Source organism: Microtus oregoni, unplaced genomic scaffold (assembly GCF_018167655.1).
Source record: "Microtus oregoni isolate MIOR12 unplaced genomic scaffold, Mior012 000015F_ref0000493, whole genome shotgun sequence".
Classification (NCBI taxonomy): domain Eukaryota; kingdom Metazoa; phylum Chordata; class Mammalia; order Rodentia; family Cricetidae; genus Microtus; species Microtus oregoni.
In genome coordinates this window covers 23,286,189-23,423,851 of record NW_024543074.1, presented here as the reverse complement: position 1 = coordinate 23,423,851, position 137,663 = coordinate 23,286,189, and the positions used below count along the sequence as shown (strand labels likewise).

Below are 137,663 nucleotides of genomic sequence, written 5' to 3'. Positions count from 1 at the left end.
CAGCCTCGCAGAACCAGGCCTGTGCGGGTATCCAGCAGCACCATGAAGCCCGAGGAGAAACCAGCCACAACACTACGGCCACTGGGGCTGACTGCCAGGGCGCGAACTAGCCCAGGGTTCAGTCCTCCACCCAGTCGGAACTCATGCTGTAGGCAGAGGGAGATTGGGCTCAATTGCCAGCCATCACACCCCCACCCTACTTATGCCCATAAAGTCAGGAGGCCTGACCCTCCCACTCCTCCATGGATAGGAAAGTCCCTGAAGAGGGCTGGAGAGATGGCTCAGAGGTTAAGAGCACTGATTGCTCTTCCAGAGGTCCTGAGTTCAATTCCCAGCAAACACATGGTGGCTCACAACCATCTATAATGAGATCTGGTGCCCTCTTCTGGCATACAAACATACATGGAAGGAATGTTGTATACATAATAAATAAAATCTTAAAAAAAAAAAAAGGAAAGTCCCTGGACTCAGGTCCAGCACAGAGCCCCACCCACAGGGCTGCCATTGCAGTGTTTCTTCCCTGACAGGCTCCTAGAGACCCCCGGCTAGGCACAGGGAACTGCACACCTCCTGACCTGCAAGCCGGGCTTCCTGCAGTCCACAAAGCGCAAGGTGGAGTCAGAGCTGGCCATGGTGATGCTGGTGTGGGGGGCAGGCATGACAGCTACAGCGGTCAGGGGCACCCGGCTGTCTGAAGGATCCACAATGCGAAGGGTCTTCCCTGAAGGACACAGTACATTTGGGGACCTAGTGACTATCAAAGAGCCCTGGCTACTTCAAGCCCCCCGACTCACCCCATCCTTGCATCCCATTCCCCAGTGACTCAGAAAAGACAAACGATTTCAGGACTTTCTCATCTTCCTGTTTCCATAGCCAAGCCAGGGTCCCACCCCAAAGCAATCCCCCCTCTTCATACAGCATGCTCTCGCCAGCTGGCACCGCCCGCCTGCCCGATGCTATCTGTTCCCTTCCTCTCCATTCACAGTTCTCTGTACAATGATGGCAGGAGATGCTACACAAGCCCTTCGTGCATAATCTTCTAACCAAAGTGCTTTTGGTTCTCAGAGGTGGGAAGTGGAGGCTCCCAGCAGCAAGGCAGCTTGCTGGTAAGCTGGGGGAGTGGATTCAAACTCAGGTCCCACGGTTGCTAAGGCCCAGTTGTTTCCATCTCACTCAATCTTCCCCTCCAAAATATGCCATTATAGATTTCCCCCTGGGCTCCCATTGCCAAGCGGCCTGGCGGAAGCACAGTAAAGCAGCCGCAGAACAGGCCTCACCTGCGCCCGCTCACCTGTGAAGGGGTCCCAGACGTGCACAGCCCCATCACAGCTCACCACATACTGCGGGGCTTCAAGCTGGCCCGCGTAGAAGACACTCTTGCGGTGCTGGGCGTAAACGAGGCGGGGGGCTGTCTCACTGGTCCCATCCCCATAGTTGTACAGTGGCCAGAGGCGCACAGTACGGTCCTTGCTGCCACTCAGAAAGAAGTCCTCACTGCTCAGGGGAGCCACACATTTGACAGCCCCTGTGTGGCCTACAAAACTCTGCAGGCGGATCTGGTGGAAGTGGAAGTGGGCATCCTGCTGGTTCACACCAATCTCATACTGCCAGTACGCCAGCCAATTCCCACTCAAGCTGTGGGCACTCCGGGGCAGCTCCCGCTTCAGGGCATTGTCTTCACTCCTGCTGCTGAGGCCCCCACCTCCGACTCCAGAGATGGGGCCCAGGGGCCCGGGACTCTCAGGTTGAGAATCAGGGATCTGGATGCGATTTCCAACCAGGACACTCCCAAAGGTCCCTGAGTGGCCATCATCCAAGAGACAGCTCCCACTCTGAGGGTCCCATTCAGGGCTGGCACTGGGCATAGTGGGCTCCATGCTGGCTGGGTTTCGAGCGCTGGGGCTGATGCTTTCCAGATACAATGCTGCCAGCTCCCCGACCAACTCGTGGTTGGGGATGATCTTCCGGATGATGTCGCCTGCGTGGGAGTGGGAAAGGTCCTAAGATCAGCGAAGGCGACAGGCAGCTGCTACCACCTACCCAAGGGCCTAAGGTACTGACTGGGCCACTCTGGGCTATTTATTAAGTCCCTGTCTTTGAGCCTCAGTTTCCTTTATTGATACATAGACATGAGTGCTGTTTCTATAGAGACAGACACATATGCCCGTAGCGGCAATAGACACAGAATGATAAGACAGATGTGCCCTTGGAGTTTAGGATTCTGTAGGAGCATAACATACCCAACTGCAAGGTGCATCCTATTCAAAGTGAAACCAGTAGCGCACCCAGCCCATAAGGGAGGCCACAAAAATGGCAGGCTGTCCATTCCTTTGCAGATAGCTTCTGGAGACCATCATATTCCCCTGTGTCCCCAGACTTGTATGGTTGGCTCCTGAGCCTTTTGTGCCAGAAAATGTTGAATCTCTTGGAAGTCACTGTCCTGGTTAGTTTTTGTTTTGTTTTGTGTCAGTTTGACACCATGCACAGTCATTTGGGAATAGGAACCCTCAACTGAGAAAACTCCCTCACCAGATTGGCCTGTGGGAGCATTTTCTTGATTAACAATTGATGTGGGAGGGCCCAACTCACTATGGGTGGCTCCACCCCCAGGGCAGGTGGTCCTGAGTTCTCTAAGAAAGCAGACAGCACAGGCCTTTAATCTTAGCATTTGGGAGACAGAGGCAGGTAGATCTTTGTGAGTTCCAGGCCAGCCTGGTCTACAAAGCAAGTTCCAGGACAGGCAGGGCTACACAGAGAAACCTGTCTCAAAAAACAAAAAGAAAATAAAATAGAAACAGAGAAAATAGAGGGAATGGGGTCCCCACAGCCAGAGCTACACAGAGAAACCCTGTCTCGAACGAACAAACAAACAAACAAAATAAAACAAACAACAAAACAGGCTGAGCAAGCCCGAGGAACAAGTCAGTGTTCCTCCATGGCTCCTGTTTCAGCTCCTGCCTCGAGTTCCTGCCCTGACTTCCCTCAGCGACAGCATGTGACTCAGGAGCTGTAAGATGAAATAAACCCTTTCCTCTCCAAGTTGCTTTTGGTTGTGATGGTCTATCGTGATGTTCAATAGAAACCCTAACTAAGATAATCACCATGGAAATTGGGGTCTGAGGCCATATCTGTTTGCTGATTCTGAAAGCATTGTGCTTAAAATGTACTGTGAGCTGGGGGCTGGCAGTACATGCCTGTCTGTAATCCCAGGACACAGGAGGCAAATGCAGAGGCAGGGGGATGGTATGTACGAGGATAGCCAGGACTATACAGTAAGATTTCATCTTTAAAAAACAAAAACAAGGGGCTGGAGAGATGGCTCAGAGGTTAAGAGCACTGGCTGCTCTTCCAGAGGTCCTGAGTTCAATTCCCAGCAACCACATGGTGGCTCACAACCATCCGTAAGGAGATCTGGTGCCCTCTTCTGGGCTGCAGGGATACATGCTGGCAGAACACTGCATACATAATAAATAAAATAAATAAATAATTAAAAAAAAAAAAACAAGCTGAGTGGTGTTAGTGCACACCTTTAATCCCAGCACTTGAGAGGCAAAGGCAGGTGGATCTCTGTGAGTTAGAGGCCAGCCTGGTCTACAAAGTGAGTTCCAGGACAGTCAGGGCTGTTATACAGAGAAACTATGCCTCAGAAACAAAAACAAAAACAGAAACAGAAAACAAGAGTAAGAGATGGCTCATCAGGCAGAGGGGCCTGCTGTCAAGACTCAGCACCTGAGTTCAATCCACAGAACTGATGGTGGAAGGAGAGAACTAACTCCCAATATTGTTCTCTCACTTCCACACACGTCAAAGCATGCATGCACCTACACTCACATGCGTATTCTACACACAAACAAAATAATTTTTTAAGGAAAATGAAGAACCGTGAGCGGCAGCACATGCCTAGAACACCAGCAGTGGATAAGCAGAAGCAGAAGGATCCAGAGTTAGGGGTCAGCCTGGGCTAAATAAGACACTGTGTCAAAAAACAAAAACAAAAACCAAAAAGGAACCCACTGCTGACTCTGGAAGTGAACGCATTGGGCCCGCCCCAGGGAAGAGATGTCACCAACGCTGTGCAAAGGAACGTGATGGGCAATACCCAACAGGCAGGAGAAGGGCACGTAGATTGTGTACGCCATTTCCAGGGTGAACACCTTCTGCAGCTCTTCCAGCAGGCTGGGGTCCACTGGCCGTCGATGCCCATCAGAGAAGGTGGCCTCTGGCAGCTGGCCCTCAGCACAGCCCTTAGGGTCCAGCTGCAGGTCCTGCAGGCAGGAAGCCCGGGGAGTCAGCGAGCCCACAGCCCTGGCCTAGCCTGCCCAGCCCAGACGCTCTGCCTACCTGCTGCCGCAGCTCATGCAGATGAGAGAAGACCTGGAAGAAGGTGGCCACGGGCTCGCTGAGATGCTGCTGAACCATCTCCTGTCCGATGCGCAAGCAGATGAGGGCGATGAGACTGACCGTCTTCACACACAGGACAGTCCGGGCCTGGGCCCCACTTGGGAACCTAGAAACGGGAGCTCATGAGTTGCAGGTCCCTCCCTGAAGGGCCTGACCAGTCCAAACCAGATAAGGAAATGGAGGCACAGTGTAGCTTACTCGGAGTTGGAGTTAGAATAGAACATGAGCTTTTTTTTTTAAAAGTGTATGGGTGTTTTGCCTGCATGTTTGTTTCAATGCATACAGTACCCACAGAGACCAGAAGAGGGTGTCAGATCCCCCAGAACTAGAGTTACAGATGGTTATGAGCCACCATGTGGGTGCTGGGAACTAACCTGGGACCCCTGGAAAAGTAGCCAGTACTCTTAAACCCTGAGCCATTCTTTCCAGCCCCCATTTGTTTTTCTGAGGTGCTGGAGCTCAAATGTAGCGTTACCTGCTGGGAAAGAGTCTTATCTCCAAGCCACACCCACAACCCAGACCCAGGACTTTTTTTTTAAAAGACAGAGTCTCACTAGGAAACCTTAGCTAGCCTGGAGTTCACACTATATAGACCAGGCTGGCCTCAAATTCACAGAAATTTCCCCTCCCCTGGATGCTAGAACTAAAGGCCTGTGCCACCACACCCAGCATTGGCATCATGACTCTTAACCCCCAGTATTATCTCCTTTCCCCTCAGCTTCCCAGCCCCTCCTGGGGATCCCTCAGCCAGGTGATTCTCCAATGTCACCTACCCTGTGACAAGGGAGGTGAGGAAGCTCAGCACGGGCAACAGGACTTCATGGCTGATGCGGGGCAGAATGTCCATGAGGGTCGTGTCTGAGAGATACACAATGATCTTCTGAGTCAGTGTCACCGCGGCCAGCAGCCCCGCCTCCTTGCGGCTGTTCAGTCGGCTGGGGCTTGAGTTGCTCCCTGGGGCCACCTGGGACCACAGAGTAGATGAGGGCCAGCCACTCCACAGACCTCCTGGAGCCTCAGAGATTGGGGGCCAGCCCTTGGGTCCTTAGCTTCCCCACCCCAGGACTGCTGAAGCAGCAACTGACCAGGTAGCTGATATAGGGCAGGTACTGGTAGGTGAGAACCGGTTCTCCATAGAGGTGGGCGATGTGGAGGAGACAGCTGAGCACAGGCCCTGACACTATGTCACCGAGCACTGGCCTCTTCTGGTAGATGTTGCCGGCACTCAGTGGGGGACTCTCGTCACCGCTGTCTGTGAACTGCTGCCGAGTGGGCCCTGCCAAGGAAGGCCTTTGAGAAACTAATGGAAGGCAGAAGGGAGGTCAGCCATCTAAGATTTATGGGGCAACTTCTATTCATTCTAGACTGGGATCTTCCCCTCTCCCAACCCAAGAAGAGAAGCTGACAGACTGAGACCCAGGACCTGCCCAGGAAGTGATGCGAAGTTAGGAAAGGAATCCCCTCGAGAGGCTAAGGATGGGCAGAAGCCCGGGAGGAAAGTTGGTCTCCAGCACTAACCACAGGCCTTACCCACATAACAAGATGTCAGCAGGCGCAGCAAGTTCCGGGCCACATGGCGAGAGGCCACTGTGGGGCCAAGCTTGGCGGACAGCCAGCGGACCATCTTGCACGCAGTATCTGCAGGGCAGGAGCAGGGTCTGAGCTCATCAGATAACTCGCTCGGCACCTCTGCCACCCCACCCGCTACCACACCCCGCCCAGCCAACTCCGGCTGTTTGCTAGGGAGCCTGACCACACAGGGCCCATCCACTTAGCCATGCTAGAGGTTGACATAGGAACTGAAGAGAGGTCTTCCTTTCAGCGATGTTCCCAAGTCCCTGAATATAGGCTTGTTCCTCCCTGGCCTCTCTTCAGTAAGCCTTTCATGGCCTCTCTGATGGAACCATGAGAGCCTCGGAGACTTGTACACAAGCCCTTTCTGGAACACTCTTCCCATTTCACACCTCGTATTGACGGCTCCCATTCAATTTACACCTCGACCATCGCTTGCTTTTATTTCTTAATTGTTTTTCTGGTGCTAGAGATAAAACATCCAAGGCCTCACACATTCTAGGCAAATGCTCCACCACTAATCTCCACCCAGAGCCCAACCCGTCCCTTTAAAAGACACCTTTTCTGACGTCAGAAAGCTCACTTTGCACTCACACACTAACACAGTACGCTGTATCGGACCATCTGGCTGTGGATGTGAGCACAGGATGGACCCGTGCACGGCACAGGAAACACGGAAATGGGGAGCGGCTGACCAACATCTCCCAGGCCCGAGAACTCACCAAGGAGGATCTTCTGTTCTTTGCCTTCTGGCTGCTCTGTCAAGGGCTCCTCTTCCTCTTCTCTCTCTCTCCCGTCCCCAGGAGCCACGACCGTCTCCATGGACAACATTGTGTCAGACAGAGCGAGCTCAGATGCTCCTGTGACGTCATCTGACTCCTCTTCCTCCTCGAGGATCACACAGCCTTCCTCCTCCTCTTCCTCCTCAGAGCCCTCACTTTGCTTCAAGTCCTGGCTGCTGTCGCCTGACTTCAGGCTGTTCTTGTCCACAGGGGCACCCCCATCCTCCCCACCCCGTTCCTCGCCCTGCGAGGCCTCGCTGGTGCTGCTCTTGTCGCTCAGTTGGCCCAGGCTCATGGCCTCAGCTTCCTGGGGCTGTGGAGATTCGGCCACATAAAGTCCAGACTGGAAATCCTCCGTGTCTGGCAGCTCGGCCTGGTCATGGAAGCTGACGCCTGACCTGTAGTCTGGGAGTCCCAGTCCTGAGGAAGCAGCAGGTTCCCCGTCCATCTGAATCTCCTCCCCAAAGGCACACGAGCCAGGCCTGGACCCTGGGATCTCGCTTTCCTCATCCTCAGTGGTTCCAACCAGGCCTTTGCTCTCCTCCTGGGAGGCTTCCAGCCCAGCTAGTACCTGAAGGACATGGGGCAGCAGGTGAATGAGGAAGGCCTGCAAACCCAACCGCACCACCAACTGGGCCACAAAACAGTCAGTGTACAGGTAGAAGCGGCCATGCAGCCGGCAGGGGCTCTCATAGGCACCGATGAGGGGCTTCAGGAGGTACTTATTGGCATTTTTTGGGCCTAGGGCCTTGGCAACGGGTTCAAATAGGTACCAGGCTGTGTACACAGCCGTGTGCTCCTCAGACATGAGTGACAACACAAAAGGCAGCAGGATCTCCAAGCCCTCAGGAGTGATGTCACTCAGCACTGCGCCCAGTTGCTGCCACAGAGCAAACACCAGCTCCCGTCCCTGGGCCTCATCCTCCACGCGCCTCGCCTGATACAGCAGAATGAACCTGTGCAGTGCTGGGAAGTACGAAGGAAAGGGGACCACGGAGCTGAAGGGGCTGAGGAGCTGGGATGGGCTGGGAGGGGGCAGTCCCTGGGAAACGGGCCTGTACTCAAACAGTGGGTCCAGCTTGCCCTTCTTCACCACCATGGGATTTTTGGGTCCACTCAGCTGAAGAAGTGTGTCCAACACAGGCTGCAAAGACACGGGGACGTCCTTGGAGTGGCGCGTACAGAGACCCCGGACAGCCTCAAAGCGCACCCACAAAGGTGCATCAGGCGGCAGTGTGCGGACCCTGGTGGCAAACACCATCTCGGCCAACAGGACACCCAGCACCTGCATGTCTCGGTGGAAGAGGCGCTGCAGGTGCACAGGTGGCTGGACCCGAGGCTGTTCAGGCACCTCCAGCTGGCTCCCTAAGCCTTTAGCCAGGAAGTTACCCATCTTCTCCAGCTCTTCCAATGCCTGGATGGGACTGAAGCCCTCAGGAAGAACAATCTTCCCCTCCTCACCCTCGCCAAGGTCCAATCCAGCAGCTTTGCTTCTGCGGCCTGGTCGAGAGCCCGCGGTTGTTGAAAAAGACAACAGGCCAGGTGAGACTTGACTGGAGGATGAGCCCAGCTGGTCACTTGCTTTCCCAGGGACGGAGATGGAATCCAGAGCTTCCGTAGCCTGCTCTAAGTCATCTTCCCCTGTCACGGGCCTGTCTCTAGTCCAGCCAGTCTCACATGGAGTGGCCTCTAAAACAAGCCTGCCTACCCCATTCATAAGTTGTCCTGGAATGTCCTCTTGGCCTGTGGCCTCCTGAATGGGCTGGACCAATAGCCGGGGGATTACTGGAGGCTCAGGAGCCAGGGCAGGAGCCCCAGCCAGGCGCTGGGGATGCGGCTGATCAAAGAGCTGTACTACGCCATAGCTGGTCAAGTGGGTGTGGGCATCCACCAGGTGCAGACACACATTCTTCTCCTTCACAGCCTCTTTGCCCTGGAGTTTGTAGCCGAAGGTAAGGTCAATCCAATGGTGCAGGTCTTGAGATACCTCCCGGCTCTCCAGCAGCGCTCTATGGGCAGCCACAAACTCCTCGTTAGAACTGCACCAGGAGGGCACATCCAGGTCAGGCATGTCAGGGTGGATGGAGCAGAAAATGGAGGGATCCGTGTAGAACTCAGGGATGCACTCGTCAGGTGTCCAGGTCTGCATCCGCTCCATGGTGGCAGGATACTCGTGGGGCTCCCACTGTGCTCGGACATGTCCACAGAGGACCGAGCGGGGTGTGCGCCGAGCCTTGTATACATAGTACGTGATGTCCGAGAGCACATCGGAGATGTGATGGGGAACGTGAGGAGGCTCCCCAGCTCCTGCACCACCTGCTACAAATGCCTGCCGCGTCATCTCGTAGGTGAAGTCCAATTGCTTATCTCCCTTGTTGAGTCGGAACTTGGACTTACGAAGGTCTCTGAAGCGCCCATAGGGCGTGGTAAAGTCCACCACCCAGGGCAGCACTGGGTGATAGTTGGGATCCCCCTGTCGGCGTCCTGCCAACCTATTCAGCTGCATGAGGTAGTGGAAGTTGCTGATCCGCCCGTGGACCCAGTCTAGCATAAGGCCCTTGAGTTCCTTCTGGCAGGTGGGGCATGCAGGTCTCCCTGCCTCCTCTTTCTCAGATTTAACACCTGTCCCGTTTTTCTCTACAGAGACCTCCTGGCTCTCATCCTCAGACGGCATCTCATAAGCACTCAGGTCCAAGCGGAGCTCACCGCACAGCTTCTCGTCCACAGCTATGTGGTGCAAAGACAAGGCCCCACAGGCCAGCCCTTGGCGGTGACAGGCATCCATGGCCCTGAGGACACGGAAGAGAATGAAAAGCACCTTGGCTTGGCTGTTGGTCAGCTTGGCAGGGCTGAAGGTAACTACATCATGCAGGGAGAACTGTACATAAGGGTGTACCACATACAGCATCTCGGGTGACTCCAGCAGGGCCTCAGCTCGCAAAAGGCTAGGGCAGGCAGGGCTGCCCCGAGAGGTGCAGGGCCCATCTCTGACATTTGATGGACACTGGGTGGATTCACCCACTGGCAGGAAGGCGCATCCATAGACCCTCTGTAGAGCCTGTCTTATAGAGTCTAGGGCGGGTACAGCTGAGGGGGCAGGGCTATGGCTATAGGGCTGCCCATAAGTATGGTATGCATGGCGCCACAGGTTCCGGTAATTCTGGGCAGCCACCTCCTGCATGAAACGAGTGAGAGTCTCGGGGCTACAGGATCCCTCCTCAAAGGGCAGGACTCCGCCCAGCCGGTAGGAAAGTCTCTGCTTCCGCAGCCCGTGCACCTCTACCCGCGTCCAGCCCGGGGGCAGCCTCTGTACCGAGCGTTGAAGTAGAGTCCTGACTTCCGCTTCACCCAGGCCCTCGGCCCGGGGACAGGGTCCCAGGCGGCGTTCGCGGAGACTAGCCAGCCAACGCGCGGGCACTAGGGCCACCACGTGGGTGCCCCCCGGCACCGGGGCTAGCTGCCGGGCATCGATGTTCAGGTCTCTCTCCACGCTCCGGAGCAGCTCCTCCATGTCAGGTCCTGGGGAAGAAGACCAGCCCTCTGATCCTGTTGTAAGAACCACTTTCCGCCCTCTGCTCCCCTGGGCCATCTGGTCCTGGCCCCCTGGGGACAGCGCGAGGCTGAGCCTGGCCACGGCCCTCCTCGCAGTGGCTTCCGGGGTGCCAGGCCTGGAAGGTTGGGATGGGCGAGGAGCGAGAGCTGGGGTGCAGGTGACTGGGCGAACCGGCGACAAAAGAGAGAAGGCCTGAGGATCCTCTTACCCCTCCGCAGGGTCCTGCGCTCCAGGTCGCAGCGGGGCGGGGAGCGCTGAGCTCCAGAGCTGAGCGCCACCGTGACGGGTCAGCTGATGCGGGTCATGTGATCTCCCAGACACGGAAACAACCGCACGTGTCTCCAAAGGGCCCAGAGAGACCCCGCCTCCTGCCCCTGCCCCCACCCCTGCGGACCCGCCTAGGCAAAGCACTCTCTCTTCGGCTATTCTTTTGGGGCTTCGTCCCAGCCTCGCTTGTTTCTGGGGCCACCTGGGCAATCCAGCCGCCCTCAGGTGCAGAGGAAGACCATCCTGAACAGGCACCGGACCTCTTTCCCCTTTCCCATTTTTCTTGGAGGCCCTGAGATGCGGATCTAGTGAGGCTCATCTTGGAAATGCTAGCCTTTAGCCAACTGTCAGCTCTGGTAGCCTCAGAACCAGACATGCACACTCTCAGCGCTCCCATGCTACTCCGCAAAACAAGGAGTTTAATTTTCCAAAGCACTTGGTTAGTAACTTGCCACTTGGCCTTCACAACATCCCGGGAAGCAGGGAAGTGACCCAGGCACAGAGACCTGGTGTTCTTTAAAACGAAATATTCTCCTGAGACTTCCTGTTGAAACTGTGGGCTTACAGATGCTCCTATGGCTCTAGGCAGGGTGCCACACAGAACAAGGAACAGAAACCAGAGAGCCTACGCTCAAACTGCGGGTCTCCCGCCAAAGGTCTTGGTTCTGGCTCATGTACAGGCCAGGCCAGCAATAAAACCACTTTGTGTGCTCTGGCACATTCGTGTGTGTGTGTGTGTGTGTGTGTGTGTGTGTGTGTGTGTTGAGTTTCCTAAGACTTTGGTGCTGAGGCTTAAGCCTTTAAAAGCACTTAAGATGCTGGGCAATAGTGGTACACACCTTTAATCCCAGCACTTGGGAGACAGAGACAGGCCAATCTCTGTGAGTTCGAGGCCAGCCTGGTCTACAGAACTAATTCTAGTCAAGACTACAAAAAGAAACACTTCAGCTCCAGAGGTTCTGACACCCTCTCCTGACTTCCACAAGCACCCACACACCTATATATAAAAATAAATAGGTTTTAAAAATTAAAATTCAAGTCAGGACTACGAGGGGATGTTCCACCCACTGAGACAGTGTGCCTGAGCTAATGGGAGCTCACCAAAGCCAGCTGGAATGGGACTGAATGAGCATGGGATCAAACTGAACCCTCTGAATGTGGCAGACAATTGGGGCAGACTGAGAAGCCAATGATAATGGCACTGGGACTTGTTTGGCTTTTTGGGATCCTAGTCTATTTGGATGCACACCTTCCTAGGCCTGGATGGATGGGGGGAGGGCCTTGGACTTCTCACAGGGCAGGGTACCCTGCCCTCTCTTAGGACTGGATGGGGAGAGGAGGAGGGTGAGTGGGGGAGCAGGAGGGAAGAGGGTGAAGGGGAGGAAGTGGAAATTTTGATTCCTAGTATTAATAAAGTAAAAAAAATTAAAGTCCAGGTGTGGTGGCACACACCTTTATTCTCAGCATTTGAAAGGCAGAGACAGGTAGATCTCTGTGAATTTGAGGCCAAGTTGGTCTATAGAGTGAAAAACCAGCAAAGGCTACATTGTAAGACCTGTCTCAAATAAGACAGATCAGGCAGAGCGTCATTGCGAGTTCAAAGCCAGTGTAGTTAAGACTTCCAGCCCCACCCCTACCACAGGACTACACAAGACATAGCTCGAAAAAGGAAGGGGGAGAGAAGAAAGAAAAGGAGAAAGACTGCCCAGAGAAAACACATCTGTGGTTTAGATATGACAGATTCTATCTGTTTCTTCTTCAAAGGCTGCTGGAGCCCCAGATGTGCTTGGTCACATGACCTCATATGTAGTAGCTTCCCCATTTATGGAGTGTTTACGGGAGTTAGCCACTTGCCAAGAGCTTTACATAGCTCATTTAATTCTCTCTCTCTCCCTGGTTTGTGTGCTTTTTGTTTTTACTAAGTGTGAGAGTGTATGCGTGGAGGTGGACGGCTGCACGTGTGCCTCGGTCAAACTTGGGCCATCAGGCTTTGTCAGCAAACTCTTGCCTGATGGACCATTTCACCAACTCACATTCGGGGAATCTTTGGAGGTTAAGAGAGCAGGCACATGCCATCACATCCAGCGTGCCACTGCAGTTTTAGGAAGCTATTAAACCTGTCGTGGTGGCTCAAACCTGCAATCCCAGTACAGGAGGCAGAAGCAAGTTCAAGGTTGGCCTGGTTTATACATTGAGTTCTAGGACAGCCAGAACCACCTCATCACACCATGTCTCAAAACGTCAAACCAAAGCAAAACGGGAGATATTTTCATACCTAATTTAGAATAGGGAAGTGAACCAACCACCTTTAGTAAACTTGTCAAAGATCACACAAGAAAAACTCGAGGCAGGACTTAAAGCTAGGCCAATTCATTTTCAAACCAGTGCTTCGAGTCAGCATGCTGACGCACACCTGTAATTCCAGCATTTGGGAGGTGGAGGTGGGAGGACCAGAACTTCAAAGTCATCCTAACTGCAGGGAGTTTGAGGACCAGCCTGGGCTACATGATACCCTATCTGAAAAAATAAATGAATTTATCATCTTTTGCTTCCTGACTACAGATCCAGTGTGACTGGGTGTTTCAAGTTGCTGTCAAGACTTCCCTACCATGAGGGACCTGCACTGCATCAGATGTTCCCGGCCAGCCTTAAACTGCCATGTAGATGAGGATGAACTGCCTAAGTCCTGCCTGCTCCTGTCAAGTGCTGGGATTCCAGCTAACTCCCTGGTTGAGCAGCATGATGACATCAATGACTTTAACCAAACTGTGAATGAACCCCAAAAGTGACTTCAGACGTTGTCTGGTGTCTCTCCTAAGTCTCCTCTCCTTTCCATTTGCCCAGCTATGAAACACGGGTGTGCCCACAAGGCCTGTGAGTGGCACTCCATCCAGGGACAGAATGGTTATTTGAGTCAATGTTCCCCCCTAAACTCAGGCATTTGAACATTGGTCCCAGTTGGTGGTGGCATTTGAAGGGGTGACAGAGAGGTGTGGTCTTGTTGGTAGAAGCACATCGCTGTGGGCAGGCAGGCTTGAGGGTTTACCTCATTACCAGTTTGTTCTCTCTGCTACTGTGCCTCTTGCTTCCAGATTCTGCCTGCCTGGCAGGATGAACTCCTTTCTCTGGAATCACAAATAAACACTCTTCCTTTACCTTTCCTTTTTTTTCTTTTTTCTTTTTTAAGACAGTGTCTCTCTACATAACCCTGGCTGTCCTAGAACTCACTATGTAGACCAGGCTAACCTCAAACTTACTGGGATCTGTCTGCCTCTGCTCCCTGAGTGCTGGGATCAAAGGTGTGTGCTACCATACCTGGCTAAACTCTCTTTCTGGAGCTGTCTTTGGCCATGGTGTCTTATCACAGCAACAGAAAATTAACTAATACAGATGAGATGTCCTCGGTGATGAGATGAGACTAAGAAGAGGGAATATTAGTCGGGCTGCTTGGCCGACCATCCCTATAACTTCAGACTAGCCTGAGGATCTCAGGCTGTGCAGCCGTGATAAGGACTCTCACTCTAAAAGGGGCCTGAGTTGAACTCTCAAGAGATGACTTGGTATTTGTTCTACAGTATGACTTAGTGGGTGGGTTTTCAAACACCATACCGACCAAGGCATGGCCACTCCGGGTGTATCATGCCTGCCTGCACCTCGCGACTCTCCTGAGGGCTCTAATGTAACTCCCTGAACACTCAGGGAGAGCCACATGAGACACAGGAAACAACTTACAAATCTGCAGCAGGACAAGCCCTGGAGCTCTCATTGGTTCCCTGCTTAGTCACTCCCATGCCTAAGTTTATGTCCCTGCAAAGTGAAGTTAAAGGCTGCACAGATGGCTCGGTGGCTGAGAGCACTGAGGGCTCTTCAGAGAACCACAGTTTAATTCCCAGCGCCACATGGTGGCTAACACCTGTCTATAGCTCCAGCTCTATCTGATCTCCTCTTCTGCTCTCCATGGGCAAGGCACACACATGGTACAAAGACATACCTGCAGGCAAAACACCCACACACATGAAATAAAAATAAATACATCTTTTTTTAATATTTATTTATTTATTATGTATACAATATTCTGTGTGTATGCCTGCAGGCCAGAAGAAGGCACCAGATCCCATTATAGATGGTTGTGAGCCACCATGTGGTTGCTGGGAATTGAACTCAGGACCTTTGGAAGAGCAGGCAATGCTCTTAACCTCTGAGCCATCTCTCCAGCCCTAAATACATCTTTTTGAAAAATTCTAAAAATAAAATAAAGTTAGTAGGAAAAAGTTTTGTTTCACTTCAGTAAAAAAAAAATGTTAGGGGCTGGAGAGATGGCGCAATGGTTACTTGTTACTCTTACCTGGGTTTGGTTCCTGGCACCCAGCTGGGCAGCTCACAGTCATTTGTAACTCTACTTTCAGGGTGTATGGCACCTCCTTCTGGCTGGCCCTCTATGGGCCCAGGCACTCACATGGTACACATTCATGTATGCAATCAAAATATTCACACACGTAGAAAAGAACATTTTAAAAAAGAAAGAGAACAAGGCATAGTGGTGCTTGCCTTTAATCCCAGCACTGCAAAGGCAGAGGCAGGAGAATCTTTGTGAGTTCCATACCAGCCTGGTCTATGTAGAAGGTTCCAGGATAGCCAGGATGACATAACGAGATCTTGTCTCAGAGAGAAGGGAGAGAGAAAGAGAGAGAATATGCACAAAAGCAAGCTTATATTCTCTTTAAAATAATTGATTAATTAAACTAGTGTTCTGTACTTGGACATTACTGTTTTTCAGTTGGGAAACAAGATGGCCCATAAAAAATTCTCTATCTTCAGGTTAGCTATGAGAACCTGAAACCAAAGGACAGAGAGAATTTTGTTCATTTGTTTTTTTGCTTACCCTTCCACCCCTCCCCAACAAACATAGTAGGTGTGGGACCCAGGAAAGAACCTTTTTTTAAAAAAATCAGAATCTTAATATGTATCCAAGGTGAGTCTTCAATTCAAGATCCTTCAGCCTCCTCTCTCTTTCTCTCTCCCCCTCCCCTTCTCTCTCTGTCTCTCATGATTTATTTTTACTTAATATGAGTTGGTGTTTTTCCCATATGTTTATCTGTGTGAGTATGTTGGATCGCCTGGAACTGGAGTTACAGATAGTTGTGAGCTGCCATGTGGGTGCTGGAAACTGACCTCCAGGTCCTCTGGAAGAACAGTCAGTGCTCCTAACCACTGAGTCATCTCTCCAGCCCCTAATCTTTTTTTTTTTTTTGTGGAGGGGGCAGGGCTTAAGACAGGGTTTCTCTGTGTAGCTCTGTTTGGCCTGGAACTCATACTGTAGACCAGTCCAGCCTCAATCAGAGATCTGCCTGATTCTGCCAAGTGCTGGGATTAAAGGCGGACGCCACCACCACTCAAGTCCTGGGGTAACAAGTGTACCTTATTACTACCCTCTGGGAGGGCCCATTTTGATGATCCAAAGGTTGTGCCTTGGTAACAACAGAACTGGATCTGAAAGGTCTTTGCTCTGGTCTCAGTTTGTCCAAATAGAACAAAAACTTTTCTCTAAGTCTATGTGCCCTGCCCTCTAGTGGTGTTGGCTGTATACTACAAGAGTGATCTTGAATGGATTTAAAGTTACTTCTTGTTCTAAGTCCTTTTCAAGACTGGGACGTGCACTTGCCCTTATCTGAACTTTAGAAAACTTCTTGGCTTTGTTATCTTGGGGGTTGAACCCAAGGCTTTGCGCGTGCCAGCCGAGCAAGTGCTCTACTAACTTTAAGGTGCTCTTCTTACTTAGTATAGAACGAGACCCTGGAGCCTGAACTTTTGTCAAGCACGCTGGGTAGCTCTGATGCACAGATATTCAAGGTACATCTTGAAAAGTAAGTCTTTGGGGTTCAGGGAGGTATAACTCCGTGCCAGATGGTGCGCCCTGCATGAATAAAGTCCCACCACGACCTTTACTGATAATAATTAAAATAAGGCTGTGTAATTGTCCTCCCAATTTCCTCTCCCTCAACTGTTACTCCTGAATTGCCACTCAAGCACCCTTGGGCTTTGGGAATATGGGGTTGAGAATTAGTTACTTCCTTTGCCTACTTCAATACCGTGTTTCCAGAAGTACCCATTTTGGCTAGTCACTGGGGGAAATGGCAGCTGCCTGTAGGCCACCAGCCCATGCCAAGTGAGGTCAGCAAGAAAGAAGCTGGCAGTGAGTGTGCTAGCTGTGGGTCTGGTGGATCGGTGCTGTGCTAAGTGATTTCAAACCATCCCTTCTGAAAACCTTACTCGAAACCATACTTTATTATTTACACTGTTTTGTAGATGAAGGAAGTATTGCTACGTGCACTGCTAGTCAGCACTGGAATTTGAATGTTTGCCTGATTCAGTTCTCCTCAGCAAGGGTGGATTTGGACTCCCCAGAGGAAAATTGGGGACATTTCTGTTAGTTATAACTGGGATCGGGATTGTGTGCTACTGGCATCTAGGACAGAGCACAGTGCAGCCATCTGCATAAGAAGTCATCTGGCTAAACATATCAATAGTGCTAAGGTTGAGAAATCTCAACCTGAAACTATGCTCTTCGCCTCGAGGTCGGTGAGAGGTTAGAGAGTCGGATAAAGTGCAGAAGGGCAACCACTGGGATCTTGAATGAGGAGGGAATGGGACTCTTATGCTAGGGATAATGGAGAATAGGGCAGCTTGTTGAGACTCCTCTTTCTTCCAAGCTTGGCCAGAGCCCTACTCAATTTCCCCTAACCCTGCCAAGTCAGTCCTGGGACTTCACACTAAGTTTGTCCTGGAGTGACCCTGACTCCCAGCTCAGAGCTGGAACAACATATTTACCTGGGTCTTCCCGTAGGAATTCCCAGAAGACAACCCTGGCTTCCAGGACTGATGTGTTCCACCTGCAGTACCTGAGCTAACAGAATGTTGGCACATTTCCAGAGGGAGGGGGTGGGCTAAAAGGAAAAGATATGTGGCACCTAAGAAGTTAGAAGTGGAGTGGGCAGGCCAAGGCAAGAGGACCCGGTCAGCTACCGGACCTAGGAAGGGAAAGAGCAACTGAAACAGCGAGTTAGGAGCAGCTGGTACAGGAAACAGGGTCTGATCCACCAGGCTTGCTTTCCACAACCTTTCCTTTTCCCTAGGCTTGGGCTCAGTTTCCCTGTACCATCCCCAGGAGTCTACTGGAGCACCCACACTCAACGAGCGATAGAATGTACCAGGCTCCCCAAGAGTGGCCTCACCAAACTCACTGTGCTGACAAGAAATATCTCTGGTTCCAATCTCCTCCGAACTCTGAAAAACTAAGATGCTGGGGGGAGGTGGCAATCCTGGAGTGATAGAGAAAAGACCAGGAAAGTATAACGCCCCCACCCCCATGATTGGGGTTCCATTTCCTTCCCTTACCACCCATGCGGGGTGTGGGGGGGGTCAGAGAAAAGGAGATGGAGAAGGACAGACGGGAAGGAGGTGGAGAAGGATGTGGTTAAGACTGATGCTCCCCTGGGGTCGAACAATCAGCTGTTACTAGGGCCGGAAGACAGGAAGTCTCCTTAAAGGCACACTGTCCTGAACGAAGAATTGAGGAGTTTGAAGGAGCTAGCAATCAGCTAGTGGATGGAGCCCATACTTAACGCAGTAACTACCTCAGCTCCCCTCTCATTTGTCCGCCTCAGTTGCCCGCACCCTCAATTTGGAGATGATACAAAAGTCATGAACCCCAAGCCAGAAGTTTCTCTTTGGGGGTGAGGAGGGAGTGATGAGGTGGTCCCAGGCTTGTCTCTTTAAATAATCAATTCAGCAGCTTTTGCCAAGTCATTGGGTTCATTTCAGTTTTTGCCCATCCCCCGCTCTTCAGACTGATTGGCCCCTGGGGAAGCAGCAGCCTCTTCATTGGTCTCCACCTTTGAAATCACTTCCCTAAAGTAGGCCTGGAGTCAGTGAAGCCCTTTGGAGGGTGGGACTGACTAGGTGTTAATCAGACGGTGGGGTTTCTGGCTAGTATTACTTAGCCACAGATCGTCCTCTAATCTCTAAACAGAAGCCTTCTCTCTAAAGAGAGGGCTGTGCTATTAATCCTTTGTTAGGAAGCTGCCCCTTGAGAAGTCGTGGGCTGTTGGGCGACTAGGACGAGACAGATTCCTTTCGCTAGACCCACGAAGGGTATACTAGCTCCCTAGAGAAGACTGGGGCTGTGCGGGTGACAGTCGTCCCTATACCCCGAAGCACTAGGGAGTTCGGTTGCATCTGTGGCTGACTTCCATCTTCAGCTCTGCCCACTCCTGCTGCTTCTCGAGCTCCACCTTTCTTTAACTTAGGCCTTCTGTGGAGGCTGGTGAATCAGTTCTGAGGTTCTCTAAAAGAAATTCCAAGAAGGAGGGGTTTTAGCCCTTTAAGGACTTCCCCGCGACCGATTCAGAGATCAGTTTAAAAATGCCAACTCACAGAGCGCGCTGCATTCTGGGAAGCCGAGTGTCACCGTAAAGAACTTCATTGACCAAGATGCACTGAAAAGCACACGCCTTCACTTCCTTCTGCTCTTTAAATTGTGGCTTGACGTAGAACTGGTCTAAGCAAGTGGCCTAGGCCGAGGGCTAGCCACACCTTTTCAGCTATTGGCCAGCTGGTCAGTTGTTGGGCGTGGCTTAGAGCAGTTCCTCCGGGCGAGGGGGTGGCCTCCTTGCCAATCAGAGCCCAGACGCCGGGAGGGGCGGGAGTAAGCAGAGGTGCTGGCGCCCCCCCCCCGAGTGGGTGGGGTCACGTTGCCCAGCAGTAGGCGGTGATTGGCCCTGGGAGATGACTTCGTAGCTCGTGCGTCACCACGCCGCCAGCTGATCGGAGACTGGAGCCGGTGTGTGCTGGGCGCTGGGAAGAGACAGAGCGGTCGGCCGTGCGGAGAGGGCGCAGTGATTTTGCTCCCCTGTCCTCAGCAACCCCCCACACCCAGCATCAGGTGGGTGTGATCTAGGGGCCCGGTCATTCCGGGGGAAATCGCGGTAACAGGGTAATGGGGGAAAGTAGGGTCCTGACGACCACACCCTGCCCTTCTGGGGGAGGGGAGAGGGGGCGGCGGGGACGGGGACCCTCCCGGGAGAGGGGTCTGGACTGGCCCGAGTAGTGTGTCTGGACGTTTAAAGAGAGGGTCCCGGACAGGAATCATGGAAGAAGGTCTGGAGAGGTAATTGGGGAAGATAAGAGGCCGGAGGACTGGGGGCGTCTAACCCCGACGGCCTCAGATTTGAGGATCCGGGAGCTGACCATTTAGCCAGGGGAGAATCTGGGAGAGCGACTGGTGTAGAGGTGCACTGCCTCTACCGGCGCTGACTGGGGCAGGGCTAGTTCAAGTCCCTGGCAGGGAAGGGGTCCCTGGGCGGGCCAGCCCCTCCTCTCGTTCCCTCCCGGGGATGTTATGTAAGGGGGGAGGGGAAAGGAGTAGGGGGCGGCGGTGCGGAGGCCTTATGCAACCCAAAGGTTAGGGTTTCACCGTGGTTGGGCGGAGGTTGGGGGGGCGGACAGGAGGAGGGCCTGGAAACTCTACCCGCACCCCCCCCCCCAGTCTAACTGGCCGTCTTGGACAGAGAGAAGGTCACCTTTGCACCTCCCCCCAGTATGTCCGGTGGTGAGGCCCCTAGCCCCGGCTTGGCCATGACCGCCTGGGAAGCCGGCTGGCTGGGTGGGGCGCCTGGGTTAGTCATCGCTGGGCTCCCTCTCTCCCCACCTTCTGGCCAACTCTTGGCCCCTCCCCACAGCCTCCGGCGAGGCTAACGTCCCCACCTCCCTCTGGCCCTAGTTTCAGCCTCCAACTCATTTGGCCTGTCATCCTGGCTGTCAGAGTAGACTAGAAGCTGTCATGGTGCCAGAGGGTTGATGGAGCAGCTGGTCAGAGGGTCAGTGCCCTGGGCCCACCCCGCCCGGCAGCCAAGGGCACCTGCTTGGCACAAACTCTCAGCAGCCAATGAATCCTGTAGCTGAACAGAGCCATCTCGGGCAGAGAAGAGTGGACAGAAACTGATCACCTAGGAGAAGGAAGATACCACAAAGTTTGTGCTTCCCAAGAGGCTTTTGGAATTTGAAAATCTCCCACCTCACTGAAATCTTTCCACCCCCTGAATTTAGAAATCCCAAGGCAAAATCTCCTTGGCCCCTCATCTGGCAATGGCCATGCCCTTGGACTGCCTGTGCAGAACCACCCTCTCCAGCTCAGCCCTTTAGCCTGCCACGCCCCCAGCCCCCTCCCTGGACCATGCTGCAGGGCCCCGGCTTTTCCTGCTGATTCATGCGTTGGAACTGTGGGGGCGGGGCTTGGAACTTGGAACAAAGTTCAGACGCGGAGGGGCCGGCAGACAGCCTGGAATTCATACCAGATGTACCCGGAATGTGCAAGCGGAATGCCTGGCATCTCAGAGTCCTGAGGAAGCTGCCCAGCCACCCTGCCCATGCCTCCCTCCCCTTCTGCCGATGGTCAGCTGTCCTCTCCCTCATACTCCTCAGTATGAGCCCCTGCTGACCTTCCAAACTCTAGCTCTCCCCCCCACCATTCTCACCCTCCACAAACCCTCCTTCCAGCTGAATTCACTATAGGAGCAAATCAGTCGAGCTGATTACAGAACTCAAAGCTCTGGACCCGAAGTACAATTTTTCATTTGGTTCCTGGGTTCTAGACCTTGCCCTTTGAATGCTGAAGATGCTGGAGTCCTCAGTCGGTTGCCAGGGGTTGCTAGTGCCTGTAAAGCTGGGCAAGACAAGTGCATTTAGAAGCCTCTTGCTTCTCACTCAAGAGCCCCCCATTAGAAGATATTGAAAGTCAATAGAGCTAGTGGGTCATTGTCGCTGCTACCCAGCCCTATTCCAAGCTCTCCTGTTTTTCCTCCCTTCCACTTAGGAACCTGTGCCTCCCACACCCTCACCTGGCTGAGCCGCAGTAGTTCTTCAGTGGCAAGCTTTATGTCCTGACCCAGCTAAAGCTGCCAGTTGAAGAACTGTTGCCCTCTGCCCCTGGCTTCGAGGAGGAAGAGGAGGAGCGGAGCGACTTCTTTGCCTATCATCTGGAAGGTGACAGAACTGGGGTTGGGAAGGGCTCACTGCTGGGGTTATGGTTTTAGGGAAGGGAAACTCTGGTGCTTTGGGGAGCTCTTACCCACACTGGCCCAGCAAAAGGTTCAGGTTAAAGTCCCTGACTAAATCGGGGACTAGGTGGCTCCACCTCCCCATGTTATTTGATCTTTGTGTCAATGGGGAGAAACAGAAGGAAAGTCTGTCTACCTGTCTAACAAGACTTCCTCGTAGGCCTGCCTTTCGTATCTCTCCCCACCCCCCAACTTTCCCTTCACACAAGCTCCAAAAGGAAATGTACTCACGGGAAAGGTGACACCAAAATTCTGATCTAAATAGTCATCTGTGCGTTTACCTTTCTCTGTATTTTTTAGATTGGTCCAGATTTTGGTTTTAGGGGTACTTACCTCTATGGGAGTCTTACACCTGTTTCTTTCTCCTCCTGTGCAATGGGGAATCCCATAGATGAGTAGGCGGAAGGGCATCAGAAGTCCACCTGTGCTGACTCAGAGCCAGGCTCCTCTCTTCCTGTGGGTGGAAACCAAACAGCTCCTCATCTTAACTGTTGTCCTCCTCCATGCCCTGACTAACCCAGCTCTCGGGACTGGGGTGGAGGGAAAGGTTAGAGTTAAGACCAATGCAAGGAGCTAGTGGGAGGCTGGACCTATGCTGGCTGCTCATCACACAAGGGTGACCCAAGGTTTCCCCTCCACTCAAAGACAGACCACAGCTCCTGACTGGGTCCTAGCAACTGCTGCCATTTATTTCCTGCCTTTGCTTTCCAGGATAGAGAGACTCAGCTCAGTGCTGTGCAGGGAAGGAACTGTCTCCTGCAAGCCATCAGGGGAAGCAGGTTCGATGACAGGAGTCCCTTCTGCTGTCGCTAGCCCTGATGCATTCTCATGCTTGGGCTTGGGCTCTGATTGTGGTTCACCTTTGGCCTAGTCTCCCTAGCAGAAGATGGGTTCAGGGGCTACAGGAAGCCGTTTGTTCTGTTTGGCAGGAGGAGGAGTTCTAGCCCAGTCTCCAGTTATGAGAAATTGAAAGTTATAGGGGAGACTAGATCACATAACCCAACCCTGCTGCAGCCTGAGATGAGGGGTAGGACGGGTGAGGGACCGCAGCAGAGGGGGTGGGGAGGCCGAGTCTGCTCATACCCTGCAACAAAGCCTGCTCTGTCCCTCGACATGGCTTTCTTCCCCTCCTCACTTCACTGGCGACAGTGTGTCCCTCCAGCACTGGCTTCATGGCTCTGCTATCTTCTTCCAACACGGAGCCTCAGAGGTGAGGAAGGGCAGCCTGGAAACAGAGGCAGGCAGAAGACCAGTGAACCGGACATTGGTCAGAGGGGCACATAGAAGCCTGGAGAACACCAGGGAAGAGAACAGCCAACCTCAGTGAAAGACAAACTTACCGCCATCTCCTCTCCAGACCTACCTCCCTTGGAGCTGAAGAGCCATAATGAAGTATGGTCCCAGCTCTTCTCTACCCTGCAGTTTCTATAGAAGCACCCTCAAGGAGCATGAGCCACCTCTGAAAGGAAATCATAGCAAATTCAAAGAGGGATTCAAATGCGTAGCACTATGAAAAAACGTATTTTGGGCTGAGGCTGTAGCTCAGTTGGTAGAATGCTTGCTTAGCATGCCCAAAGCCTTGGTTCTGTCTTCTGCCTTGCCTAAAACTGGGCGTGGTGGCACAGGCCTGTAATCCCAGTCACTGGTGGTGATGGCCAGACTCTGCTACACAAAGAATTCTGAGCCAGCCTGGATTACCTGAGACTCTGTCTCAAAAAAAAAAAAAAACAACAACAACAACAACAACAGTCTTTGTTAGTAATTAAAAGAAGGCAGACCTGGCTGAACGCGTTTTTCCCTGATCATGGTAGACAAATGAAAGCCAGAAGAAACTCCTGTGCATTGTGAGTAGCAGTATCAAACACTGGAGGAGATATCTTTTGGCCTTGTAATTTTGTGTTTAAGAACTGTATCTTAAAATCAGGACTTGGTTATAAAATGTTCATCTAAGGGTTGCAGTAGAGAAAAAATAGAAAGCTACTGCTTATTTGGAAATCCATTCCTTTTCTGTTGTAATGAAAATTTGCAGGAGGGGATTGCTTAAGTGAGTTATATTCATCCCGATGGTAGAGTAGTGCACGGCCATCCAAAGTCATGTAGAAGAAAAATTGACTGGAAAGAAAAATGCTCTTTGAATATTAAAAAATTATTAAAGTATGAGTTTGTGACCTTAATTTTGTTTTTAAACAATCTGTTTTTAAAATATGAGTGCATACTTGTAATACATAGATTAAGAAAAGACTGAAAGTAGACCCAAAACATTAAGAGTGGTTATTTTCGGATGGTGGGATAGAACAATTTTCCCCTTGTTTTTCCTCATTCTATGTTTTCTATATTAATTGTATATTGCTTTTATATGTTAAATAAATTGCAAAAGATAAATGTAAATTTTAAGTTTTTACTCTTTTATGTGTATGAGTGTTTTGCTGGCATGCATGTATGTGCAGCATTCTCATGCCTGGTGCCTCCAGAGGCTGGTAGAGGGCTTAGAATCTCCTGGACCTGGAGTTAGGCTGCTGTGAGCTACCACGTGGGTGGTGGGAATCAAACATAGGTCCTCTGCAAGAGCAGCCAGTGCTGTCTGCTGAGCCACAAATCTCTTCACCCCCTCTATGTAATTTTTAAAAGAAGATTTCTATCATGTGCCTGTATGGGCACCTGAGTGTGGGTGTCTGTGGAGCCAGAAGAGGGCATGACATCTCCAGAGCTGGAGTTACATGCTGTTATGAGCCCTCTGATATGGATGCTGGGAACTGAACATGGGTCCTCTACAAGAGCCGCAAATGTTCCCGGCCACTAGAGCCCTCTCTCCAAGTCCTCGATGTAATTTTTTTAAATTTTGGAGAATTGGGTGTAGGGGAATGGACTGTATCTAGTGCCCTGGTGAAAACGTTTGCTTGGGGTACCTACTGCTTGAACATGTGTGGGGGTGGGGTGAGTGCTGGGAATCACACCCAGGGCCTTCCCTGTACAAGCTAGGCAGGCGCTCCTGCCGCACTCAAGTCAGCCCTGTTGAGCTTCATTCTTTAGTTCTCTGAATCCACCCACTTGCTCTGCACACAGGAAGCGTTCCTCCGACTTTTGGCTGTCAGCCAGCTAAAGAGGTGTGGCTCAGAGTAAGAAAGAAGGAAAATGCTCCAAACTAGTCACTCTTCAGGGAATTCAGGGTTGGAGAGAATGTTCCTCTTAAGGCCAAACGTCTAGGGTTGCTACCGCGGGTGTTGATCTCTTTTGAGTCGGCCTTTTTCTTGAGGCTTGGGAAGGGGAGAATAGTATATGATAGGGATTTCCTGTGTCTCCCCTGCCTAGTAAAGATCCCCAGCGTCTGGGGGCAGAAACTCGGAAAGGGATCCCCCAATGAGCTGCCCCAAAACAGGACACCCCCGTTTGGGGAGTACTATGTAAGGGAATTACAGATGGGCAGAGAGCACCTCTGCCTAACTGGCCATGCACTCAGGTAAAGGTGAGGTGGTGCAAGGTTTGGACCCTCGGGGCTTGGGTGCGCTGCCCTTCTATCTTCACAACTGGGTAAGGATGACCAACCAGTAGGTGAGAGAAGAGGAAACCAGAGCAGGTGAAAGTTAGTGGGCGGAGCCCCATACCTGTCAGGTAAGGCTAGATAAATCGCTTTCTGGAACTCTGAGGGGTTTGGAGACTCGTGGCGTTGGAAAAGACTTCTAGTGTTGTGCAGGAAGGCCTCTGAACTCGGTTGCCGAACTTGATGCCTGGGAGCCCCCAAACCGCAATCCCCCAAGCAGGGCCAGGACGCCATCGCTTCTATGGCTCCACGGGTGGTGGCCCCACAGCTGCACCAATCACTTGCCCAGCCGAGAGATAGGGGCGTGGACAAGCTAGGGAAAGTTACAACAGGTTGGAAAGGCAAGACAGGCAAGGAAGCCCCTGGCAACAGCCAGATACCGACTCCGCTGGGGGGGTCCTTCGAGGTCCCGGACACCAGGCACAGGAATCAAAGACACAAACTGAAGCCTAGCTGACCTGCCAGACCATGGCATCCTGGGAACTCCTTGTGGTTGGTGCCTCCTTCGCAGCATTTCGGGGGCTGCACTGGGGACTGCAGCTGCTGCCCACCCCGGAAACTGCTCGAGACCTTTGGATGTGGCGGAACATTTTCGTTTCGCTGATGCACAGCCTTCTCTCTGGAGCAGGGGCGCTGGTCGGGTGCGGAACTTGGGGACTGACGAAGCACTGAGGGGCGGAGGTGGAGATGAGAGCGTGGAAGACTGAGGTTGGAATTCTGGGTGGGTACCTTTTAGAACAGATGTGAGGTCTTAAAGTCTGGAGCTGGGTTGGGTTGCGGACAGGTGAGAGTACCAAGGGAAGAATGGTTCTAGGTCTTGGAGAAATTAACCCTAGCTCCCCCGGTCTTCCCCAGGCTATGGCTGTATCCTCAGATGGTCATCGACCCGATTCATGGCCACCCATCGTGGGCAGTGGTCCTAGTAGCAGTGTCAGTGGGTGAGTGTACAGACAGGCTGGGCCCCCGGAAGGCGGTGCTGAAACAGGAATCCTAGGTCCCTCCCCCTCTTTGGAATGGAGCCCGTATTGGTGGAGGTTTGCTGTGAGGGATTAAGGACCTGAGGAAAGTGGTACTTGAGACTCTTCTCTAGGCCTTGCTCTGAGCTAGGACCCTAATAATCCTCTGCCATGCCCACAGGTTATTTCCTGGCGGATGGAGTTGACATGCTGTGGAATCAGAACTTGGCCCAGGCCTGGGACCTTCTCTGTCACCATTTGGTGGTGAGACACTGAAGGGAGAGGCCAGACAGAAAGGAAGCACTCCCAAGTTTAGAACCCAGCCCCGCTTCAGCCTTCTGTCCTCTGACTTTCCCATAAAGCCCCCTGTAAACCCATCTTCCCAGTCTTGGACTGAACTGGAAGGAGGTTTTGACTGCTAGCCACAGTTTGGAATCTGGGCACTATGGAAGAGGTTTGGATCCCCACAAACATTCAGCTGGTCATGAAAACATTGATGCAGAATGTTGCTGAGAGGGGGAGTCATGGTATAGGCTGTGGGAAGGAGGCAGAAAAAACGAGGATTGAAAGCTGGGGTGTGCTGTGCAGTCAGTCTAGGTTCAGGGTGAAATAGCCTCTGGGCAAAGACATGGGTCAGCAGGAAAGTCAGGTTTGGGGGGAGTCTTCTGAAATGCTTTTGTGTCCTCAGTGAAAGGATTAGGGTGATGATCCCGGGACTCGATGGGCACAGGGCATACGAAAGAATGACTTTGAACCTTGTCCCCAGGTAGTGAGCTGCCTCAGCACTGCGGTTCTGTCTGGCCACTTTGTGGGCTTCGCTGTGGTGTCTCTACTTCTGGAGCTGAACTCCATCTGTTTGCATCTGCGGAAACTTCTGCTCCTTTCCCATAAGGCCTCATCCTTGGCCTTCAGAGTAAGCAGCTGGGCCACCCTGACCACGCTGGCCCTCTTCCGCCTTCTACCTCTAGGATGGATGAGTCTGTGGTTGTTTCGGCAGCGCTACCGGGTGTCTCTTGCTCTGGTCATCCTTGGTGGAACTGGGCTGGTCATTGTGGGATCCATGAGCATCTCATTGGGTATCCGCATTCTGATCAGGGATGTCTTGCAGTCTCGACCTCATCCATTTATCTCTGTGCACAAGGAGACCAAGACATATGGCGGAGAGACAGTCACCAGGAACAATTCCACTCTCAGTCTGAAAAACTAGAGAAGTGGAGGTTTCCTCTTCAGTCAGCCCTGAGACTGGGGCCAGGAAGAGTAGATGGTAGCCTTCGCTGCATAGTCTCCTGTGTAGCAAAGCCCAGACTGTATTAGCAGTATCTCAAGACCTTTTCCAGATGACCCACTTCTCTCCCCTTCTCAAGACCCAGGAAGGTTTCACGGAAACCCAAATTACTGCTCACTGAATTCCTTTGCTCCAGCGTAAGGACAGACCACAGGACAGGAGGTTCTTCTGGAATCAGAGAGACCTGGCATGGAGGGCCATTTATGATCAAATTCTGACCTCATTTATGATCAAATTCTGACAGTGCGATAAGAGCACAGGAAACATTATCTGCTGCCAGGAAGGATGCATGTGGCAGTTGCCAGTGAAGACAGAAGCTAGGCCACTGCAATTGTTGCTGATACCTCCGATCTTCTAGGTCAGACTGCAAGTACTGGGATTGTACTAGCCCTACCCTACTGCAAACAGCCTTTCTAATACTTGTGTATCTTCTGACCTAAAAAAATATAATTCTTAGATGAACATGGTCTGTCTCCTAAGGCAGCACAGAAGTCAGAAGCTACAGAAAAGACTTAAGTGCCAAGTGTGATCACCTAGCACTAAACTTTCAAGACAGGATTTCTCTGTAGCTTTGGAGCCTGTCCTGGAACTCCCTCTGTAGACCAGGCTGGCCTCGAACTCACAAAGATCCGCCTGCCTCTGCCTCCTGAGTGCTGGGATTAAAGGTGTGCGCCACTACCTCCCGGCTCTTTCCTGGAGTCTTTCGAAGGCTCTCTCCTCCCTATCTCTGCAGCAAGTCTCCTATTGTGGCTCTCCTCCATTTCTCGTCTGAACATCCGGGTTACAGGACTGCAGAGTACTGAACAGTGGGGGGAGAGAGTGATAACCTTTGATCATCCACAAAAAAGATAAAGGAGCAAAAACCAAGAGGCAGGAGGGGCTTTTAAAAAGCGCTGCTAAGATCAGGTGTGGGTGATGTTCGACTTTAATCTTAGCACTCAGGAGGCAGAGGCAGGAGATTTTTGTGAGTTCGAGGCCAGCCTGGTCTATAGAGTGAGCTCCAAGACAACCAAGGCTACACAAAGAAACACTGTCTCAAAAAACGAAAAACCAAAACCATAAAAAAGTGATGCTAAGAAGTGAAGGGAGAGAAAGACAAAGAGGATGAGGGAGACAGATGTGCACATGTGCACAGATATGTCTGGGTAGAAGAGAGAAAGATTAAACCCCAGGCAGAGGGAGCTTGAGCACAGGGAAGAAGAGTAAAGCTTCAGCAGACATATTGAGAAAGGTTGTTACAGAGGTTAAGAGGAACCCAAATCATAGTGTTAATGAAATGGTCACAAAGAAGGCAGGAAAAAGCCAGGTGGCAGTGGCACATGCCTTTAATCCCAGCACTCAGGAGGCAGAGGCAGGTGGGATTCTGTGAGTTCGAGGCCAGCCTGATCTACAAGAGCTAGTTCTAGGACAGCCTCCAAAGCTACAGAGAAACCCTGTCTCAAAAAACAAAACAAAACAACAACAAAAAAAAAAGGAAAGAAAGAAAAGAAAAGAAAAAAAAGAAAGCAAGCAAGCAGGAAAACCAGAAATAAAGTGGGACAGAAGGGGACCCCAAGAGAGGAAGGCCCAGGTAGTCTAGACATCAGAACCTTGAAAGCAGACCCAGGAGAGATGGAGGCAATAGTGGCAAATGGAGAGAGTAACAGAGAGAGAGAGGTAGAGGTGGAGAAGATGGGGATCAGACAGGGGACTGAGAAGCAGGGACAGGCTGGAGAGGGTTTGCCGTATAGAAACAGGAAGCATGTTGAGCTTGAGATAGGCAGCTGCTGTGAGATGCAGACAGGCTGGCAGAGACTGGCGGGAAGAGGGGGTCAAGTCAGACTAGACCTGCAGGGAAGACAGGACAGGCAGGGCAGAGGAGCATCCTGGGAGTGGGGATAGCATGTAAAGCACTTAGGTAATATCCAAAAGAAAGAAAAGGGGGAACAAAGGAATAAAGAGAGAGGAAAAGACAAAAAAAAAAAAGAAAGAGAAGCAAAGAGAGAGAATGTTGTATGAGATCTCCATTATAGTCAGAAAAACAGGACCAAAGCAGAAAAAATAACAAGGAAAGACTGGAGTCCGGCAAGGTGGCACGCACTGATAATGCTAACACTTAGGAATGACAAGCAGGATGGTCAGGAGTTCAAGGCCAGCCTGGGCTACGCGAAACCCCATCTCAATGAACAAACCAAAGAATCAAAAAAGAAAAAATCGGACATGCCAGCTGCAGCATTACCAAGCGTTCATGAGGTCTTAGGTTCAATGCCCAACACAAAGAACTTTTTTTTTTAATGTAGGATTTGGCAGGAGCTTTGTTTATTGATATGGGTCTGGGTCACCAGGATAATACCATGGCCAGGTGAAGCTGTCCTCAAGACTGACTCCATGCTTGCCATAGATTCTGTCTGCCAGCAGAGGGGAGGAGTTTTAGTGGGGAGAGGACATGAATAAATTGCTATGCAAATGATTTCATCAGTCTATTGTGAAAGTGATTGCTTTGAGTCATCTCTCTTGGCTCCAGTGGTATCCTGGTTTGCAATATGATGTGGGCTGTGGAGGCTTTGACTTGAGACGGTTTCCTGTTACAGATTTCTCTGCCTATCCCCGCTCCCACTTCTGTTTGTTTGTTTTGTGGTTTTTGTTGTTGCTGGTGGTGGTGTTTTGTGTGTGTGTGTGTGTGTGTGTGTGTGTGTGTGTGTGTGTTGGGAGTCGGCTTTATGTAGTGGAGGCTGGCCCTGAACTTTTCTTGATCCTCCTGCCTCTACCTCCTAGTACCTAGGCCTGTGAGTATGGGAGTGTGTCGCCAGACCAGGCTGGGCTACTGGGCTAGCACATTCTCTTTGTGACTACAGATAACTGAGATGTTATAAGATCCTCTATGATCAGAAAACCTAGGGGCCAGGGAGAGGTCTTAGAAGATAACGATACTTGCTGTCAGGCCTGATAACCTGAGTTTTTGGTATTGTCTTTTTTTTTTTTTTTTTTTTTTTGTATAGCTCTGGCTGGCCTAGAACTCACAGAGATCCACCTGATCTGCCTCCCAAGTGCTGGGGTCAAAGCTGTGCATCACCATACTTGTCCTAGCAACCTGAGTTTGATCCTCAAGATCCACGTGATGGAAGAATAGAATAGACTCTCACAAACTCTCCTCTGACTTCCACTATGGCATGAGGCTCCCTTCCCCAAAGGGGAAAAAATGAAACAAAGCAAAACAAAAACAAATGTAAGAATAAAACAAAAGAAAAGAAAAGAAAATAGCAAACCCAGGTCCTTTGTGATGGCTCAGCAAGTAAAAGTGTTTTCTACCAAAGCTGACCACCTGGTGAAGGGGAGATGAGCCTCCCTTAGGTTACCCTTTGCCCTCTACCGGCATGCCATACACATGTGTGTCTACACATACACACCACCAAGAAGTAAAGAAATACATCAAGAAATGTAAGGACATTTTTGATATTAAAATATTTTTTTGGTGAGACAGGGTTTCTCTGTGAAACAATCCTGGCTATTCTGGAACTCACTCTGTAGACCAGGCTGGCCTCAAACTCACAGAGATCCACCTGCCTCTGCCTCCCGAGTGCTGGAATTAAAGGCAAGCACCACCATGGACCAGCTAAAAATTATTATTATTATTTTTTTTTTTAGTTTTTCGAGACAGGGTTTCTCTGTAGCTTTGGAGCCTGTCCTGGCACTAGCTCTTGTAGACCAGGCTGGCCTCGAACTCACAGAGATCCGCCTGCCTCTGCCTCCCGAGTGCTGGGATTAAAGGTGTGAGCCACCACCACCCGGCTTAAAAATTATTTTTTTTAAATATTTATTTATTTATTTATTATGTATACAATGTTCTGCCTACACGTACCCCTGCAGGCCAGAAGAGGGCACCAGGCCTCATTACAGATGGTTGTGAGCCACCATGTGGTTGCTGGGAATTGAACTCAGGACCTTTGAAAGAGCAGGCAATGCTCTTAACCACTGAGCCATCTCTCCAGCCCCTAAAAATTATTATTATTTTTTTTTGGTTTTTTCGAGACAGGCCTAAAAATTATTTTTAAAAGAAGAAATCCAACCAGGTCTGAGGACACATACTTGTAATCCTAGACCTTGGGAGAGTGAGGAGTTCAAGGCTAGCCTCAGGTATGTGGTACATTCAGTACCAGCCTGGGCTACAGAAAAACAGAGAAGAGAGGTGAGAGAAAGGGGAAGACAGAGAGAGAGAGAGAGAGAGAGAGAGAGAGAGAGAGAGAGAGAGGCTCTGGGACAATGGAACTCCAGGGGCAAAGCCCTCTGATTGACTTAAGTGGGTGTGAGTGGAGATGAGAGTAGCGAGCAAGACACTCATGACAAAGATCAATCAATTCAGACAAATTACCTCCGAAACGTCATTTCCACATCAGGATGTTTTGGGTTGAAAGTCAGCCAGACCAACTCAGTGACTATTGATTTCTGCACTTTTCAAGACTGCAGTCTCTGTCTAGGGTGGCGTCGCTTCAGCTTTCCTCTGCAGACTGCCTGCCGCTGAAGTCGCATTGCTGAGCAGGGCCTGCCTCTGATACGGTAGATCACCACATACCTTCTGCAGGGTCTAGACAGGGAGGCCGCTTTCAGTCTCAGGGAGTCTTTCTACAGAGATAAGGGTACAAGTCACGTGTGGTTGGAGCACAACTGAAGGGTGCCTAGAAAGGGCTCCCTGTCTCCCACCACCAAAACCACAAACCTTGGGATAACGTTTGATTCACCGGGGAATGAGTACATGTATTTATGACGTAGCCCTGACCGTCCTGAAATGCACAATGTAGACCAGGCTGGCCTCGAACCTCAGAGATCCATTTGCCTCTGCTTCTCAAGAGCTAGTATTAGAGGCATGGGTCCCCATGCTTGATTTAGTTTTGTTTTATGTGCATGAATGCTAGCCCGCGTGTACTTATTTGCATCATGTGTGTGCCTGGTACCCACAGAAGCCAGGAGAGGGTGTTGGTTGAATTCCTTGGAAATGAAGTCACAAACAACTGTAATCAGTCCAGGGAGGGTGCTGGGAATGAAATTCGGTCCGTGTGCAAGAGCAGAATGTGCTCTTGCTCTTGAGTGACGTCTCCAGCCTCAGATTCCTCAGTTACTCTGTGCCCTCTCAGGCACAGCTGCTCATGCCCAGGAGAACTTCTTTGTCTCCTTGGCCTTCACTGGCCCATCGTGTCAGTCCTGGTGGCTGAGAGACTTGCAGATCCCAAGTTCAGGCAGTGTGAGAGGAGGACAGATAAGCCCTTGGAGCTGGACTGCCACGAACTCACCTGCTTGCTTTAGCCGCTAGTCTGAGCATACTTTGCCCCAACCTCCTGCCCACTCTTCCCCTAAATCTAAATCGTTGCCCAAGCTAAATGTGGCCCTTCCCCCACAGTAATCCAAGTGATTCCTGGACCCCTAGGGAAATGGGAGAGAGAAATTTGCACAGCCTAAGGTAGCTGCAGTAGTACTTCTTTGCTGTATATTGAATCTTAAAAATTCATGCCAGATGGTGGAGGTGCACACATTTAATCCCTGCACTCGGGAGGCAGAGGCAGGCGGATCTCTGTGAGTTCGAGGCCAGCCTGGTCTACAAAAGCTAGTTCCAGAGCCGGGCGGTGGTGGCGCACGCCTTTAATCCCAGCACTCGGGAGGCAGAGGCAGGCGGATCTCTGTGAGTTCGGGGCCAGCCTGGTCTACAAGAGCTAGTTCCAGGACAGGCTCCAAAACCACAGAGAAACCCTGTCTCAAAAAACCAAAAAAAAAAAAAAAAAAAGCTAGTTCCAGGACAGGTTCCAAAGCTACAGAGAAACCCTGTCTCGAAAAACCAATAAAAAAAGAGGCAGAGGCAGGCAGATCTCTGTGTGTTTGAGGTTAGCTTGGTCTACATAGCAAGTTCCAGGACAGCCAGGACTACACAGAGAACCAGAAGAGAAAAAAAAGGTTTTTTTTTTCCTTTGCTGTACAGCACCTTTTATTTTCATGTAGTTCCGTCTGTTGATGATGGTTTAGTTCCTGTGCTTGTTGGTGTTCCTTCAAAAAGTTCTTGCATACACCACTGTCTTGAAAGGTATCCCTTATGTTTTCTTCTAGAAGTTTCAGTGCTTCAGGTTGTAAATTAAGGTCTTTGATCCTCTTTGAATTGGTTTTTAAAATATTTACAAACTGTCAAGCGCAACTATCAGTACTGTGATCTAAGGAAGCAGCGTCATTTTATTTTGTCATTCCAAGTGTTCTTCTAACAGATGTTTATAAAGAACCCACTATGTCAAAAGCAAATGGGGTGAGATGTAATAACAATGAGTAAATGAGCCAGATCCCTGGCCTCGGGAGCCTGCAGCCAGCATTTTGTTGAACTGGGCAAGTGGGAGTCATTCAGAGGATAGAACAAGAATGGTGGATACAGAGACGGGTGATCCAAAGGACCAGTAGCCTGGGGAGGAGCAGACTACATACCGAGGTAGACTTGTTGCATCCTGATATCCAAGGAGCCGTCAGAACCTCACTCAGTACCTTTCCACCCAAGACTACATCCTTTCCAGCTTCTTCCAGGCTGTGCCTAGCAACTACCACAAGCTCACTTTGTGAGTTAGATGCATAGGCCGCCTTCTCTAGCTAGCCCACCCTGTAGACACTCTACACACATGCAGTTAATCACTAAGTTTAGAATGGCTAACACATCCATCTTTTTTTCCATCTCTGCTATCCCGTCCTCATTTGAATAACCACCAGTTCCGCCCTGGATGACAATGGCAGCCTTATAGATATTTTCCTCACAGTCTGTGATTGTTAGAAAGTCAATCTGTCATGTCTTTCCCTGCCTGAGACTATCCAGTGGCCTGTGTGTTTGTGAATGCCTGTGTGTCAGGAACGGGATACTCAGAACCTTGCACGTGTTCTGCCACTGAGATGTATCCCTATTGTCCTTTCTTTTTATTTTAAACACTTATTGAATTTGTTGTTTGACAGTTTCATGTGTGTATACAGCCTATGTAGCTTCCTCTTTAAGATAAAAGCAAAACTCATCAAACGGCCTATAGACTCCAGGAGCCTCCCTTTGCCTTTCTTCACACGTGGTCCTATCTGCTTTACTCTTTGTACAGCTCTCTCGGGTTTATTCGTTATTTAATGCTTCTTTCTCTCTCTCTCCTGAGTACTGGGATGGCCCTTCTCCAGCTTTCCATGCCCTCCATCTCTCCAGCGTCTCCTGATACGATTGAGATTCGATGATGCTAATAACTGGGCTGGGGTTGTAGCTTAGTTGGTAGAGTTGTTGCTTAGCACACACTAAGTCCTAGCCTCCATCCTGAGCACTGCCCGATTGCACAGACCAGGCAAGGTATTACAGGGCTATAAGCCCAGCACTTGAAAAATGCAGGTGGCAGGGTCAGAAGGTCAGGGCAACTCCATCTCTCAAGTTTGAAGCCTGTCTGGGTTATAAAAGACCCCATATCAAAAATATAAATAAATAAAAATAAAAGATAGCATGCACCATTAGTACCAGCACTCTGGAGGCAAAGGCAGGCGGGTATCTGTGAGGCCAAAGTCAGATGGTCTATTATGCCAGGGCAGCCAGAACTGCTAGTGAGTCCTTGACTCAAACAAACAAAATCTGTATTTGCATAGTTGTGATGAATGCAGCACTAGCTCACCCTTGATTGTTGTTTTTGTTTGTTTGTTTTTGAGACAGGACCTGTCCCTTTTCTTTTTTTTTTACATTTTTTTAATGATTTATTTAACTTTGTTTTATATGAATTGATATGAAGGCCTCAGATCCCCTGGAACTGGATTTTCAGACAGTTGTAAGCTGCCATGCGGTTGCTGGGAATTCAACCCAGGTCCTCGGGAAGAACAGTCAAGAGTTCTTAACCGCTGAGCCAGCTCTCCAGCCCACCTGTCCCTTTTCTTTAGGGGAAGGTGAATAGAAAACTCCCGAAAGTGAAGGTCCAAAGAGAAGCCATGATTATTAGCTGGGAAATACTATAAGTGTAGTGTGGCAATGCATAGGAAAATAACCAGTTAGGTCGGTGAAGAACCTTTAAGCCCAGGGCACTTTTGAACTCTCCGTACCCTAAATACAGACATGCTCTGTGACACAGGCTGAAACTGGCCTCCTTGTGAGGGGCAGGCAGGAACAGAATATTCTGTCCTTGTCAGCCATTCTTTGTCACAAGCTTTACAAGAATCTATTGCTTCCTCTTTACAAATTTTATAACATTTATTTGTTTGTTGAGGGGAAGCCTGAGTTTCATAGCCCGTGTGTGAGCATGACAGCACATGCATGTGAACACCACAGCACATGTGTGAACACCACAGCACGTGTGTGAACACCACAGCACGTGTGTGAACACCACAGCATGTGTGTGAACACCACAGCATGTGTGAGCACCAACAACACGTGTGTGAGCACCAACAGCATGTGTGAGCACCAACAACACATGTGTGAACACCACAGCATGTGTGAGCACCAACAACACATGCATGTGAACACCACAGCATGTGTGAGCACCAACAGCACATGTGTGAACACCACAGCATGTGTGAACACCATAGCACGTGTGTGAGCACCAACAGCACATGCATGTGAACACCACAGCATGTGTGAGCACCAACAGCACATGCATGTGAACACTACAGCATGTGTGTGAACACCATAGCACATGTGGGTAGAGTTCAGAGGATAACTTAGGGAGTTGGTTTTTCTCCTACTACTGTGGGGGTCACAAGGACTCGGGGTTAACCAGCCTTGGCAGCAAGGTCCTTTATCCACAGAGTCATCCTGCCAGCCCAACTTTCTCTTTTTGCTTTGTTCTGTCTATCCACTCCAGATAGAGGTGACATTGGCAAATCAAAGAAAGAATTCTGTTCCAGGCAAGCTTGGTGACCTCCTGGTATCAGGGCTGCTTAGGAGGGCGTGGGTAACCTTGGACATCTGTGTTTCTAGGAACTCCACCCCCTGCAGGAATGACTCAGAAAAAAAAAAAATGCATCACCAAAGAGTTCACCCAGCAAAAGTTTACTTCCTGTATGACCTTGGGGGTAGGTGAGTGAGCTTTGTGAGTTTTCATTAGGATTTCATGTGCGTGACAGCTGATCTGCTCCGTGAACAGAATGGAGAAGTCTAACAGAAAAGAAACAGCTACACTATAGTGGACCGCTGCACCTGACTCTCTCTTTCTCCTTCTCTTTCTCTCTTTCCTTTTTTCTTTCTTTTTTCTCTTTCTCTCTTTCCTTCCTTTCTTTCTTCTTTTTTGGTGCTGCTGAGGACTGAACTCAAGACCCTATTTACGGAAGGCAAACACTCTTCCAGTGAGCTACATTCTCAGACCTGTTGTTCTATTTCTTTCTTTCTTTTTAGGTTTTATTTTCAGTTAGTTTTATGTACTTTTGTGAATGTGTGCTATGTGTAAAAAGAAACCTGAGAGGGCCAGAAGAGGGTATCGGATCCCCTGGAGTTACAGGAGTTGTCAACTGCCCTGCACGTGCTGGAAACCGAACCTGAGTCCTTTGCAAGAGCACTGGGTGCTCTTAACCATCTCTTCACCTCCCCAGCCCCACGGTTCTGTTTCTTTATTAACTCTTTGTGGGCTAGAATTATGACTCAGTGGTAGAACATTTACATGCAAGTACTCCAAAGTTCAATTTTCTTTTCTTTTCTTTTCTTTTTTTTTGTTTTGATTTGCTTTTTCAAAACAGAGATTCACTGTGTAGCCCTGGATGCCCTGGAACTTGCTTTGTAGACTAGGCTGGACTCGAACTCACAGAGAACTGCCTGCCTCTGCCTCCTGAGTGATGGGATTAAAGGCGTGCGCCACCACTGCTGAACCTCCAAGTTCAATTCTCAACATCACAAAACCAAGCAGACAAGGACCTGCTAGAGGATTCAGCAGGTGAAGAAGTTTTCCTTGTAAGCCTGAGAACCTGGGTTCATTTTCTGGAACCCATGTAATGGTGGAAGAAGAGAACCAGCTCTCTGACGCTGTCCTCTGACCTCTGCGTGTGTGCCATAAGAAAAGGATGTCCTTCTCAGACACTAATAATACATGAAACTAAAAATTAGGTTAGCAGCTTTTATACCGAAAGTAGTTTTTTTAAATATTTATTTATTTATTATGTACACTATATTCTGTCTGCATGTATGCCTACAGGCCAGAAGAGGGCACCAGACCTCATTACAGATGGTTATGAGCCACCATGTAGTTGCTGGGAATTGAACTCAGGACCTTTGGAAGAGCAGGCAATGCTCTTAACCTCTGAGCCATCTCTCCAGTCCCCGAAAGTAGTTTTTACATGCATCTGCAACAATAACACAGAGAATGTAAAGGGAAGCGTGTTCATCAACGAATAGCATTGAAGTAAAAACAGATACATGGTCAGCTGATTTCAGACAAAAGCATCCAGGCATTTCAACAGAGAAAGAATGGCCTTTTCGGGCTGGAGAGATGGCTCAGCGGTTAAGAGCACTGCCTGCTCTTCCAAAGGTCCTGAGTTCAATTCCCAGCAACCACATGGTGGCTCACAACCATCTGTAATGAGGTCTGGTGCCCTCTTCTGGCCTGCAGGCATACACACAAACTGAATATTGTATACATAATAAATATTTTAAAAAAAAAAAAAAGAATGGCCTTTTCTATCAATTGTGCTGGTGTCTACTGCTGTGATAAACACCATGGCCAAAAGCAGCCTGGGGAGGAAACTTTATTTCAGCTTACATTTCCACAGCATGGTCCATTCCTGAGAGACGTCAGGGCAGAAACTCAAACAGGACCTGGAGGCAGGAGCTGATGGAGTCCTGGCACTGCTGCTTACTGACTTGCTCAGGCAGCTTTCCTATAGCTCTCAGGACTACCAGCCCAGGGGTGGCACTGCCCACAGTGAGCTAGCCCCTCCCCACATCCATCATCAATCAAGAATATGCACCACAGGTTTGGTCACAAGCCAAAATCTGGTGGGAGCATTTTCTCAATTGAGGGTCACTCTTCCAAAACAAATGACTCTAGCCTGTGTCGTATTGACATAAAACCTAGCCAGCATTCTCATGAAAAGAAAACATTTAGATCCCTGCATCACACTCTGCCCAGAAACTAACTTGATGTGAATCATAGTCCTATAAGAGCCGAAACGAATAAAAAAATATTTTAGAAGAAATCAGGAGAAGGGGTGGATGTGTAACCCAATGAAAAACACTTGCCTGACTTGAGCAAGGCCCAGAGTTCTGTTTCATGGAAAAAGACATTGGAAGGTGAGACCATCATGATTTGAGTTAGGTAATGCATTCTAATCATTGTGACACCAAAATTGTAAGTGATAAAAGCAATCAACAAGTTGGACTTTATATGAATTAGAAGTGCTGTGTCAGCAGGGCGATGGTGGCACACTCCTTTAATCCCAGCACTCCGGAGGCAAAGGCAGGTGGAGCTCTGTGAGTTTGAGACCAGCCTGGTCTACAGAGCTAGTTCCAGGACAGACTCCAAAGCTACAGAGAAACCCTGTCTTGAAAAACAAAAAACAAAACAAAACAAAAAAGCTGCGTCATTAAATACCACTGAGAAAGTCCAAAAGAGCTGGGTCTGGTGGCACAGGTCTAAAATCCAGCTACTGGGCAGAGTGAGGAAGGCAATAGGGTAACTTGGAAAGTTGAATGAGGCTCTGTCAAGGCTAGCATGCAGGAGAAATTTCTCAGTGGTGAAGAGCATTTATCCCTCTTGCAGAAGACCTAAATTCAATCCCCAGCACTCACATGGGTGCTCACAACCCTTTGTAACTCTAGTTTCAAGGATCTAATGGTCTCCACAGATATCAGGCATGTGCATGGTACACATACATACATGCAGGGAAAACAACACACATATAAAATAATAAACAGAGGGGCTGGAGAGATGGCTCAGTGGTTAAGAGCACTGGTTGCTCTTCTAGAGGTCCTGAGTTCAATTCCCAGCACCCACATGGTGGCTTACACCCATTTGTAATAAGATCTGGTGCCCTCTTCTGGCATGTAGGCATACATGCAGAGGAACAGTGTATACATAATAAATAAATAAATTTAAAAAAAATAATAAACAGATAAATATTAACAGTAAAGCAGGGGACCGGAGAGATGGCTCAGTAGTTAAGAACATTTGTTCTTACAGAGGACTTGGGCTTGATTCCCAGCACCCACATGATTGCTCACAACTGTCTGTACCCCCAGTTCCAGGGGATCCAACAGATTGTCTTCTGTGGGCATCAGGCACACACGTGTTGTACATATATACATGTATACACTCATACACACAAAATACATAAAATGAATAAAAGGTTTAAAAAAGGAGGCTGGGAGCAGGAGAGACGGCTCAGTGGTTAAGAGCACTGGCTGCTCTTCCAGAGGACCTGGGTTCAATTCCCAGCGCTCATTTGACAGCTCACAACTGTCTGCAATTCCAGTTCCAGGGACCCAACACCCATGGAAAAACATCAATACACATAAAAAAATAAAAAAGAAAGCTGGGAGCCGGGCGGTGGTGGTGGTGCACGCCTTTAATCCCAGCACTCGGGAGGCAGAGGCAGGTGGATCTCTGTGAGTTCGAGTCCAGCCTGGTCTACAAGAGCTAGTTCCAGGACAGGCTCCAAAACCACAGAGAAACCCTGTCTCGAAAAACCAAAAAAAAAATAATAAAAAATAAAAAAAAAGAAAGAAAGAAAGCTGGGCCTATAACTCAGAGGTAGAATGCTTGCCCAGCATGCACTTCAATCCCAAGTACCACAAAAATAATCATGAATACAGACACAGAGACCTTCTAATCCAGAGCCTGGGGGTGTAAATCAGCTGGCACAGCTTACCTAGTATATATGAAGCTCTGAGTTCAATAGCAGCACTGGATAAATTGATTTGGTGGTGCATACCTGTAATCCCAGCATTTGGGAAGTAGAGGTAGAAGGATCAAAAGTCAGTGACAACCTTAGCCACATAGAGGATTTGAGGCTAGTCTGGGCTGCTGGTTTGTATAGGATCCTGTTTCAAAAAATAAAAGAAAGAGAGAAAGAAAAAGAAAAGAAAAATTCTAATAATTGTTTTGGCTCCTGACCTCTGTTAAGAGACTGTGTTCACCAAGTCTCCTTAGCAGGAATTCACCCACCATCTTGTGAAAACCTACCCCAGACTCTCCATCAGAGGCCCTGGGCTCCATATCTGGCCACCACATAGGATATATATATATATATATATATATATAATTAAGTCTGTCTTTTTAAAAAGTGCAGAGCTGGGCATGGGGTGTGGATTGTCTCTATAGTGCTCAGAAACAGAGACAGAGGGATCCATGACCCTTAGAACAGCCTGGAACTCAGTCTCAACAAACAAGAGCAAGGGATCTGAGTAGGCCATGCTTGTAATCTTTTTCTTTTTCTTTGTTACCTTATATATTTGATTGCTTTAAGTACATGTATGTCTGTGAACCACTTGTGTGACTGGTACCCAAGGAAGCCCGGAGAGGGCATTGGGATCAGATGGTTTTGAGCAACCATGTGGGTGCTGGAAATCAAATCTAGGTGGTGAATGTTTTAATCCCAGCACTCAGGAGGCAGAGGCACGTGGATCTCTTGAGTTTGAGACCAGCCTGGTCTACAGAGTGAGTTCCAGGAAACCCTGTCTCGGAAAAAAAAATCAATCAATCAAACAAACAAAAGCTTAACACTGTTAAAAATATTTGTTTTTATTTTATGTGTACATGTGAGTGTCTGTATGTGCACCACATGCATGCAGGTGCCTGTAGAGACCAGAAGGGGGTGTTGGATTACCTGGAGCTGGAGTGAGAGATGGTTATGAACTGCCATATCCAGGTCCCCTGTAAGATCAACAAGGGCTGTTAACCACAGAGCCATCTCTCCAGCTTCTGAACACTTATACAGAACCATAGTGTGACAATCAAACTAGAAAGTTGATGTTTGTACAACAATATTAATGAAACTATAGACTCTGTTGGAACTTTACCAGAACATGGACGTATGTCTAACACACAGTGACTGTCATTACAAGGACTTCACTATAGTGACCATGATAATGTTGAAGCCAAACCCAAACTTGCTGCCATTGCCAGCTTCTCTGCTGGCTGTTTTTTCCGGAGTAATTTCTCTTCCTAAATTTGCTCCGGTCCTTTCTTCCCTCCCTCTCATTCCCATTTCTCCTAACCCCTTCTCTACTCTGCTCCACTCTCCTGACCTCCTTCATTTCCTCCTCTCCACTCTCCTCTTTTAACAAAGTCTTGCTATTTAGCCCAGATTGGCCTTCAGCTTTCTACCCTCCTGCCTCAGCTTCCCCGGTGTTGGAAAATGTTCTTTCTGCATGTTCACTCTAGGATCTGGGTGCATAGCTTAGTGGTAGAGGGCACCTCCAGTTTGTATCAAGTCCTGGGTCCAATTTTTTTTTTAATTTTTTTTTTTTTTGGATTTTTCGAGACAGGGTTTCTCCGTAGCTTTTGGTTCCTGTCCTGGAACTAGCTCTTGTAGACCAGGCTGGCCTCGAACTCACAAAGATCCGCCTGCCTCTGCCTCCCGAGTGCTGGGATTAAAGGCGTGCGCCATCACCGCCCGGCCTGGGTCCAATTTTTAACACTGCAGAGAGAAAAGTAAACAAAAGAGTTTTATCGTAGCAGTTTCAGCTACCTGGAATTACTTTGTGTCTGTTCATTTGCTTAGGGCAAATCCTTCCCACTCACGAACCTTTGCCAGTCTAAAACACTTTCCTCTTTCTTGCAATCCTGGGAAATACTCTACTATGATACATACCCAGTGTTGTGCCTATGTTTCTAAGATTTTTTTTTTGCCCTTAATTTGTCCACAATTCACACTGAATTAATTTTTGTCTATAGCATGAGTTAAAGTGATCATTGCCAGATAGAGGAAAAAGAAAGAAGAGAAGACACAATCAATGAAATTCCCCTAAGACTTTTTAAAATTTTACATTTTCTAGGCTAACTCTTCCCATCTTCCAAAGGAAGATTTTTATTTTAGTTTACTTTTGATTCTCTCTCTCTCTCTCTCTCTCTCCCTCTCTTTCTCTCTTTTTCCAAGACAGGGTTTCACTGAAGTTTTGGAATCTATCCTGGAACTAGCTCTTGTAGACTAGGCTAGCCTTGAACTCACAGAGATTCACTTACTACTGCCCCCTGTGCTGGGATTACTACCATGACTGGCAGGATTTTTATTTTTTGTTTTGTTTTGGTTTTGGTTTTTCGAGACAGGGTTTCTCTGTGGCTTTGGAGCCTGTCCTGGAACTAGCTCTTGTAGACCAGGCTGGTCTCGAACTCACAGAGATCCGCCTGCCTCTGCCTCCCAAGTGCTGGGATTAAAGGCGTGCGCCACCACCGCCCGGCCTCTTTGGTATATTTTTATTTTGTTTTTGAGGTATGGTCTCATGCAGCAAACACCGGACTTAAACCTTACGTAGTTGAGAATGACCTTGTATTTCTTTTTTTTCCACTCCTCATCTCTGGAGACCTTGAATTTCTTTTTGAAAAAAAATTAAATTTTATGTGTATGGGTATTTGGTTGCAAGTATTTATGGGTACCACATGTGTGCAGTATCCATAGGGGCCACAAGAGGTATCAGATCCGCTAGAATCAGAATTATAGACAGTTGTGCGTCGCCAAGTGAATGCTGAGAATCGAACTAGGTCCTCTGGAAGAACAGTCAATGCTCTTAATCACTCAGCCATCTCTCCAGCCCCAGACCTTATATTTCTGATTCTCTTTCCCTATTCCCCTCCTCCGAGGTATATTTCCAGTCCAGATCTTGCATTCTTGACAGCCTTCCCTCTTGTGCTTCCAAGAGTTGTTTGACTCCTTAGTACGTAGTGGGCTCTCTCTAACGATAATGTAAAAAAATGAACAGATGAACAAAAGATTCATTGAGTTGGAGCTAGTACTACGTATCAGCTCTGAATTCAGGAGAATAAATAGAGGAAAAATGTGCATCGTAGGCAAACTTCTTAAAATTGTAATGGTTTTGGGGGGAGCAACGTCAATAGCCAATTAAACATCAATTCTATTAGCGGTTTCTTAAATCGATCCGACTGGAGAGGCTACCTTGGCCACGCCCCTCGCCCAGAAATCCATTATTAGACCCGCCCCCTTGGCTCGGACTGCAATTTCAATTGGGGCTTTGGCTAATCCATCAGAGCATCTCGGTGTCTATTGGGTGAGTTTCTGAACCCGGTTGCGTACTTCCTGGAGTTGGGAACGCGGAGCGGACGTCGTCTTTCCGCCATTGCTCTGCGGGCCTAGCCGCTACCTGAGAGAGGGGCGACAGGTGGGTGGCCGGTGTCCGAGGCTGGGCTGCAGACGGTCGGGTGGGCAGAGTGGGCTGAGGAGCAGCGTCAGGCCCCGGCTGCAAGCGCTCAGCCCGCCCGGCGTGCAGGCCAGGTGGCTCAGGACGCATTCCATTTGCCCCTTGTGGGCACGGGCCTAGCGGCTTAGTTTTGGCTTCCTTCTCCCCAGATTCTTCCGGCATGGCCGGAGTATTTCCTTATCGAGGGCCGGGTAACCCGGTTCCCGGCCCTCTAGCCCCGCTGCCGGACTACATGTCAGAGGAGAAGCTGCAGGAAAAAGGTGAGGGGCGGGTGGGAATCGGACGAGTGGGAACGGCGCGCGCGGGCCGGAACGTGCAGTCGGGTACCCTTCATCCTCAGTAGGCAGATCATCGGGGGTCTGATCCCTTGTTAGCCGTGATTAATTTTTTTTTATTTAGTCAATTCATTGAAAGATTGGAAGCAACAGTTGTTTGCAGGAGCTAGTGTGCGCGCGCGCGTGTGTCTTATAGCAGTGGAGACAAAAGTCCTTTTTGGAGGGCTCCCTTTATGGAGCTTGCTTTACAGTGAAGGAATTGGACAGCATTCACTTCTAAACATCCTTAGGAAAAATGTCAGGTGGTTTGGGGGTTGTAAAATGGCAAGATGCTTGGCAGGGAGTATCCGTGCCAAAGAATTGGGGGGGGGGTTACCATAGGGGCAAGAGTATAACTGTGGAAAGGGTGTGCAGCCCTTTAAACTGAGGTGTCGTTATAGCTCGAAAATGGCAGCAGTTGCAGGCCAAGCGCTATGCAGAGAAGCGGAAATTTGGGTTTGTGGATGCTCAGAAGGAAGACATGCCCCCAGAACACGTCAGGAAGATCATTCGAGACCATGGAGACATGACCAACAGGAAGTTCCGCCATGACAAAAGGGTCTATTTGGGGTAAGCAATAGCCTGGGATAATTTCATGTGGAGTTTGGTGTCTCTCCCCATATTAACAGTGGTGGATAGAGGGACTGTCATATCATATGGAATCTCTCTCTCTCTCTCTCTCTCTCTCTCTCTCTCTCATATTAACAGTGGTGGATAGAGGGACTGTCATATCATTTGGAATCTCTCTCTCTCTCTCTCTCTCACACACACACACACTTTTTCACGAGTTTCAAGAAAGGTCCAAAAGCTACACAGAGAAACCCTATCTCAAAAAAGAAAAACTCGTGCCATAGACCAGGCTGGCCTCGAACTTGATCCTCTTTCCTTTTAAGAGCCTTTTAGTGGCGTGACAGATGAGAGACAAATGGTTGCAGCCTAGTACAGTGAATGTGTTGGTTTTCATACTAAGGGCAGAAGGAAGGTGCCTTCTGAAGGACTGGTGTGGCGGAACTAAGACATTTGAAAGGGACAGTGACAGTAGTGAAGATTGAGGAGTTGAAGGACTGGAGTCCTAGCTTGGGGCTTTGGACTATATGGCAGCATTTTCTGTGGAACGTGTGATCATTTATGGCAATCAGCACGGGTCAGATACCAGAAGACTTGGTCTTCTCTAATGGCCTCCTTGCTCACGTTGCAGAGCCCTCAAGTACATGCCTCATGCCGTTCTCAAGCTCCTGGAGAACATGCCCATGCCTTGGGAGCAGATTCGGGACGTGCCTGTTCTCTATCACATCACTGGCGCCATTTCCTTTGTCAATGAGATTCCCTGGGTTATCGAGCCTGTTTATATCTCCCAGTGGGGGTAAGAAGGGCTGAAGTGTGGTGGATGGGTGGTGGTGGGTGGTGTGGTACTTAGGGGTGGTGGCAGTGGCAGTGGAGGAGCCGTGGGTAGAAACTGTCTTGCCTTCTAGATCGATGTGGATCATGATGCGTCGAGAGAAAAGAGACAGGAGGCATTTCAAGAGGATGCGGTTCCCCCCATTTGATGACGAGGAACCGCCCCTGGATTATGCTGACAACATCTTAGATGTTGAGCCACTGGAAGCCATTCAGCTAGAGTTGGACCCTGAGGAGGATGCCCCTGTGTTGGACTGGTTCTATGACCACCAGCCTTTGAGAGACAGTAGGAAGTAAGTGGAACTATCCCCTGAGGAGGTGGTGGGTAAGTGGTTTGGATCAATGCTTACTTGATATGGGCCCTCCATCTTTTCCCTAGGTATGTTAATGGTTCCACTTACCAACGCTGGCAGTTTACACTGCCTATGATGTCCACTCTCTACCGATTGGCCAATCAGCTTCTGACTGACTTGGTGGATGACAACTACTTCTATTTGTTTGATCTGAAGGCCTTCTTTACCTCTAAGGCACTCAATATGGCCATTCCTGGAGGACCCAAATTTGAACCTCTTGTTCGAGACATCAACCTACAGTAAGTTGTGGAGAATGTCAATTTTTTAAGCACTTTGTATGTATTGAAATCTTGCCTTAAGATCCTTGTCTAGCAATGGAACTAGACTACTCATTTAATTTCCTGTTCTAGGGATGAAGACTGGAATGAGTTCAATGATATTAATAAGATCATCATCCGTCAGCCTATTCGCACTGAGTACAAGATTGCTTTTCCTTACCTGTATAACAACCTTCCACACCATGTCCACCTGACCTGGTAAGATGCCTGGAACATAGCAGTTAAACAGGAGAAAGTTGGTTTCTGGTGTGGGCCCCAGCAGACAGAACTTTGGCTGACTCTTGCTTTCCTTACAGGTACCACACTCCTAACGTTGTGTTCATCAAGACTGAGGACCCCGATTTGCCTGCTTTCTACTTTGATCCTCTCATCAACCCCATCTCTCACAGACACTCAGTCAAGGTGAGAGGAAGTCGCATGTTTTGAGGGGATGGCAGGGAGTGAGAGTCCTGAAGATTGATCTTGGGGTCTGTTGCATGCCGGGCAGGGTTTCTGCCTCTCAGTAACCTCTGCCCTCTTTTATTTTTGGACACAAATTTCCTATGTCTTTCTTGGTGATATTGCACTCTCAGTCCTTTCTTCTTGGCCTCCTCCTAAGTGCTGGAGTTTCAGGCTCCCTTCCCTGAGCTCAGTGGAGCTTAGTGGGAACTGCATACAGTGGGCACCTCCACCTCCCAGTATGGTACTGGGGCTCCTCTGGGAGGCTCTTTAGGATTCTCTTGTCGAGCATCCCAGTCTTCATGGCATGTGTAGTCACTGTGCCTTGTTCCAGAGAGTTTTCTGCTCATCTCAAGTCTGCACTTAGTGGAAACTGAATCCTCGTGAATTTCTCTCTTAGAGCCAGGAACCACTGCCCGATGATGATGAGGAATTTGAACTCCCAGAGTTTGTGGAGCCCTTCCTGAAGGACACACCCCTCTATACAGACAACACAGCCAATGGCATTGCCCTGCTCTGGGCACCGCGGCCCTTTAACTTACGCTCTGGTCGTACCCGCCGGGCTCTGGACATACCCCTTGTCAAGAACTGGTAAGGTTTCTACCTAAGGGTCTGGTAGTAGAGGCATAATATAGGAGAAAAGACTGGGTGGGCAGGCAGGCTTTCCAGAGTGTCTCTAAGGAGAGGGAGGCAAAACTCTGATGGGCTTATTTAACCAGGTATCGGGAACACTGTCCTGCTGGGCAGCCTGTGAAGGTGCGAGTCTCCTATCAGAAGCTGCTTAAGTACTATGTGCTGAATGCCCTCAAGCATCGGCCTCCCAAAGCCCAAAAGAAGAGGTAAGGTGCTGGAGACCCCAGTACAATTTCTGTCGTAAAGTGTCAGTATGCCAGCTTTAACTCTGTTCTTTATTCTTACCCAGGTATCTCTTCCGCTCCTTCAAAGCCACCAAATTCTTTCAATCCACAAAACTAGACTGGGTTGAGGTAGGGCTGCAGGTTTGCCGCCAGGGCTACAACATGCTCAACCTTCTCATTCACCGGAAGAACCTCAACTACCTGCACTTGGACTATAACTTCAACCTGAAGCCTGTCAAGACACTCACCACTAAGGTGCCTTCGTCAGACCTGTGGGCTCTGCTGGGCTTAGGGTTGGAAGCACTGTGCCATCCCTCCTTCTGTGGCCACTGGCGTTAATGGTTCTTTGTGTTCTTGTCCTTCTCAGGAAAGAAAGAAATCTCGTTTTGGGAATGCCTTTCATCTATGTCGGGAAGTGCTGCGTCTAACCAAGCTGGTCGTGGATAGTCATGTGCAGTATCGCTTGGGCAATGTAGATGCCTTCCAGGTGAGGCCAGGTTGCCCAGACCTCTGCCCAGATGAGGAGGCAGGGTGAAGCCTGAGCTGGCTGTGGTGCTGGCCCAGGCTCGAGGTCTGATGGTGGTTTTATTGCAGCTGGCGGATGGGTTGCAGTATATATTTGCCCACGTGGGGCAGTTGACCGGCATGTATCGGTACAAGTACAAACTGATGCGGCAGATCCGCATGTGCAAGGACTTGAAGCATCTCATCTATTACCGCTTCAACACGGTGAGAGCCTGCCCTCACTGCCTACCTTCCCAGATGCTCTTTTGCTTTTTCCTTGCAGTTAGAGCTCTTTCCCCAGACCTCCTGGGAGAGAATCTCTTGACTATGTCGTTATAAACTTGTTGACTCTCTGAACACTTCCCCCCAGACCTACCACTGGTTCCATGCAGGAGCTTCACTTTCTGCTTTGAAGTTCTCCTAAGCTTCCCTGTTTGAGAGCATTTACCCTGTCCCCTCAGCCGCCCTGACAGATGCTCTTCCTTCTCTAGCTCTACCCACTTTTCTCTCTTTTCCTAAAAGAATTGTTCGCTTATGTTTCTGATTTCTGGTTTACTTGTAGGGTCCTGTAGGGAAAGGCCCTGGCTGTGGTTTCTGGGCTGCTGGCTGGCGAGTCTGGCTGTTTTTTATGCGTGGAATTACCCCTTTGCTAGAGCGCTGGCTGGGCAACCTCCTGGCCCGGCAGTTTGAAGGTAAGTGATTTTCTCTACTCACATTGTCTCGTGGCTTCAAAGGTAGATCAGGTGTGCCTGTTGTCGCTTTTTTTGTTGGCATTTGTCGTCTGTTGTTGCTTCTAAGTTTGTTTCTGTTCCGGTAGTGTTCTGGTTCTTGGCCTGCACTGTGGGATTTGAGCTATGGTGCATCTGCAGCAGAAATTCCTGGGAAGCATGGCTGTGACTGCAGTGGCTTGTCTTTTTGCATGTGTGGAGCGTATGGACACTGGTTACTACTTACTAGTTTACTCTCTGGGCCATCCCTTCCCTTCCAGGTCGTCACTCAAAGGGGGTGGCAAAGACAGTAACGAAGCAGCGAGTGGAGTCCCATTTCGACCTGGAGCTCAGGGCAGCTGTGATGCATGATATCCTGGACATGATGCCTGAGGGCATCAAACAGAACAAGGCCCGAACAATTCTGCAGCACCTCAGTGAGGCCTGGCGCTGCTGGAAGGCCAACATTCCCTGGAAGGTAGGCATAGGCACTATCTTCCTCAGGTTAGGATTAGTGTATTGTTAGAGGACTGTCACCCCTCACCCCTCCTTTCTTGGGACAGTTTTACTGTGTTGTCCTGGCTGACCTGTAACCGCAGGCCAGGCTGGCCTCAAACTCAAGAGATCTGTCTGCCTTTACACCACGACACGGGTGTGAAACCCTGTGCTCTACTCCTGTTTTTCATTGTTCGTCATTTCAGGTCCCAGGGTTGCCAACACCTATAGAGAATATGATTCTTCGGTATGTTAAGGCCAAGGCTGATTGGTGGACCAATACTGCCCACTACAACCGTGAACGAATCCGCCGTGGGGCCACTGTAGATAAGACTGTTTGCAAAAAGAACCTGGGCCGCCTCACCCGCCTGTACTTGAAGGCAGAACAGGAGCGGCAGCACAATTACCTGAAGGTTGGGCCTGCTAGGCTGGGTGTGAAGGCAGGGTGGTAAGGGTGGCTGCAGAGTGGGGATCATGCTTTGTCCTCATCTGGATGGTAGTGAGAGACTAACTTGATGTTCACCTTGCAGGATGGGCCTTACATTACAGCAGAAGAAGCGGTGGCAGTGTATACTACCACCGTGCATTGGTTGGAAAGCCGCAGATTCTCTCCCATCCCATTCCCTCCGCTCTCCTACAAGCATGATACTAAGTTGCTCATCTTGGCTCTGGAGCGCCTCAAGGAAGCTTATAGGTGAGGGATGGCTGGGAGGATTCCTGCTAGGGGGATAACAGGAATGGCATTGTGGTCAGAGTCCAAAAAAGGTATAGTCCTTTCTGGTTTAGCATCTTCTCGGGTTCTTACTTACCTTTACTTTTGCTTTGTCAGTGTGAAGTCTAGGTTAAACCAGTCTCAGAGGGAGGAGCTGGGTCTGATCGAGCAAGCCTACGACAACCCCCATGAGGCTTTGTCCCGCATCAAGCGTCACCTCCTCACACAGAGAGCCTTTAAAGAAGTGAGTGAGATGTACCGAGGGCTTTCTTTTGGTCTGTGCTATTTATTCTTGGCATCTAGAGGGTGCCAGGTTGGCTATGTGAATTGATGTGAGCCAGGTTCCTTCTCCCTCAGGTGGGCATTGAGTTTATGGATCTCTATAGCCACCTGGTGCCAGTGTATGATGTGGAACCCCTGGAGAAAATAACTGATGCTTACCTGGACCAGTATCTGTGGTATGAAGCCGATAAACGCCGTCTTTTCCCGCCCTGGATCAAGCCTGCCGACACGGAACCACCTCCACTGCTTGTTTACAAGTGGTGCCAAGGTAAAGCTTTGCCAGACTTACCATCCAGCAGAGGAAGTCTAACCTAGGCTGCATACTTGACTAGGGGGCTGGAGAGATGGCTCAGAGGTTAAGAGCACTGGCTTCTCTTCTAGAGGTCCTAAGTTCAATTCCCAGTACCCACATGGTAGCTCACAACCATCAATAATGAGATATGTTGCCCTCTTCTAGCCTGCAGGCATACATGTAGGCAGAACACTGTATACATAATAAACAAACAAATAATAAATCTTTTTTTAAAAAAGAGTGACGACTACTACTTGGTGGTGGCAGTGGCGCAGGCTTTAATCCCAGCACTGGGAGGCAAAGGTGGGCAGCTCTATGAGTAAAAGGCCAACCTGATCTACAAAGCAAGTTCCAGGACAGCTAGAGCTACACAGAGAAACCCTGTCTCGGGAGGAAAAAAAAGCAAAGCTGATCCTTGTAGCAACCTGGATAGATGGCTGGCTGGATGGATGGTAGAGAGTTTTAGGATGTGTTGAGAGCTGCTATAAAGGAATTTCTTATCTACTATAGCTCTGTCTTGCTTTTTTAGGCATCAATAACCTGCAGGATGTGTGGGAGACCAGTGAGGGCGAGTGCAATGTCATGTTGGAGTCCCGCTTTGAGAAGATGTATGAAAAGATTGACTTGACCCTGCTTAACAGGCTGCTGCGGCTCATTGTGGACCACAACATAGCTGACTACATGACAGCCAAGAACAACGTCGTCATTAACTATAAGGTCCGTCTTGGAGCAAGTAACAACACAGCGTGTTAACTTGTCTGACCCGTTGAGTTAGGATTTGCTGAGGGAGAATGAAGGACCTTGGACCCTGAAGCACCTGCCACACAGCCAGCCTTAGCTTATCTAAGAGTTGTGGTTCTTTTCTTCTTTTTCCTAGGACATGAACCATACAAATTCATACGGGATCATCAGAGGCCTGCAGTTTGCCTCGTTCATTGTGCAGTACTATGGCTTGGTGATGGATTTGCTTGTATTGGGATTGCACCGGGCCAGTGAGATGGCTGGGCCTCCTCAGATGCCAAATGACTTTCTCAGTTTCCAGGACATAGCCACTGAAGCTGCGCACCCAATCCGACTCTTCTGTAGATACATTGATCGCATTCATATTTTCTTCAGGTAAAGAACATGGACAGATCCTGTAACCTGCAGAACACTGAAGTGTGTTCTGCCTGTGAATTGGCTCTTACAGCTTAGTTGTCTAATTGCTGAGATGGGGCTGTAAAGTGAAATGAAGTCTAGAGTGGCGTACTCAACAGTGTACCTTGTCTTAACCTTGTGTAGGTTCACAGCAGATGAGGCTCGGGATCTGATCCAGCGTTACCTGACAGAGCATCCAGACCCCAACAATGAAAACATTGTTGGCTACAATAACAAGAAATGCTGGCCCCGGGATGCCCGCATGCGCCTCATGAAACATGATGTCAACTTGTGAGTCTCAGTTGGGTTTGTAGGATTTAAAAGGACATCAGTCCTATGTCCCGGAAAGCAATTAATATTGAGGAGATTGTGTCTTGGGTAGGAGAAATACAGGCCTGTTGGGTACCTTCTGTCTGGCCTTTGAATGCAGATGTCTCCAACAGACTGAATTGCCTATATGTTTTCTGTGACAGGGGTCGGGCAGTGTTCTGGGACATTAAAAACCGGCTGCCACGATCAGTGACTACAGTGCAGTGGGAGAACAGCTTTGTGTCTGTGTACAGTAAAGACAACCCCAACCTGCTGTTCAACATGTGTGGCTTTGAGTGCCGCATCCTGCCTAAGTGTCGTACCAGCTATGAAGAGTTCACCCACAAGGACGGGGTCTGGAACCTGCAGAATGAGGTATACTCTAGGAAGGACATGGTCTCGCTGCTGCTGTAACTGTGGCGTCAGTGGGGTGAAGAACAGTCATACCTTTCACTTTCAGCTCCATTAGCCTTGGGCGGTTTGAGCTTCTGGTGATCACGGTTAATCATTGCTTGTGAAGACAGGGTCTCTCTGTAACCCTGGCTGACCTGGACCAGACTGGCCCTGATCGTGTCAGAGATACGTGTCTCTAACTCCCCTGGGTTAGGATTAAGGCGTGTGCCACCATGCCCAGCTGTTTCCTTTTTCTCTTTTCCTTCCTTGCTTTCTTCCTTGCTTCCTTCCTTCCTTCCTTTTTTTTTAATTTTTATTTTTTGAGGCAAGGTCTTACTGTATAGTGATGGCTGGCCTGGAACTCTTTATAGACCAGGTTGGCCTTGAATTCACCAAGATCCACACCTGCCTCTACTTCTTGAGTACTGGGGTTAAATTCATGCACTACCATGTTGGCTTTTCACCTTTTTTTTTTTTTTAAAGATTTATTTATTTATTATGTATACAACATTCTGCCTCGATATATGCCCGCACGCCAGAGGAGGGCGCCAGATCTCATTACAGATGGTTGTGAGCCACCATGTGGTTGCTGGGAATTGAACTCAGGACCCTTGGAAGAGCAGGTGGTGCTCTTAACCTCTGAGCCATCTCTCCAGCCCCTCACCTTTTTTTTTTATTGCCATGGTACTTGTGTGGAGATCAGAGGGCTTGTAGTCAGTTCCACTGTGTGGGTTCTGGGGATTGAACTCAGGAAGTAAGGCTTGATATTAAGTACCTTTGCCTGCCATAATCATGTTGCCAGGCCCTCTTTTCTGGGACAAGCTAACACTGACTTTGTGGCTTAGGTTACCAAGGAGAGGACAGCGCAGTGTTTCCTGCGTGTGGATGATGAGTCGATGCAACGCTTCCATAACCGAGTGCGTCAGATTCTAATGGCCTCTGGCTCCACCACCTTTACCAAGGTATGTAGGACTCTAAGCATCGACCTCAGCTTCCCTGCCGTTCTCGGTCCGTCCTTCGTTCCTTTCAACTCCTGTGGTTGGAGCGTGCACAAGCTTTCCCAGCTCTATGGGATGGCAACTTAGAGTGTTGGTTCAATTGGGCTTTTGTGGTTTTTTTTTCTGGTTTCTTTGTGCCCTAGTTGTCCTGGAACTAGCTCTGTAGACCAGGCTGGCCTTGAGCTCACAGAGATCGTCTGCCTCCCTCCCAAGTGCTGGGATTAAAGGCGTGCGCCATCACCACCTATCTCAGTTGGGCTTTATTTCTGAGAATTCAGTACAAGAATTTATCAATCTCCATCTGTGGGGTTTTGATGATGTATTTTATTTTGATGATTTTAGATTAAGGCAAAAGTAAAAGTTTTTAATTTTAACAAAATCATCTATTTTGCATTTTCCCTTAGACTTGTTTTTGTTTGGTTTTGGTTTTTTGAGATAGGGTTTCACTGTGTAGCCATGACGATTCTGGAACTCACTCTGTAGACCAGGCTGGCCTTGAACTCACAGAGATCCGCAAGCCTCTGCCTCCCAAGACTGGGATTAAAGGTGTGCGCCACCACTGCCTAACCTTTTTAATTTTTATAATTCTTTACCGTATAATAGCTTAGAATGTCAGTTCTGGCTTGTTAGTTTATGGAAAGAGGGTTGTTGCGATAGGGTCTCAAAGTTGAGGCAGCTGTGCACCAGCCACTACACCTGGCTTTTGTATCCCCATGGTGAAATGGAGTCTTGTTGTGTTACCAAGCTGGTCTTGGTCTTAAGTGTTCCTCCTGCCTTCATCTCTGGAGTAGCTGGGCCTTTGGGATGTGCTGCTATGCCCAGTTTCTTTTTGGGTGATGGGATTACAGGGGTGTTCCATCACACCTGACTAAAATAATGTTAAATATTTGTGGACATGGACATTTTCAGCCAGCTGATTTGTTGTGGGAGTTTCTGTGTGTTATTTGGTACTACCCCTGACATCTACCCTTCCGATGCCAGTAACATTCCCTCTGTTAGAAGCAAACATGTCCTGAGATACATATACCCCCGGTGTGGGGAGGGTATAGACCTGCAGTCTGTTGGTGTAAAGGTTGAGAGCTCAGGGGTGGGTGAGACTGCAGGAAGAGCAGAGAGAGAAGACGAGGGGCAGGTTAGGATGATGGGAACACTGAGGGGCACTGACCAGATCAACAGTGTTGGGATGTGGGAGTCGAGGCTGTCAGGAACTGATGTCCGGAATTGAGCAGGTGTTTACAATGTCAGTTGCCTAAGAACAGTTTGGTTAGAGAAGGATTGAATAGGAGCCAGTGGAATTGGCAGTTAGGACGTCATTGGTGACCTTAGAGCTATTTCAGAAATAGTTGGATGGAAGCCAGGTGGTGTGGATGTGACTTTGTGGAGGTGAGGGAGACAGTGAGGACAGTTTGCCAGAACTGGAGTAGATGGTTAGAAGCCTCCGAGAGGGGCCATCTGTCAAAACAGGGCTTTGGTGTTTTTTGTTTGTTTTTGGCTTTTTAGTTTTATTTGCTTTTCTTTCTTTTTTTTTTGTATGATTTCCTTGTATACAGTGTATTGTAACCATATTGCTCTCTTATTTTTTTTTTATTGATTTTTGTTGTGCTCTACATTTTTCTCTGCTCCCCTTCAACCCTCTCCCAAGGTCCCCATGCTACCCCAGTTTACTCAGGAGATCTTGTCTTTTTCTACTTCCCCCATATTGCTCTCTTATTACCTTCTTTTATGTTCTTCCCATTGCTGCTGTCCCTCTGTAAAGGATGTTTGCGTGTGTGTGTGCGTGCATGCGTGTGTACATGCATGTGTGTGTACATGCATGCGTGTGTGTGTGCATGCATGTGTGTGTGTGCATGCGTGTGTACATGCATGCGTGTGTGTGTGTGTTGCTTCTCTGTCACCCTCTTCCTATTCCTTTGAATAGAGCTTGGAGCTCAACTGGAAGCCAGTGGGCTCCAGAAATCCTCCTGTCTCTGCCCTGCTCAGATGTTGGAGGGGTGACTGAGAATTGAGGGAGGTGCTTCGCAGTCGTGAAGCATGATCTAGAGTCAGGTTGCATTGCTGGCTATGTTGACCTCAGGCATGTCCTCCACCCTTGCCCTTTACCCCCTTATCTATAAAATGAGGGTAACCATAGTTGTAGTTCAGAGAGTTTTTGTGAAAATTAATGAAATAATGCATGAAGTAAGCTAATAAGGCTTTTATTAGAGATTATAAGAGCATAATGTTGGATTTGAACTTTTTTACTTCCCTCCTCCCCGCTTTGTTTTGTTATTTGTTTGCCTGCTTGAGGCGAGCTTTATCTATAACCCAGGATGGCACTGAACTCTTTGTCCTTCTGACTCAGCTTTCTAAGAACTGGGGTTATGGGTATAAGCCACCTGACTCTGATTTCAGACCTCCACATATACATGTTCCCTCACATACATGTGTATACATACTCTTACCAACAAGTGTGTACGTCATACACCACCACACCAGAACACTGCTAATCCCTGTCTCCCCTCCCCAGGGGAGGTTAATAGAAGGAAAATTTCAAGGAGGGCTGGCGGTGAATGCACCTTAATGCCCCCTTTCTTGATTTATGTTGTGTCTGTGCTCACAAATGTACACATGCCACAACCTATGTGAGGAGTCCGAGGACAACATGCAGGTGTCAGTGTTCTGCTGTGTAGGGTCAGAGGCATCAAAAACCTTGAACTCTACTGAGCCGATTTATCTTTTCAGTTTTTTATGCTATGCTAAAGATTGAACTTGAGACTGAACCCATGCTAGGCAAGTGTTCTGCCACTGACCCATATTATGAGATTAAGATTTTCCTATGTTGTCCAGACTGGTCTTGAGCTCAAGTGACCCACTGATCTTAGCTTCCCAACTAGCTGAGACAGGTTTCCTTCGCTGTCTGTTTTCCATTCTCTCCAGTTCTGTTAGAGTCGTGATGTCACTACCACCTTGGGTGCCACTGCTCTTGTTTTAGGTGTGTGCGATACATTTAGCTCAAGCATGAGTATGACCCTTCTCTTCGGTCATATTCCTGATTAAAATACAGGCTGAACCATTTAAACAAGACCTTGATGGAGTTCAGGAAAGTAGAGCGATAGACCTATAGTCTGACTGACAACTTTGCTTTGTAAAGACCCTGAGGTCGCCTTCCTGATTGCTGTTTTCTTCTTTGATCTGATCATCACCGCAGGTTTCTGTTTGTCTCAAAGGGATAGTGGATTTGAAATCACTAAATAGAAGATTGACAGCTTATTCTAAGAAAATCCAGTGTTTTTTCCTTTGTGTATCGGTATATTATTACAGATGAAAAATTTTATTCACTTTGCTTTCATTGTATTGTCTTATTTTTTCCTTAAATTTTATTTTATTTCATGAGTGTTTTGCCTAGATGAATATATGTGTACCGTGTACGTGCCTGGTGCCCACATAAGTTGGAAAGCATGGGATCTCCTGAAACTGGAGTTACAGAAAATGTGGGTGCTAGGTCCCCTGTAAGAAAACAAGAGGTTTTCACCACTGAGCTGTCCTTCCCGCCTCTATCATCGTCGTTTTCTTCTTCTTCTTCTTCTTCTTCTTCTTCTTCTTCTTCTTCTTCTTCTTCTTCTTTTTTGGTTTTTTCAAGACATGGTTTCTCTGTGGTTTTGGAGCCTGTCCTGGAACTAGCTCTTGTAGACCAGGCTGGTCTCGAACTCACAGAGATCCACCTGCCTCTGCCTCCCAAGTGCTGGGATTAAAGGCATGCGCCACCACCGCCTGGCTTCCTCCTCCTCCTCCTCCTTCTCTCTCTGTGTATGTCTGTCTGTCTGTTTTGAAACATGGTTTTTATCATGTATTGCTGGCTAGCCTGCAGCTCAAAGATTAAAAACACACACCACCCAGAGAAAAATGTAGAGCTCAATAAAAAATCAATAAAACGCACACACACACCACCATGCCCAGCACTAAGAAACATTTTCTATTACATTTATTGAGCGGGGCAGGGTGCCACAGAGTGCTCGTGGAGGTTAGAGAAGAAATGTGTAGAAGTGGGTTTTTTCCTTCAACTATGTGGATTTGGGGAATTAAACTCAAGTCTTTAGGCTTGGTTACAGTCCTTTTACCCACTGAACCATCAAAGTGTCCCAATCATCTCTCTCTTATGATTGTTTCTATCCTAGTGGGTGTTAGTTAGTATCTCATCTTTTTATTCGTTTGTTTTTTCTACTTACTAATAAGTTTAAGATTAACGTTTTCTTGTATTAGGGTTGTAACTAGATCTGGAAGGCCTGCATTGCTCATGTGGAATTTACTCTTTCCCACGAACTTTAGATTGTGAATAAGTGGAATACAGCTCTCATCGGCCTTATGACATATTTTCGAGAGGCTGTGGTGAACACGCAGGAACTCCTAGACTTATTGGTAAAGTGTGAAAACAAGATCCAGACACGTATCAAGATTGGATTGAACTCCAAGATGCCAAGTCGGTTCCCCCCTGTTGTGTTCTACACCCCTAAGGAGCTGGGTGGGCTTGGCATGCTCTCCATGGGCCACGTGCTCATCCCTCAGTCTGATCTCAGGTAGAGCCTACTTGACAACCTTCATGTTAGTCTTACTTCTTAGACTCTGAGAGAAGTGGGTATTTCATTACTTTTGATTTTGCTTTTTATCTCTTGTCTTGACTTTCCAAATCAGGTGGTCTAAGCAAACAGATGTGGGTATCACACACTTCCGTTCAGGAATGAGTCATGAAGAAGACCAACTGATTCCCAACTTGTACCGCTACATACAACCCTGGGAGAGTGAGTTCATTGACTCTCAGCGCGTCTGGGCTGAGTATGCACTCAAGAGACAGGAGGCTATTGCTCAGAACAGGTGGGCATTCAGGAGGTGTACCAATCTAAGGGCGGGGGGTTGGGTCCTAACACTGTGCGTCTTATGTGGAGGTCATGGGCAGAGGATATTTTTAGAAGTTAAGACTGATTCTATGCCCGGCACTTGGGAGGCAGAGGCAGGCAGATCTCTTTGAGTTCGAGACCAGCCTGGTCTACAAGAGCTAGTTCCAGGACAGGATCCAAAACCACAGAGAAACCCTGTCTCGAAAAAAAAAAAAAAAAGACCGATTCTGCTCGTCCTTGGCCAAAGAACGTTGAATATTTCTCTTTGCATGAGAAAGGATGTTAACTTCATTTTTTCTGGCAGACGGCTGACTTTAGAAGATTTAGAAGATTCATGGGATCGAGGCATTCCACGGATCAATACCCTCTTCCAGAAGGACCGGCACACATTGGCTTATGATAAGGGCTGGCGTGTCCGAACTGACTTTAAGCAGTACCAGGTATATGGAGTAGAGAATGGAGCGGATTTCTCCAAATCAGGATAGCTTTTGGCATCCCTGTCATGTGGGTGGTAGGCGCTCAGAAGCGTCACCGTTCTTGCCTTGTTATCCAGGTTCTGAAGCAGAACCCCTTCTGGTGGACACACCAGCGGCATGACGGCAAGCTCTGGAACCTCAACAACTACCGCACAGACATGATCCAGGCCCTGGGTGGTGTGGAGGGCATCCTGGAACACACTCTCTTCAAGGGCACGTACTTCCCTACCTGGGAAGGTCTGTTCTGGTAAGCACTCGCAGCCACCTGAGCTCCTCGCTGCTCTCCTTTCCTGGGCTGCTGCTTCTCAGTCGTCCCTGTGAGCATCTGGGAGATGAACGGGCACCATCTTAGTTGGTTCCTCTGCCCCTCAGGGAGAAAGCCAGTGGCTTTGAGGAGTCCATGAAGTGGAAGAAGCTGACCAATGCTCAGCGATCTGGATTAAACCAGATTCCTAATCGTAGATTCACCCTCTGGTGGTCCCCAACAATCAATCGAGCCAATGTGAGTATGAGTCCTCCACATGGGAGATAAGAAAAGGGTGTTTCTGTTGCCTTCAGTTTGTCCTAAGAACTGGCTTCCTATGTTCTCTGGTCTCTAATGTCATCTCTCTTTCCTGGCAGGTATATGTAGGCTTTCAGGTGCAGCTAGACTTGACAGGAATCTTCATGCATGGCAAGATCCCCACACTGAAGATCTCCCTCATCCAGATATTCCGAGCTCACCTGTGGCAGAAGATCCATGAAAGCATCGTGATGGACTTATGTCAGGTGGGCTGCAGTAGGGGGTGTGGACCACAGAGTCACATCAGCTTGCTGTTTTTGATTTTTTTTGTGTGTGTGGGGGGGTGGGTTTTTGTTTTGTTTTGTTTTTTTTGTTTTTGTTTTGTTTTGTTTTGTTTTTTGAGACAAAATATTTCTATGTGGCCCTGGCTAAGATCTCCTTATGTAGGCCAGACTGGCCTCACTCCTAGAGATCCACCTACCTCTGCCTCCCAAGTGCTGGGATTAAAAGCATGCACCATATGCCCAGCCAGCTTGCTTTTTTGAATATGGAAAATTTGTCTTGGACACATCAAGGATTAGACTCTTACTGTCTCATAAATTCTGTCAGCTCTCACTGTAAAAGGGTACAATCTTTTCCTCTTTACATCAGGTCTTTGACCAGGAATTGGATGCACTGGAAATCGAGACAGTACAGAAAGAGACAATCCATCCCCGAAAGTCCTATAAGATGAACTCTTCCTGTGCGGACATCCTACTCTTCGCTTCCTATAAGTGGAATGTCTCCCGGCCCTCGCTGCTGGCAGACTCCAAGTAAGTGTTCTGTGGCTCAGCTTCACGTACTCAGGAACCTTAGTGTTACTATGAGAGCCATGTTTCTTAAGGGATTAGTCCTGCCTTTCTGTTTTGTTATTCTGGCTTTGACCTTATAATCCTATTGCCTCAGCCCCCAAAATGCTCTACAGGAGTAGGCACCATTCCCAACTTTTTGTTTATATTCTTTTAAACTTGGAGCCAGTGTTACCCTGTAATTACCAACGATCAGATCTGCCGAATGCTTGGGGTCTTACTGACCTTTTTGGGTTTCTTTTTGTTTTTTTTTATTTTGGTTTTTAACACAGGGCTTCCCTGTATAGCTGAGGATCTTGCTGATCCTGAATGGGGAGGGGATGGTTTTGAGATTTAGTTGCAGTGTTTGGGAGTTGTTAGGATTCTGAGACATTGGTTGTGCTGTGGTTTCCTGGAAACTTGAACTTTTCTGCCCTTAGGGATGTGATGGACAGTACAACTACACAGAAGTATTGGATTGACATCCAGCTACGTTGGGGCGACTATGATTCCCACGATATTGAGCGCTATGCCCGGGCCAAATTCCTGGATTATACCACAGACAACATGAGTATCTACCCTTCACCCACAGGTGTGCTCATTGCCATTGACCTGGCCTACAATCTACACAGGTGAGTTAGGGCTCAAAAGCATGGGTTTTCCATTAGCCCTGTACTTTGTATGTTTGGTTTCATTTTTTTGTTTTCTTTTTTTTTTTTTTTTTTTTTTTTTTTTTTTTTTTTTTTTTGGTTTTTTCGAGTCAGGGTTTCTCTGTGTGGTTTCATTTTTTTGAAGCAGAGTCTCACTATATAGCCCTGGCTGGCCTGGAACCTGCTGTGTAGACCAGCTTGGCCTCACACTCACAGAGATCTGTCTGCCTCAGCCTCCCGAGTGCTGGTACTAAAAGTGTGTGCCACTACACCCTACACATTAGCCCTTTTATACCAGTTTTAGTTTGGTTGGCTAAGACGAGGTTTTATCTTTCGGTTACTGACTGATTCGTCTTGTATGTGTATCTTAGCAGGTTATCACATAAGCCTGGGCAACTGGCTTTGTCCCTTTGCTGTACTTTCACCTTTTTCTTGGGGCTTTCTGCCTGTGCTTAAGTTCTTGGGACCCTTTCGTCCTTACAGTGCCTATGGAAACTGGTTTCCAGGCAGCAAGCCTCTGATACAGCAGGCCATGGCCAAGATCATGAAGGCAAACCCTGCCTTGTATGTGTTACGTGAGCGGATACGCAAAGGACTGCAGCTGTATTCATCAGAGCCCACTGAGCCTTATCTGTCCTCCCAGAACTATGGTGAACTCTTCTCTAACCAGATTATCTGGTTTGTGGATGACACCAATGTCTATAGAGTGACTATCCACAAGGTGAGTGTGGGCATGCAGGCCTCAGATGCCTGGAGAGTGTATGAAGTGGATGAAGGCAGGGTGGTTATGGCTAGTCCATGTTAACTAATATAATTGTTCTTTAGACCTTTGAGGGGAACTTGACAACCAAACCTATCAATGGGGCCATCTTCATCTTTAACCCACGCACGGGGCAGCTTTTCCTCAAGATAATCCACACATCTGTGTGGGCTGGACAGAAGCGTTTGGGTCAGGTAAGCAGCTGACATGATAGTGAGACCATGGAACGTTGCTCTCTCTCATTCTTGGTAGGGGTAAGGGGGAGGTGTGATTAAAAACAAAATACCCTTTACTCTATTGAAAGATGGCACTGCTGGGTGTGGTGGCCTCTATCTCAGTACTCGGGAGGCAGAGGGAAGAGGATTGCCATAGGTTTGAGCCTAGGCAGGCTCCATACAGTCAAAGAGGCGGAGATACTATTTTGTGTGAATCTACCCATGAAGTACTTGTGCTGAGTGCAGAGCTTGTCCACTTACTTGGCTTCTTGAGCATCAGGGTTATGAGTGGCCTATGCTCATGCCTGACACTGAAGTGAGTGCTGGCAATCCAGACTCTGGCCTCATACTTGCCTGGCAGGCACTTGACTCAGTGACTCAGTTCCCCACCCCCAGGGAAATGTTCCCTTGGAGGAGGTCCAAGCATGTGAAGGCCTTCATTACCTCCATACTGGGCTTTCTGTTTCCAAAGCTTATTTCTTCCTCTATTCTCTGTCTGAGAGAGCAACCAAATACCATCTTTATAAAGGGAATGCATACCCCATAACCTTTGGCTTCCTGGACATTTGATGCCTGGCTGAGCTGTACCTAGCCAGCCACAGTTTCTCTTTTCTGTCTTTTTGTTTGTTTGTTTTTGTTTTGTTTTGTTTTTCGAGACAGGGTTTCTCTGTGAAACAGTTCTGGCTGTCTTGGGACTCATTCTGTAGACCAGGCTGGCCTTGAACTCACAGAGATCTACCTGCCTTTGCCTCCCAAATGCTGGGATTAAAGGTGTGTGCCATCACTGCACTGCCTGGCTTTATTTAAATATTTTTTGAAAATGATTTTATTAGCCTGGGCATAGTGGTACAAGCTTTTAGTCCTAGCAGTTGAAAAGCAGAGGTAAGTATATCTTTGTGAGTTTGAAGTCAGCCTGATCTACATATTAAGTTCTAGGCCAGTCAGGCCCACATAGTGAGATCATGTCTCTTAAAAATAAATATTATTTTGTTTTAATTTTATGTGTGAGTATATGAGCATGTTGGGGAGAATCAAATCTGGAACTAGAGCTACAGGCAGTTATAAACTGCCTGGTGTGGGTGCTGAGAACCAAGCTCGGGTCCTCCGTAAGAGCAGTGCTCTTGAGCTATGGACCATTGCTCTGGCCCCTGTCTTATTTTGCTGTTTCTGAACTATAATTCATTATTAAACATGTAGGTACCTTTTTCTAATTAATAAGTTCGGCAGCCGTTTTCATGTTCTCTATTGAAACAGTTTATTTCAAGATTAGGATTTTTTTCTAGTTAATTGAGGAAGGTAGACTCAGTTTGTTTTGTTTTTCTTGGTTGTTAGTTGGCCAAGTGGAAGACAGCTGAGGAAGTGGCTGCCCTGATCCGATCTCTGCCTGTGGAGGAACAGCCTAAACAGATCATTGTCACCAGGAAGGGCATGCTGGATCCATTGGAGGTGAGAGAGAGGTGGACACAGCAGAAGAAAGTAGGCCTGAGCCCTCTGGGCTTTCGCTCTGACCTTGGACTTTGCCTTAGGTACACTTGCTGGACTTCCCCAACATTGTGATCAAAGGATCGGAGCTCCAGCTCCCCTTCCAGGCTTGTCTCAAGGTGGAGAAGTTTGGGGATCTCATCCTTAAAGCCACAGAACCCCAGATGGTTCTTTTCAACCTCTACGATGACTGGCTCAAAACTATCTCATCTTACACGGTAATTTGGCACCTTAGGAAGAGGGTCTCTCTGGGGTGGAATTGGTTCCAGGAGTCAAGTTCTTGAGCTACGCATATCTCTTTTGACTTGTGAGGGCTTGGCACCTGAAGAATTTGGAGATGATGCTTGCTTTGCTGTGAGGCTAGGTGTGGTAATAAGACCGGCGGAGCTGCGTCCCCAACACCCCAGCCGCCTGCTCGGCTAGCTTATGCCCGAAATAACAACACACAAACTGTATTCATTTAAACACTGCTTGGCCCATTCTCTTCTAGGCTAATTCTCACATATTAATTTAGCCCATTTCTAATCATCTGTGTATGGCACCCCAAGGTGCGCTTACCGGGGAGATTCTAGCCTAGTCCATCCTGGGTCGGAGCTTCATCCCGGGAGCGGGGCATGGCGTCTCTCTCATGCGTCTGCTCCAGAGAGGAGAGCTGTCGAGTCTGACCTCACTTCCTCTTCCTCCCAGCGTTCTGTCCTGTCTACACCTCCCACCTATCCTCTAACCAATAAAATGGGCCAAGGCAGTTCCTTTAGCTAGGGTGAGGAGGAGAACCCCCACAATGCTGCTCTCTCCATCTTCTTCCACATCTCCTTCCAGGCTTTCTCTCGTCTCATCCTGATTCTGCGTGCTTTGCACGTGAACAACGATCGGGCAAAGGTGATCCTGAAGCCAGACAAAACCACTATCACAGAGCCACACCACATCTGGCCCACGCTGACTGATGAGGAGTGGATCAAGGTGGAGGTGCAGCTCAAGGACCTGATCTTGGCGGACTATGGCAAGAAGAACAAGTGAGTGGGGAGGGGCCGGGTACCACAGTGTTGCTGGCACAAGGGAGGCTGCTTGGGGCATAGATTCTGGGGTTTGGAACTTTTTTTTTTGTTTGTTTGTTTTTTTTTTTGTTTTTCGAGACAGGGTTTCTCTGTGGTTTTGGAGCCTGTCCTGGAACTAACTCTTGTAGACCAGGCTGGTCTCGAACTCACAGAGATCCGCCTGCCTCTGCCTCCCAAGTGCTGGGATTAAAGGCATGCGCCACCACCGCCCGGCCCCGGTTTGGAACTTTTAAGCTTAGAAGTTTCTCAGATTTTTTTTAGCTGTGTTTGGTAATGCATGCCTGTAATCCCAGCATTTGGTAGGTAGAGGCAAGGGGATCAGAAACTCAATGTTATCTTCAAGTACATGAGTTAGAAGGGGTTAATCTGGGCCACGTGAGGTCTTACCTCAAAAGAAAAACAGCATCTCAGAGGTGCTCAGGAAGAAATGTGGTCAATATGCAGTCTCACTGTGGACCGCTTGTTCTCCGTGGAAGTTACTGACGCCATTTTGAATAGATGCACTCCTTACTCGCTTGGTTTCTGTTATGTCAGGGTTTCATTATGGATCCCATGTTCTCCTCGAACTCCCAACAATACTCTTGCTTTAACCTTCCAAGTGCTGGATTATTGGTGTGTCTCACTCCACCCAATTTGGGATTTCCATTTTTGAGAGTTGTCCTGTGTTGGGGCAGTTTCTGTGGAAGAAAAGTAAGAGTTGCAGATGCTGACTAGCTCAGAGTGCACGTGCACTATTGTGCCACTGCGTCCCCATGCGTGCCTTTCTTAGAAGTCAGTCCCTGGAAGCCACAAGGGGGAGATACCTCCCATAAGTTGTCCTTTGACCTCTGTACTTGCACTGTGCTATATCCCAGAGTAAATAAATTGAAAATTAAAAATTAAAGAACTGTTGAGATTATCTTGACAAAGTATGTCCTGTCTACCCAGTTCTACTTTGCCATCAATACAAAAGTGACTGGGGGAGGGATCCCGTTTAACTGACAGTGTCCCCACAGCGTGAACGTGGCATCCCTGACACAATCAGAAATCCGAGACATCATCCTAGGAATGGAGATCTCAGCTCCATCACAGCAGCGCCAGCAGATAGCTGAGATTGAGAAGCAGACCAAGGAACAGTCACAGCTCACTGCCACGCAGACTCGAACTGTCAACAAACATGGCGATGAGATTATCACCTCCACCACTAGCAACTATGAAACCCAGACCTTCTCGTCAAAGACTGAATGGAGGGTCAGGTACTGTGGAGGGCAAGATTGTCAGGTGGACAGGCCCCTTGATGGTGCTGGGTGTGCTTGGGCTGAAACGCTGGCGCTCCTTTCTGTTCTTTAGGGCCATCTCTGCTGCCAACCTGCATCTACGGACCAATCACATTTATGTTTCATCTGATGACATCAAGGAGACTGGGTATACTTACATTCTTCCCAAGAATGTGCTTAAGAAGTTCATCTGCATATCTGATCTCCGTGCCCAAGTGAGTATACACACAACCGGACCATATTGTGAGCCCGATTAGTCTGTACCTAAATTTCATTTTTTTTTTCCTTTGGTTTTTCGAGACAGAGTTTCTTTATGTAACAGTCCTATAGTCCTTGCTGTCCTGGGACTAACACTAGTAGACCGGGCTGGCCTCGAACTCACAGAGTCTGTGCCTAAATTTCACTTGATAATTCCATGAACTTTGAGGGGCTGGTTTCAAGACTCAATGGATGAATGAGTAACTTGGAAAGGACGGTGAATCTCAGTGTGTTCAAGGCCAGCCTGGTCTACAGAGCAAGTTCCAGGACAGCCAGGACTGTTTCACAGAGAAACCCTGTCTCAAAAACAAATAAACAAAAAAAAAAGAAAGAAAAGAATGAGAAAAAGAGACATCACAAACAAGAGGATGTCAAAATATTTTACCAATATGACAATTAAGAAAAAATATTGGAGTGGAATTTATTGGTAGAGAATAACAGATTCAAATATGTGCATAGTCAAATCTTATTGCTGCGTACTTTATGATATTGAAATAGGAAAGAGCAGGGCCCTTTTTCACACCACTCAACAAAAGTAAAATTAAATAGAGTAAAACTATGGATGTAAAATACTAAGCTGTTAGAAAATACTGATAATCTTAGTGTTGAGAAAACCTTTCACAGCACCAAAGACAGCTGGGCGGAGTGGTACACTCCTGAATCCTAGCACTTGGACAGCTGAGGCAAGCAGGTTGCTGTGAGTGTAAAGGCTAGATTTCACTACCAGCCCAGACGGCTGTCTTAGTTTGATATGGTAGCACAGGCCTCTGTGCCAGCTTCTGTGGCCCAGCTGCTACCAAATGAAACTTTCTCAAATAAATAAATGAAAACCCATTCGAGACTTGTGTGAAAATGTCAGGCTGGCAAAATTATTCCGTAGGTAAAGGTGCTTGCTGCCAAGTCTGTTGGCCAGTTTGAGCTCCAGAATCTATACAATAGGAGAGCGCTGACTTCTGTAAATTGCCCTGTGGCCTCCACATTTCCAGTGTGACACATATTATACTCATGCATATGCATACACTGAATAAGTAAATGGTTAAGGTTTAAAATAAAAATCCAGAAATTGTCCTTGGGCCACAGATGACTCAGAAGATAAAAGTTTGCTGCACAAAGCTGAAAACCTGATTTAAGTCCCCAAACCCCACTGTGGAGGGGGAGAACCAGTTATCCTCTGACTGTCACATACACGCCGTGGCATGTGAGTTTGAGGCCAGCTTGGTCTACATAGTGAGTTCCAGGATAGCCAGAGCTACCTAGTGAGCCCCTGTCTCAGAGACAGACAAATTTAAAGGGAAAGAAAAATACTATAGAGAAAACTCAGTCACAAAATGCTTGCCTGGCATGCTCTAAGGCCCTGGGTTCAGTTTCTTGAGAAGAAAAAAAACCAACCTGAAGCTGGTGAGCTGGCTCAGAAGGAAAGCACTTCCCATAAACCTGACACCCTGAGTTTGATTCCGCAGAACCTGTAAAAGCGGAAGGAGGGAACCTGTTGCACAGACTTGTCCTCTGACTTCCACCTCACTCAGTGCCACACGAGTCCTTAGATACATGTACAGAATTACAAAAAGTTAAAAATGTTTTTAAATTACTTTTATATGCATTTTTGCCTTCATGTATGCCTGTGTGAGGGTGTTGGATCCCCTGGAACTGGAGTCACACTTGGGAGCTGCAATGTGGGTTCTGGGAATTGAATCCGGGTCCTCTGGAAGAGCAGTCAGTGATCTTAACTACTAAGCCATCTCTCCAGCCCTTATATACATACATACATACATACATACACATGTATATATATGGGTGTTTTGTCTGCGTCATATGCATGCAGTACCTGTGGAGGGCAGCAGAGAGTGCCAGGTACCCTGGAACTGGAGTTACAGACAGTTGTGAGCCATCGTGCGGATGCCAAGAATCTGTCTCAGGTCCACTGGAAGAGCAACCAATACTCTTGACCACTAAGCCGTCTCTCGAACTCCAATGATAATTTTTAAGACCTGGGTTTAGTAGGTAGAGATACTTGGCCACCAAACCTAATAACCCAAATTTGATTCTCCCAGATCATGGGGGTGTTTGGGATGGGGTTAATGTGTAACATTTTGACCAAGTAACCAGATGATTCTGTCCCAATGGTTTTTGACTGTATTTTGAAAAACCCACCATTTTCTTGGGAATGGTAAGAAATTCTGGCACTCCAAATTGCACTGAGAATAGTCTGATCTCCTCATCTCTAGATTGCAGGATACCTATATGGGGTGAGTCCTCCAGATAACCCTCAGGTGAAGGAGATCCGCTGCATTGTGATGGTGCCGCAGTGGGGCACTCACCAGACTGTGCACCTGCCCAGCCAGCTGCCCCAGCACGAGTACCTCAAGGTTGGTGATGGTGGCGGAGCCTGGGAATTGAACTTACTGCAGTGTTACCCTGATGGGTGACATTTGTCTGCAGATAGGTTGAACCGCTCCTTATTGCTCTTTGCCTGCAGGAGATGGAACCCTTAGGTTGGATCCACACTCAGCCCAATGAGTCTCCCCAGTTATCACCCCAAGATGTCACCACTCATGCCAAGATCATGGCTGACAACCCATCCTGGGATGGCGAGAAGACAATTATCATCACCTGTAGGTGGGTGTGGGGCTCCTTGAGTGGAGATATTATATTATAGGGCAGGTATTGAGGTCAGGACCTGAATTAGTGGCCTGAGCACTCAACCTGTCTTTTTCTTTCCCCCGCAGCTTCACCCCAGGCTCCTGCACACTGACAGCCTACAAGCTGACCCCCAGTGGCTATGAGTGGGGCCGGCAGAACACTGACAAAGGCAACAATCCCAAAGGCTACCTGCCCTCGCACTACGAGAGGGTGCAGATGCTCCTGTCAGACCGATTCCTCGGCTTCTTTATGGTTCCTGCCCAGTCCTCCTGGAACTACAACTTTATGGGTATGTGGTCTGGTGGAGACAGAAGCCAGCACTCTTGTCTCTTGGGGTCTGACTGCCAAAGGGTTGGGTGAGGCAGGGAGACCTTGTTAACATCTGATGTTTCCCCTTCTCTAAGGTGTTCGGCATGATCCCAACATGAAATATGAGCTGCAGCTGGCAAACCCCAAGGAATTCTACCATGAGGTCCATAGGCCCTCCCACTTCCTCAACTTTGCCCTCCTGCAGGAGGGTGAGGTCTATTCTGCAGACAGAGAGGATCTCTACGCCTAGTTACTTCTTGCTTCCTTCTGCTTCAGATTCCCCAAAGGCTGGAACCTCTGACCCTCCCCACAGACAAGCTGCTGACATTCAGCAGCCTGGCCCCTTTGTGTTTTGTGCTTGTGTTGTTGATAGACTGTAATTCTGAACAAAATGTAATAAATTTTGTATAAATAGGATTGCTTTTGTTTTCTTGCTTTTAAGAGTTCAAATTCTGGGTATTGATAACTCTGGGGACTGGCTTGGGCAATTCACAGCAAGGTACTGGGCCTCCCCTTCAGGGCTTTGAATATACCCTAGACTCAGCTGAGTTGGGTCTGGCCTTCACACTCTACTTTGGCCGTATTTGCTGGTTTCTCTGTACGTGGAAACCCACCTATTTTAACATCGCTTTAGGACTCTGTGGTCGTGTAGCTGTAGTGTCCAGCCTTGTTCTTTTGTAAACCTTGTCGTTCCTGATAGAGCAGCAAGCTCTTCGCCGGCTGTGCCTGCAATCCAGTAGAGGCTGTTTGCTGACCTTCAATCCTTCACCTCTCTGGAGAGCTTGGCTGCCAAGACCAGGGGCGGAGCCAGTATCAGGCGCTATGGGGAGGGCTTTCCTAAAGTGACCACTTAGAGCCGTGGTCCTCAGCTCTGAGAGACCTGTTTGGAAATTGGCAATACTGTATCAGTGACCTTGTAGGTGGACCAGAACTGGGCTCAAAGGGCGCAGGGCACTCTCCCACCCCAGGGCCTTTCCCCCTTTTGCTCCTCCCTTGTCGCTTCTTCTCCGCCCCTTATGGCCCTAAACTTCCTGGGCCGGAACTGTTTGGCTTGTTCCTGTCCCAGTTGAGGGTGGGGGCGGCTTTTGGCCTTAGGAGAGAAAAAATGGAGCCCAGGAGGGCAGCGTCCGGATCACCCAACCAGGGGTGTGCTGTGGGCGCGGGGTCAGCCGCGGAGCTCGTGTATCATCTAGCAGGGGCCCTGGGCACTGAGCTGCAGGAGCTGGCACGCCGTTTCGGGCCCGACGCGGCGGCTGGGCTCGTGCCACTAGTGGTGCGGGCGCTGGAGCTCTTGGAAAAGGCTGCCGTGGGGCCGGCGCCGGAATCGGTGAGTCACCGGCTCCTCCTCTTATCCTGGGCAGCCGGCAGGCCCTAACCCCGAGTTCCCTGGCTCCTCCAGCTGCAGGTGTCCGCGCAGCAGGCCGAACTGGAGCTGCGGCGGCTGAGCGAGGAGAACCGGCGCCTCCGCCAGGAGCTAGGCTCAGGGCCGCAGGGTGAGTGCGGGTTCCGCCCGAGCACAGTGAGCTAAGGGCACTAGGGGCTTTAGCACCCCGGAGAATGGTGCTAAGAACACCCCGTCTTCAGAGGAGCGCGAGCTGCTGCGACAGCTCAAGGAAGTGACGGACCGACAGCGGGACGAGCTTCGGGCACACAGCCGAGATCTAATGCGCCGAAGCCAAGAGACGGAGGCGGTGAGGGCGGAGCCCAACGGGCGAGCGGAGTGGGGCGGGGCTGTGGCCGGCTTCGGAGCCCCGCCCACTAGCTCTCTCGCTCCACCCCCAGTTGCAGGAGCAGCTGCAGCGCCTCCTGCTGATCAACTCGGAGCTGCGGTACAAGCTGGCCGCAGTGCAGACCCAACTCAGGGCGGCGCAGGACCGGGAGAGGGAGCGCCAAATAGCTCTGGATGGCTCCCGCCAGCTGGCTGAAGAACAGAGACTGAAGCCCGAAGTAGCAACCCTAGATGACCGGGTGAGAGCCGGAGAGGAGTCAGGACATCCCAGAACTCACAGTATTCAGCTCTTGGTGGGCCCGCAGGAAGGCCGAAAACTACCGTTTCGGTTGCAGCAGTAGCCCTCCACCTACTGTAGCAGCCATCTTGTCCCTTAAGTTTTCCTACGAGACACTTCCCCTAACATTACTGTGAGCACTGGGGCTTGGGGGAGGGGGAGCAAGAGTGACTACCTTCTGACCACGCCTGACCTTGCACAGGTGGATGCTCCGAAGCAGCCAGGGCACCCTCCAGAGGCCGTTCAGTGTGGCTTCACCCGGGAGGAGCTTGAGCAGATCCTTCAGGAGCGGAATGAGCTCAAAGCCAACGTATTCTTGCTCAAGGAGGAATTGGCCTACTTCCAGCGGTGAGGGGCCGGAAGCCAGGACGCCTGTACCTGGCCTACAGGTCACCCCACCTCATCCTTTGGATCGATCGTGTATAGGGTCAGCAGTGACATTTGCCAGTGTCCTGCTCAGGCACTGGGAAGAAATAAATTCCATCGTCCCTGCCCTCCTGGAATCTCATTCAAGCGGGGCAGCACCAAGGGTCACTAAGCCGAAGCAGTAGGCTGGAAGTATTCTGAGAAGGGGCCGCCTAAGCTCACAGGTGTTAGCAATTGAGAGCCTTCAGGTGTTTCCAGGGGAAACAGCAGAGCTCAGGTACTGGATTGAAACTTACTGTTGGCATTTCCACTTTCTTCCCCCTCCCACCCATTCTTTAGAGAGCTGCTCTCAGATCACCGGGTCCCTGGGCTTCTACTTGAAGCCATGAAGGTGGCAGTCAAGAAACAGCGGAAGAAGATCAAGGCCAAGATGTTAGGGACACCAGAGGAAGCAGAGAGTAGGTAAGACCCTGCTTCCATACCCGCCGAACGAACCCTTCTGCCTGCTGCAGTTCTACTTCCGTGCCCAGGGAGCCAGCCTCCCTATGCCCCCTACACCTCACCAAACCTGCTGTCCAGCTGCCCTCCTTCCCTCCGGAACCCGCTGCTCCCCTTTGTCCTGGCTGCTGTCTATCCTGCTGAAGAAATTGCTAATGCCACTTCTCCTCATTCATTTCTGTTTCCTTCTCGGCTGGATCTCTTTACTAAAGGAAGCTGTGGCTACAGCCGTGTGAAGGGCTATTGTTTGCCGGGCTATAAAGTGAAACCCTCAAGATGTCCTGTATCTAGTGTCCCTCTTCTGCCCTGAGGCCTCTCCAGTCACTCCATCCTCCCCTGACCTCCTGAAAGTCCTCCACAGGAGCCGGACTCACAGTATCCCTTAAACCCCACATCTCTTTTATCTTAGTGACGATGAGGATGACTCGTGGCTCCTGCTGTCCAATGACAAGGAAGATGCTCCCCTGGTTCCTGGATCCAGAATACAGAATTTGTATGTTGGAGGAGGGGAGGGCAGGAGGAGGGTGAAGGAGGGGCCTGCCTGGTTCTTCTCCCTGCTACTTTTCTCCCTTTGGCCCTGTTCTCCCTCCTGCTTCTTTGCCCTGACTGCCTTCTATCCCTGTGACTTTGTACCACCCGCTCTCCTCCAAAGCCTCTCTCTACCCTCAGCCCGCCTCACTAGCATCTCTTGTCTTCCTGGCTCAATGTACCGCTCTTGGTTTTCCTTTCAGCTTTAGCTTATGGTATCGGGGTGAAACTGAGACCCCTGACGCTGAGACCAGCAGCAGAGCTCCCGATAGACAGGAAGGAGAAGAGGCCCCACAGCAACACCACCTGGAACCTGTGGGCAGCCTTCCAGCCCCCAACTCCTGACTAGTCCTTCTCTGCTTTCAGTGACCGTTGTGGTCCGAGGGCTTCAGCTACACAAGAGGACTAACTTTGGGTTCCGGTTGTATATGGATGTGTGACCTCAAACAAGGGCGAGGCTTCCCTCTGTACCTAGCTTGCACTAGGCATGATGGGATTTCAGCCTGTCTCCCTTTCTTGACATCTCTGTCCCACACTTCAGAGCCAGAGGTAAAGGTGTCTCTGAGTTCTGCTTTCCCCATTGTGAGACAGAGGGCTGCCTGCTTCCCTGAGGCTCATGCAACCAGTGCAATAAAACGTTGATCCATAATACCCCTAAAAATGCTCGCTCTCTCTGTCTGTTAGTGGTCTGTGTTGTCTCCCAGCCCAGCCAGGAACAGAGGCATGGTGATGTTTCATTAAAGGGTCTTCTTGGCACCTCTTTGAGGATGAAGAATGTCTCTTTATTTTGGGAGTATGGCTCCCACCCTCACCCCACCGCTTTGCCTGTTTCCAATACTTAGAGAACCTGTGACTTCAGTCTTTCGGCCTCCTCTAGGCTAAGCCGCTTCAGGCTTCATCATTGTCTGATTTCCCTTTCATTTCTGAATGTTCTGCTGCCTGCCCTTTCAGGGAGGTGCCTCTTAGCAGCCCGCCCTCTGTGCTGGCTTCCTCAGGAAAAGCCTTGAGAGGAAACAGGAGGGGGTTGGGAGCTGTGGGGATCAGATCAAACCGGGCCCTCCTACTCCACTGGCCACCATGGGGCCTGGGATGATGGTCCCCCTGCTGCTGCTCTGGACTCGGGGGTCCCAGGAATCCACACTGGACCCAACTGGCCAGCATGTCTGTAGAGGCGACAGGTGGGTCTTGTGGGAGCCCGGCTGATAGAGATGGTGGCTAACTAGGCTTGGGTCCTTTTGGAAAATAAAGAGGAGGGTAGGAGGTTATGGGCCTGAAAGAAGGGTCTCTGAGGGGCAGCCTGGCAGGTAATAGATAGCCAGGACAGATGGTGGGAAGGGCAGGGAAGGGGAAAAGAGGGCTTGGGAACATGGGTACTATGACTACGGACTGTGACATCATGGCTAAATTTTCTAAGTGGGGCTGGGAAAGACTCCCACACCTCAGTCAGCACTAGTGACCCATGCTATGGGAACCTGCTGTCCCCTTTTTGCCCTACAGCCCCTCTGAACTCCAGTGCTGCCCAGGCTGGAGGCAGAAAGATCAAGAATGCAGCATCCGTGAGTAGTAGGACAGTCCCCTAGCGAAGGAAAGGAAGGATATGACCCAGTGACAACCCTTCCTACACTACCTCCCCTCCTGAGCCCTGGAACCAGTGTCCACCCTATGACACATACCACTCTCCAGCATTAAAGGGATGACTTTGAAGGGAGCAGAGCCCCAGGAGTGGGTGAGAGGGGCAGGATGCCCCTTACGTGTGTCCCAGTCCTTTCCAGCCTGGGTGGGGTGTTTTTCAGCCGTCTGTGAAGGGCCTGATGCCTGCAGGAAAGATGAGGTGTGCGTGAAGCCGGGCCTCTGTCGATGTAAACCTGGATTCTTCGGAGCCCAGTGCAGCTCCCGTGAGTTTCAGCGGCTGGGTGAAGTTGTTGGGCAGAACTGAGTGAGGGGCAGGAAGTAGGCAAAGCAAGCAGTTGAAAATTTAACCCTTCTGGGAAATGGGTTCATAAATGGGCAATGACCTAAGGAGAGCCCTGGGTGGTCTGGATTTTACCCACAGTCATAAAACTCCGTTTATCTGCTACCTTCACTTTTAAACTTCTCAGTCAGGATGAATAAAGAAGTGGGCAGGAGGTCAGGAGTCTGTGATCCCTACTAACTTCCTTGTAATTGAGTAGAAGGAGCCTAGAACTAGGCTCTCAAGAAGGGGTACCATGCTGGACAGTGACGCATGCCTTTAATCCAGCACTCAGGAGGCAGAGTTCTCACTCTGTGAGTTCGAGACCAGCCTGGTCTACAGCGCGAGTTCCAGGACTGACTCCTAAACTACACAGAGAAAACCCTGTCTTGGGGTGTGAGGGAAGAAGGGTACCAAGAATCCCTGGGTTGGAAGGGGCCTTTCCTGCCATCCTGGTGGGCATCTTCTACCCTAAATCCGGGTGTCAGTGATGGTCGAGGGTCAGGGGACACCTCAGCAGGGAAAGGGAAGGGACATGAATGAAATCCCACCCACTTGTGAGACTGAACAAACATATCACTGTCAAAGTCAAGATCTGTGTTCTAAAATGTAAAATGGAGGTTAGGCCAAGGCAAGGGGTTTTGTCATCTGAATCTGGGGCCGGAAATGAACTGAATCCTAGGAGGAAAGACTACCAGATGCTCCCAAGGTCTGTCCTTGGCTCTTGAAGAGCAGGCTCCTGTCCTTTTCCTTGAGGAAGGGACAGGGCAAGGACCTATGCCCGGCCTTGAACCCATTTATCTCCCATTCCTAACCTCACAGCCTGCCCAGGCCAGTACTGGGGCCATGACTGCCGTGAGACCTGCCCTTGCCATCCGCGTGGCAAGTGTGAGCCAGCCACTGGTGTGTGCCACTGTCAGCCTACCTACTGGGGCACACTCTGTGAATTTCCCTGCACCTGCGGCCCCCACGGACAGTGCGACCCAAAGACGGGCGTGTGCCACTGCGATCCCGGCTGGTGGTCATCCACGTGTCTGCGCCCGTGCCAATGCAAGCCAGTAGCACGCTGTGACCAGGCCACCGGAGCCTGTCTGTGCCCATCTGGCTGGTGGGGCCGCCGCTGCGGCTTCAGGTGCAACTGTCACACCTCGCCCTGCCAACAGGACTCCGGCCACTGCATCTGCCTAAAGGGCTGGTGGGGTCCTGAGTGTAGCCGTAGGTGCCAGTGTGTACGAGGCCAGTGCAGCGTTTCTTCTGGCCACTGCTCCTGCCCTCCTGGTTTCCACGGAGCCCGCTGCGAGCTACCCTGCGACCCTGGTCACTATGGAGCACAATGCAGAGAAAGGTGAGGGGGAAATGGGAGCTGCAGGCAGAGGGGTGCAAGAAATAAGACAAGCGTATAGAGGGAAGTATCTCAGGTGACCTCCAGAACATACACAAGGCAGGAATGAAAGAAACAAAACCCCTCAATTCATCTACGTCAACCCATGCCTTCTCTCAGCCCATTAACGTTAAAAGGTAGGACGCTAGGCCAGATGGCACTCAGAAGGCGGATCTCTGTGAGTTTGAGGCCAACCTGGTCTACAGAGCTAGTTCTAAGGCTATACAGAGAAACTCTGCCTTGAAAAACAAACCAACCCCTGGACTGGAGAGATGACTCTTCATTGTTCTGCTCTTTCAGAGATCTGCGTGTTGTTCTCAGGCCCCACATCTGTTGCCCTCTGCTGGCCGATAACTGCACTCAGGTGCACACACCTCCACATGGATGCTCAGGCATATAGAGCAGCGGTTCACCCTTCCTAAGACTGCGACCCTTTAATACGGCTCCTCATATTGTGGTGACTCCCTAACCATGAAAATTCCTTCATAACTGTAATTTTGCTGCTGTTATGAATCATAATGAAAATATCTGATATGCGGGATATCTGATATGCAACCCCTCTGAAAGGGTAATTCAGCATAGTAGCACATACTTTAATCCTAGCTCCAATGAACAGTGGCAGCCAGGTCTCTGAGTTCTAGGCCAGCCTGGTTTACATAGTTTAAGGCCAGCTAGAACTACATAGTGAGAGCCTGTCATATATACATATATATATATATATATATATATCCCCTATAATCCCAGCACTCAGAAGGCTGAGGCAAGAGAATTCCCTGTGAAGCTGCAAGTTCCTAGCCTGGTTTATACATAGCAAGTTTAAGCCAGCCTGTATTACATAAGTGAGACTCTCAAAAACATAAAACAAACAAAAATTACTGCACATAGCACAGCCTGCTATGGTTGGGGTAGGCCTTTAATCCCAGGACTTGGGAGGCCGAAACATAAGGATGATCACACACTGGATGTCAGCCTGGCTGCACACTGAGGTAGCAAGACTATGTAAGATCAGTAGTAACAAAGCAGAGTAGAGGCAGGAGGTTCCATTAATAACATCTTTAAACAACATAGCAAGTCTGAGGCTAGCCCGCCCGGGCAACATCAAAACATTGTCTCAAAGATTCCCTTCCCCACAAAGTAGCAACAAGCCAGATTTAGAAAGAAGAATGGTTTGGGGGATTCAGCTCTGTAGTAGGCCTACATTCAATTCCCATCACCAGAAAAGTCAGGGAGCAAAACGTGGAGAAGACATTAGATCCCGTAAAACCTGTAGTGAGTATTTGAAACAAACAGCTGGAGTCAAAATGTAACCAGACAGTAAAACTCAGCCTTCGCTATAACAAACAAGAATGCTGCACCGTAGTCTTTTTGTTTGTTTTCTTCTCTCTCTTTTTTTCAGTGTGGGTTCCAGACTCATGTAGATTAGACTGACCTCAAACCCCTGAGCATCCTTGCCTCTGCCTCCCAGGTGCTGGGATTACCACGGCAGCCAGCTCCTCTCCTCCCCTTTCTTTGATATTTTTGAGACAATGTCTCACTCCATAGCCCATGCAGACCTGGAATACACTACCTAACCCAGGCAGTCTTCCTTTCTCTGCTTCCTGAGCACTGGGATTTCAGGTCCTAGCCACCACTCCCAGCTTGCAAACTAATTTTTTTTTTTTATGACAAGGTCTTTTTAGGAACCCAGGCTGGTGTTTGCTTTGCAGAGGTCTTTCTGCCTCTGCTGGGATAGTGAACATGAGGCCCCACACCCAGCTCACTGATTTCACAGTCAGAGATCCTCCTGCCTCTGCCTCCTGAGGGCTGAGATTAAAGACATTTGCCACCACTGCCTGGCTCATTTATTTATTTTTAATAATTTTTTTGTGCATGTGGGAGTTTTACCAACGTGTATGTCTATACACTAGTACCTGCAGAGGCCAGAAGAGGACCCCCCAGATCCCCTAGAACTGTAGTTACATATAGTTGTAAATTACCATGTGGATACTGGGAACTGAACCCTATTCCTCTACACCATTGGTTCCCTTCCTAAGGCTAGGACCCTTTAACACAGTTCCTCATGTTGTGGATGAATGAAATGAAGTTTATGCCCTGGCAATGCTGAAGCATGCATGGGCAGCCCATATTGGGTTTCATGGTCTAAGTTGATGTATGATGACTGACCAGGTCTCTTCCTCAAGAGGGCACCAGATCTCATTATAGATGGCTGTGAGCCACCACGTGGTTGCTGGGAACTGAACTCGGGACTTTTGGAAGGGCAGGCAGTGCTCTTAACCGCTGAGCCATCTCTCCAGCCAGGATATCTGACATGCTACTCCTGTAAAGGGTCATTCCACCCCCAAGGTGTCAGGACTGAGAACCACAGCTCTGCAATTGTTCTTAACTATTGAGCCATCTCTCTAATGCCTATATATATATATATATATATATATATATATATATATATATATATATATATGTTTGTTTTTTTTTTTTGGTTTTTGATTTTGTTTTTGAGACAGGGTTTCTCTGTGCGACAGTCCTGACTGTCCTGGAACTCACTCTGTAGACCAGTCTGGTCTCAAACTCACAGAGATCCCCCTGCCTCTATCTCCTAAGTGCTGGGATTAAAGGCGTGCGCCACTATCGCCCAGCGTAAGTACATCCTTATATATAAACTCACAGAGATCTGCCTGCTTCTGTCTCTGCGCTGCTACATGATTTTTCTGGTGCTGGGATTAAAGGTGTGTGCCATTACAGCCCACATTATTTATCTTTTAACATGACAGAATCTTGGGAACTGGAGAGATGGCACAGCAGTTAAATACACTGGCTGTTCTTACAAAGGACCGGGGTTTGATTCCCAGAACCCACAGGATGGCTTGAAATCATCTGTAGTTCCAGTTTCAGAGGCTCTGAAGCCCTCTGCTGGCCTCCCTGGTCACCAAGAATGCAAGTGCTGTACAGACAGACACGTGGGCAAAACACTCATGCACGTCAAAACAAACAAACAAACAGGATGACTATTGGCCTCCAAGGCTGGACCACGTGTGTGGTCAAAAAGAATGAGTCTGTAGACTTTTCTGTTATAGTTAAACTAATACACCTTAAGATAAATTTAAAAGGACAGGGTGTCTATATGTTGCCCAGGCTAGCTTCAAACTCCTGTAATCAAGGTAGTCTCTTCTCACAGCCTCCTAAACAATTTCTTATGTGATTGTGTCCCTGCCCCCAGCCACTCAGTCATAGGCTCAGAGATTGTGTGAACAGAGAAAGGGGATGAAGAGAGCCGGGCTGGAGGGAGACAGAAGGTGGTAGGTAGCCTCTGGCATCCCTTGTGAACTCAGGGAAGGACGAATCACAGAGCAGGGTCTCAGGCAGAGACCTGTGAGTACTCAGGGATCGTCTGGCCGACCTTTCCAATGCTCAGCACTGATGAGGCTTCGGTTTGACTGATCCTTCTGGGACCTGGATATTCTCCAGTGTCCCGAGGCCTGAGTGGGCAGTGTGGGTCGTTCACAGGTCTCAACCTGCTCCCAGTGAGCCCATGAACCCTTTTTCTCGCCAGCTGTGGTCACTGCGCGCCAAATGCAACATGCTCTCCCGTCACGGGCAACTGTGAGTCCTGCAAGCCGGGCTGGAATGGGACTCAGTGCAAGCAGCCATGTCCTCCTGGCACCTTTGGTGAGAGGTGCGGTGAGCAGTGCCCCCGCTGCTGGCTTGGAGAGCCCTGTCATGCAGAAACAGGGCACTGCCAGCGCTGTGACCCCGGTTGGCTAGGGGACAGGTGAGGGCCTCTCTTCCTCTCCTAGACCCCTCCTCTCAGCTGCTCTTTCTGGGAGGGCTGCCCCTTCCACGAAGTTCACATCCAGTAGCTCAGGGCAGCCTCCTGGCCCTGCTGAGGGGAAGAGGAGATTCCAAGAGGGCTCTGGGAAGGGTGTACCTCTAGCTGGTTCCTCCTTGAGCCTTTCCTTCCTCTCCCTTCAGGGACCTGTAATTTTGTCACCCACTTGGGTTTGACTCTGCTTTGCTGCAGGAGAATGACCCTTTTGGGAGCCTGAGTTCAGCAACACGGGGAAGTCATAGGGTTTTTCTGTCTTCTGAGTTTTGCTTCCCTATGTGGCCTCAGATGTGAGAACCCCTGTCCCTCCGGTTCGTTTGGGGAGGGCTGCAGCTCTACCTGCCCTGCCTGTGTTCAGGGGACCTGCGATGCAGTGACGGGGGAATGTGTCTGCAGTGCTGGCTACTGGGGGACCAGGTAAGGACTAGGACCTGGGGATGATGGAGATGAGGTTAGGCCTCTGTGTGCTTTTCCTAAACATCCCTCACTGAGCCTCTCGACTTCCCAGAAACCCTCTCATCCCACAACTAAGACCTGAATTCTCCTGTATGGGTGACATCTTCTGAGGAAAGTCAGTTGTTAATCTAAAGGGATTAAAAAATAAATAAACGAGACATTTTAAAAGGAAAGAAAAAAATCAGGGGGAAAAAGAGGAGAATGGGGGCTCGCTATTCAGACGAGGACTTAACTTAGGGGTGGGACACAGACCCCTGCTGTTGTTCCTCTAGTTCTTCGGGTGTCAAGCAGCCAGCATCTCCTGGCAGGTGTCCCCAGTGGAGACCTGTTTCACAGAGGAAGGGACAGAGGTCCAAGGTGTTAGGGGGCGGACAGGTCCTTCAAGGCCTGCAGCCTGCTTCTCTTGCATTAAGGCTGAGGGATGAGGGTATCAGAAGCAGGTCCTACCTAAAGTCTCTACAGTGGAAGTCAGAGTGATCTACTATCAGGGGCCAGGGACAATACCCAGAAATCTGCTTCTATCTTCCCGCCTGGGGTACCTTCAGCCTGCCTTTCCTATTACCTACTCTAGCTGCAATAGTTCCTGCCCATCTGGCTTCCATGGAAACAACTGCTCTATCCCCTGCCAGTGCCCAGAGGGGCTCTGCCACCCTGTGACTGGGGCCTGCCAGCTGGGTAAGTGGAAGGAGGATGAGGGAACATTTGGTCTTTTCCATAGTCTTCCGGAGTCTCATCTGCCGGGAAGGATGGGCTCACTTCAGAGATGGGATCCTCGAGAGCCCTGAATATGTGGCCCTTTCCCATGTCCCTAGGCCGTCATGGTAAAAACGCCCTCATTGCGGGTATCCTGGTTCCTCTGCTGCTGCTCCTCTTGGGTGTCATCTGCTGTGCCTACTGCTGCTCAGCTAAGCGGCTGGCCCCTAAGGACAGGTAAACACCGGCCCTTCTGTGTGTTCCTACTTGGTGGGGAAGTGCTGAACTTGTCACTTTTCAGGTAGTGATACTTGGCACAGATTGAAGCCTGGAACTGCTTGTCTTCCTTAGAAACCTTTGACAAGGAAGTGTCTGAGTCACATGAACATGAGCAGGGGAAAACCGAGTGGCAGGGGACTCAAAGTCAAGCTGCAACAGAAGGCCAGGCTCATGACATCATGACAAGGGCAGGGACAGAGGAGAATCCACCACAGCTCAGCAGAGAAGGGAAGAGACCAGATCTCAAAATGTCAGGAAAGCCTGGCGGTAGTTGTGCGTGCCTTTAATCCCAGCACTTGGGAGGCAGAGGCTGGCGGATCTCTATGAGTTTGAGACCAGCCTGGTCTACAGAGTTAGTCCCAGGACAGCCAAGGTTATACAGAGAAATTCTGTCTCAAGAAACAAGCAAACACACAAAAGTCAGGAAAGAGGGACAGAAAAGTCTGAGCTGTGGTTTGACAGACAGCACGGCCTGAGAGAGGGATATGGGAGAGACCTCAGTGAGGGGCGGGAGAATGTCCGCTTGTCACATTGTTCTCCATATCTCTTGGCCTCTTGGACACTCACCACATTGTGGAAGTTTGGAACTTGTGGTGAGAGGATTCTTTTCCTTGATTTACTAAGACGCTGAAGCTCATGGTGTCTTAGCTGCTCATGGCTCACACAGAGGCCCTGGATACTTTGACCAGTGTGTTCTTTCTCCTCCATCTTGCTAGAAATCATAGCCACAGCTTAAGCAAGTGCTCTACTACTGAGCTACACCCTCAGCCTTGTTTGCTTGTTTTTGAGAAAATACCTCACTATGTAGACTAAGCTGTCACGAACTGGCTATCTTCATGTCTCAGTCACCTGAGGGCTAGGACTCTGGGAATGTGCCACCATACTAGACCCTAAACCTTGATTTTATCCTCTGTGCTACAGGGCATCCATAGGTGAGCAAACAGCCTGAGAGTAAAGAAGCAGCCCACATCCCCCAGCCCCCAGAAGATGATGAGGACCTGTCCAAAAGCTGTCAGAGAAATCTGACAAGCTGTCATTCCAGTTTGGGGGTGGGGTAAAGTGGGGGGAAAACGCAGGTTCCTGGGGTGATAGTTACATCTCCCAGGATGACAGCCACAAAGAGTTACATTTTTAAGAAGCTACTGCAGGTACCTAGTGCAGGACCTGGTGCCGGGCCCTGCCAATGGTTCTGTCAGGTTTACAGCTGAGGCCAGGACAGTGAAATCAGAGCCAACAGGGTCACTGCCTGGCTCTAGCACAGTGGTTCTCAGCCTTCCTAATGCCACGACCCTTTAGGACAGTTCCTCATGTTGTGGTGACCCCCAATCATAAAATCATTTTTGTTGCTACTTCATAACTGTAATTTGACTGCTGTTATGAATCAAAATATGAATATTTTTGTAGATGAAGGTTTGTCAAAGGGGTCACAACCCATGGGTTGAGAACCACTGCTCTAGAGCTATGTTGCTCTCTGTAATTTAGATTTTGGTCTCCATTGTCTTTTTCTGTGTGCCTGGTGCCTGTGGAATCCAGAAAAGGGTGTTGGATTCTCTGGAACTGGAGTTGAAGATATTTGTGAGCTGCCATGTGGGTGCTGGGAATTGAACCCAGGCCCTCTGGAAGAGCAGCCAGTGCTCTTAACTGCTGAGCCATCTCTCCAGCCTGACACAGAGACTTCTTTTAATTAATTGTGAAAGTTCAATCTATATCTTGGGCTTGTTCATAACTAGTTCTTTTAACTTAACTCATTTATATTGCTCTACGTTCTGCCACATGGCTGTTACCTCTCCTCCTGCACATCCTACTTGCTCTGTGTCTCCTGGTGTCTCTACCTCTCTTCTTCCCAGAGTCCTCTCTAACCCTGCCTAACCTCTTCCTGCTTAGCTATTGGCTATTCAGCTCTTGATTAAGCCAATCAGAAGGCACCTTGGCCAAGACACATCTTCACAGTTTAAACAGCTATTCTGCAACACGCTATAGTTTGGATCTTATTGTGTTATCAGTTCAGAGCCATTGAAGTAGATATGGTCACCTGACATCCTGTCAGTCTGAGCTGGGCCCCCTTAGAGCTTGTACACTGATCATCCTCCCTCTGCCACCCTCTCAGGCCAGAGAGAAATGGAGCTGCCCTGTTCAGAATGAAGCAACAGGTATGGGACACACTCACCAGCCTGGGTGCTGCACTGCCCTGTGGCTCCCTCAGTAACTACAAGCTACCCTGGGTGACAGGTAAGTGGGCACTGGGGATCAGGATCGGGAGACTAGGGCCAAGATGGGACCAAGCTTCCCATGAGGCCCCAGACCTGACCTGAAGCCCCTGCAGTTTCTCACCACGACCCGGAGGTTCCCTTCAACCACAGCTTTATTGAGCCACCCTCTGCCGGCTGGGCCTCGGATGACTCCTTCTCTTCTGACCCTGACTCTGGAGAAGAGGACGAAAGTGATGCCTACTCCGTGCCACCTCGAGAAGGTAAGCACCCCCAGCCCAAGCAGCCGTGCCCAGGGCAGCGCCTTCCCTGTTCCTGTGCCTAAGCTTATCTTCCCATCACCTGCTGTTTCTAGCTCTGAGAACAAGTTCAGAACAAAGGAGAGTTCTGTCCTCAGCAAACTTCTAGTCTGGTGGGCAGTAAAAAGAAAAGACATGCCAAGGGCCAAATGTGGTGGCACATGCCTTTAATCCCAGCATTTGGGAGGCAGAGGGAGGTGAGTTTGAGGCCAGTTTTGTCTACATAGTGAATTTCAGGATAGCCATGGGTATATAGAGAGTCCCTGTCAAAATAAATAAATAAATAAAATAAAATAAAGAAAGAAAGTCACTAGACAACAGAGGACAGAATTGTCCCAAAACTCCTTCTGGAGGAAACATAAGCAACATCCACCCCTTTTTCTAAAACTAAGGTCTCAATGACAAACTGAGGCACGATGCCATCAAAGCTTATTCTGGGGACCAATGAATTTATTGGGTTCCCATATCGTGAGGGTTTATTTACAGGGGTATGGGTGCTCCTCCCTGCAATAGGCCATATCTAGAAAGCCTTTACTCTCAGGGATGTGGGTTTACCTAGCCACACGGACGGAGCCCTCCTCTCCTGTATATTCTCCAGCCTGTATATCCCTGCCTCGCCCCAGAGCCCAGGTGCATTTAAGTAGCATTGCATACAACAGGTGGTAAGAAGGGTTCATACTCAGGTGAGGGTCTCTTGACCCTCTCCACCCCTCCATGAGGGGGTGTAAACAGCAAGCCCAGCTGGGGTGATGCTTTTCCAAGGGCTGAACACTCTCACATGGCCTTTGCTTGTCTCAGAGGACAGTCACACAGTCATGCTTTAGTGGAGCATGTAAAAAAAGGAGGAACTCCAAAGCTGCCCTGTTAGTAATAGCTGGGGTGAGTCTAGACGGATCAGTAGGAATTAGCAAGGGAAAACTAGGCAGGAGTGGTGGTGTTTAGGATAAGTGGGACCGTGTGCAGTGACTCAAAGTGGGGAGGGGTAGAGAGAAAAGAGGGAAGGAGTATGGTCCTCTGCTACACCAGTTCCTCCCCTGCCTCCCTCTTCCTTGCCACCTCTTGAGGCCTCTGGGAAGATTCCGGGCTTCTGTGTCCCTGCTAGAATGGATCAGAGGAGCAGACTTAGCCTCACACAAGCTCATTCTGTCTTCTCCCCTGCCAGAGATGGTCCCTGTGGCCCAAGAAGAGTCCCCAGCGGCCAGCCTTCCTGGAGGCCCATTCCCTCCCCCTGAGGACACTTCCACACCATTCCCCATCCCACGCACTTCCAGCCTGGCTCGGGCCAAGAGGCCATCTGTCTCCTTTGCTGAAGGCACTAAGTTTGCACCACAGAATGGCCGAAGCTCTGGGGATCTCTCCAGCCCCATACGAAAACCCAAGAGACTCTCCAGAGGTGCTCAGCCACGTCCTGAAGGGCAGGAGGCTGGGGAGCCTGCAGGCCCAGAACAAGCAAATGTGGAAGAGGATGCAGCTACCGCCACAAGCCCCGGAGATGCTGCCACCAGTCACCACCAGCTCCCACCTACTAACCGGACAGTGGCTGGGTGTGTGGAAACCTCCAATGGCAGCATCCAGGAGAGCTCAGGCTCTGTGGCCACAATCTACATGCTGGCAGGGACACCCCAGAAACCTGAGGGCCCTGTCTGGTCTGTCCTCCGTCGTTTGGGAAACTACCAGAAAGATCAGGCAATGCCCAAGGTCAAGAGTGCCATCCCTAAGCCTGTACGCCGAGCTCTGGGTCGGAACCAGGGCAGCACTGGGCTGTCCCAGAGCTCTGGTTCAGCTCCAGATGCCATGCTCTCTGGAACCATAAAGCCCACTGAAGTTAAGCCAGAGGAAGCATCCAGAGGTCTGGGAGATGGCACTGAGAGCTCAGGGACAGCCCAGGAACCAGTCTCTGGGAACAGCTCTCTGGAACAGAGTTCCCAGAAGCAAGCTGAAGAGAAGCAGCAGGAGGAGCCCCTATATGAGAATGTTGTGCCTCTGTCGGTACCACTGCAGCACTGAGGACTCTGAATTTGGTGAGTGGGAAGACTGTGGATGGGATGTGGGGAAAGGAGGATGCTGAAACTGCTGTGGACCAGTGTGGGGAGAGGAGGATGCTGAAACTGCTGTGGACCAGTGTGGGGGAGAGGAGGATGCTGAAATTGCTGTGGACCAGTGTGGGGAGAGGAGGATGCTGAAACTGCTGTGGTCTAGATTGAGCTTTGTGCAGGGAATTGATGCCAAGGCTGCGACAGACTAAGCAGAAACTACGCCCTGGAAGAGGCGAGGGTTAGAGGCCACCTGGCTGTGGGTCTGGCCCTGGCAGTGTCCCCAGGTGGGACTGGAAGGCCTGGGTAGAGACCCTGTGGACTAGGGTCAGAGGAAGGAGGTGGCTACAGGGACTCCCCCTCTGTTGCCCTGGACTCTGTCCCAAGTCTATGCTTCCCATCATTTCAAAATATCTCTTTTACTGAAATGGAAAACAACTTAAATGTTTGATGATAAAGATTGATTAAACAAGTATTTCTTTTAGAAAATTTATCAATTTATTTATTGGGAGCGTGCGCCACAACATTCACGTGTGGAGGTCAGTCGCCTCTTAGAAGTTAGTTCCTGCCTGCCTGGGGGTGGCACTCAAGTTCCCAGGCCTGAGACCCAAGCACTAACCACTGAGCCACTTTGCCTGCCATTCTTTTTTGAGACAGGGTCTCTCATGTAGCCCAGGCTGGTCTCAGACTCACTCTGTGGGTGGGAATGTCCTTGAATTTATGATCCTTTTGCCTCTACCTCCCAATGATTGGCCTGTAGAATCTGAGTTTTCTGTTTTTATAGAGTGAGCTACAAACCAGCCCAAAGGAACAAGTATTTCTTAAAACTGGTTTCTACACAATGGCTAAATATGTTATTCAAAAATATTTGTAGGACTGGAGAGATGGCTCAGAGGTTAAGAACACTGACTGTTCTTCCAGAGGTCCAGAAACCACATAATGGCTCATAACCATCTGTAATGAGGTCTGGTGCCCTCTTCTGGCATAGAGGTGTACATGCAGGAGGAACATTGTATACATAATAAATAAATCTTTTTTTTATTTTTTTTATTTACTTTTTAATTTTTTTGGTTTTTCAAGACAGGGTTTCTCCGTAGCTTTTGGTTCCTGTCCTGGAACTAGCTCTTGTAGACCAGGCTGGCCTCGAACTCACAGAGATCCGCCTGCCTCTGCCTCCCAAGCGCTGGGATTAAAGGTGTGCGCCACTACCGCCCGGCTAAATCTTTTTTTTTTAAAGATTTTATTTATTTATTATGTATAGAAAGTCTGCCTCCATGTATGCCTGCAGGCCAGAGGGCGCCAGATCTTATTACAGATGGTTGTGAGCCACCATGTGGTTGCTGGGAATTGTACTCAGGTCCTCTGGAAGAACAGTCAGTGCTCTTAACCTCTGAGCCATCTCTCCAGCCCTAATAAATAAATCTTTAAAAAAAAAATTTGTAGCCGGGCGGTGGTGGCGCACACCTTTAATCTCAGTACTTGGGAGGCAGAGGCAGGCGGATCTCTTGAGTTTGAAGCCAGTCTGGTCTACAGGCTGAGTTCCAGGACAGGCTCCAAAACTACATAGAGAAATCCTGTCTTGAAAAAACAAAAACAAAAATATTTGCTATGTGGGTCTGGAGAGACGGCTCAGTGGTTAAGAGCACTGGCTGCTCTTCCAGAGGACTTACAGAACATGGATGTAGCCGGGTGGTGGTGGCGCACGCCTTTAATCCCAGCACTCGGGGGGCAGAGGCAGGCGGATCTCTGGGAGTTCGAGGCCAGTCTGGTCTATAAGAGCTAGTTCTGGGACAGGCACCAAAAGCTACAGAGAAACCCTGTCTCGAAAAACAAAAAAAAAAAAAATGTTAAAAACCTGATGCGTGAACGAATGATGTAACAAAGTGGGGCCACCCACCGCGCAGGGCCACCGCGCAGGGCCACCGCGCAGGGCCACCGCGCAGGGCCACCGCGCAGGGCCACCGCGCAGTTCCTGCTCTCCCACTGATGTGTCTTCAGTTCCGTGCTGACACTGGGCCCAGGGTCTCATTCATACCGGGCATCTGCCCTACTGCTGAGCTATATATATCACTGACCCCAACTTCTCTTGAAATGTTTTTTTCCTTAAAACAAATAATTAATGCCCGCCAGTGGTGGTGCACGGCTTTAATCCCATCTCTTGGGAGGCAGAGGCAGTTGGATCTCTGAGTTCAAGGCCGGCCTGATTTATGGAATGAGTTCCAGGACAGTCAGGGCAATAGAGAAAACTTATAACGAAAAAAAAAAGTTTGTTAAGATTTATTTTATGTATATGAGTGTTTTGTCTGCATGTATCTGTTCACCACCGTGTGCCTGGTACCCTCAGAAGTCAGAAAAGGGTAGTGGATCCCTTGGAACTGGAGTTGTGGATGGTTGTGAACTACCTGTTGGCGCTGGGAACCAGACCCTGTGTTCTCTGAGTGCATACGTGTTCTCAATCACGGAAACCTCTCTCCAGACCTTTCTGACTTTTAGTTTTTGTGCCTGTGTGTTCAATGTGTCCTGTGGAGTATAAAGGACAAGTATTGGATACGAGGTCTCTCTTGCTACCTCGTGGATTCCAGGGGTGGCACTCAGGTCATGAGGCTCGTGGGCAAGTGCCTCTCTCCACTGAACCATCTGGCCAGCCTCACTTTCTGTCTCATGACACAGGTTGAAAAGTGTCTCTTGTTGCTGTCTTACAAATTATGTTTTGTGCCGGGCGGTGGTGGCGCACGCCTTTAATCCCAGAGGCAGGCGGATCTCTGTGTGTTCGAGACCAGCCTGGTCTACAAGAGCTAGTTCCAGGACAGGCTCCAAAACCACAGAGAAACCCTGTCTCGAAAAACCAAAAAAAAAAAAAAATATATATATATGTTTTGTTTTGAGATAGGATCTCACTATGTACCCTAACTGACTGGCCTGGAACTCACAGAAATCCACCTGCGTCTGCCTCCTGAGTACCAGTGTGGCGATGGTGGCGCACGCCTTTAATCCCAGCACTCGGGAGGCAGAGGCTGGCGGATCTCTGTGAGTTCGAGACCAGCCTGGTCTACAAGAGCTAGTTCCAGGACAGGCTCCAAAACCACAGAGAAACCCTGTCTCGAAAAACCAAAAAAAAAAAAAAAAAAAAAAAAAAGCATGTGTAACCAGGACTGGCTTTATTTTTAGATATCTGTGATTTTAAAGCTTTTTCATAAAATTTGATGACACTAAAGAAACAATAACAAACAATAGCAACAACAAAATGGATGTGGTAGTCCGGGGCCCTAATCTCAGCAGCAGGAGGTGGGGGCAGGATAAGCAGAAGTTCAAGGTTATCCTCAAGCTGCGTAGCACATTGGAAGCAGGCTGTGCTACATGAGACTTTGTTCCCAAACCAAAACAACATGGAACTCTATTGTGTGAAAATAACATGATCATAAGCTACCCCTTCGCCCCATGAGCAATTGTTTTCTTTGCTTTTTTGTTTTTTCTTTTTTTTTTTTAAAAAAAAAAATATATTTGTTTATTTATTATGTATACAATATTCTGCCTGTGTGCATGCGTGCAGGCCAGAAGAGGGCACCAGACCCCACCACAGATGGTTGTGAGCCGCCATGTGGTTGCTGGGAACTGAACTCAGGACCTTTGGAAGAGCAGGCAATACTCTTACCCTCTGAGTCATCTTTCCAGCCCCTTGTTTTGGTTTTTTGAAACAGGGTTTCTCTGTAGCCATGGCTGTCCTGAAACTTGCTCTGTGGATCAGGCTGGCCTCGAGCTCAGAGGTCTGCCTGCCTCTGCCTTCCGAGTGCTGGGACTAAAGATGTGTCCCATTGGGAGCTGGAGAGATGGCTCAGTGGTTAAAAGCATTGCCTGCTCTTCCAAAGGTCCTGAGTTCAATTCCCAGCAACCACATGGTGGCTCACAACCATCTGTAAAGAGGTCTGGCGCCCTCTTCTGGCCTTCAGGCATACACGCAGACAGAATATTGTATACATAATAAATATTTAAAAAAAAAAAAGATGTGTCCCATTGCCAACTGGCTTGGGTAGTTGTTTCTAATTATTTCAATACAAAATGATGCTGGGGTTTGAGAATGTGTTAAAGCACTCGCTTAGGAACGGGATGCCGGGGACCTGCTAAGAACACTACAGAGTGTATATATTTGCTCCAAATGGCCCTCCAAAACGTGCATATGGGTTTGTATTCTTACAAACTATGAGGGTACTAGATGATCATAGTGACACACACCTTTAATGTCAGAACTCAGGAGACAGAAGCAGGCAGATCACAGAGTTCAAGTCCAGCCTGATCTACAGAGTGAGTTCCACAACAGCCAGGGATACACACACACACACACACAAAAAAAAAGCCTCCTCTTGAAAAAACAAAAAACCAACCAACCAAAAAAAAAAAAAATCTGAAAAACAAAAAAATTATGAGAGTACTCATTTCCTTACACAAAATCTGAGTAGCTCAGGCCAGGTCATGGTGGTGGTGCATATCTTTAGTCCTAGCACTTGGGAGGCAGAAGCAGGATCTCTAGGAGTTCAAGGCCAGCCTGGTCTATAGAACTAGTTCCAGAAGAGAAACCCTGTCTCAAAAAGAGAAAAAACAGAACAAAAGCTCAGTATTTTGATATAAAAAAAAAAAACAACACAAAAGTAAAGTATTATATACTAAAACTTAAAATCCTTCTACAAACAAATCTTTTTTTCTTTAGAGTTTTATTGTGGCAGCCAAGTTTGGCTTTGAACTCTGGATCTTCATGTAGATTCTGAAGTGCTGGGATTATAGGCATACATCCCAAGTTAGCCTAGTAAAAAAATGTTTTTTGGCCATTCAAAAATGATAGGCATGCTGGTGCATACCTGTAATCCCAGCACAGAGGCAGAGGTGGGGAATTCCATGCCAGCCTGGACTACAAAGGGAGATCCTATTTCAGAAAAACAAAACCCAAAGTGGCAGTGGGAGGAGGGGTGAGAACAGCAGGATGTGGCTTTAGTTCCAGTGTTGAGCAGACAGAGGCAGGAAGAGCCCTGGGGCCTGCAGGTCAGCCAGCTCGGCCTACTTTAGGAACTCACCCTGGTCTGCACAGTGGCTCCAAAAATAAGGCGGTGTGCTAGCGGTGAACTAGTAAGGAAAGACACGCTATATCACACTCTGGCCCCTCCATATGCAGGTGCGCACACGCGATTATGAATGTGTGTGTGCACTCACGCACGCAAACAAAACAGTACAGAAAACCAGCCAAAACCCCAAAACCATCAGCTGGATGGTGGTGGTGCATGTCTTTAATTCCGGCACTCAGGAGGCAAAGGCAGGTGGATCTCAAGGCCAGCCTGATCTACACAGTGAGTTCCAGGATAGCCAGGGTTACCCAGAGAAACCGTGTCTTTTTTCAAATATTTATTATGTATACAATATGCTGTCTGTGTGTATGTCTGCAGACCAGAAGAGGACACCAGACCTCATTATAGATGGTTGTGAGCCACCATGTGGTTGCTGGGAATTGAACTCAGAACCGTTGGGAGAGCAGGCAATGCTCTTAACCACTGAGCCATCTCTCCAGCCCCCGAGAAACCATGTCTTAGAAAAACAAACAAAAACAACTAAACAAACCCCAAAACCATCATCAGGACTGAGGCTATAATTTGATGATGGAGAGCTTGCTTAGCATATGTAAGGCCCAGGGGTTGATACCCAGCACCACCTTCCCCTATATAGAAAAGTACCTTTTAGGTCCCAACACCCCACAAGGCAGCTCCCAATTCTCTATAACTGTAGTCCCATGGGATCCCATGCTTTTTTCTGGTGTGCAGACATTCATGCAGACAAAACACCCATATTCAGAAAACAAAACATTAATCTTTAAGAAGAGTATCTTAAGATGTTTGGAGAGATGGCTCAGTGGTTAAGATCATTTGCAGTGCTCGCCTTTAATCCCAGCACTTGGGAGGCAGAGGCAGGCGGATCTCTGTGAGTTCGAGACCAGCCTGGTCTACAAGAGCTAGTTCCAGGACAGGCTCCAAAACCACAGAGAAACCCTGTCTCAAAAAAAAAAAAAAAAAAAAAAAAAAAAGATCATTTGCAGCTTTTGAGGAGGGCAGTTTGGTTCCTTGGCAACTCAGCCACTTAATTCCAGTTCCAGGTGACTTGATGCCCTCTTGTGGCCACCATGGGTAATGCATGTATGTGGTGCACATTAGACAAAACAGATGTCAACTTTTAAAAAGATACCTTGTTACTATTTGAACTTCTATGTTCATTTTAAGTTTGAAGTTCTTTTCAGACCTTTAAAGTGATTGCATTCTTCTACATATTATCTGAATATATTAAATTCTTTTCGTTTTTGAGACAGTCTCATTCTAGTGCTTAGGTGAACCTGGAACTCAATATATATTTTAGGCACACATGACAATCCACCTGTTTCAATCTCCTGAGTGTTTGGATTATAGGTGTGAGCCACCAGACCTGACTTACAATTTTACTTAAAACAAATCAAAACAATAAACAGGGTCTCAAGTCAGGCAGTGGTGGCACATGCCTTTAATCCCAGGACGCAGGAGGTAGAGGCAGGAGATCTCTGAGTTCATGGCCAGAATGGTCTTTACAGAGCAAGTTCCAGGACAGCCAAGACTACACAGAGAAACCCTGTCTCAAAAAAACAAAATAAAAAATAACATTGATAATAAATAAACTAGGGTCTCACTGTATAGCTCTGGCTGGTACTGGGCAAGAACTCTGTAGATCTGGCTGACCTTGAATTTAAAATCCCCACCTACCTCTACCTCTCTGGTGCTGAGGTTAAGGATGTGTTCTGCCATGCCTGGCTTGGGCTCAAAATTCCAAAGGGGTGTTGTTCTTTTTTTTTTTTTTGACTGATTCGTAAGTGCCTTTTATATACTAAGGACATGCTGTTCTCAATTTGTGACTGGTTTTATTTACTTTTCACGTCTGGTATACACGTACATGTATGAGTGGCTCTTACAACCTTCCTGTCCCCTCTTCTGATGATCCTTGAACCTTGGGGTGTTTTGGGACAAGCATTCACGTGCCAAGGCTGGCCTTGAACTCCCGATTCTCCTGCCTCTACCGCCCAAGTGCTGGGATTACAGTGGTGGGCTGCAACTCCTGGTTTATAACCTTAGAAGTCCTGCTAGTTTAGGACTTCTAATTAAAGGCGCCCCTAATTAAAAACAAAGTTTCGTTCAGAGGGACCTGGCTCATCTCAACAGTGACTTCTTTCTTGTTTCATTGTTCTGAGAAAGCCCCCCAAATCCCCAGTTTTTCGCCTGTAATGTAAGGCTAATGGCTGTGTCTAGGATTATCACTGATACTACCATGATCCTTCAGTGCCCCACGATCTTGTGTTCTAGAACCTGGTTCTTTTCGCAGGCTCATGTCTTCATTACGCAAACTCGTACTGTACACTGGCTCGAGTTTACTTTAGTGTGAACGGCTAGTAGTACCAATGACTAAGATATATCTGCCTCCAAGGAGTCTCCAGTGTGTGGAAAATGGAGCTCCATTACAGTCAGCAAACAAAAAGAGCAGCAGGTGTTATAGAGAGTGGCTAGGGAAGGCTTGCCAGAGGAGGGGCCGCCCAAGAAAGCGCCCACACAGTGAGAAGAGCAAATTGAGAACCCCAGCAACTCCACGGGATTGGAGCACCCAGAACCACAAGGAGGAAAAGGCTGCTGGGTAGGAAGCAGCCTGGGCGAGTCAGTTGGGGAACTTGAACTTTATCTGGCAGAACAAATGGTAGTGTTTCTGCAGGATCTAGAAAGAGGTCGGGTTTATCAAGGTCAGGTTTACATTTCCCACAGTTCACTGCGGGGTGGAGATGAGATGCAGAGATTGCTGGATGAATAGTTGTGTCCCAGAGACAGAAATGGGCAGATTAGATAAACGGGACGCCTGGTTATTCTGGTGCACTGGGGGAGGGGGGAGGGAAGCTGAGACTCCCTTTTCTGATGGAAAGGTACGTTTACAGCGTCTAACTTCGTTAGCCCAACACTTGGGAGGCAGAGGCCAGCATGGTCTACATAGTGAGTTTCAGGACAGCCAGGGCTACATAGTGAGACCCTGTCTCAACAATGTTTCCCCACCAAAAAAGAAAAAAAAATTAGATGGTACTATTATCCCAGGAGGGAGGGGGACACGATTTTAAGGGAGAATATGTCTGGAGAAAGCCATCAAGCAGATGGCTGAGGGAAAGGACTAAAGGACTGAATATATTTGCAGGTGGCAGGCCCAACTTGGAGCTTGTGAGAGTCTGCACAGTGGGTCATCAGGCCCCCAAACCTACCCACCAAGTCTGGGAGGGCATGCGCCGGCAGGGTGGCTAGCGAAGGTTCAGTGCACCAGGGGGCGCACTCGAGCTGAAGGAAGCAGAGCCAACCTTGGGCGGGGGAACGACACACGACTCATAGCCCTTTAAAGCAAGCCAGCTCTTGACGTATGGAGAATCTGAGGGACACCGAGTGTTTCCCGAGGGTAGGCTAGTCTCTGATCAGGGAGACACGGGGGAACAGTTAAACCTCTAGAGCCGATGCTCCATCTCCCGTACCGGCAGGTCCTCAGGGCAGTGCCGTTCTGGTGAGGACCCAGAAAGGATGGATGGAGCCCTCTGGACCCCATAGCGTTCTCTAAAGTCAGACTTACACTAGCTGCTCGGAGTTGCCCACAGAACGAGGGACGGGAGAATGAGTGTGTCAGCCACATGAAAGAGACCTTTGGGAAAGGGGAAGGAAGGCAGGGCGCACCAAGGTGACCGGTCTGAACACTGGTCTGCGAGGGCACCGAGAAAAACAGGCACCGGATGGGAACGGTGGCGTGTGGATGGATAACCAGGGACGTCTTGGACCTAAAACCTGACTACAGATCTTTAAGAGACACTGATTTTGGACCAGGCAGGAGGCACCTGAGGGCAAGTTGCTGGTGAATCAGGAGATCTAACAGGGATGCATTACACGACGTCAGGGCCTGCCTGGTTCGGGGGATTCCGACACCCCCAGACGGCTCCAGGATAGAACAATTGGGGCAAGGCAGCGAGGAACCCGGACACAAAGCCCGAGGAGCGGCCGGGAAGCGCAGCACGAAAGGGCAGCAATGGTTCGCTGAACTGGAGCATCCGGCCGTGATTCTCTCCGGGTGTGGACTGGGGTCTACACTGCGGGCCAAGCGACACGGTGCTGGAGCCCAGCTCAGTATGGACCAAGACTCCCTGAAACGCTGACGCAGAGATTTGACCGGGGAGAGGACTCCGAGCAGGGCGTGGGGCGATGCCCGCGGGGGCTCCGGGTTGAGGGGCACTCCAGCTTCACTGGGTAGAGCCGGGCCTGCCCAAGCCGCCCCCCAGCCCCCCCATTCCTCTTGTTTGTCTCCAAGTCCGGCCGGAACCGGCTTCTGCTCGCCGGGGGGCGGGCGGGTAGCTGTTGATTGGTCAAGGCCTGTTTCCAGCCCCACTCAGCCAATCAACGGGCAGCAGTGTTTTTCATCTTAGGGTAGGAATAAAAGGGCTGGAAATAAAGGGGACAGAAAAGGCGCCGGGCGGGCCCGATACACACCGGTAGGAGCCGGGTGAGCTCGACTCCCGAAATCCGGCCCCGGGCGAGGGTGCGGGAACCTGAAGCTGCTCACAGGCGGGGTTGGAAGAAAGGTGCATGCTTGCCAGAGAGAAGACACCGGGCGGGAGATGGAACAAAAAGGGAGAGTAGGAGGATGGAGGGACAGGATCTGCTTCTATGGAAACGGGCTAATTGCTGGGGTAACAACCCGGTCCGGGGGTCGCGCGGTTGGCTCGCGCCGCCGGTTTGAACCGGCTTCGCCTCTCCCATGCGGGATTCGCGTGGCGGTAGCGCCTAGCGACCTAGACACTGGCCAATGGTGCAGCAGTTCCTGTGCGGTTCCGCCAATGAATGCACCGTGGGCGGGCCGTTCCGGAGCTCCCTGCGCTGATCTTGTGGTTGAAGGAACAAGCTCTGGGGAAGGGTCTTGAGTGCGGGCGGGCGGAAGCCTGTCAGGGTCCTTGGGAGTGGCAGCTCTCAGGTGTGCCTCGGCTCAGGTGGCCCTACGACAAACTGTCTCCTTTTACGGCCCCCATACCAGCTATTCAATCTTGCTTGGGGCCAGGGCCGGCTCCACGTCCTTGAGCATGCATTATTAGTCCCTTGCCACCTGCCATGCCTCAGTTTACCTCCGAGTGAACTGAGGGAGAAGCCTCTCCACTTGGTCCGCAGGGCCCCACCGTGGCCGAAGGTAGCGGTGCCAGCTAGTCGCGGGTTCGGGATGGCTCAGGTCCCGAACGGGTCTGGGGTTCGCTTCTTTTGAGGCGTGCACCTACAGCCTGGGCTGCTGGGGGTTGACAGTCTGGTCGCTGTGCGCCAGCGTCCACACGGGTTGGGTAGGGCCACCGCTGAAGCTGAGGTCTGTGCGCAGGTGTCTGTCTGCAGAGCCAGAGCCGGGCTACAGCCGCCACACCGCACCATGGCGCCCACCCTGGCCACTGCCCATCGGCGCCGCTGGTGGATGGCCTGCACGGCTGTGTTGGAAAACCTCCTCTTCTCTGCAGTCCTCCTGGGCTGGGGCTCGCTGCTCATCATGCTCAAGTCGGAGGGCTTTTACTCCTACCTGTGTACGAAGCCAGGTGAGAAGGATGCCTCGGTCAGGGGCAGGTTCCTAGAGTGGGGCTTTGGGAGAGGGAGGGTGGAGATGAACATTTAAGCAATGCCTGCTTGCTGCACGGAGCCTCCTAGTGCCAAAAGGCCCATTTGATCCTCATCCAACTCTCGGGGTTATCATCGTCCCCGTTTGTGGATGGAGAAACTGAGGCTGGGATCAGTCTTCCATTTGCCCAAGCTGCAGACTAGTAGACTCGGGACCCCTGCGTGCCATCAGGAATATTGCTGGCCTCCTAGGCCCTGCAGCACCGCTTGCCTTGCAGTTAAACGTGTGTAAGAAAGAGGAACTCGATTCATAGGCCGGGGTGTAGCAAGAGAGAGGAAGTGGCTTCGCCTCCACCCGAAGGAAGGCTCATCTAGATATATATGTTGGTGGTTTTTTTTTTTTTTTTTTTTTTTTAAGTCAGGCCGTTATGGAGTCTCCTAAAGGCTTGCCAAGATATAATTTCTTGTCTGTTTTTGCTGCTTTATGATTCTCCAAAGGCCATTTCCTCTCCTGAACTGTGAGAACATCTCAGTGGCTTCCAAAACATAGTAGGAAGGAAGAGGAAGGGGACGAGCGAGGGAAAGGACGTTCTGAAGGCAGGCTGAGGGTGGCTCTCAACGCCCCCCAACCCATCCCTTCCACTGTCTTCCCACCCCGAGGGCTGCAGCTGAGCAGGGTCAGTCATCGGTAGGGCCCAGTCAGCTCCCAACCTCTCGCCACTTTCCTAGGCATCCTTGGTCAGACCTCCTGCCTTTGCCGTGCCCCACCCGGTACTTCAGCCCTCTCTGATGGTGGCCCAGATTTGAGTCCTTAGGTTACTGCTAGAGTGCCCTTTTCTTTCTAGAGTCCTTTAGTTTACTTTTTGACTTTTAATTGTCTTCTTGCATTTATTCGTTTGGGGGATGGGGCAAAGCACTGAGTGGAAATCCAGAGGATGACGTCTGCTTGGCTGTTCCAGCATGTGAGCTCAGGAGGTAGAACTCAGGCTGACAGACCCGAGTGTCACCTCGACAGCTGTTTGTTTCTTTATTTCTTTTGGTTTTTAAAGACAGTTTCTGTGTGAACTAACACCCAGCCCTAAAGTGTTTTTTGTTTTTTGTTTTTTTGTTTGTTTGTCTTTGTTTTTGACAGGATCTTGCTGTGTAGCCCAGTCTAGCTTTTGATTTGTAATCTTTACATCTCATTCTCTGAGTGCTGAGATTATAGTCTATGCTACCTCACCCAGCCTCTCATTCTGAGCAGGAAGAGAAAGCTTTGGACCCGCTCCCGCTGCCCGTAACTCTGAGTCAGTCTTCATTTTCCTTCTCTGATCTGCCCAGTGGATCCTCAGGGCACAGAACTTAGCAGGAGAGGGTAAGGGCCAGAGAAAGGGAGGGAATTCAGAGGGCACCTGGAAGAGGGCAGAAAGTCTATCGTTTATAACCAACCTTTAGCCTTTAGCACTCAGAAATATTTCCTAATAGCCAAAGGGTTCTTGGCAGGTCTTTCCCCACATCAGCAAGAAATCTTGAGATGAGAGTCAGACCTTGTTCCCTGACCAAGCTTCTGCTCTGCTTATGAGATGTTAGGAAATTAATGGCCCCGGGGAGATGGGGGAGGGACAGGGACGGGGACTGGAACAGGTAGAGGTGTATGGCTCTTTCTCCCTTTGTTGCAGGGTGCACTGGGCATTTAAAAGCAGAAGGAGCTGGGCGTTGGTGGCACACGCCTTTAATCCCAGCACTCGGGAGGCAGAGGCAGGCGGATCTCTGTGAGTTCGAGACCAGCCTGGTCTACAGAGCTAGTTCCAGGACAGGCTCCAAACAAAGCCACAGAGAAACCCTGTCTCGAAAAACCAAAAAAAAAAAAAAAGCAGAAGGAAAAAAAATCTTTATTCCCAGACAAATCTTCAGTATCTCATCCAGACCAGACGACTAGTGTGGGCAGACTTTCCTTTCTTTCCTTTTTTTCCCCTTTCCTTTCCTTTCTTCTTTGACACGTGGTGTTGGGGAAGTCAGATTGTCTGCTTCCACAATTTCTTAGATGGTATGGGCACCGTGGGACTGGAAACTGCTTTCCTGATGAAACCATCTTCCTTCCAGCGGCTGTGTGAGCATAGCACTGAGTCAGTCTTTAAAGCACCCAAGAGATTGACAGGTCAGGTCGCTCCTACAAACCCAAGGGAAGGGAAAGGGTTAGGACAGTGGGTTGAACATCAACTTCTTATCCCGTGCCTCTGCTCCTCTGTCTGATTTTGGTTTTTCTGATTATCTGGCAAACCCGCTGAGCTAGCATCCTCAGCGGGAAAGTCTGCTGACTCCACACAGCTTATCTCTCCAGCCTCCTTGCTTCTTGGAGTCCGGGTAACCTGTTGACTTTTGGGACCAGAAGCTTCCGTGCTTCCTTGACTGGGAGTGCCTTGGCAAGGTTAGGGTCAAGGTTTGCTCTGTGGCCCAGCATTGTCAACCTCAGTGGATGACTGAGTTCATCTCTTTAGACTTTGAAGGAGCTGACTTGTGTGTAGCTGACAAGAGATGCAAATTCCTCAGCTTTGTGTTGTTTTTAAGATTGATGGTGTGAGTGTGTTCATCAAAGGAAATTTGCCTGAACCTGTTGAAAGGTTTTCAGGACTGTGTTGAGACTCTAGCCAGACTCTGGCTGCAGACACGGTGTTGGGTTCCAGTTTGGCAATGTGGGAAAAGGGAAGGAATTCCTTGTGTCTCTGCTGACCCTCAGCTTGCTGCGCGTTGCCTGTCACATGGACGGGGGCTAGTGCTCAGAAGCTGAGTCCGGGTGTTTCGTGAGTTTTGTATACTACTCACCTGGTAATGACAATTAGAGACCTCTCGTCCTCCTGGTGTGGACAATTGGGAGTCTAGTGTGGAACGATTGGGGCTTTTCCAAGCTGAGTCCTTTGGTCCCTAAATGACCACCTTCATTTTCTCTGTTCTTTTGCTTAGTTTTGGTTTTAGATTCCTTCTGCCTCCTCAGTGCCGGGATAAAGGCATACAGCCACCATGCCTTAATAAACCCTATTGAGGTGCTAGACTAGGGGTCCCTTGCTAATAAGTCTTTTTTATGATTTATTTATTTTTATTGTATGTACATTAGTGTTCTGCCTGCATGTATGTCTGTGTGAGAATATCAGAACCGGAACTATACAGTTGTGAGCTGCCATGTGGGTGCTGGGGATTGAACCTGGGTCTTTTGGAAGAGCAGTTGGTGCTCTTAACCTCTGAGCCATCTCTCCAGCTGGGTGAGGTAGCATAGACTATAATCTATAGGAGGCCTTCCTACACTTAGACAGAAGCCTAGAGGTGAAGAAGGGTGAGCTGGTGTGTGTGTGTGTGTGTGTGTGTGTGTGTGTGTGTGTGTTTGTAAGCCAGAACAGGCCACATCCCACACCTCAGAGGGGAAGACAGAAAGGCAGGTACAGCAGAGAGATGGCCGGTGGAAGGGCTGGGAGGCAAGGAAAACTGGATTTTATTCTCAAGGCCAGAAGGAAGCCAGGGAGGCAGAGGACTGCCAGAATTCAGCGAGCCTCTCAGAGACCCTTGAATGGTTGAGGGCTGGCCACATGCTGGGTGTGGGTGGGATGAGGGCTGTGAAGAAGAGAATCTCCATGGCCCAGCTCCCAACATGAAGCTGAGCCCCTGTTATGCACATCCGGGTACATGCTTTCACATTTATGGGCACGTGAGCGTATGAGTCGACGTCGGGATCCTTCGGTCCCTGTCTCTCGCTGAACCCGGAGCTCACAGCTTTTCCAGAGGTTCTGTAGACACTAGTGTTCACGTTTGCTCTACTACCCAGGCTTGGCTCTGTGCTCTTGGCCCTTACAGTTAGGTACTCCTGCTGTGCCATCAAGAAACTAGACTCTGGCCGGGCGGTGGTGGCGCACGCCTTTAATCCCAGCACTCGGGAGGCAGAGGCAGGCGGATCTCTGTGAGTTCGAGGCCAGCCTGGTCTACAAGAGCTAGTTCCAGGACAGGAACCAAAAGCTACGGAGAAACCCTGTCTCGAAAAAATCAAAAAAAAAAAAAAAAAAAAAAAAAGAAACAAGACTCTGTGCTTCTAGAGGGCAGAGGGGCTGCTGTCCCCTGGGGAAGCAGCACAGACTCAGATATGAGACATGGACAAGGAGAATTCTGGGCTACATCCAGGCCTTCCCTTTTATGGGCTTTTATCCATACCTACAAGCCAGTGATGGAAACTTAGCTTTTGGCTTTTATTGCTTGTGAGCATAACTGTCTCTATTTTTCTTTGAGACAAGATCTCACTATATAGCCCAGACTAGCCTTGAACTGGTGATCCTCTTGACTCCTCTCTCTCCCTTTATTTATTTGTGTTTTTTTGGACAGGGTTTTATTATGTAACCCTGGTTGGCCTAGAACTCAGGTTACGATGGCCTCAAACTGCCTCAGCCTCCCAAGTGCTGGGGTTACAGGTGTGTGCCACCATACTGGACTTGTTACAATTTGTTTTTTGGTTTTTTTTTTTTTTTTTTTTTTTTTTGGTTTTTTTCGAGACAGGGCTTCTCTGTGGTTTTGGAGCCTGTCCTGGAACTAGCTCTTGTAGACCAGGCTGGTCTCGAACTCACAGAGATCCGCCTGCCTCTGCCTCCCGAGTGCTGGGATTAAAGGCGTGCGCCACCACCGCCCGGCTTACAATTTGTTTTTTATTAATTTTTTCAGTGCTAGGGAGAAACCCAGGGCTTCACAGGCTTTACCACTTAGCTACAGATTTAACTCACCCTAGTTTATTCTGAATTTAGAAAAATTCCAAAAGAAACAGTAAGAGGGCTAAAAGCTGGGACTCACAGCCTCAAAAAATGTGTCACAAAAAGAGTCCCCTTGCCTGTCACCGCCACTCTTACCCTTCTCATGACCTGATTTCCCTCCCTGACATCTGTTGGCTTATTTTGTCTCAGTGTCTCATGAAGGTCCTGTCGGGCATGGGTTGGCTTTTCCGTGGCTTTGTGGGAGAGCCGTGGACCAGCCCTGTTCTCACTAGGTGATAGGAAGGGCCTCTGGGGTGGCCCAGCTTTTTCCCAGCTTTGTTCTCTCAGCCTTCCACATTCCTCTAACCCACGAGGACAGGATAACCGTAGTCTCAGACTCTGGCTCCGTTTGAGCCTAGCCTCTCAAGACTTTCCTCAAGACACACACCTGCTCCGCAGTCCCACTTACTGTCCTGTGGAATATGGAGTCGGAGTGAGAGGGCACTTCGGTGCCGCTGAAGCCGGTGGCAAGTACACAGGCTGTCCACAGGAGGCTGCTGCTGCTGTGACCTCCGAGAGAGGGCCCAATGGTACTCACTGTGTCCAGCCTCTGGCTTGCTCTGTGGCTTAGCCGACCTCTCACCCACATCTCCCCTGCTGGGCTGAGATGCTGCTTCCTGTTGCCGGATAGACTAAGGATGGGAGAGAGGCTGGTGCAGGTACCCTCAGGAGGGCTGGCCGGGTCAGCAGCACAGAGGGGAGGGGTTCAGCCACCAGCCTGAGAAAGAACTGCTAGTGAACTAGAGAGTAACTCCTGCCATGTGCCTCTTTGTTCCCTCAGCACCGTCAGGGAGATCTTCTGGAGTTCCTCACTCTCTTTGTTTGCCTGGGGTGAGGGAAGGACTCTGACCCCGGAGAAGCCAAGGGGAGCCCTGAGTGGGGTCACAGAACTCGCTTGCCTCCTCTGCCTTCTCTGTTAAGATTTTGTTTGTGAGCCTTCTGAGTGGGGCCAACAGTACAGGGCATTGTTCTCTCTTCCCGGCCCTGGCAGCCCTAGCCCAGTTCTCAGCACACTCTGGCACACCAGTTTCTTGCCTTTCTTCTCCTTAGCCCTTCCTGACTGTGCTAGCCCGGGCTGCTCTGTCCACCCCACCCCACAGTGGAAGCACCTGTTTAATAGCAGGTGCAGGCAGGACCCAAACGGCTGGCCCGAGCTAGGTTGGTGATGACTGCTCTCTAGACTGAGCAGGGGACACCTTAGGGCTGGACACTACCTAGGTACATATCTGTTTGTCTGGAGCAGCCTGGGTCTGACTGGGCAGCTACTGGAACCAAGTTGATATGTGCGGGCTGTTTATTGCTAACAGAACTCTAGACTCCATGATGGTTCAGTTCCCTCTCCATGTTAGGACACTCAAGTTGCTCCCCAGACACAGAAAAGAGGCCATTTGGCCCCCCAAATATGCAGATAATCTGCAGCTAGACATCACTTTCTGGAAGGAGGTGAGCAGAGAGGCCTGGTGGCCTCATTGGCAGGGATTTAAGAACAGATGTGGGTGGCTTGACGTATTGATCCCTGCTCCAGCATGAAGGAAGGATAGGATACTTGTGTTCCAGCCCCTCCTCTGGGTCTAGTTGTGGACTGGACAGATCATCAAATGACTATAGACTTCATCCTCGTGTGCTTGCTTCTGCCATATCAGGAGACTGAAAAGGCCTTTGGATTTAAACTCTTTTAATTACTTTTAGTTGTGTCTGTGTGTCCATGTTTGTGTGTGAGCAGCGGTGTGCATGTTGCAGGTGTTGGTTCCTTACTTCGACCTGCCTTTGCTTCGAGTCCCGGGGATTGGACTCAAGTTGTAAGGCTTGGTGACAAGCACCTTTACCTGCTCAGCTACCTCACTGGCCCATTTTAGGATTAAAAAAGGTTATTAAGTCATTTTATTTTTTGTGTACAAATGTTTTGCCTGAATGTGTTTTTATGTACCACATGTGTGCCTGGTCCGCTGGAGATCAGAAGAAAGCACTGGCTCCTCTGAAGCTATCATTTCAGGGGTGGTGAGCCAACATGTGGGTGCTGGGATCTGAACCTAAGTCCTCTGCAAGAGCAGCCAGTGCTCTTAACCACTGAGCCATCTCTTCAGCTCGTAGGATTTTATTTTCACTATATACTGCAGTGCTCGGAACTGAACCCAGGACCTGGTGCTGTACCATGGAGCTACATCCCCAACCAGTGTTTTGGAATTTTATCTTCTGTCTCTTGATAAGAAGAGTCAGGGAGAGCTGGGTGAAATTGGCTCATGCCTTTAATCCCAGCATTCAGGCAGAGGTAGGTGGATCTCTATGAACTCAACTCAAGGCCAGCTTGGTCTACAAAGTGAGTTCCAGGGCAGCCAGGACTATATAGAGAAGCCCTGTCTCAAAATAAACAACAAAGAGCCATGGAAGCCAGGCAGTGGTGAAATCTTCTAATCCCAGCACTCAGGGGGCAAAGGCAGGTAGATCACTGAGTTCTAGGCCAGTGGTCTACAAAGTGAGTTCCGGGACAGCCAGGGCTACTTAGAGAAACCTTGTCTCAAACAAACAAATAAACAAACAAACCAACAAAAAAGAGTGCTCTTTGGAGGACTCTGGGGGAGTGCCACAATTGGCTGTGCCATTTTACCCCCACCCCACATTCCTCCTTTCTCCCCTGTTCTGTGTCGCCAGAGAGCCCATGGCACTTAAAGTTCTTGGGTGCAAGTAACTGGCTCCAGACCCTGGGTGGCCACAGTCAGGTCTCAGGCTGGAGTGCTCTCCCCCACCTGTCCACGCTATCTCATCTTTGCTGGCTGTCGTACCTGCATGATTGCCTAGAAATGCTCATTCCTGGGTGGAGGCCCGGTCCCCATACTGCAGGTCCAGTTCCTGTCCTGCTGGCAGGGCTGACACCTGAAACTCTTTTCCTTCCAGAAGCTGCCTCACACCTGCCAGCCACAGCAACACATGGGACCAATGGGCTCAGCGAATGGTGTTTGCCTTGTGTTGTGGCTGCTAGTGTGGAAGATGTCCTGGCAAGGGTTGGAAGTGTGGCCTGAAAGGTTTTGTTTGTGTGGGTTCAGGCTGTTAACCTGTGGCTCTCATCTCCCTAAGTCCCTCTGTCTTCAGCTTGGCTCTGCCTGTGCTCTTTCCTTTCCCCTCTTAATCCCTTTGGCCACTGGGATGTGCTTCATTGTTTCCAGTCATTCAGTAAACAGCAACTGTGGCAAGGGCCCACTGCCATAATGCAACACAGTAGCCAGTTTCTAGCCTCAGACTCAGCCCAGTGGGCGACTAACTACAGTCACGCGCTCACGTGTTGATATAGCACTGTGTTCCCTGCCACTCCGAGACGCTGAGGTCCTGTTAAATCACCTCCATCCTGAGCCCCGGTACAACTGACACTAGCAATAACAGTAGTTATTCACCAAACGCTTCGTATGCCCGTTGGGAGCTCTCTACTGCTATCTGGTTTTTCTCATGATCCTCCCCAAGGCTCTAGCAGTATATACTATTCATTATATTGTGTCTAGTTCACGGGTAAGTAAACCAACAGCAAGATCAAGTCCCATTTCTAAGGCTATACAGCAGGAAGCAGGGGAAGGCAAGTTCTGTCCTCATAGTTTCTACATACCCCTAGCAGGGCTTTTTGCTCAGAGGCTGGCATGTGCCATTAGTCACCCCAAATGCTTTCTTTTCAGTTACCTTGGGTGGCTCTTAGAGGCCCAGCAGGTTTTCTAGTCCTCGGCTGAGCAACCCCGACTCCTCCTACCCCTCGCAGCCAGAGGGCTGCACCTGGGAGGCACACAGTTAAGTTCCCTTGGCTCGTTGTTGGAGCCTCAGAGCTAATCAGCGGGCTTGTTTCTGCAGGATTAGTCAGCATCACTGATGGAGAGCACCCCAGTCCTATTCCCCACTTGTCCCCATCCTCCCTCCAGCTGGTGCAGCTCTTTTCCCTTCCTTTTCTGGGTTGTTTTGAATCTGGTTGAACTTTGGAGGGGGGCACTCACGTGTATAAGTGTGGCTCACACAGCAGGCTCTGGATGTGGTCATGGGAGGAGGTGACCATCAACACAAAAGCTCCAGTAAGAGAAGTAAAAATGGTGCATCTTGCTGGGCAGTGGTGGCGCACGCCTTTAATCCCAGTACTCAGGAGGCAGAAGCAGGCAGATCTCTGTGAGTTTGAGGCCAGCCTGGTCTACAGAGTGAGTTCTAGGACAAGCAGTTGCCTTTACCTGCTGAGCCATTCTGTCCCACCACCAACTCTCCCATTGGACACTGGGTTTCATGTAGCCTAGGCTGCCCTCAGACTCATTATCTGTGGATGACTTTGAGCCCCTGATCCTCCTGCTTAGATAACAGGAATTCACCATCATTCTAGAGTGGGAATCCTCATCTGGGATTAATGGTGAGTGTCAAGGGACACATGAAGCCCTTGAAGTTGTGAACAAGACTTTATGTTTTTTTAAATTGGATTCTTTTTTTTTTTTTTTTTGGTTTTTCGAGACAGGGTTTCTCTGTGGTTTTTGGAGCCTGTCCTGGAACTAGCTCTGTAAACCAGGCTGGTCTCGAACTCACAGAGATCCGCCTGCCTCTGCCTCCCGAGTGCTGGGATTAAAGGCGTGCGCCACCACCGCCCGGCTTCTTTTTTTTTTTTTTAATATTTATTTATTATTAAGTATACAATATTCTGTCTGTGTGTATGTCTGCAGGCCAGAAGAGGGCATCAGACGTCATTACAGATGGTTGTGAGCCACCATGTGGTTGCCGGGAATTGAACTCAGGACCTTTGGAAGAGCAGGCAATGCTCTTAACCACTGAGCCATCTCTCCAGCCCTTAAATTGGATTCTTTGACTGCTCTGTGATTCTACAAATGTTGTAAACACCTGCATTATTGCTGTAGGGGTCTGGGCGGCAGAGCCATGTATTGTCAGTTACCGGAGCCTTAAGGCTCTCAGAACAAGCTTTGGCTTTCTTAGTGGCATAATTCTGAAGGAGCATCTGTCTCTTGGGTCTTCACGCATGCCTACCATATCTTCCTTCTTTGTACACACAGAGAATGTCACCAATGGCACAGTTGGGAGCACTGCAGAGCCAGAGCTCGAGGAGGTGAGCCTGGTGAACGGCTGGCTCAGCTGCAAGGCCCAAGATGAGATTCTAAATTTGGCATTCACTGTGGGTTCCTTTCTGCTCAGTGCCATCACCCTGCCTCTGGGCATCATCATGGACAAGTATGGTCCAAGGAATCTCAGGCTGCTGGGCAGGTCAGTATGGGTTCCTTGGGGGAAGGATGAGGATAGGCGGTCCCCTGAGCTGCATTCTCTGCTGTAGGGAATCTCAGAATGTGCTAGCAGGTGCTCCATGGGGCTCCCTCAACGCCCTGGGGCAGAGTTCCTTCACTGTGTGGCCTCTCCCTGTGTTCTGCATGCAAACCCTAGGACTCAGGCCCATCTGGGATGACCTGAACTTGCTGGTCTTGTCTTTAACATTAGTTTTTGGGGCCATCAGGATGGCTCTTCAGGTAAAGATACTTGCCACCAAGCCTGATGACCTTATTTCCACCCTTGTAACCTGCGTGGTAGAAGCTAGAGAACTGACTCCTGCAGGTTGCCCCCGACCTCTCTACTCTGTACAATTATACATGGAATGCACGCACCAACATGTGTGTCTATACGTGCCAGAGTAAAATAAGTAGAGAAGAACATTGGTTTCCAAAGATTTGTGGCCTTATACTTTCTCCAGGAATGTGGGAGTGATTTTTTTCTAATCTGTTGCTTTTATTGGTTAATTAATAAAAAAACTGCCTAGGCCCATTTGATAGGCCAACCCTTAGGTGGGTGGAGTAAATAGAACAGAATGCTGGGAGAAAGAAGCTGAGTCAGGGAGTTGCCATGATTCTCCCACTCCAGACAGACTCAGGTTAAGATCTTTCCTGGTAAGCCAGCTCGTGGTGCTACACAGAATATTAGAAATGGGTTAGATCAATATGTAAGAGCTAGCCAATAAGAGGCTGGAACTGATGGGCCAGGCAGTGTTCAAAAGAATACAGTTTCCGTGTAATTATTTCGGCGCATAAGCTAGCCGTGCGGGCGGCTGGGTGCCGGGGATGCAGCTCCGCCGCTCCTATTACAACACAGGAAGAAAAAAGTTTTTGAACATCTGTAAATATATGCAAATGTAGATTAGGTATATATGTAGTGTGTGTGTGTGTGTGTGTGTGTGTGTGTGTGTGTGTAGGAGGGGTGAGAGGTGCTGCCCATTAAACTCTGCATAATGTATGCTGGACAAGTGTTTTACAACTGAGTTATAGCCTACATATGCCATTCTTATTACCACTGTGGATGGGGCTCAGTGGTAGAGTGCTTGCCCAACATGTGCATGGCCCAGCACCAAAAAAATAATAAGAATAAAGTTAATCGATTAATTAAAATGAATGAAGTTTTGCCGGGCGGTGGTGGCGCACGCCTGTAATCCCAGCACTCGGGAGGCAGAGGCAGGCGGATCTCTGTGAGTTCGAGACCAGCCTGGTCTACAAGAGCTAGTTCCAGGACAGGCTACAAAACCACAGAGAAACCTTGTCTCGAAAAAAAACAAAAAAAAAACAAACAAACAAAAAAAATGAATGAAGTTTTTTGTTTTGTTTGTTTGTTTTTTGTTTTGTTTGTGTGCTTTTTGAGGCAGGGTTTCTCTGTAGTTTTGGAGCCTTTGAACTAGCTCTTGTAGACTAGGCTGGCCTCCTGAGTGCTGGGATTAAAGGATTAAAGGAATGCATCACCACCACCCGGCAAAATGAATGAAATTGTAACAATTATGAAGTGAGGCTGAGGCTGCAGCTCAGCAGTGAAGCACTTGTGTAACACAGAAGACCCCGGGTTCAAGTCTTAGCCCTGAAAACAACTCCCAAGAGACCATCATCCTCCTGGATCATCCTGCATGCCTCATAAGGCACATTCCCTGGTCTCCTAGAACTGTTAAGTGATGATTATAAATGTTCTGAAGTGACACATAGTAAATTACTGCCCCCCATAACCATCTAGTAACAGCACTTGATAACATAGTATCAACAGAACACTTTCTGTTTGGTTTCAGTGCCTGCTTTGCGGTCTCCTGCTTGCTGATTGCATATGGAGCGAGTAACCCAGACTGTGAGTATGCCTTTTCTTTTATGCCAGAAGCTGGGGGAAGCGCCATCATCCACAGGTGCTCACTGGCCCACCTGCTCTTGGTTGCTATCTTAGGCTTGGTGCTCCCTGTTCAAGCCAGAAGGGATACTCTTTGCTGACTGCTCACTTACCTCATGGGTGGCCAGGGCAGCTTTCTGATTGGTGGTCTATTGCCTAGGACTTAGCTCTTTCAAATGTGTGGCTAGTGAGAGAATAATCACCCCAAGCAGAAGTGTGAGAGGTGTTCTCAGGGTGTGTGCGGCTCCTGTCTGATCCCCAAGCCACCAACCCAGTCCATGGTGGTAGCCTCGCTGATGCCACTTGGAAGACAAGCTTTGTGGACCAGGCCCGGTGCAGGACATGGCCTTCCATGGTTCAGAAATGGTAGCTGAGCCATCTCCTCTTCTTCCTCTTCTTTGTTTCAGTCCTGGGGATTGAACCCAGGGCTTGTAAATGCCAGGCAAGCTCTCTGCCATCGAACAACATCCCAGCTCTTGGACACTTGAGACGGAGGTAGTCCAAGCTTGCCCCAAACATGTAGTCCTCCTGGCTCAGCCCGAAGGCTGGGATTACAGGCATGGTACACCACACCCAGCTGAGCCGAGGCCTCAGGGCAGCCTAGGCCAGCCCTTGAAAAACAACTTAGGAAACACCTGGATCCCATCCCCAGTGGAGAACTTTAAGGGCTTTTCGCACACCCCAAACTAGGACCGGGATCTCAGTAACCTCCTAGCCAGGCTCACCTGCAGATTCCCAGGAACCTGGGGTTTTGTTGTCTGTGAGCAGATTTTTGGGGTCATTTGATTGAGTCTAAGTCAACAGAAAAGAAAGTGGGAACACGTCTTTTGCTAGAACTCAAGGTCCCTGAAGTAGGCAAGAGGACGGAGGGAGTGCTATCCAAGCGTCGCTAACCCTTGATGGCCTGGCCTTTATTTTTAGCTCATCTGTAGCCTTCTCAGTATGGAACACTGTGCTCCTGTGCTCCCTCGATTATGGCTTTCTGTCTGTCCACAGCGCTCTCTGTGCTCATCTTCATCGCCTTGGCTCTGAATGGCTTTGGGGGGATGTGCATGACGTTCACGTCATTAACCGTAAGTATTGGTTTGTTAAGGAACGTTTCCAGCTGGGGAAGTGCGGGATTCGGGCATATTGGTTGGCTTCCAGGTCCTTTCTTTCCATTCCCCTGTATACTTGGATGGCCCAAGCAGTGTTGGGCTGGGGTTTCTCTAGCCTGACAGCAAAGCCAGTCCCATAGGTTCTAAAGCAGACAGGTGTGACTCGGAGGGTGACTTGCAGCTGCTTCTGGGCTTGCCTTTGGCATGGGGGAACGCAGGTTTCTGTCAGAAGAGCCGGGAAAACAAGGGCTATTGCCCGCGTTGGTTCTTATCATCTGTGGCTGCCTTCCCGAGGCTCTCCAGGAACTCTGGCTAACAGTGCCATTTGTAGACAAGCCTGTCCTGGAACCACCCAGCCCCAACCTTTGCAGGTGCCTGGAACTGAGTGGCAACATTGTGACACTCTTCCCGGCTAGGACACAGATGTCTGGCCAGATAGGTGGAACTGTTTCTTGGAATGTGGAGCATGTTCTTGGCAGGACCACCAGGACACCACAAAACAGGTTTCTTTTTAAGGAGGGCTGGAGGAGGAGCTGAAGGAAGTTAAAGAAGGAATAGAAATATCTTTCCCCAAGGGAAGACCACAGACTTACACCGACAGGCTTCTATCAAAGGAACATTTCCCGACTCAGTTTACCTCTGAAGCCATATAAACCATGACTGTTTATAGTCTGGTTCTGTTTCCCATTATGCTCTAGTTAGGAGTCAAGCTGTTAAGAGGCCTTTTGTTGAGGTTTTGCTCCGAGAGCGCTGGGACCTTTCTGGTCCTTTGATAAAAAGAGCCTGCAGAGATACTGGCATCTTGGTTACCAGCCTGCAGGCCTACATCTTCCTTGCTCCCTTTTCCTATGCTTTCCCTGGTAGGGAGGATTAACCATCTGGGCCTGTGTTCTTGGGCAGGGAAAGTTCACTGTAGTCTCTTCAGGAAAGAAGGCCCTGTGTAGGCAGCATGTGTGGGGAGCCCTGGGTGCGGGAGTCTCAGAGTGAGCGGCACACTCACCTGGAGGCTCAGTCGCTTCACCTGCTGGTGCCCTCGAGGTGTACTTTCTATCTGTTAGGGCATTTCTATTTTTGTTTTTTTTAATCAGATACATTTAAAATCAAAATAGATATTGTCTCCTCTGTCATAATCCCAAAGGAAAACAAATGTTGAAACAGGGAGAAGTGTGTTCGCACTGTGAAAAGTACACAGATTCCACTAGGTTGTGTAAGTATGAAACAGGGGTCAGGCATGGTTCTGTTTGTTCTTGGACAGCATGAAAACCACCAACCCTTTTTTTTTATCAAGATGAAAAATGAAAACCTGGCGTCGCCCTTATTATTTTTGTCACGTTGGGCATCTGGTAGGGCAGATCTGAATTTCAGGATATAAGTTGGAGATGGTCCTGGGACTTGCGGAGCTTGGCTTAAGTGCAGAGCAATGCTTAGTCACCATGAAGCAAGGGGTAGACGTGGGCCGGGCGCAGCTCAGTGGCAGAGGCTTCTCCAGCATCACAGGACTCTGGGTACCAACCCCAGCATGGCGCCTATAAAAAGAGAAGAGCTGGGTGGTGTGGTCCATACTGCAACTGAGCACTCAGGAGGCAGGGGATAATTGCTGTGATTTTAAAGCCATCTTGGGCTACAGAATGAGGCCTTGCCTCTGTACCCCTGGAATAATAAAAAGGACAGCTAGACATGATAACATGGTCCTTCAATCCCTGCTCTTAGAAGGACAGAGGATCAGGAGAAGTTCAGGGTTATGCTCAGTTACACGGAAGTTCAGGGCTACCCTGTCTCAAACAGTAACAACATCCACTCTCAGTTAACATAGGAAGTTCAAGGCCACTGTGGGCTCAAGGCTCAAACAGTGACAGCAAAAGACAAACAGAGGAAAAGCACCATGTGGGGAGTTCCTTCTAAGAAATTCTGTAGGAGCTTTCTGGGGTGACCCACACCTTTAATCCCAGCGTTCAGGCAGAGGCTGGAGAATCTTGGTGCGTTTGAAGCTAGCTTGATCTACACTTTGAGTTCCAGGACAGCCAGGACCAAACAAAGACTCTGTCTTTAAAAAAAAAAAATAAATAAATAAATAAAGAAAGACATCCTGTAGGGCAGAGATGTAATCCTGGTTCTTTGGGAGACTGAAGCCATACGAGATAGCAGGCAAGCCTTGACTTCTGCCTGTGTCTGCTTTCTTTTTCATTACTGTCTCTTTAGTTAGCATACAGAATAATAGATTCATGATGACATTTTCACACCAAGCTACCTTCCTGCTTGTTTATGTTACCTCTCCCTGTTTCTGCCACTAAAGAAAGCCTGCAGGTAAGAGCTCTTCCCGAGGTCCTGAGTTCAATTCCCAGCAACCACACGGTGGCTCACAGCCACTGCTGCCCTCTTCTGGCCTGCAGGCATACATGCAGACAGAACACTGTACATAATAAATAAATTTTTTTAAAAAAAGAAAGCCTTTAAAATGAAGTTGGAAGCTGTTGTCCAAGGTACTTTTAAGAAAAAGGAATGAACCCATAAGTATTCTTTTGACTTTTCTTATTTTGTTGTTGTTATAAGTAAAATTTTTTTTAATTACTCAGCATTTTGGAAATTTAAATTGTAGACTGCAAAATTCTCCATGTCTTAGCTTCATCAGCCTTAGAATTTATTCTTCAGTTTTGTCTGTGCGTCAGTGTTATTCTTCTTAGCTTTCTCGGTTTTCTGTATCTACAGAGTTCATCTTCCAGCTCCCTGCCCGTACCTAGAGCTCTGCATTCTTCCTTTAGACTCCAGTGGTTGTCCTTGCTGTTGTCCGGGTCCATGCTACCCTGTAGTAGAAACGAACTCTAATTCACTTCAGCTAGGTTCCCACGCAGGGATGCTCAAGTTGGTTTCCAGTCCTTCCCTTTGTGAACACTGTTGAAATGAACATTCTGTATGTGTATTTCTGTAAAATAAATTCCAGGAAGTGGAATCTCTAAGCTCCAGGATTAGCATGTTTTAACTTTCAATATAAGCTTTTTTTTTTTTTTTTGAGATAAAGTTTCTCTGTAGCTTTGGTGCCTGTCCCGAAACTAGCTCTTGTAAACCAGGCTGGCCTCGAACTCACAGAGATCACCTGCCTCTGCCTCCCAAGTGCTGGGATTAAAGATGTGCACCACCACTGCTTGGCTATATCATTCTTTTATTTTATTTTTATTTTATTTTTTTATTTCTTTTGGTTTTTCGAGACAGGGTTTCTCTGTGGCTTTGGAGCCTGTCCTGGAACTAGCTCTGTAGACCAGGCTGGTCTTGAACTCACAGAGATCCACCTGCCTCTTCCTCCCGAGTGCTGGGATTAAAGGCGTGCGCCACCACCGCCTGGCCATCATTCATTTTTTATGTTTTCTTTTTTACATTTATTTGATTTGATTTGTTGTGTATGTTTGTAGACACGTACACATGAAGCCATGTGAAGGTCCGAGGACTTTCTGAGTTGGTTCTCTCCTCGACCATGTAGGTTCTGGGGAAGGAGTTTCCTTGGTCTCAAATGCCTTTATACACTGTGCCAGGATCTTGCTGGTCCCCTTTCATCTTTTACTTACTTATTTCGTTTTGTTTCTGTAAGCTCTCCCTGTGTAGCCGTGGCTGGTCTGGAACTTGCTGTGTACACCAGGCTGGCCCACACTCCCAGAGCCTGTTCCTGCTTCCTGTGTGCTAGGGTTAAAGAGGTGCCTCTTTCATCTTTTGAACACAGTGAAAAATGATACATCATAATTAAAGTTTTTTTCTTTAATTAAAATGAGACAAAGCGCCAGTGGTGCACACCTTTAATCTCAGCACTCGGGAGGCAGAAGCAGGCAGCTGGATCTCTGTGAGTTCAAGGCCTGGTCTAGGAGAGCTAGTTTTGGGACAGGCACCAAAGCTACAGAGAAACCTTGTCAAAAAAAACCCAAACAAACCAAAAACAGGGTTTTTAGATTTCTATATGGTCCGTGATAGGCTCCAGAAAAAAACTATGTGCTTAGCCCCCAAGCAAACAGTGTACATGAGTGTACATGTTCTACTCAGGGTCATGGCTTGCACAGTGTTGCTTGCTTTCATCATCAGTGTGTGTGTGTGTGTGTGTGTGTGTGTAGTAACTCCTGGCTCTCCCACCCACTTCACCACTTCAGGTGCCTGGCCAGGCTACATGTGAGTGGGTCCTGTGTAAAGCATTAGGTAGGAGGGATCCGTCCTTTTAAGGGAGGTCTGGGGCTTGTCCTCTGACTTCTTTATCTAGAGGGCAGGGGTCAGTGAGCTGCTATCCCAGGCCTAATGCAAACCTCTGCCTGTTTTTATAAACAAGATTTTGCTTGAAACACATCATTTGGGTTTGCTCACGTGATGCCTGTGGATGCTCTCATGACACAGAGGCTGTCAGGCTATCAAGACAGAGACCATATGGCCCACAAAGACAGAAATATTTACCGTCTGGCCCTTTATGGAAAGCATTTGCCAGCCTTCAGTCTAGAGTCTCTGAGAAGCTACACTGTCCTCCACCTGAGGGCAGAGGGTCAATACCCCCTAGAGGCCCCCCCCCCCAGTATCTCTGGTTGCTCAGGATAGCTCTCCACCCCTTCCCCCAGGCTGGAGGGCTCCCCTTGGACATCCCCTTGTCCCATGAGGCTTCCCACGGGACCTGATCTCTCATGGGAATAAACACTGAGAGAAATAGGAAGCGGCCGTGGAGGACAGACTGAAGTTGTTAGGCAATGTTCCTGGCTTTCTGCTGAGCAGAGCTGAATCTGCTTGTGACACAGCCCAGGCCTTTTAAAAAGCAGAACTGTCAGGCCCAGCTCCCAGAGACACCGCACTGGCCGCACAATGGCGCTTTCTGTTTGTGTCTCCCATCCGTGTTTTCATTTGGGGGACAAAGGAGTCTTCGAGGTTGTCTTTAGAACTCCCTAAATCAAATCTACGAGGACTTTTAAACACAGAATGGCTCCTTGATAACCTGGAATGTGGGGGAATGTGTTGTCAGGGAAACCCTCATGGGGGGACTTTCTCAGGCCCAAGGGGCTTTGTATGACCTGGGCTGTGGGCTGTACACCCATCGGTGGAGAAGGGGCCCCAAGTTGGCAAAATGCCTTTTCCTCACAGACCAGGAGGAGGTGGCCCATAGCTTGTACCCCACCCTCCACCCTCACAGAGCTTTGGGAGTTCATACTCTGTCCTCCACAGTGTGGTCTTTTCCGCTAGTGAGGAGGTTCAGATGCTAGCCCATAGTCAGGGCTGGTTCTCTCAGGTCTCTTGAAGCATGAGGCATGGGCATCCCTGAGGGAGGTACACGCCTGTTCACTGGTGTAAGCACACACCCCATGGTGTGGAGCCTTGGCCTCCTCGGACATCTGGTCAGCACACTCTAGTCTGTTTGCTTAATGTCTCTAGTTTGTACAACCCTTTAACTCGCTCCATCAGCTGAAGCACAAACACCGGCCGGCGGCTGAGGTGGCGTCTTTGGGCCGCCACCCTACAATCCGGGGCCTGGGTTGCTTAGAGATGGGAGCAGATGCAGCCAAAACTGTGACCATATCTTTTCCACTTCATTACCCTGACCCTTGTCAGTGTGGGCGGGATGGGGAGTTCTGGTCCGAAACCCTCACAGGAAAGTGGTTACAAAATGTTCAGGGGAAAAAAAAAATCTCTGTGGACTTTACTCATTTTATTCATTGCATTTGGCTTTAAACTCAAGGAAGAAATGATCCCAGGGGAATTAGATTGGAGTTTGAAGAGATTAGAGTACTCAGCCGGCTCTTTAAAGACCCGAGGGAGGGGTGGAAGTCAGTGGCCCTTGGGAGTGGATGGGCATCTGGCAGCTTTTCTGCTCAGCCCCATTCTGCAGCCAGCCAGGGTTTCATTTGCTTCTCTACCTGGAGAGCCCAGGTGCCAGGCAGGTAAAACTCTCCGAGTACCACAGCCCACATAACCTTTTCCTATTCCATCCATACCTTGGGACGCCGAAGCAGTCAGCTGATGGCCATTGGCCCGGGAAAAATGGGCCATCAGAGGGGTTCTACCTCATGAATTTGCTCCACGTGTGCTGGGGTTGACAGGAGGTAGTGGGGGTGTCGGTAGGGTTCTGGGCCTGACAGGTGGAACGGGAGGCGGCTGGGAGAAGGCAGTTTTCCCTCCCCGCCCCTGCACCAGTGAAGCGGAAAGGTGACCACAAGGACCTTCCCAGCGAAGTGTGCTGAGGGGTGCCTGCCGGTTTCGGTGAGGGAACAGCCCAGCTTTGCCGAGTCCACTTGTCCAGACTAGCTCCTGGGTAGATAGTCTGGACAAGATAGGCTGGATCCTGGCCTATCTAGGCTTTACTGAACCCAGGGTGTGTATACCAGCCCCCTGGGGATGACAGTCATCTCTGAAAAGGGCCACAGGCCTAGAAATGTTAACCCCTACCTACTGCTGGGCTCTGACTTCATCAGAGTTAGGGTGTAGCCCCAGGGCGAGTGGATTCAGGAGGCCTTGGATATGAAAAAGGGGTGTCACTCACCCCACGGCCTCCCCTGGGGGTTCTTGTGAAAAAAAGGCATATGGTTTTGGTCATCTTAGGGTCCCTAAGAAAGATGGTCCAAAGTGCTTTTGGCCGTGGCCTCTGGGGATTCTTGTCCAGTGGCCTGAACACCAGGGGAGGGGCTGCCTGCAGCTGCTGTTTTCTCCCCGCTGGGAATGTGACACAGCTGGGCCTGTTTATGGTACAGCTGAGGGACTGAGAGAGCGTGAGTCATCAGGCTGAGGCCCGGGAGCCCAGGCATGGAGGACAGGTTTTCCTGGCAGAACAGAGGCAGCAAAGTGGCTGGGAAGAAAGCAAGAGCTGGGAGAGGGCCTTGAACTGCCCTACCTGTGAGTGTGCCCGAGAGCCAGGCAGCAGCCTCTGCAGTGTTTCCCTTGCCCCGCAGCATGGCTCCAGCTGCCTGTTTGGCAGCAGAGTGGGTCTTTCCCTCCAGCAGGCCCTCGCGGCCCCGCTAAGGCAGTCGGCTTCACACTTGCTACTTCAGCGCCATTGCCCGGCACCACTGTGTCCAGCAAGACTGGGCCAAAGCTGGAGGAGAGACCAGACCAGTAAGACAGGGGACCCAGACCTGGAAGAAACAGGACGAGTCCATCTACAAACACATCCCTGGGTATGGGCCTGGACCCCAGGGGTCAGCTGAGAGCAGAGGTTGGTGGAGCTAAGAGGAGCATCTGGAAGGATGTAGGAGTCCCCAGTGAGCTGGCATCAGACAGGAGCCTGGGAGGGAGAGAGATGACGTGAAGAGAAATGGCTTGAGAGACAAACGGAAGTTACCATACCAGGCCTTGATCTGACTGCACTTTTGGATTCTGTTTGACCTTGAGGGAGTCCTTTGATTCTTAAGTGATTTGTTCTAAGATAAGGTCCCGTGTAACTCAGGCTGGCAAGGGTTACTGAGTCTCTGATCCTTCTGTCTCCACCTCCTGAGGGCTGATTACAGGTGTACGCCCCCGTGCCCAGTGTAGACGCTAAAAGTTTTGTATTCAGTGAGTGAGCATGACAAGGAGCGTTTAGACAGTTGCTTTTAGGGCTTTAAAGACGCTGTAGAAAGCAGGTGCTAAAATTAGTTGCTGTTAGTATACATACTATTTAATGGGAAGGAAATCTGAGCAAGCTGCCCCTGAGCCAGACAGTGAGGGAAATCTCTGGCAGGCCGGACTGCTTTGGGAAGAGAAGGACCCAGACCGAGGGAGAAAACACAATCACTGTTTACCACTTAGGTACAAAGTAACTAATACCACAGGGAAACCCTCGCTCTCTGGGCCCTTCCCTCCTGTGAGCGCTCTGACTACCGTCAGATGTTTATGCTTTAGGTTTGATTAGCCAGCCAAGGTCAGCCTCGCTGTCCTTATACCAAGCAGTTTCATCCAGTACAAGCCCTAGGTAGTCCGGAAGCCTAAACACACTTGGACTTTGGACTATATCGCTCTCTGCCTTTCCCCAAGTTTTTTTTTTTTTTAATATTTATTTATTTATTATGTGTATAGCATTCCTTCTATGTGTGCCCACAAGCTAGAAGGGGGCGACAAGTCTCATTATAGATGGTGGTGAGTCACCATGTGGTTGCTGGGAATTGAACTCAGGACATCTGGAAGAGCAGTCAGTGCTCTTAACCACTGAGCCATCTCTCCAGCCCTCCCCAAGTTTTTGAAACAGAGGAAAACCCATTTAATCCTGACCAGCCAGGTGCAACTTATTCTCCTGTCTTCACATCCTCAGTGCTAGGACTATAGAGGCCTGCCATCATACCCAGCTCGATCATCTATTTAAAATACGTCTTTTTGTTCATTTTTTGTTTAAAAAGCTATGAAAAACTTATATATTAAGAGGAAATTAGATTACAAAAAATAATTCCAATATTGGGCATACTGACTGACTTATTTATTTTTATTAATTTTTAGTTAGTATACAAAATAATAGGTTTCATTAGGACATGCTCATATGCCTTGCTGATATTTGTCCCCTACTCCTTTCTTCCAGCCCTTCTTCCTCACAAAAACACGTTTTCAGTGCTACAGATTAAACCTTGGACCTCACCCATGCTAGGCAAGCCCTCTCCCCCTGAACTGACCATCTCAGACCATGACTGGCCTTACTCTATAAAAGAATCTTTGTAGAAGGGCATAATCAGGTTTTTTTTCATTTATACCTCCATCTGGATTATTTTGAATCAACTACTATTAATTTAATCCATATATGCAGTTAAGTGTGTATTTTAAGTGAGGTACTGAGGATTGGATGTGGGGCTCCAGCACATACAGACCCAGTACTGCCCCCCACCCCCAAAAGCAATTGTCTGAACTCTTTTCATGAATAAACGTAAAAGGACCTAAGGTCTAAAACCAAAGCCTTTAAAACAAGAATGTTGGTGGAGTGGCTAGGTTGAAGGTACGTGCCCTGCTGGCGGGGTGTCAATTGGCGCATCTCTTCGGGGAAAGCCGTTTGTCAGCATATCGTAAATCCCTAGAAAGTGTGCATTCCGTTCTCTTCAGGGATTTGCCTGGAGATAGAAGCCACCTGCTCCTGCACTTACCTTCATCCTCAGGTTCGTCGTTGAGCTGAGTGTGGTAGCTCATGCTTACAATCGAGCTCCTTTGAAGGCTGAGGCCAAAAGATCGTGAGTTCAAGGCCATCACAGCTAATATTTTAATTGAAGATCCTGTTTTTAAAGGCAAATTAGCCAGGCCTAGCAGTGTAGGACCTGTAATCCTAGTGTCTTGGGAGGTTGAGGTTGGAAGATTGTTAAGTTAAAGGTCTGCCTGGGCTGCAGAATGAGTTCAAGGCCAGCCTGGAAGAACTGAAAGTGAAAGGAAGGCGGGAGATGTAGTTCAGTGATGGGGCACTTGCCTAACACACACACCTTGCGTTATAGTCTCAGTACTGCCCCCATCCCAAATAAAATTTTGACTGAAACCTTTTAATGAATAAATGTAAAAGCACCTATGGTCTAAAACCAGAGACATGGATTCCTAAATTATAGATGGTTCTGATCAGGAAACACGCGCAGTCGTTTCAGATTGTGTCAGAAAGGAACAGCAAATAGCTTTAGAAAACATTTATATCCCTGGTTGTCTAGTGGTAAAAAAAAAAAGAAAGAAAATATTTATAATAATGTATCAGGTTAGAAGGAAAAGTTGGCAACCCTTGCCCATAATCCTAGTTCTTAGGGAGGCAGAGGCAGGAAACCATGTTTGCAGCCCCTAATAGCAAGTTTGAAGCTAATCTGGGCTACAGGAGACCCTTCTCGAAAATAAAACAAAACAAAAAAAAGCATGTAGGGGCTGGAGAGATGGCTCAGCAGTTAAGAGCGCTGGCTGCTCCTCTAGAGGACCAACCTGGGTTTGATTTCCAGCACTCTCATGGCAGCTCACAACCATCTGTAACTCCAGTTTCAGGGAATCCAACACCTTCTTCTGGCCTCCTTGGGTACCTGCATGCAAATGGTGCATAGATATACATGCTGGCAAAACACCCATGCGCACAGAATAAAACAAAATATTAACCAAAAAAGGAAGTAAAGAAGCCAAGTGGTAGTGGCACATGCTTTTAATCAGCACACTGAAGGCAGAGGCAGGCAGATCTCTCTGAGTTCAAGGCCAGCCTGGTCTGCAAAGTGAGTTCCAGGACAGCCAGGGCTGCTAGAGAAAGTTGTATACACCTGTAATTCCAACTATTTGAAAGACTAAGGCAGAAAAATAACTTATGCCCAGTAGTTCAAGACCAGCATTGGCAACATAGTGCAACTACTTCTAAAAAAAAAAAAAAAAAAAGAAAAGGAAAAGAAAAAAGTTTATGAAACGGAGCCGGGTGGTGGTGGCGCACGCCTTTAATCCCAGCACTTGGGAGGCAGAGGCAGGCGGATCTCTGTGAGTTCGAGGCCAGCCTGCTCTACAAGAGCTAGTTCCAGGACAGGCACCAAAGCTACAGAGAAACCCTGTCTCGAAAAACCAAAAAAAAAAAAAAAGTTTATGAAACAGTATGTTGGGCTGGTGAAATGGCTTAGGGGGTGAAGATGCTTGCTGCCAAGCCTGATGTCCCTAGAAACCAGACGGTGGAAGGAAAGACCCAACTCCCACAAGTTGTCTTTTTGTTCCAAATGTTTAACAATAGACATGCATTTCTTTTTTTTCTTTTCTTTTTTCTTTTCTTTCTTTCTTTTTGTTGTTTGTTTGTTTTTTGAGACAGGGTTTCTCTGTCACTTTGGAGCCTGTCCTGGAACTAGCTCTTGTAGACTAGTCTGAACTCGAACTCACAGAGATCCTCCTGCCTCTGCCTCCTGAGTGCTGGGATTAAAGGCGTACGCTGTCACTGCCCAGCTACATTTCTTTTCTAATTAGGAAAAATATTTATAATTTAAAATACAAGATATAGATGTTGTCGGGAAGCTATCTAACATACTTTACCCGAGGCTCTGTACTACCCTAAGAATGACATACTAGCCAAAATAATACGATTTTCTTGCTTTGGTAACACTGTTCCAGGTTGGAGGCTGGGTGTGGTGGCCCATGCCAGTAATGCCAGGACTTTGGGAGACAGGGTAGCAAGACCGAAGATCATGGGAGACCTTGTCTCAAAAGAACAAATCAGAACAGGAATGCTCCAGACAGGTGGGCAGGAGGGATAGTTCAGAGGCTGCTATTGATCCTGCGCAGGGCAAACAGTTGAACTGCCCTTCTGTCCCTGTCCTGAGTCTAGCATAAGGAGATCAAGGCTGGGTGGGACACTCATCTCAAGCCCTTATTATGTTGGCCTCTGTCTTGGGTGACGGTTAAGGCGCTTGGGTAAAGAAAGACAAAAGAAAAGGGCCAGCCACCTTGTGGTCTGCTTTTGGGGGTGTTCCCTAGCTCTCCCGAGGAGGTTCTGCCCAGGACTGCTTGTGATGCAGGGAATTTTCCCTAAGGGCTGCATAGCTGTGTGTTTGCCTGAGTTCATGCTCAGAGCTTCCCAGCCTGATCGTGCCTGGAGGAGGACTGGCGCTTGGCCTCCAGCTGCCCTGCTGATCCCTCTGATCTCTTCCTTCTCCACTTGTCCAGACTGGACTAGAATCCCCTGTGGGTGTGTTTCCCTCTTGCTACATAGGCAGGTGTCATCTTTTGAGTCCCTTCTCCATGGCTCCATGGATGTCTTTCCAACAAGTACGCTTTGCTGCCTTAACACACGCATTTGGGAACCGCGTGCGTTCTCGAAGTGCGGCATTCTTTCTGGGCAGCTGTGCGGCGACCACAGTTACCTTTCCCGCTCACCTGGGTGTGTTTGTGCATACTTGGCCATGTCACATTTCCTTTGTCTCCTATGCCCCTCACTTGTCCCCTTCTCACTCTTCCCAGAAAATCTAGAATGGTAAGAAAAATCTTTTGGTATGCTAAGAATTTGGAAGGAAACTTGAGTGGTCACCCTGGCCTTGTACCATAAAACTTACAGATTTGTTAGTGTTCCTTTTCGGTCCTTTTCCTTACCAATATTCTGAAAGCATTTCTGATGTATAATGTGCATACCATTCATGTCACGTAGCGTGTGCACATTGAGTTTTAGTGATTTCACAGAGGTGTGTAAACATCACCTCCTCTTACGACAACACCCAGCCTCTTTGTTCTTTCGAGGCTGGATCTTGCTAGGTAGTCCTAACTGGTCTGAAATTAACTATGCCAAACAGGCTGCCCTCACACTTGTAGTGATCCACCTGCCTCTGCCTATCTTGGAGCATAGACATTTTCAATTTTTTTTGATAATATTCATTACTTTTTATTTAATTGTTAGGAAAACCAGACAGAAATAATGAGAGACAAGCGTAGCATCCCAGCTACCCCCATTTTAGTAGCAAGGAATGGGCTTGCAGTGGCCCTTCGTCTTGATAGGGTCTTTCTGTGAGCCTCAGCTGGCCCAGAACTTTGAGATGCTCTTTCCTTAACCATCTGAGTGCTGGGATTCTGGGTGTGGGCCTCTGTGCTCGTCACACTGATAAAATAATCCCAGGCAATGAGGAAAGGCCCACACACCAGGGCTGCATTGAGTGAGCTAGGTGGACATAACTCAAGAGAACGTCCCGAGCACCAATGGCACTGTTTCATGTCATGGTACAGGCTCCTGAGAGGGGAGAGCAGCTGTGGGGAGGGTATGCTTTGTCCAGTGTGTTGGATCCCATCCATGGCTGTGTTGTGGTAACTTTAATTTTTTTTAATTCATTTAATTCTGTAGAGGCAGAGAATCACTCTTGGAGCTGAGAAGATGACTTGGGTATTGATTCTCTGGTGCCTTGTGGATCCTGGGATCAAACTCAGACTGTCAGACTTGATGGGTGGCAAACACCTTTACTCCCTGCACTGTATCTCAGTGCCCAATATGTTGTACCTTTTTTCCCCCAGATATTTTATTTTATGTGTATGGCGTGTTGTCTGTCTGTACATATGTATGTGTACACGTGTGCGGTACACCGAGGTCAGAAGAAGGCATTGGAGTTATGGATGACTGTGAGCCACCCTGTCAGTGCCGGGAATCAAACCCAAGTCCTCTGTAAGAGCAAGTGCTCTTAACTGCTGAGCCACGGCTCTAGGCCTTGGCGTAGTGTCTTATCAGGCTTGGGAGTCATGGGGTTTGGCCTTGAAATCATTTCAGATGGGCCTGCTCTTGCTCTGCGCCCATGCTCAAAGTGCTCATGGCAAAAACAAACCTGAGTCTTCCTAATCTTAGCTTTCTGGAGGTACCTGCCAGGTGACTCCCAGTTGGAGAGAATCCTCTACTTACACTAAAAAACTCAGGCAGGAACTGGGGAGCCACCTGTCTTGTTAGGATTGTGATTGGCGTCTTCAAGAAACATACTTTCAAAACCGAAAGCAGCTTTTGCTGACATCTGGTCCTTTCTGGGACTCTGATATTTTTATTTATGAAATGACACTCATTTCCCCAAATAGAGTCCTATTTTTAACGGGCTTCTTCCCTTTGAGGGGTGCTTAAGGCTCACAGCTTTGCTCTCTGATATCTCCTTCAAATATGGTAACTATGGTAAGGTAACTATGGTAAGGTCTGTGTCGTTGAGCGTGGTGGGGGAGTGTGCAGACAGTTAATGCCGTGTCTTTTCTTCTTCCTTACCTCTGCCCCTTCTCCGTCTCTGTCCGGGAAGGGAAAACTTGCAATTAGTGGCAATTGCCTAGTCTGCTATGCTGTGAATTCCACAGAGGGAGAGCAGATGAGACGTGAGGCCTGGCCATTGCTAGCTGCTCTCTTCCCTCCTCCCTCAGGCCAGTCCGACTCAACCCAGAGCAGTGATTGCAGACTAACACAAAGTCATAAGCTTACTCAAAACGAGACCTTCCTGCCATTCTTGTAAGCTCAATTGCGTAGCTCTCTGGTATGAATTTTGCAGATGACAGTGTTGTCACAATGTCAAAGACGAGACACACCTTTGACCTAAGCGTTTCTTTCCTCTATCCATCCCCTCAGCTGCCCAATATGTTCGGTGACCTTCGATCTACGTTTATTGCCTTGATGATCGGATCCTACGCTTCCTCAGCAGTTACTTTCCCAGGAATCAAGGTGAGGGTGTGGCCAGTCAGTACCCCCACCCCAACTCATGCTTTATCCCCCCCCCCCCAAGCCACTGCAGCCTCTCTGAAGAGAAATAATTATGGGCGTTAGGGATGGCCCCTCAACTGCCCCTCCCACCTGGGCAGGATGCACCTGGCAACACAGGAGCAAGAAAAGAAAACCGCTGGGCCTTCAGGGGGAGGGCTTGAGTGTGTACTGTGGCGTGTGACCACAGGCTGCCTGGGGAAGGGAAGGTAGGGTGAGTGAGCTGGCCACTGGTCCTGGGAGTCTCCAGCCTGTTGATGTTGGGCCCACGCTCCCCATTAGCCAGAGTCTGCTGGCCGCCAAGTTGCTTCAGCTGTTTCCCTCCCAGGCATGATTGTGAGCCGGTGGAAGTCATGTGGGATCGGGAGAAGCCCAGGCTCACAATCTCCTAGGCTCAGGTCCCTCCCCTCTTGTGTTGCTCTGTCAGGGTGTCACCAGGGGCTTTGCCCTCCCAAAGCACTGGCATCAAGGCGAAGCTAACTTTAGGAGTATGGGGTGAGATGAGAGGGAGCCACGGGTGTCGGCTGGGAAGCTGGGAATCCATGTGGTGGGTGGTAGGAATTGGCCAGCCATCCTGTGAACTTTCTCCTGCTCCTGGATGGTAGAGGAAGCAGAAGTTCCTCGTCTTCTGTATATACGTACATGCTGGGCTCCATCCTAGGGAGCTGGGCAGCTACAGGCTAGGACACTGAGGGGACCCTCACATTGGATCTGGGGAGAGTTGAGGATAATCAAGACAGGCCTGGGGACCCAGACCTATAGTCATAACTACTAAGGAAGCTGAGGCAGTACAGGATGGCAAGTTGGGCTACAAGGATGGCCTACTTAGGCTACAGAGCAAGTTCAAGGGCAACCTGGGCGAGGAAGTCAGGACTTGTCTCACAGGTTTTTGTTTGTTTATTTTTTGTTTTGTGGGTGTTTGCTTGTTTGAGACAGGGTTTCTTTGTGTAGCCTTGGTGCCTGTCCTGGAAATAACTGTGTAGTCCAAGATGGCCTTGAACTCACAGAGGTCTGCCTGTCTGTGCCTCCCCGGGCTGGGATTAAAAAAAAAGGCAGGTGCCACCACTGCACCGCTTGTCTCACAGTTTTTCCAGGGCCAGAGTTAGCTTATTGGTGGATACTTGGTCAGCACACAGGAGGCCCTAAGTTCACTTCCTAGTTAAAAAAAAAAAAAAAATGATGACAGTCAATGCTAAAATGCACAGCAATCTGTCCTCCGTCAACATCACCACTTACGAATAGTGTCAAGGCCTGTCCCACGGAGAAGCTAAAAGGGGCTGTGTCGGGCTGTCTCCTGAGTATCTTGGAGCACCTGCTGTGTGTGTTCTTAAAGGCGAGAGAAACATCAGTGGATGAGGCTGCCAGACCCCTTGTTCTTGGGGAACTGGACTGATAGTCGATGAGCCCAGCAGCAGAAAGGCTAGGGTGCTTGAGGAAGCAGGGGATCAAGTGTTCAAGACTCCATAGTGAGTTTGAGGCCAGCCAAGGCTACACAAGAACCTGTCTCAAAACAAAGAAGAAAAACCCTCAGGAGGAGAACATTCTCAGCCAGCTCTGTTCACTGTGACCGTATGAGACAGGCATGGCAGCGATAAAGTGGTCACCTCTTAAGATGGTGACATTTTTAGCCAGTGTTGTTAAACAGAAAAAACCCTGTCTGGGAAAAAAAAAATGATGGTGGCATTTAACCAGGCAGTGGTAGCTTATACCTTTAATCCCAGCACTCGGGAGAGGATCTCTGTGAGTCTAAGGCCATCCTGGCCTACAGAGTAGGTTCCAGGACAGTCAGGGCAACACAGAGACACCAGGTCTCCAAAAGTCAAAGCCAAAAAAAAAAAAAAAAAAAAGTGACATTTGGTTCAAATTGGATTCCAGGGACAGAAAGGTTGGGATTAGCAGAATACAGGGTTTCTAAGCAGTGCAGCTCACAGGGTCATTCGTGCCTTATCGTACAGCCCAGACAATGGCAGCTCCCAGCTGTCCCTGTCCCAACTGGCTTCCCACTGATACCTCTGTCCCCTGACAGCTCATCTACGATGCTGGTGCCTCCTTTATTGTCATCCTGGTGGTTTGGGCTGGCTGCTCTGGCCTGGTCTTCTTCAACTGTTTCTTCAACTGGCCCCTAGAGCCCTTCCCAGGACCAGAGGACATGGACTACTCGTAAGTCGGCCCGCTTTCTGTCCTACCTTCCTGCCAGCCAGGGTCCCAGCAGCACCAGCAAACTCCCTTCCTGTGGCCTCTAGGGTGAAGATTAAGTTCAGCTGGCTGGGCTTTGACCACAAGATCACAGGGAAGCAGTTCTACAAGCAGGTGACCACAGTGGGGCGCCGCCTGAGCGTGGGCAGCTCCATGAGGAGCGCCAAGGAGCAAGCTGCGCTGCAGGAGGGTCACAAGCTGTGCCTGTCCACTGTCGACCTGGAGGTGAAGTGCCAGCCTGAGGCTGCAGGTATCCAGCACCTGACTCCGTGCTCCAGGTTGGCCCAAGAGATCCGTGGGGGCATCCTCATTTACACCGCTGGATAAGCCCAGGGCCCGCTTGGTTGGGAATCACTGGCTGTGGATCTGTGGGTAACCCCTCACCAAATTCCTGTTCTGTCTCACAAGGGGCAGAGGCACCACCTGTCCTGTTTTACACACACACACACACACACACACACACACACACACACACACACCCCAGAGCTCAGGGAATCATCAACACCATGAGCCTCGCCATGGGCTTGGCCACCCTCATCTCCCACACAGTCAGCACGTTGGTCCTTCTTCCCTTCCCCAGGCCCTGGATGCTGGGTGGGCCGTGTTTCCTGGCCTGAGCCCCATGCCTTTTTCCCACAGCTGCCCCCTCGTTCATGCACAGTGTGTTCAGCCCCATCCTGCTGCTCAGCCTGGTCACCATGTGTGTTACACAGCTGCGGCTCATCTTCTACATGGGAGCCATGAACAGCATCCTTGAGTTCTTAGTCAGCGGTGACCAGAAGACAGGTAAGTGTTGTCCAGGCCTTGATGCGCATCCTCAGGGTAGGGAGATGCTGTCGTTCTCACCAACCAAGTGAAGCCCCAGCAGCCCCAGCAGCAGGAGGTATTCTGTTGCGCTAGCTCAGCTCAGTCGGGCTGGGAAATCGCAGAGTCTGAGGCCCCGCCTGCTTGTCAGGGCTGTCTTCTTGCAGCCAGCCTGACTGTTCTTTCATGTCCCCATCAGGGTTTCCCCAGCTAAGGAGGGAGAGAACTGAAAAAGCTCCCTGTTTAGGGTGTGGGGTGTCTGTTTCCAGTGCCAGTGGGGAGGGCTTGGGGCTGTGTCTGTACTGAAAACACTGCCCAGAGAAGACAGCAGCCTGCCCCACCCAGTCACATCCCCGATCTGAAAGGACTGGCTTGGCACGTGAACAACCCAGGGGCTGAGGGAAGGACCTTTGTCCTGGCAGAGGACTCTGGGTCAGTGGGGGCCCATTCTAGGATCAGTGTCCCGCCCTGGGAACCAGGGAAAACAGAGGCTTCCCAGGAAGGAGTAGTCCAGTTGAGGCTTGTTCACTCTGGAAGCAGAGCCGATAACCCACAGGAAGGCCCCGGCAGGTCTTCAGCTGACGAGGGGCTTTGCTTCACAGAGAAAGTCAGTACTTCCCCAGGGCCTGGATGACTCAGCCTCAGTCATCCTGAGCAAGCAGGACAAACACAATCGGCAAATCCTCCGTGCTGGTATTCTCACCAGCCTGCCACTTTCTTTTGTTGGCTAACTTGTTTTTACCAAGGGAAAGATAACGCATGCCTTGCAAGGAGCCAAATACCAGTTTTCCACAGGGACAGGAAGGCCTGCTTTTGCAGAGGGAAAAGCTCCAGGCACCTCCTGGATCCTCAGGAGGGAGAGAAAAGGGAAAGACACTGGATATAATGAGCAAAAAAAAATCATGATGGGGCACAGTAATGGCCTCAGGGTCCTTATGGGAGAAAAAGACTTTCGGCTTTGCTTAGTCCAGTGGTAATTTCCTAACTTTATACCTTTGGTACCTGTTTTGTTTCGTTTTAAGATACGGGGTCTTGAATTGAAGCGTGGCTCCCTTGACAGTGCTTTCTTAGTGTGAAGCCCATGGTTCGCCCAGTACCACATAAACCAGTGTGGTGGTAAACACCTGTAATCAGCACTCCAAAGGTAGCAGCAGTAAGATCAGATGTTCAAAGTCATCTGAGGTTACAGAGCAAGTTGGAGGCCTGCCTAGGTTAACCAGCGTGTATCTGGGTGGGTCTTGCTTGCTGCTTCACCTAGGCTCTCCAGCCGCCCTCCAACTTCAGGCTCCTGTAGCTATAACTACCACTCCGTGGGCCATCCTATGTGGTAAAACACTTGTTTTTCTGAGATGTGGTAGCCTAGGCTGGCATGGAACTTGCTTGGTAGACCAGGTTGGCCTCACTGTAGGGGATTCTCCTGTCTCAGCCAAGCACGGGGACTGTCATCACATCAGCTTACCTTCTGGTATTTCTCTTAGGCCTTTGGGTGGGACCAGCCGAGCAGGTGCAGACGCTGGCTGTCACGTGGCCCTCTGAGCACAGCTTTGAGGAGTTGGTCCTCTCCGTCCTCCGTGGGAGATGGCTCGGTGTGAGGCTTGCATGGCAAGCACCTTAGCTGTTAAGACATCTCACTGGCCCTAATTTTCTTCCTTTCCATTCTGCTGGACATGATGGCACAGCCCTTTAATCCCAGCATTCAAGAGCAGAGGCAGGTAGATATCTGAGTTCAAAGTCAGCTTGAGAGCCCGAAGTACACAGTGAGTTCCAGACCAGCCAGATCTAGCTGTGAGATCTTGACTTCAAAACAAAAAAAAAAAAGTCCCAGGACCCGGGAGGCAGAGGCAGGTGGATCACTGCCTTCTAGGACAGCCAAGGATACTCGGGCAAACCATGTCTAGAAAAACAAACACAAAGATGGACGTCCTGATTCACTACCATAATCTCAGGTACTGGGCAGGCAAGGCAGGAAGACTGATTTTGAGGTTGGTTTGGCTGTACAGTGAGACCTTACCAAAAAGAAAAAAGAACAAAAGGCCAGCTTCAGGAAATAGAGGGACTCGGGAGAGGAGGTCTGAGCATAGTAGACCGGAGCTTTGTTTCCCCAGTCTCTGGCACCAACCACATCCACAGGCCTGGCTCTGCTCAGAAGGGCGGCCTTGGGGTCAGGGAGCCAGTGAGGGAGAAGCCTGGCTGTCTAGGGAGAACGCTGGTGTCAGATGACCGTGACTGGCACAGCTCCTTTGACCTTTCCTTCTGAGTGCAGCGGGAGGTGGCAGCGACAGAACAGCATTCCCACAGGGCCACATGGTCAGACTCCAACTCTGCCAGGGCCTTCAGCACACCACTTCCCCGTCGTGGTGCCTGGCTAGGGCCACAGGCTGACTCACCAGCTGCCAGGAGGATGTCAGCTGGGCCTGGCTCCCTCACACCCAGCTCTGGAGCTGGAGTGGGCAAGGCCTTCATCTGCTGCTCTGGGGTCTCCTGGGAAGTGGAGTGTGTGGTGGGCCCGCCTCCTGTCTTTTTGTACTTCTACCTCTGACCTCTTCTTTCTGCTTTTCCACCTTTGCTCTCTCGATGAAGTGATGGCAACTGGTAAGCAGGGGGTTGTCAGGGGACCTTGCGACACTTCTCTCAGCTACTTTCTGTTCAGAGACTTCTCGCCTCAAATTTCAAACATCCTGATCTTGACTAAACGGGTGGGGTGGGGTGGAACATTTAGCGGTCAACTATTTTTTTGTCCCCCACTCCCTACAATTTTAAGTCTCTGTGAAGATGGGAAGCCCTGACGTCAGAGTCCCCGTGAATGGTGCCTTCCTGGTATATTCTGGGGACAGAAAGGATGATCAGTCACATATAAAGCCCGGTCATGGGCATTAGTGATTTTGTGGTTTCCAAGTCAGAGTGACTTCCCGAAAGCTTGGTGTTGGGGAGGAATTTGTCATTGTGACATGCTGGGTTTCATTAGTTGTTACAGGGGAAACAGTAGAGGTTTGGAGCAGAAAAGTTGGCCATTGTTCTAGCTTCAATTTCAGAAGTTACAGTCTGTAGGTTCCCTTCAACCCACACTGACCAGGGGCTCCAAGGCAGACCTCAAAGCCTGGAGCGCCCATGACATGCCATCTTTCTTCCCAGTTGCCCTCTATACGTCCATCTTTGGCGCACTCCAGCTGCTTTGCCTGCTGACAGCCCCTGTCATTGGCTACATCATGGACTGGAAGCTAAAGGAGTGTGAAGATACTTCTGAGGAGCCCGAGGAGAAAGACACCACTCAGTATGTAGGCCACAGCCCACTCTCGGCCCCTAGAGAAGGGCAGCGGGGCCATATTGCATGTTAGGAGGGGCAAGCCCAGGGCCCATTGTTCCCACCGTATGGAAATTCCCTGATGGGATGAAATGGGAGCCACTGAGGCAGATGAGAGCAGAGGGAAACCCAGGACCCCAGGTTTGGCATGAGCCACTGGCACGAACCGCACAAGGGGACTACTATTTTAAAGCCACTTGCTGCTGGGGTTCATTGCTCCTACTTGAATTGTAAGCTACTCCAACCAAGTATGCTAATGATGTGCGGATTCTGAAGATTCAGCAAGGCTTGGGAGCCCTGCTTTATGGAAGGGCTGGGCTCTAAGATCAGAGGATGAGTTAAAGGCTGTCTTCTACACTCCCATCACGTGATAGGCTGTTATTTATTGTATCAGGCCCAATGCCAAGCACTGAACACACAGTGCCTCACTTCAGCTTCAGTACCATGATGCAACGTGTGTTAGTGTTGTACCCATTTTAGAGATGAGGGGACCAGGAATAAGTGTCCACATCTTCTTACAGAGGTGGTTAATTAGGAAGTGGTGGGCCTGGGAACTGCTGCCCTCCTTTGCGCATTTGCCATCCGTTCTTGGGATTATCCTTGGGGTTTCGGTGTGGGTGGCGTGGCTGGAATCAGTAATAGTTAATCCACAAGGAAATAATTACAGAGGCTCTCTGTTATCTAGGTTAGGCCCCAGAGCCAGAGGGCTATTTGCCATCCTGGTTCCATCTGCTGTGTATTTGCTTCCCCTCACCCCATCCTGCCCCCCAAGGGGAAACCAACTCACTCCCTTATTTGGCTTATTATCTGGCTTATTACCAGCTTCCTGCATGATACAGGTGCAGTGAGCCTCTGCTGCACCCTTGCTGGGGCACACTCTACTCCTCCCCCTCCCCGCCATCAGCTGAGCTCCCTACGCAGGGCCACGGGGTGACGCTCTTCTCGCTCTTCTCGGGCTGTGAGAGCCTCCGCGTGAATCAGCCTCTGCTCAACTGAGAGCGTCCCTACTCCTGACCTAAGATGAGGCTGAGGTGTGGAACTTGCATTAGCCCACATCCTGGGATCCCCGAGACCTGACCTTCTGGGGAGGGTCCGCCTTTCTCCAGGGAACCTCACCCCCACCCCAAGTCCTGTGTGCTCTTTCTCCACAGAGGTGAAAAGAAGCAGAAACGAGACAGGCAGGTCCAGAAAATCACTAACGCCATGCGGGCCTTCGCCTTTACAAACGTGCTGCTGGTGGGCTTTGGGGTGACCTGCCTCATTCCTAGTTTGCCTCTACAGGTAGGTCTGGGTTTGGCACACAGACGGGGGATATTTAGAGGCTAAAATATGCACGTGACTTAATTAATTCAGTTTGGCCAGCTGTTAGTGTTTGCTGGCGGTACTCCCCGGGGGATGACTGAAGAGGAGGGACTCCTCTCCAAGAAGGCACACCTGTCCTTAGGCACCTTATGTGCCATGCCATGGGCACCACCGTCGTCGGTTTTGTATTTTCTCAGACACTTGAAATTTGATGTCTAAAGAGGTTTGGCCAATGCCGAGGGGGTGGCACGCGCTTGTAATCCCAGCCCTCTTAGTGGCAGACACAACAATGTCCACGTGACTGTTATCCTAGAGAGAGTGACTGAGCCTGGCTGGTCATAAGGTTTCAAAGATTTACTTCCTTTGTACAAGGTTTCTTTTGTCTTTTGAGACATTGTCTTTCTGTGTAGCCTAGGCTGGCCTCAGACTCGATTCTCGTGCCTTCACCCTTCCAGTGCTGGGATCATAAGAACACATCACCACTTTTTGCCTTGCACAAGAAGTCTGAGTGTTCTGAAGCCTGACTTGCTAGCATTTGTAAGCCAAGTAGACTTTGCACCTACCTGGTCCCACCCTTTGGTCTGTGAAGACGTTCTAGGAGTCCATTTGGGCCCAGGTCCCACGTTTACAAGGTGGGGGGATGCACCTGATTGCTTCCCAGTGGGTGTAGCCCAAGTGCAGATATGCCTCATGCCAACTCTGGGAGGAAATGAAGAGGCTCTTTGTTTGCAAGGTGCCAGGTGTTGTTGAGCTACGTTGAGCACACAGGTGAGCACACCCACAGGTGCTGCCACACATACATGCTGGCACTGGGTGTGCAGACCAGAGTAAGCCGTGGGAGACTTGCACCAGTTCCGGGGGGAGGGGTAGAGTCTGGCAGACCCCTGTCGCGACCATCTTGTCCAGTTGAGGGACAATGCTCAGTTGCAGACAGTCATCTGCCTTTTGTTTCACTTGGTTCTCCTGGAAGGCCAGCTGTGAAAAGGCAGCAATGCATGTGAAGGAAGAGACGGGGCTGTGTAAATTCACAGCCGCATAACCTTTCAAGCCTGCCAGGAGCAGTCCTGACCCTCCACCGCCCACAGTCCTGGGAGCAGGGCCTCACTGCTAATGCAGGATGGCAGGGATGTATATGAAGGAAACAAAGGAGCGGACACGGGGCTTTATGGCGGCGGGCTAGTGTCTCTCAGGGGTCATTGACTAACAAGGCCTTCTCGGAGATAGCTAGCAGGAAAGAGGCCTTTCAAAACCTGTTGATAGGGGCTGGAGAGATGGCTCAGAGGTTAAGAACACTGACTGTTCTTCCAAAGGTCCTGAATTCAATTCCCAGCAACTTTATGATGGTTCACACCCATGTGTAACGAGATCTGGTGCCCAGAACAGTGTATACATAATAAATAAATAAATCTTTAAAAAAAAAAACCCACAAACCTGTGATAGAGATTTGCAAGGCAGATAAAGACAGCCATTAGGGCCAGTAGGGCCTGGATCACCAGGCAGGGAGACCTCTGGGAAAATTCTCACGTAAATGTAGATTCTTGAGTTGCAGAGAGTTGTGAGCCTCTGCATGGGTGCTGGGAATTGAACCAGGTCCTCTGGAAGAGCAGGCAGTGTTCTCGACGACTAAATCATCTCTCTAATCCCAATGTAATTTTTAAAATTACAAAAATGAGGATCTGAAGAGATGGTTCCCTGGTTAAGAGCACTGGGTGTGCTTGTGCAAGGACCTGGGTTTGGTTCACAACTGTCTGTGACTCCAGTTTCAAGGGATCTGGTACCTTCTTCTGGACTCTGGCACCAGGTACACACATAGTGTGTGCACGTATATGCAGGCTAAACACTGATACACATAAAAAAATTAAGTATACATGCATACATATATACACATATACATGTATATTTGATTTTATTTATATAGGGAGGGGCAGGCCTGTGATTACCAGGCTGTGAGTGTTAATTTTTTTTTTAAATATTACAAAAAAGTGTTATCAAAGGCCAGGCATAGTGATGAATGACTTTAATCCAGCATTGTGGAGGCAGTGGCAAGCATATTTTTGTTAGTTCGAGGCCAGCCTGGTCTATATGGAGAGTCCTAAGACAGCCAGGGATATACAATGAGACCTTGTTTTCAAAACAAAACAAAACCAGGAAGAAAAAAAGAAAGAAAAGAGAAAAGAAAAAAAAGCACTCTGCTCTAGAGAGCTGGTAGCAGCCAACCCAGATGGCCCTGGTTCCTGTGCCTGAGTCCCCAGGAGCCAGAGGGAAGGACAGAGGGTCCCTAGGGGTCTCCTGCTCATGCTCTTCTCCCTCCTTCCCTCCCTCAGATCTTCTCCTTCGTCCTGCACACAATTGTGCGAGGATTCATCCACTCTGCAGTAGGGGGCCTATATGCTGCTGTGTAAGTCCTGGAACCTCTGGGTGGTGTGGTGGTCCTGACCCAAGGGAACTGCTGCTGCCATGGAGACCCTGAAACTGGCCTGTCCTCCCCTTCTGGCATGTTTCACCTTGTATCAGGGGACAAGTACTAGGGTTTCTGCTGTCCGTGTCAGTAAAGACCACCATACCTACTGACAGTAGGTGAGTCAGTAGGCAGCAGTTGGGTGCCCACAAGCCATGGCATTTAATACGAAGTCAGTCTCTCAGCTGGGGTCAGGGCCTCAGGGCCCCAGGGCTGGCTGTTCAGCTGAGTGCTGGCACTGTCCCTGGCTGCCCACTGGGGCAGGGTTGGGTTCTGGCTGCCTGAAGCTAAATACTGAAGCGTAAATAGTCCTCAGTAGGGGCAGCGACATGGATAACTGGTCTCAGAAGAACTGGGCTGGCCTCACCCAGGGCCTGAAGGACCTATTTGCTGGCCACAATCTCCTTGAACCCTGCCTACAGTGACACCTACATCTTTTCCAAGAAGCTAGATAGCTGTTCCTCCTTCTTCTGCCCAGGGCTTGGCCCACGAATTGAAACCCTAGTTCTATCATCCACCGTCTGTGACCATGCATGCAGCTTGTTCTTGCCCAGGGCTCCCTCGTATCTCGGGGACAACGGAGCCTAATGTTCCCCAATATTAAGCCGAGGACTCCTTCCCTCTTTGAGTAGCATCTTACCGGGGTTATTCCAGGTCTGCCTGTCCCCCGCCTTGTCTGCCCCCCCCCCCAGGCTTGGAGGAAGTTGTGGCTGCCCTGGCAGGGTGTGAGGGAGTCAGGCAAGAGTGGTGATGCTGAGTTTCCGTTATTGCGCAATGTTCTTGGAGGGGGGTACAGCAGAGCCAGGCTCAGCCTCCAACCTGCTTCCCGGGATCGGTTCCCAAGCCGCAAACTCTGCTGGCACCACGCTTTCCACTCTGCTCAGCCCTACACCCCCTGGCTGAGGGCACATCTGAGGATGGGGTATGGGAGAGGTGGGAGAGGCTTTCTTTGGAGTCTGAAGTTCAGGGCCCTGCGCCCAACTATCCTGAGGCTGGTCTTGCCTCTTCTCACAGGCACCAATGGTGCAGCCCCAGTTACCAGCATACCTGAGCCAAGCCAATGAGGGATTTGGGGAGCCTGTGAAGGCGCCATCTGTGACAGGTCTCGTTGCCCCAACAGGTACCCCTCCACGCAGTTTGGTAGCCTCACGGGACTGCAGTCTCTAGTCAGCGCGCTCTTCGCCCTCCTGCAGCAGCCGTTGTTTCTGGCCATGATGGGTCCTCTTGGAGGAGATCCTCTGTGGGTAAGGAGTCGGGGTGTCTCCCCTTCTGCTCCTGGGAAAGTGGGGCCCTAGGACAAGCGGCAGTGTGGGAACGTTGGACAGGCAGGAGGAGAAAAATGGCCTCTCTGGACCTGATTCTGGGGTGCATCCCTGGCTTTCCCCCCAAAGACCAGCATACTAATCCAGATATTGTGAGTTGTCCCAACCCCAGCCCAATCCCCGAAGGCTGCTGAGTGGCCCGTGGAGGACTGGGGGATTTAGATGCTGGAATGTGGGTTGACAGCCCTGGAACCTCTCCAAGCCTTCCTCACCTGTGCGTGTTGGAAGGCGCTGCCCTGTGGTGAATACAGCTCCTTACCCCAGCCCACTCCCCACTCTCCCAGGTGAACGTGGGTCTACTTGCCGTGAGCATGCTAGGCTTCTGCCTGCCCCTTTACCTGATTTGCTACCGGCGCCAGCTGGAGAGGCAGCTTCAACAGAAGCGGGAAGACAGCAAGCTGTTCCTTAAGGTCAATGGCTCAAACAACCGGGAAGCTTTCGTGTAGTGCTCATCACCTCAGCTGTGGTCGACTGCCTGTGCTTCAGTGATTGACCGCTGTCATCTCCCCGCCCCAGAGGATCCCATGCGCTCCCTGGATCCTGCCCTTCACCATGCCGGAGCCCCGTACTTCCTCACAAAGCCCTGGCCCTGCTGTGGAGAGCTGGTGTGGAAGGACAGGAGAGGGCCCAGACAAATGAACCTCCCACTGCCAGAAACTGGGCTGGCCTGGCCTAGCTGTCACCCCAGGAGCTCTGGGGTCTTGGATCTCCATGGGGCCTGTACCTGGAGCCAAGGAGAGCCCCCAGCAAGCAGGCTCTCCCTCACTGATATGGATTCTGCCTCTTGCCAAAGCAGAGGGGCCTGCCATCCTCTACCCACACTACCTGTCCCTGAGCTGCATGCCCACCAGCCACGCCTACCTGAGGACAAAGGCTTGCACTGTCTGCACTCCCCTGGCCTGGCCTTTTACCTCCCCTGACCAGTCTGTGGCTGCCTGAGGAAGGAAGGACCCGCTTCCTGTTGTTGGTGCTAACCCCTTTGTAATCCCAATGCTCCCCCACCTTCTACTGCCCCCCCCCCCCCAGTGGCTAGTCCCTGGCCTGTCTTTTCCTTGAAGGCCTATGGAGATGCCCCCCACCCCGCCCTGTCTCAGTCTGGGGAAGGGATGAAGGACCGAATAGTTAACAAAGCCTCAGGAATCCTGGGCAAGGCTTCTTCCTTATACTGGGGGAATACATTTCTACTGCCGCCCTTGTTCCAACCTGCAACCTGAAGGGAGCTAAGGGGACATCACAAGGGAAGGTCACCCTTCCACCCACACACAGCTGTTTTTCTGGGGTGGAAATAGGCGGTGACTGACAGACATGGAGAGCCAGGCCTAGCAAGTAACGGGGGTGTGTGTTTGTGTGTGTGTGTGTGTGTGTACATGTGCATATGTAGAGGGCACCCCCAGGGGCTGCTTTTATGAGAGTGGACCAGACCAGAAGCCAGTCAGGCCGGCAGCAGGCTCAAGATGGGAGAGTCAACCTTGCTTTATGATGGGGACCTTGTTTGTGGCCGTGTGGTCACAGTGCCCCCTGCTGGCAGACTCTTAACAGGGCACTGGAGCTGTTTGTGTGGGGAAAGCCTAGCTGGCCTGCCTGGCTCAATAACCCAATTACCTTGACAGCCCCTAGAGACCCTGTCTGAGACTTCTTGGGGTGCCAAGAAGGGTGAATTAGTTTTTTTTAAAGTCTATTGTTTTCTTTTAAGTTGCATCAAAATTCTTATGAAGCAATAAATCCATTTTCCTGTTGGTAACGGATGACCCTCCTCACGTATCAAGTGACTGCTATATGTGCCCGATTTAAGATTGAGAGGGGAAGGCAGGACAAGAGGGTCTGCCAGTGAGAATAATAAAGTCATCAGACAGTGGCACATGCTTTAATCCCAGCACTTGGAGAGCAGAAGCAGACAGTTTGAGGCCAGCCTGGTTTACGTGGAAAGGGGCTGCATGGTGAGACTTTACAGATATTCTGCTAGCGACAAACCCAGTTGCACCCGGGTGCTCTGTCCTGAGTGGTGTGTCCAGAGAGGGGCACGGGCAAAGAAAAGCCCTGATTACCCCATACTCCGGGCAAACAGGGCTGTGGAGAAGTGTGGGCTCTCCCCTCTGCTGTCAGTTCTAACAGGGCGGGCCAATCCAGCAGCCTTAGTCTCTACTGTTTCCTGTCAACTCATAACCCCAAGGGTTCTTATGTGGTAACTGCAGGAGAGCCATAGACTAAATTGCTTCAGGGTGGACTGAGGGCGGTCACAGATGAGACACCACCAGGCCAAGTCTGGGGCTCTGTAGCAAGAGTGGACTGAAGTTTTTGCTCCAGTCCATTCAAACATTAAAGTCATTACCCCCACAACAGTGAGCTGCTGGGAGCCCTTCTCTAGGTTCCCGTGGTTCGGTGGTAGAGCTCACTCTTCGTATGGACAAGACCTTAGGTTCTGTTTCTCAAAAGAACGGGATCAGCATTCTCCAGAAACACCTCCCAGAGCACTGCTTTGTGACACCTCACTGGTTGTCCTTTGGAAAGCGTCTAGTCAGAAGTTGAGTGTGCAGAGTTGGGGTGCCCACAGCATCTTCCCCATGTTCATGGACATTGCAGCTGTCTAAGAGGGGTGTAGCACCTGGTGGGGTGGCAAGTCTGTGAGTTGGAGGCCAGTCTGGCCCACATCATAAGTTCCAGGCTAGTCAGGACTACACAATGAGACCCTGTCTTTTTGTTTTGTTTTGTTTTTCGAGACAGGGTTTCATTGTAGTTTTGGAGCCTGTACTGGAACTAGCTCTTGTAGACCAGGCTGGCCTCGAACTCACAGCAATCCGCCTGTCTCTGCCTCCCAAGGGCTGGGATTAAAGGCGTGCACCACCACTGCCAGCGAGACACTGTCTTAAAAAAAAAAAAAAGTTGTTTGTTTATTTGTTTAAAAGAAAACCCACAGTGTTTACAAGGATGTGAGGAAAACTGTAAGTTTTATACATTGCTCTTGGAATGGTATGGCTATGGGAATGTGATACAGGCCTGTAATGCCAGGATCAGGAGGCAAAGCCTGAGCTGTAACCGTGCTTCACACACAAGGTGACATGCAGCTCAGTGGTGGATGACTAATCAATCATAGGAACCATGCCCTTCCTGCACGGCCACTCACAGAAGGTCCTGGAATGTTAGGATTGTAGGCTCCAGGGCAGGGTGAGGATGTAGCTCAATTGGTAGCATGTTTGCCTAGCTTACACAGAAGTCCTGGGCTTCATGCCCAGCCCCAAATAAAACTGGGCATGGTGGCACATGCCTCTTATTCCAGTGCTTGGGAGATGGTGACATCAGGATCAGGAGTTGAAGTCATCTTTGGTCACATAGTAAGTTCGAAGCCAGCCTGGGTTTCAGGAGATCCTATCTTCTAAAAAACAAAACAGCTGGGTGGTGGTGGTGCACGCCTTTAATCCCAGCACTCAGGAGGTAGAGGCAGGTGGATCTCTGAGTTTGAGACCAGCCTGGTCTACAAAGTGAGTTCCAGGACAGCCTGGTCTACAGAGT

At 49.6% G+C, this 137,663-nt stretch overlaps 6 protein-coding genes across 22 annotated transcripts in view; 5 read left to right on the top strand and 1 right to left on the bottom strand.

The window, feature by feature from the left end:
• Wdr81 (WD repeat domain 81) overlaps positions 1-10,575 on the bottom strand; it is a 13,809-nt gene extending 3,234 nt beyond the window's left edge. Inside the window, exons 1-10 of one of the 3 annotated variants that reach the window (XM_041664671.1) lie at positions 10,069-10,187; positions 6,696-9,544; positions 5,932-6,039; positions 5,487-5,677; positions 5,175-5,365; positions 4,342-4,507; positions 4,100-4,265; positions 1,292-1,978; positions 576-721; positions 1-146 (exon numbers count right to left, since the gene is read on the bottom strand). The exon at positions 1-146 is cut by the window's left edge and continues 34 nt beyond it. In XM_041664671.1, coding sequence (XP_041520605.1) covers positions 1-146; positions 576-721; positions 1,292-1,978; positions 4,100-4,265; positions 4,342-4,507; positions 5,175-5,365; positions 5,487-5,677; positions 5,932-6,039; positions 6,696-9,540 — 4,646 coding nt within the window. In that variant the 5' untranslated portion in view covers positions 9,541-9,544; positions 10,069-10,187. Of the gene's footprint in view, positions 147-575; positions 722-1,277; positions 1,979-4,099; positions 4,266-4,341; positions 4,508-5,174; positions 5,366-5,486; positions 5,678-5,931; positions 6,040-6,695 lie in introns of all 3 variants that reach the window. The other 2 variants (XM_041664670.1, XR_005975639.1) reach the window with 2 other exon arrangements.
• An 8,808-nt stretch (positions 10,576-19,383) lies between these two features.
• Tlcd2 (TLC domain containing 2) lies at positions 19,384-28,488 on the top strand. Of its 6 annotated transcripts, XM_041665474.1 has the most exons (4): positions 25,696-25,868; positions 26,083-26,165; positions 26,365-26,447; positions 26,950-28,488. In XM_041665474.1, exons 1-4 carry the CDS (start codon positions 25,696-25,698, stop codon positions 27,388-27,390), a joined length of 780 nt encoding a protein of 259 aa, XP_041521408.1. In that variant the 3' UTR covers positions 27,391-28,488. The 6 variants fall into 6 exon arrangements, 1 of the variants encoding a protein (XP_041521408.1); XR_005975668.1 differs by lacking the exons at positions 25,696-25,868; positions 26,365-26,447; positions 26,950-28,488 and adding exons at positions 19,384-19,516; positions 21,446-21,615 and having other exon boundaries at positions 26,083-26,107; XR_005975666.1 differs by lacking the exons at positions 25,696-25,868; positions 26,083-26,165; positions 26,365-26,447; positions 26,950-28,488 and adding exons at positions 19,384-19,516; positions 21,446-21,615; positions 23,047-24,095.
• Positions 28,489-43,655: 15,167 nt separating this feature from the next.
• On the top strand, positions 43,656-68,953 carry Prpf8 (pre-mRNA processing factor 8). Its single transcript, XM_041664582.1, has 43 exons — positions 43,656-43,729; positions 43,918-44,028; positions 44,484-44,652; positions 45,281-45,445; positions 45,555-45,773; positions 45,860-46,072; positions 46,184-46,309; positions 46,408-46,513; positions 46,950-47,140; positions 47,269-47,388; positions 47,472-47,661; positions 47,774-47,893; positions 48,001-48,135; positions 48,473-48,602; positions 48,899-49,095; positions 49,319-49,525; positions 49,643-49,806; positions 49,942-50,068; positions 50,182-50,374; positions 50,928-51,115; positions 51,276-51,514; positions 51,680-51,826; positions 52,009-52,219; positions 53,083-53,199; positions 57,541-57,788; positions 57,904-58,083; positions 58,411-58,546; positions 58,660-58,829; positions 58,955-59,084; positions 59,204-59,350; positions 59,736-59,896; positions 60,352-60,543; positions 61,045-61,282; positions 61,387-61,515; positions 62,869-62,982; positions 63,063-63,236; positions 63,838-64,031; positions 65,069-65,308; positions 65,403-65,544; positions 67,813-67,953; positions 68,064-68,203; positions 68,314-68,516; positions 68,632-68,953. Exons 2-43 carry the CDS (start codon positions 43,929-43,931, stop codon positions 68,784-68,786), a joined length of 7,008 nt encoding a protein of 2,335 aa, XP_041520516.1. The 5' UTR covers positions 43,656-43,729; positions 43,918-43,928; the 3' UTR covers positions 68,787-68,953.
• Positions 68,954-69,485: 532 nt separating this feature from the next.
• On the top strand, positions 69,486-72,585 carry LOC121456910 (Rab interacting lysosomal protein). The gene is made up of 8 exons (XM_041665447.1): positions 69,486-69,863; positions 69,936-70,029; positions 70,121-70,227; positions 70,319-70,504; positions 70,745-70,890; positions 71,248-71,370; positions 71,816-71,899; positions 72,138-72,585. The coding sequence occupies exons 1-8, from the start codon at positions 69,642-69,644 to the stop codon at positions 72,277-72,279; spliced, it is 1,104 nt and encodes a 367-aa protein (XP_041521381.1). The 5' UTR covers positions 69,486-69,641; the 3' UTR covers positions 72,280-72,585.
• Positions 72,586-72,694: 109 nt separating this feature from the next.
• On the top strand, positions 72,695-85,517 carry Scarf1 (scavenger receptor class F member 1). 2 transcript variants are annotated; one of them, XM_041665445.1, is made up of 11 exons: positions 72,695-73,112; positions 73,432-73,490; positions 73,728-73,829; positions 74,708-75,230; positions 78,814-79,032; positions 79,375-79,503; positions 80,114-80,217; positions 80,355-80,472; positions 82,622-82,743; positions 82,838-82,984; positions 84,183-85,517. In XM_041665445.1, exons 1-11 carry the CDS (start codon positions 73,012-73,014, stop codon positions 85,025-85,027), a joined length of 2,469 nt encoding a protein of 822 aa, XP_041521379.1. In that variant the 5' UTR covers positions 72,695-73,011; the 3' UTR covers positions 85,028-85,517. The 2 variants fall into 2 exon arrangements, with proteins under 2 accessions (XP_041521379.1, XP_041521380.1); XM_041665446.1 differs by having other exon boundaries at positions 82,875-82,984; positions 84,183-84,978.
• An 8,892-nt stretch (positions 85,518-94,409) lies between these two features.
• Positions 94,410-135,901, top strand: Slc43a2 (solute carrier family 43 member 2). 9 transcript variants are annotated; one of them, XM_041664533.1, is made up of 15 exons: positions 94,410-94,541; positions 95,476-95,683; positions 105,478-105,685; positions 107,511-107,566; positions 108,599-108,675; positions 122,645-122,737; positions 124,800-124,933; positions 125,017-125,219; positions 125,609-125,755; positions 128,354-128,365; positions 128,906-129,044; positions 130,226-130,355; positions 132,701-132,774; positions 133,955-134,078; positions 134,441-135,901. In XM_041664533.1, the coding sequence occupies exons 2-15, from the start codon at positions 95,524-95,526 to the stop codon at positions 134,600-134,602; spliced, it is 1,719 nt and encodes a 572-aa protein (XP_041520467.1). In that variant the 5' UTR covers positions 94,410-94,541; positions 95,476-95,523; the 3' UTR covers positions 134,603-135,901. The 9 variants fall into 9 exon arrangements, with proteins under 9 accessions (XP_041520467.1, XP_041520464.1, XP_041520465.1 ...); XM_041664530.1 differs by lacking the exon at positions 94,410-94,541 and adding an exon at positions 94,556-94,606; XM_041664531.1 differs by lacking the exon at positions 94,410-94,541 and adding an exon at positions 94,557-94,617.
• The last annotated feature ends 1,762 nt before the right edge of the window (positions 135,902-137,663 follow it).

Coding starts and splice junctions, on each gene's coding strand:
- Scarf1 (XM_041665445.1), top strand. CDS start 73,012: ATGGGGCCTGGGATGATGGTCCCCCTGCTGCTGCTCTGGACTCGGGGG. Junction 73,830..74,707: donor CGGAGCCCAGTGCAGCTCCC/GTGAGTTTCAGC, acceptor CTAACCTCACAG/CCTGCCCAGGCCAGTACTGG. Junction 79,504..80,113: donor GCTGGCTACTGGGGGACCAG/GTAAGGACTAGG, acceptor TACCTACTCTAG/CTGCAATAGTTCCTGCCCAT.
- Prpf8 (XM_041664582.1), top strand. CDS start 43,929: ATGGCCGGAGTATTTCCTTATCGAGGGCCGGGTAACCCGGTTCCCGGC. Junction 44,653..45,280: donor GACAAAAGGGTCTATTTGGG/GTAAGCAATAGC, acceptor CTCACGTTGCAG/AGCCCTCAAGTACATGCCTC. Junction 53,200..57,540: donor GCTCCACCACCTTTACCAAG/GTATGTAGGACT, acceptor CACGAACTTTAG/ATTGTGAATAAGTGGAATAC.
- Slc43a2 (XM_041664533.1), top strand. CDS start 95,524: ATGGCGCCCACCCTGGCCACTGCCCATCGGCGCCGCTGGTGGATGGCC. Junction 108,676..122,644: donor TGACGTTCACGTCATTAACC/GTAAGTATTGGT, acceptor CCATCCCCTCAG/CTGCCCAATATGTTCGGTGA. Junction 129,045..130,225: donor GAGGAGAAAGACACCACTCA/GTATGTAGGCCA, acceptor CTTTCTCCACAG/AGGTGAAAAGAAGCAGAAAC.
- LOC121456910 (XM_041665447.1), top strand. CDS start 69,642: ATGGAGCCCAGGAGGGCAGCGTCCGGATCACCCAACCAGGGGTGTGCT. Junction 70,891..71,247: donor GAATTGGCCTACTTCCAGCG/GTGAGGGGCCGG, acceptor CCCATTCTTTAG/AGAGCTGCTCTCAGATCACC. Junction 71,371..71,815: donor CCAGAGGAAGCAGAGAGTAG/GTAAGACCCTGC, acceptor CTTTTATCTTAG/TGACGATGAGGATGACTCGT.
- Tlcd2 (XM_041665474.1), top strand. CDS start 25,696: ATGGCATCCTGGGAACTCCTTGTGGTTGGTGCCTCCTTCGCAGCATTT. Junction 26,166..26,364: donor CCTAGTAGCAGTGTCAGTGG/GTGAGTGTACAG, acceptor CCATGCCCACAG/GTTATTTCCTGGCGGATGGA. Junction 26,448..26,949: donor TTCTCTGTCACCATTTGGTG/GTGAGACACTGA, acceptor CCTTGTCCCCAG/GTAGTGAGCTGCCTCAGCAC.